At 35.6% G+C, this 144179-nt stretch overlaps 1 protein-coding gene across 1 annotated transcript; it reads left to right on the forward strand.

Moving 5' to 3' along the window:
* The first annotated feature begins 49821 nt into the window (after positions 1–49821).
* Positions 49822–111957, forward strand: LOC149799436 (von Willebrand factor D and EGF domain-containing protein-like). The gene is made up of 20 exons (XM_089958779.1): positions 49822–49944; positions 57181–57243; positions 69315–69524; positions 70328–70492; positions 71954–72113; positions 73175–73289; positions 75338–75424; positions 77515–77910; positions 79949–80031; positions 80819–80882; positions 82278–82454; positions 83130–83341; positions 83930–84248; positions 86448–86603; positions 100904–101075; positions 102076–102266; positions 103340–103612; positions 105188–105296; positions 108782–108920; positions 109349–111957. Exons 2-20 carry the CDS (start codon positions 57192–57194, stop codon positions 109572–109574), a joined length of 3306 nt encoding a protein of 1101 aa, XP_089814905.1. The 5' UTR covers positions 49822–49944; positions 57181–57191; the 3' UTR covers positions 109575–111957.
* Positions 111958–144179: the final 32222 nt, after the last annotated feature.

Consider the following 144179-nt stretch of genomic DNA (forward strand, 5'->3'; position numbering starts at 1 on the left):
GTTTTAAAGGAAAGTGGTGCCAGTCTTACCTGTAACATAGCTTCCACAGAGGCTAATTTGGAAATCAAAAATTGGTATTGCAAACGATATAAGCAATGGAGTCAGGGGGAAAAGTTCTTATTTTGAATTCCTGGATAGTCAATCTGGCCAGTGAAGTTTAAATCGCTTTGAATGATATGTATTTGCATACATTGAAATACATTTATGTAAAGAATTTCTTTGCGGCGATTCCTTTCCAAGAATTGTTGGATCTGAACCAAAGTTATTTTGCATTTATATATTGATGAGATTTAAATGACTTTGATTAGCAGCATTCCACTATATTGTTTAAAAGAATTACACAATATTGTAATTTCTGCGGCAAAACTTCACATCAGATTCTTAGAATTTGACCATATTTTACATCTTTAGTTTTTAAAGATCCTGTACGAGTGATCATCTATCCGTATAACTGATTTCTGCAGGGATATTTTACCAGGCGTTTTTAGAATTTAACTACATTTGACATACGGCATTCCATATCATGAAAGCAGGTCATTCAAATTTAAATTTGCTTCACTTGCAATAATCAGGATGGTGTGTATTATTGGAATGAAGGTGATGATCGCAAGCCTAATTTGTCCTTTTGTTTTTAAAATACATTGAAAAATAAATTAAAAGTATACTGGCCTTTGATTATGTTTTCTAACAGTAGAAAATCATATTGTTACATGGCAGTATGGGAGAAGGACTTTATAATTTAAATTTGAACTTGTTATGATTAGGATGCTATTCATATTTATTTGTGTTTATGCAGGAAATTCATAATGGACGAATCCTCCACCCATTCATCAGTCCTATTATTGCACGCGCTGAACGCCACCCAGACATGTCAGAAATAAGGTAGGTAATTTATGTTATATATATATATATATATATATATATATATATATATATATATATATATATATATATATATAATCGAATTGTCTATTGACGAAAACAGAATCCAGGGATTTGAACGCCAAATTTATGACAATTTTGAAACGATATGCTGCTACTTTTACAATCATTGGTATCATCCGGATCAAACATATGGACTGACAACAAAACATTTGGCCTGTCGATTGATATCGTCAACCCTAGACAAACATCCGAAAGGAAAAGTTGACTGCAGCTGTATAGTAGTCGATCTCTCTTGTGTCATGTTCACGGTTGGATTTGTGACCTTCTAATGAAAGAATTGCTGACAGTGTTTCATGCATTTTGGGGATCGTGATTGACCAATCATAATTGGAATACGGCAGCTGTATTTTTTCATGTAGATACTGGTCTGTATTTTGTTATGAATTATGACAAATAATTTAGCAAATAATAATAAAAACAAAATCAATAATATTAATACTATTAATAACAATAATAATCGCAAGCATTATGTTCAATTTATACTGAGGAAATTGAGATACATTTTGAAGAGAGCATCATGCAAACAGCATGAAAAACGTTCAACGAACACATATTATACTTTGTAAGTGTACTTATAGCAATACAATTAAGCGGAAAATGTAATGTTTGAGATAATATGTAAAAATGTTCAAAATGCATATGTCTAACTAATGTAATTGTTCATCTTATTCAAATAAAGTTAGAAACGCCTGTACGTTACTCTTAATGAATATTACATATGCATTGAGGACTTATAGACTTGTACATTTGATCAGCTATACATAGGGTTAGTTTTCTTGACAGTTAAACTGATACGGTGGGCTAGTGACTAGATGCTGGAGGTCGCGGGTTCTAATCCCGGTCGGGCCAAACTTAATACTTATAAAAATGGTATTAACAGCTGCCTCGCTAGGCACTCAGCATTCAGATGTTAATGTTTGGGCTCAAAGGTGTCAGGATAATTTGACTGGTTGCTAGATAATGGTAATGGATAGTATACGTGTTTTACAAAAGTGATAATTCTTGTTGGAAAAGATAAGATATGCAATGGAGTAGAAAAGATGTGAAGTAAAGAAAATTGCCGGTCAGTTTTCTCAGTAAGCAGTGGCTCGATATAGTGCATATTCTACCCATGTATAAGATATGTCATTCAGAGTAAAAAATGATCGGACGAAAATAAAGGCTAAATAAGGATAAGGCCTTCTCTTCAACCCCTCTAAATGAAAACCGAAGCCTTTTGTTTGCGTCTGCACGCTGGTGCGCGTGTGTTTGTATGAGAATGTTCAGTGCAGTTCCTCGTAAACAGGGCGTGCATTACGTTTATCAAACTAGGAGTCAACACTTTTTGGAAACACTAAAGAGTCACATAGAATCAAGTTACTAAAAATTAGAAATGCTGCATAAGCTATCACATTATCAAAACGGAAAGTCTGATTAGGTACATCAATGAATATGTGTCTATATAAATATAAGAGCTGACATAGTCTTGCTCGGCATAGTACTGGTGTTCTTTAGACATTTCCCTAGCATTTGTAAAGGACTGACATTACATTTTTACATTTTAGGTTGTAAAGACAATAATATGTATGGATATATGTATGTATATATGTATGTATGGGTGGGTGGAGGTGGGGTGTGTGTGTTTTGGTATACTTGCGAGGACCTTAGTTTGAATGCACATCAACATATTGAGGACTGGACTACATTGTGATGACCTACACACAAGTCCTCAAAATGTTTCGTCGGCAAACGGTTGAGAATGATCATAAGAGATGAATTACGCGTTATTGTGAATGTCCTCACACAGTCGGTAATGTCTGACAGACACTTACACTCAATGTGAATTGTTCAAAGACTTTGCGACTCTCCTTGTGCTGTAGACTGGTGTGCAAACGCTTAGCCAATCAGAAAGGCGCGTAAATTTCGTATACCTATAAATACGACTCATAAAATAATTGCTAGTATTATTAGTGATTTTTAAAAAGAAATAATTTTGTAAAATGGTAAATGGGTAATGCCGGCAGAAAGTGTGTTATTTTAAGCACGGTGCGGCTGATATAGTGCGGTATTTATGGCGTGTGATTTGGTGTGTACATAGATTTTACTGCTTCCAGACCTAATGCACCTAAGTTTTAGAAGACGTACTGGATCAATCTTGTTAGAAGCAAATATATTCTTTATAAAAATGTTTATTATATTTGTCCAAAAGAGCTGTTCGTTCTTTCGTTAGTTATCATCTGTGACAACATGCTTGAATTCGGTTCCACTCACTGGGGCTCGTATCGTTGCTTAAAATTGACCTGTCATACATGTACCATATAATACATGCACTATATCATAACTAAGGTCTTGATTTTTATATTCCTATGTCAAAACAGTTCACATTGATGTTGTAAAAGTGGTAAACGAAGAACCGGTTCTCTTTCTCTCTCCTTCTCTCTCTCTCTCTATCTCTCTCTCCATTTCCTTTTCAACTTGATTGTCGAGAGAGAATATCAGCTTTTTAGTACAAGAAGAATATTGTGCTTTTTCTTGTTTTTATATTCAAAAAAAAAAAAAAGATAAAGAAATTTAAAAAAAAGTCAGATAGGCAAAAAAATGAAAATGAAATACCCCTGTGTCAGTACCTGATACCCTTGAAAAGTTGGTTGGTCCCTTTCAAACTGGTACAGTTCTCACTCTTGATTAAACAATATATCCCCCAATAGATAATATGGCTCTGAACATGACAGACTCGTTACTTTTCCTCAGACAGCATAGGGATGTAGTTCATCATATACGGTAACTGCCGGATAATTCCGTAAATTACCATAATGTTGAGAGTTTAGTTTTATATCTCTTTCCACTCATGAATATGAAAATAACATGGCTTGTTTAATCCACGAGAAAGGAAAATTTGTATTTGTCATTTTTTGTGTGTGCTTGATTTTACATTGTAAATATCGCAAGCAGACAACATAGTATTTTCCTTCTATGTACATGTGTAGTCCTGCATATACCGCTTCACTGAAAATGGACTTGTTCAGGAACCAGAAATGACTGACAAACATGGTCGCCTTATAAAATGAAAATTTCGTTTGAAGTGAAATGCTCAGATAATAACTGTGTTGGGGCCACCCTTGGTATTATCAGTTTGAAATTATAAATCAATAAATGAGCTGATTAAGTTCTGAGCATCTCTGATCTCATTAGTGCCTTTTGCTTTTTTAATTATGGGGGGTGCTTTTACAAACAAATAGGGAAGTATATTTAGACTATAATTTAAGATCGATTTAGTACAACTTGCTGTTGTTATTAAATGGGATGGCCGTGTCAGCATGTGATATGTGAGAGCACTTTCACATCAACACGTATATTCCTGCAGAAAAATAATTCTAAAATCTTAAAAACTCTCCATATTGCTATTTATACTTCTACACGTCCACACTAAGCCCTAATGCAACTTATTTGACTTAGGACTATCTCATATATATATATATATATATATATATATATATATATATATATATATATATATATATATATATATATATATATACAGTAGTCAGCAGCATCGCCATTGCTTACATCAACATACAGTGTTGACAACAGCTTTCTTGGGCCAATAAGTCTGTTGTAATATTTATTTCACTGATGTTCTGTTACAGTGATACAGAGTTATGGGCTATTGCATGTTCTATTATTACCACATGATTAATAGTTGGCCTAGATTCGACATCAGAAGACGTCACTGTCCTGTGCAATAAACATATACACGTGTTATCCATACATAGAGCTAGGTGATATTTGAGCATAAATATATAGTTCCCACATACAAATCTTGGCGATGTCATCCATAAATATATGGCTCACAAACTACCCGAGTTAAGATTTGACAAACTTCACACCTTCACACAAGTCTACTACTCCCCATGCCACTGTTGTAATATATGCTCCAGTAGAAAACAGTGTTTAAAAGTAACAACAGTAGTACATAAAAAACTCAAATTTACCAGAAAAACGAGACACAAAACTCACTTTAAGATTCCAAATTTTTTCTTATATTTATTATAACTTTGACTGGGGAGAGATTTTGTCTCAAATGACGTCATTGCGATATGATTGAAAATACATTTAAATTTCAAATCACACACATATTTCCTAAATAATATCTGCTGCATACATGTTCCGTTGTCTAATTGCTTTGGACATACTGAAATTACAATTACGCCTTTTTACTTCTGGAAGTATATCCAGATAGAATCAAGTAGTTTATTTTTTTTTTTTTTTGACCACCAAGTAGTTTATCATGTTTCAAATGTTTGGACCACCGAGAGTTATTAACCACTTTGTTAAAAGAAAATTTACACTTAGTTCACACATATTAAGCATATCTCTGCTTCCATATCTCTTCAATCTACTGAAATGATGATCAATACATTTTGAAGAAAAAATACATGATTTTATCTGTATATACTTTTGTAAGGAGAAAAGCATCAGAGTACATTTTGTATGATTAACACAGAATCAAATCTGAACAATTTTATCAACATAAACTGTATGAGGGAGATTCTTGAAACCTTATCCCCGTTGTTGACTGATGTTAGGATATGATATCGATCAGTGATTGTTCAGGCAGTACATGGACCCTCCACCAGAATGTATCAGGGGTGTTCCTCTACATAGTATGACTGACTGGTACGCTAATAGCAGCTTCTTATAATGCTTCTAACTTCCGTTGCATTAGTAAAAACATGAATGGGCTGTTGATGCAATCAAATACTGATTATCCTGACTCCTTGGAAGATATGAACACTTGACTTGATCAATGATCCTATAAATAATGAAATGATATTAAACATAAAGTTTGAATAAATGTCATTCCAGTTAATTAGTTTAAATATAATCACTTTGATTTTAATGACCTCATTTTATATATTGATAATGTTTTCTTCCCATTGCAATCCAATATTTCTCATTATTCTCGTTATTATTAAAAATAGCTGGAAGGATGTTGTCATTGTGCAAAGTCTGTCTGAATTTTCTGCAGTTTTGTTTGATACATGCATCTGTCCTTTTGCAGACATTTAACCCAGATATGTATCATAAATAAAGATAGTGTCATAATGTCATGCACAGCGAAACATGTTCTGTTTGATGAGTTTTACTTATCTATCCGATATATAGTTTATTTAGTTTCTTGAAATAGGATGATGAAACTACATGCAAATATACATTATAGCTCACCATTTTCACATATTTGATACGTCAAATTTAAAAGGTCAGATCTTAGCAAGATATAAGATATACGCACTTAAGATAAGTAACGGAAAAGAGTGAAAAGCAATAAGCTTTGTAAAATTCAACAAATAATTTATTTCCCTAGAATGCAAAGTGAAAACGTAGTTGAAAGGAACTTATGGTTTATGAATTAAATCCCAAACAATCTTAAAATTACAGACACAAGTCCTAATCATTTAAAGGCCTGAATAACTTAAATCCAAAACTGAGGTTCTTGCCGTGTCTGTAGTAGCTTGTACAGTGTTCAGGTTCCAACAGTCTTTTGTTGAATCACAGTAGTATAATTCCAGGTTTGAATTCACTATCTATTCCAGTGACTGTCTTTATCCAATATTTTTGTCAGAGCACTTTTGTATTTTCACTTGAATTCATTAATTTAAAGCATGACTGAAAAATCCTCTCAAGTACAAGATTACATAGTACTCTACTTGACCTCAGGTCACGATTAGCTTTTTCTAAACAAAACCTAATACATAATTGACAAAAACCTTCTAGAATGATCCTGATACTTACAAAATAATTGTTTTATTTATTATTAGAAAGCAGAACTTGGGTTATGTGAATTAAACTAAGGGAATTTCAATACCTAGACCCAGACCCAAACAAACATATTTACGTATTCTCTTAATAATCATCCAGATATTAAACCTATACACATATAATATTTTATCTATGTATTATTTGTTTACAAAATAAAATTTTAAAAGCATCAGCTCAGGTCAAGGAGAAGTTGAACTGAAATTTGGATAAGGTGAAGTCCAACATACAATTTTACATTACAATATCATGTAATGAAATATAATATTTAAAAAAATCTAACAAGCATTGGAAATTATATTTACATAACAGCAGAAGTTTGTGAAGATAATATATTAAACTTCTTGCTCCTGGAGTTTAGCACTCGAAATAAATTGATGTGCAATGCTATGAAAAAACCCAGATGTGATCAGAAAAACCACTAAGGCTGTGAATTCCTTTTTAGATGATTACTACAAACAACTTATTGCAAGAACCCGTGATAATCTGTGTTGGAAGACGAGCTCATGTATTAAGGGTATCCACTTAGTAAAATCTATAAGTTGAAATTACATGATTATAACACGTTATTTAAATGTATCATACTAGATTGCTTGGACCTTTTATTGTATCAAAATAATTATATTTCAGAACATTATAGCACCATCAGAAATATATTTATTACATACTGCAAGCTTTCACATGAAAATAAAGAAATCAATGCTAATGCTAACATCTGTACTTTCAAGATTGTTTAACAAATATTGCCGATGACTATATCTCACAATATTAAACGGAGTTAATATTATGTTAAAACTAATTGTTCCAGTATATCTAAATCATTTATAGTTAATGGCGCATTAATCCATTTTTGATTTGATATGTTGCTAGAGATGTTAACAATAAAACCTATTTATTGTTTTTACTAGCTACAACTCATAAACTTTATGGATGTGATACTGAGTTTAAAACTTTTACATTTACTGAGCTTGTAGATGATATTCACTGGTAGCTGTTGCTGTTAAAACAAGTGTATGGTATGTTACAATAATATATTTGTCAGTGTGCACTCAGTACCCTAATGTTAATGCTTCCTATTGTCAGTATTGGTTTCTTTACATTGCTTAGAGTTGTTCCATTTAAACATACATGGTTCCCAAGGAAGGCAGTGTTATAAATATATATGCCACGGTACATTGATTCCACAGATTTCATATCAAAATTATAAGAAAATTATAAATTGTATCTTTGGGTGAGTAACCACTTTAAAAGTGCCATCCCTGGGTTCCATGTATATTTTAATCGAACAGCTTTTACATGGTAAACAGTTGAACTATTCTTATTTCAAATGGTATCAATGTTTGGGGAATGTAAGAACTGAAAGTAATAGGGAATATTTTGTATTAGGTAAAAAATGCAAATCATGTGTGAAAGCAAAAATAAAGAAAATGACTAGAATACCATGCTCTATGAAGGAGAAGGCAGCTGTAGAAAGACAACTGGGACAATTTATAAGAACTGATTCACTACCAGGAAAAGTAACATGTGAAGAGGCAAAGAAGAAGGAACCTATTATGGCAAGTTGTCTATGGAGCCAGATTAATGGGACATTGCATACCTTAAATGAATGTCTAGATCAATTTTATTGCTCCAACCTAAGTTTGTCTAAATATTCTGAAGGCAAAACTTATTAAACATCTTTCAGATGAATATGTTCATGCAACAGTTCTGTTTGACAGATGTTTAAAATGTTAATCAATGAAATTATGTCACATCCATATTCTTGACTTGTATTATGCACATGTTTTAAGTGTGTTCAAAAGGTCTGCTGCCCATGTCTCATTTTTATCATTCTTTTGGACTTAGTGAAAAATCTAATTGCAATTATAACGCAGATAACTTAAACTTTGTTTGCTTCTTTCTCTGAATATATAAAGATGAAATTATTTGAATTACTCAAATACATTTACACTTTACAATGGAAATTGTCTTGCTTCTTGATGTTCCTTCCAAAAACAACTTGACAGTGTGACGTTTCATCAAATTAGGAAGGAACTACCTTATCTGATTATAATAGAGATTGTCCATGCAGACAGTAATGATAAATAATATAATGTTTTCATGTAACAATGCAGTATTATTGCATATCTCTTTGTGATGTCATTTTTAGTCGGAAGTTGATGTCCTTTCGTTCATCTGTCAACACCCTTTGACTACCCTCAATGGTACAGTTTTTTACTTTCTTTCACTTTAATACCATTGTAACCATCATTTTGCATTTTGTTCATGGGTGGGCTCAATTTGCAGGATGTGGCCTGTAATGTTATTTGTTATTGAAGAATAACTGCAGAAGGCGTTCTATAGCATATTTTAAATACAAGACATCAATACAGCTTGGAAGGGGAGTAAAGTCTGCTCTGAGCGTATATTTACCATGGAACTTAAACCCTAATGAATGTATAACATAAACCAGCTGTTGGTGTGTATCAGTTCTTGTCCCGTGTGGAATGTCTGATTACGTTTACTGTCAAGTGATATTTCAAAGCTAATTAGATTAAGGCTTACACTACACTAGCTTCTTGTGTTTATTCATATTGACTTTATTGAAAATGACTTTATTTGGGTTGCATCTTTTATATTGAACATTTTTGTGGAGATGTACATTTACTATATGCAGTGAAATATGATTCATATTTATACACGCTTATATGGCTGATTTAAATTATAATGCATTTTAACTATTTAATGTTTTTCTTTTTATTCTCAACTTCCTACTGTTATTTATTTGTAATTCTTTTGTTTGAGACATTATTTGGTAGGTTGCCATAGCAACTCAGTTGGTGGATCACTGCCTTTCGTAATCCAATGGTCATGAGTTGACTACACTGGAGTGGAAAAACAAAGCCTGACTTTATATCCTGAATAAGTACACTCTGGACAGATTATTTCTCAGATACAGACAATGTATCTCATAACAAAAGACTCTGAGAAGCTCATGTGTCCCTTAATATTTTAATCGGGATAGGTTTGTCAGAATTGCCCACAGGTAATATAAAACATTTCAACATAAATGGCTTATAATTCTCAATAATAAAATCAGACTAATTTGTTTCATCCAACAAATTTATTGCTTTCAGTACAGGACTGTGTATCATGCCCTCTTAAAATAGGAGTCTTGGAAAGTTTGTCTTTATTATGTTGATTATTTTTCAATCTTTAGCAATCAGAAATGGCATGCTAAATCTTTTTGCAATATAGGACTATCCAGTTTCCATTTTGAAATTACTAAACTTTGTTGATATATGTCAGGTACCAATTCATCTACCCTCAATATATTTTCCTTCACCACATCATAATTAATGCTTTGTTGCAATGACAATGAAGTGTAGATTTTATTAATTTTGTCAATAAGTACACTTTGTACAAATATATTTCAATGCTCTCTTGGCCATATTGATCTACTTGCTCTTCTCCAACAATTGATACTAACCTATTATTTATGATAGCATCAAAACGCAAGCGTGCATCAGGGATGTTCGCTTTTCTCTTTTTAGTTCTAATTTTTTTAATCTAAATTGCATTTCCACTTTTTCCTTTTCTCTCTGTATTTTCATCTCTTCTGTTTTATTTCCATTTGCCAATAGACCACTCCGTTGGCCTAGTGGCTAGAGCATCAGAATTCAACGCTGGCACTTGTTATCTTGGTGTTAGGATAATTTGTCTTAGTAGGTCAACATCATGATACCCCAGTGCTAGACATCAATACGTATTGCCACGCTCCAGACATTGTAGTGATATGACTGCAAAATTGTTAATCCTATGATAAATTTCCAAATCGCACACACAAACACACACACAATTTGCATATCTTCTCTCTCTCTCTCTCTCTCTCTTTCCTCTTTCTGAATTTGCTGTTTTCTTTCTCTTCTTCAAATGAATACCAGTAGTGATGCAAACAAATTCTAATATTGAACTAGATATAACAATAGTTATGAATGTGCTAATGTGCCAACAGTCTACATGTATCGGGGTGATATAATCCAAAACGTCTTAAATCAATTTAGTAAATTTCCAAAATAGTGATTTGGTCTAAGAAGTAACAATGAGTTACTTGCAATTCCAGTGAATAATTTAAAGAAATGAATCCTCTGAAATATTAACTGAAATGCAACCTAAATTGAGTCCTCAAAAATTGATGTTAATATATACAATAAAAAAGTTCTGTTACTTCTCACATTAAAAAAACCCAAAATTTATTAACAGAAGCAGGATGAAGGTTATTTTGAGAATATTTTAAATTTAAACAAGTTCAGATCTCCTACTAAAACTTTAGTTAGGAGCATAATGCAGCAAGTGCACATGTAATTCCCAAGAGGAACCCCAGTGTCCTAAATTCAAACTCAAGTAAATGTTTATCTCAAGTAATATTGATCTTAATATATAATCTAAAATACTAGATAAATATTAGTTATGTATTATATTGTTTACACAAAAAAAGAGTTTTGTCAGGTAGGTATTAAATTCAATGACTGACCAAGGTCCATATCACAATTTAGAGATATGTAACACATAATCATAAAGGCCAACAAATACAAATTAAATATACATCACAAGCATTATTACATGTTTTAAAATTGCGTTTTTATATGTCAGCGGTATCTAGAGTCTTGGCTACTTCCCACATTTGTACTGAGTGAAAAAATCCTTGCGTTGTAACACCTGTATAATACGTACAAGGACAGAACAGTACCAGTTTTGCTTTTATTGCAAAATACCGCTGCAACAATGGATCTTCTGAGAACAGTGAAAAGGAACTTGAAGTTTACAGCATATGGGGTTCTCCTGCTACAATTGGTCTAATAATGTATTTCAAACTGAAATAGAGTATGTCTTTAATCAAGGAGAGCTGAGAAAGTGAAAGGAAACTTACGACTGCACAGTACTCCTCCCATCCTTAGTCCAAACATGATTGGTGCATTATTTAGAACAATGAGGAAGCGAATCCCTAGCTTTTGTCATATTCTTCTCAGGTAATGCCTTGTTTCCGCAGTGGTATTTTACAGCAACATTCAATGAAATTGTTCAGATATTCACATGCATAATCACTTTAAGTGAACTATGCTCATTGGATTTATCATGCAAAAATGTGAAGTTAACACGTTGTAAAGAAGCATTTGTCCGCTGGTACGAATCAACCTTGAGGAATGCCATGAAAGTTTACCACACGTAGTCTAATGGTTTAAAATGAAAATGATGCCACTTAAACATTTAACATGGCCAACACAACATCTACCTTGACGATATTGTTCTCGCTACGTCTGAGTGGATAGTTGCACCAATATGAGGTTCTCACCAACAGACTTCTTGTAATGTCTTGGTCCTAAATTAAAATGATGCCGATCTGATGTTAAGTATGGCCACCATGGTAGGCATCTTTAAAATCGTTTTTATACCCCATAATAAAAAGTTTTATAGCCGTCGGGTCTTCACGGAAAAACGTATGATGTCTAGTAGTCTGTTCTAAACCAAAATGGTACTGATCCGATGTGTAATATGGACACAGCAGTGTTACTTTGGTCCCATTAGTTTGATCTTCTTGGAGGAGAGATGATGAACTTGTTACGATATGTGATCTGAAACTGCTTCAATGTAACGTATTACATGTAAACAATTGAATATTGATAATGTCAGATATTCAAAAAGTAGGAATAAAAAAAAACGATTTGATTTTATCTTCACCCCCTCGCATATCTCGTACAATTGATATTGTTGAAAATCTTGTCATCAGTTACTAGCACAAGTCATCGTTTTGATGCAGAATATAATAAAAACACTGATATTGATATTAGGACTTTCAGAATCTACTTGCTTTATGCCAGGAAGAAGTTCATATTAGTCTCGAACATTATCCCATGGCAAAGTCAAACAAATTAAGAGAGGTCGTATACAATTAGTAATTCTTTATGATTTGCAATTTTCATATTTTGCGATCTCCCCAAAGTACATATATCATTACCTTTGTGTATGATTACATATATCGCAATCTTCTTTTACATAATGGTCCATGGTATCTGTAATCAGTCTATCGATTTTAAAGTATATAATTTCCATTTTGTAATCCGTGACATAACATGAATATTTGAAGCAAGTTTAGACAACAGGTACTATATATTTATATTTTATTTTGTCAGTTACATACGTACATACATACATACATACCTACATACATACATGCATGCATGCATGCATGCATGCATGCATACATACAGCCATCCATCCATCCATCCATCCATCCATCCATCCATCCATCCATACATACATATACATATACATAAATAACATGGCTGTTGTAGTGTTGGTATAAAGCAATTTGATATACCAATACTGTTGGTATATCAATTTGTGATCCAACTTTGAAGCAATAATATGCATACATAAACATTCTTGCAACGGCGTCTTTGCCTCTGTGCACTTATTAATCACTAGTGACGTATGAAAATAACGATACAAATATTAATAATCCCCATTTTCTAAATGAATGCACAATTTCATTGGAATCCTTTCTGCTTTCCGTACTCAGAAACCCGGAGTGAGGGAGATCAAGAATTTGGGATGCATGAAAATCTTGAAATTGAACTTAAACCAAGTAACATACAAGAATATGGTTGATTGTAATGGAGTGTGTGCTCTTGCCTTGGGATTTATATAATCAAATATAGACAGTTACAAAAACTGTCGACATTATGCGGTAAATGTTTTGGTTACGTGGTACTCATACGTGTACTATAATGTGTGTTTGTGATCTGAATTCTATGTCCCCGCCAGTCATATTTTCCTGTCACCAGGCAGACCAGTCCTAACACTAACCTCGAAGTTAGGCAAGCAGTACAATTCTTATAAGTCTTTGGTATGATTCGGCCGGGGTTTGAACCCACGACCTCCTGCATCCGACGCGGATGCACTAACCACAAGTCCACCGGAGCGGTCCATACTGTTGTGTATCTAATGTTCAGTTGTTGTTTCTTAAACCTATTATAATGTTTTAAAATCGATTATTATTAATTAAATATGAAAGTGTCCACCCATCCCCACCTCCACCCCTCTTTCTCTCTCTCTCTCTGGACCATATTGGCAATATACGGGTGAAAATCTATGAAAATACACGTTAACAGGAGAATTTTCGTTTGTGTCATCCCGTGATGCCTCTGGACTTATGAATGAGGGTAAATGTTAATTCAAGCCGACCAAAGGGAGAGAGAGAGAGAGAGACAGACAGACAGAGAGTTTATGGTCGTTATTACTGTTATTAAAGCAGAATAATGATTTAGATCAACTATAAATATATAAAAATATTTTAATTACCTATTGTTTGTTTCTCATTTCGCTTTGTTTCTATTCCACACTAATTTCCATACGCTAGTCCGTGAAGGGGTGATCGTTCATGTCAATGATTGAGCTAATCATGTGTTTGTAGTGATTTACATTTCTCCTTAATACCATCTTTAAATTTTAAATCATAAACGTGTCTTATATTGATTTTATCAATGCAAAAGGTACAAAAGAACACAACCATCTTATACAATTGAGAAGGTGATTTTAAATAGCAACAAAAGGCACAAACTGCATTTGTAGTGGAATACACTTGGTAGGGATGCGATTATTTCATTCGCTCTGTCAATACTCAGTTGCCTGTAGTCAATCTTAAACTTCATTCAAAGTGCAAACTCATGTATTTGCGTGTGATATAAATATAATATATGTACATTACGTACGCTGTATCAATTATAAACCACTCGTATACAGTTTTCATTAAAACGATGTTCGAGAAGCCTCTTTTCCTTTTAATGAAAAATGTGTACATTTCGTGGTACACGGATTTCTGGCCCTAACACCAACCACGGAAGTTTGCGGGCTGCATTATATGCCGATATTGCCGAGCCTAAACAATCGGCTTCTCAAAGATTATTTTGATGCATATTGCCTATTTTATAGTAATCAAAGGAGCTGAAACGCAAGTACAAATTAAATTACTTAAAAAAGGAATACGAGCTATTCCACATAATCTGGCTGGTCAAATTCATTATGTTCAAGCCTTTAATAGACCTTTCAAATTGTATTTGTAGACATTCAATCACAAATAGTTATGAAAACATTTAGAACCAACCCTATTTTTCCTGGGAAGAGCTTGACACCAATTCGGTGAAGGGAAAATCCTTACACATTGATTATATATAAATAATTTGCTCATTCAGTTCGGATCAAAACTTGCTCGTGACATCCAGTATGAATTGAAGTTAAGATACACATAATTTTAACAAACAAACTAGATGTTACTGACGACGTTCAGTTGTTCGCTGAATTATGTAGTTGTGAATATGTCGAAAACAAAGGTGTTGCGAAGGAACAATATGCACAATGCTATATGCAAACTCAATTAGTAGTTGCAAAATGTTGTAAAGATTTAAGAGTGAAAAACTGGGATTATAAATGGAAGAACAAAAACTAAATACAGCACATCAAACACGTAAATAGTTTCAAAAGGAAAGATATTAAAATCGGAATGCAAAAGAGGGATTGAAAGTAATAGTAGCAGTAGTGGTATTAGTAGTAGTGTTAGTAGTAGCAGTAGTAGTAGTAGTTTGTGTGTGTGTGTGATTTGGATTTTTAACTTAGCTTTAATAATTTTTCAGTCATTTCTTTACGATTTCTGTAGTGTGGCATTTTATAGTGACGACATACTCTGGGGCATCAAGCCTCATACACGTAACATGATGTTCCACCCAGTCACATTATTCTGACACCAGGACGACCAGTCCTAAGACTAACCTCTTAATGCTGAGCGATTATCGAGGTAGCTGTTAGTACCATATTTATAAGTATTTTGTATGACTCGACCCGGGGTTCCAACCCGCGACCTCTCGCATCCAAGGCGGACGCTCTCACCACTAGACCACTAGAACAAAAACTAAATACATCACACCATAGACGTAAATAATTTCAAAACGAAAAGATGTTAAATTCGTATTGCTAAGGAGAAAGTGAAAGTAGTAGTAGCAGTAGTTGCACTACTAGTAGTAGTAGTTGTAGCAGTAGTAGTAGTAGCACGAGTAGTAATATAGTAATACCATCATTAGTGGTATTACGACTAGTAGTAACAGCAGTAGTCGTGGTAATATAAATAGTAGTAGATGACTAAATATAACGGAATAAATATATTTACCATACTTATTGCTAGCATAACTCAAGTCAAATTTTCTCTTTCAAATCATGTTTCAGTCCGAAGGCATCATTAAACTTCCATTATAAATATGCCAAGCCTACATAAATACGGAACACATAATATATACTAGGATTAATGATTATCTATTCCACAACCTCATCATCAGCATGGTTGAATATGATGTGTGAAAAATATACCTTACCCTGCTCTAGACTGAGAAATGAATGCAGAAAAGCAAAGCGTAAGCAAATATAAGATGAACACATCGTATGCAGTACCGGTGATCTGCGTGATAATACATACTCTATTCAGTACAGTTTCCCTTTGTACAGTGCAAACGTCAGTACCTTACTGACCTAATTCGTCATCCCAATTACAGGCAACTTTGACTATCAATTGCGGTTTCGAATATATAAAGACGTTTAGTTTTCTTTACTGAACTATAAGTCACAAAATACACAAAAATTAACAAGAAAAGGAACTCATGGTAGTCATGCACAATCGTGATCGCAGTGAAGAATACAACTGCGAACCAAACAATATTCTACTCATTTAAATTGGGTTTAAATCCTACCAACAATACCATGGTAACCAATAACGGTATTTCTAAGAATTATCAACAATCTTTGGCATTAAATAGTGATAACATGTAGATGACAAGCGAGACTAATTGGGTCACAATTATGAATAAAAGTAAGATAACATTGTTCGTGAAGAAGAAATTGTCTTCAGTGATGGCATATATTTCAAACTTGCTTATAACCTATAAACCTATAGATTTCATTCTTTTAAAAATTGGATTTTCTTTGTGAGGTGTGTTCTGTTTTGTTTTTGAGGAAACAACATGTCACACAACACACAGACAATTCAAATCCTGCCAGAAGTGCCTGATGCCGAACAACAACGTTCATGATCCTTTAATCCAATTCATTGTTTTGTTCACTACATCAACGATGCAATTAGCAAAGCAACTAAAGCTAAAATAATAATTATGAAGTCATCATCTAGAAATCAACAATTTAGACAGTGTCCATATCTAACCAAATTGCCACCCCAACAAACATGCCGATGCATGATGACTAATTGCTTAAAGTTTAAGGAACTCATGATATGGGCTAACATGTATTTGCCTAATGTAGGTGGATCTGTTAAAGTGGAGTAGTTGGAACATGTGGTTGAGCAAAATGAGTGGGTTTATCAACAGTACGAACAAAAACTTTGTGAAATGTTGCTATAGACAGATCATATGTGATATAATTGTTTGTCGCTGTAGCTATGTCAGCTACTGTTACACGCTTTTCTTTGAATAAATATGTTAGTATTTATCTATGACGGCGTTTACTCTTTATCATTTTTTTTATCTCTCCGATGTTGAACTTATACATATGTTTAGTTATTTTAATATGTACAACTAGTTCTGTCATAACATTATATCCTCCTAGTTGATTTTTCACATATAAGTCACGATGCTTCGTTTCTTCTTTACATTTTGTTAAGTTCTTCTTCTTGTTTATCGTGATGATATATATAGTTCTTTTTGTTAACACCTATATCTTGAATGAAGCAGCTTTGATGGATTCTTTAATCCTCTCATCTCATTTTGTTCGTATGTGGCAGAACATTTTCAGATAATTACTTCCTTTTGACTCTTGAGATTTCCCTAGAAATCCAAGTTTAGCTTAATACGCCAATTGAAACACTCAAATTAGTATATTCTGTTTTCATTTTACTATTAGATTCATTCATTTCATTCCAAAGTTCCTCCATTATTGCTATCATTTATAATACACTGCATATATTGCCTTTTATATATCCACGGGTTCTAGGTCAAATCTTTTACTTTTCTCGAAGCGGGTGCTTTGTCGTTTTAGGTGCTTCTAATAATATTTGTCCCTAATAATATAACACCTTAAGCAGCCGGTATTCACGAATCTGTTTGGTATAGCTTAGCATGTTTTTAAGATCGGTCTTTTTTGTATTGCACTCGTGTATCTGAAAATAGATTTCCCTTTTTATGAAGTCCAAAATAATGAAATAGACAATGGGTGTGTCAATATTGCAAATATCAGTATGATGCATATAGTTTTTTGTTCTTGGAGCTTACAAGTATTTGAGTCCCTCAGCCACAGTCGTACCTTCTTTATGGTGAAAAATACATTTTACTTCACTCACCATTCATCCATACGGGCCAATCGGTTCCGCATGAATTATGAGTACGCATGCCTCTTTGGCCAGTAGGCATGTTTCTGTTTCCAACGTTATACCAACCATAAGTGAGATAGTGATCAGTTATGCAGTTCTTTCCTGAATTTGGCATGCATCAGTATTACTTGAAACTCGTTTTCTATATATGGTAGGATCGTATGGGTTCCATAGCAGTTTTCGCTGCAGAGATTAAAGATTTGTTTGAAAATAGATATGAAGAAAAGCAGATTTGATTAATACTTTCAAATAATTGTATTCATTAGATTTCAAAGACTAAAATGTATAAATCGCTGATGACATGTTATCAAAGAGAGATAAACTGAAGTGGTAGACAAAGGAGTGAGGCATTTAGTAAAGCTTTCTTCATTTCATGCTTGGATCATACAATATACATTTTAGTATGAATACTAGTCTCACATTTGCAAATTTAAGTCTCCCGTATATGTAAGCTTTATTAAGAGATGAACTATTTAAGTAGTGTGAAATAATTGAACATGAAATAAATTAAATCCTTGAAGTAAAATCATTGAGAAACAAAATACAACATTTGTGTAATACTATCTGTGTCGATACTTTTATTCCTACATATTGTCTTTTCAATTTAGAAAAATAATCCTTATTGTTCTCATCCGGACTCTTTCCACTTGCGAAGATCTTGTTTAGTTGTTAGTTATACTGTTAACTTACGTAAATACAAACTATTTAATATGCAAAAAAAAATAATGAAAGCACTGTTTGCCTTAGGTCCTTCAAATTCCATTTTAAGCCATAGTTGCAAATTATTGTTGAACAATACAAGTGTTATCTTAGTGGAATAGTATACACATAGTAAGAATACATATACAACATATGGCATTGTAAGTATGATACATTTCTTTCTTCAATTCCTACCTGTTATTTTCATTAAGAACTTCTAACGTCATTCTCGATTGCTTTGAATGCTTTAAAATGAAATGTCACACATCTGTAATGGGATTTACACCAAAACAGTTTGCTGTGCTTTCCTTTACATCTGAAATACGAAGTCTAATAGCTAAACACTCTTAAAACCGTACTTTTAGTCACCTCCAGAAATCCCCATACAAATATGAACAATACAAGTTTCATTATACTTCCATCTGTTATTCCTGCAACATAAACAACATATCCGTTGATGGTTCTGTTCCATCTGAATATACAATCCTGAAATACTTCGCGTTAATTATCACCATCCAACTTCATCGAGGTGATACTAGTTGTCACAAGATGAAGCCGGGTTGGGACTGGATTAGGGAAGACACCAAAAGGAACTGCGTTTATAAGATGTTCATTTATAAACGCAAATTAAATATTAACAAATCTGACACCATTATAAACAAAAAGATAAGGAAAATTATAAAGTTCCTAACATGGAACTATCAACAGCAATTAACTCAACGAGAAAAAACACAAACATGAACATAACAAATGGAATTTAAAACAAACGTGAATTAAGTCCTATCACCAATCATCAAAATTAAAGTATATAATCTACACGCCAATATAAGTAAAGTCTTGAATGTATCGTTCAGATAACGATATTGAAATGCATGTGAATTTGAATGTATCGATCATATGACAATATTGAATTGCATGTAAATTTGAATGTATCGTTCAAATAATGATTTTGAAATGCAGGTAAATAATGAACCTATCGATCGTTCATACAACGATATTGAAAAGAATGTAAATTTGAATGTATCGTTCATATAACGATATTGAAATGCATGAAATTATAAACCTATCGATCGTTCATACAACGATATTGCAATAGAAATGAATGAAATTATGAACCTATCGATCGCATCATATAACGATATTGCAAAAGGAATGAATGTAATTATGAACCTATCGATCGTTCATATAACGATATAGCAATAGGAATGAATGAAAATTTGCTCAGATAGCAATAGTGAAAATAACAACGTGGAACACAATAAATATATAACTATCGTGGTGCCCATTTGACGCCCAAGATGTAACTCCCGTTCGACCCGCTCTAGTCAATGGTCAGAGAAGCGCCTACGCATGGTCCGCCCCTCTCAGTCTGTTGAAGGATCCCTCGAGATCCCTCACATTTAACACCGACACGATGGTTGCGAAGCCTTGGTCCCTCGCATCGAGAAAACCAGTACACTCTTCCGATTCAACGTCACCATAACCCAGCGTATACGTCACACGAAACCACACAGAGTTATGTGACTCCACATCAAACCATGTATAAGGCATGGCAGGCAGCTACAATTATAACAACTAAACCGTGTAGTACACATGACACGGTTAAGTACTTCTGCAGCTATATATGTTGCGCATGCGCGCACATGAATTCGTTACCTTTCACTGTCGGACTCTAGTCCAGCATACCTATCTGACCTCACTCATATGTACACACCAGCAAGATACTTACGCTCCTCTTCTGACAATCGTATACTCATTATTCCAAGTATGAAAACAAAGTCATATGGACAGTGTTATTTTGCATACCAGGGCCCAGCAACGTGGAATGAATTGCCTACTGAACTTAGACACAAAGACACAGTGATCACATTCAAGAGGGCTCTCAAAACTCACTTATTTCGACAGCAAGAGCAAACGTAAAAACCTAATACTGTTTCTTACCTGAAATATTCTCAGCATGTTTTTTTTTTTTTAAATTTTTAAAAATGTTTTTCTAATTTCATGTTGTTTGTTTTTGTAATAATATTATTATGTTTCTTATCATATAGGTGTTGCCTAAGGTTGTAAAGCGCTTATAGCTTCTAAAGATTAGGCGCTATACAAAGTCCTCATTATTATTATTATTATTATTATTATTATTATTATTACATTAATCGTTCAACGCATGCAGCTTATTGTTAAATTCAAATTGTCTGTTCAGTTACAACAAATAGCTAACTCGAACCTGACTATAACATTTCTAATATGGCGTTGTATAACCTAGTTATTGACTCTCTGTGGAATTTAGAACAAATTCTAAAACATCTAAAGTATGAAACAATTCTGTCATAAACCGAATAGCAATAAAGAATACTTAAATTTCATTACCTCTACAGCTGGAGATTATCTCCCGTAAAGGGGTAAGCTTTTTGACAAGACTCTTCGTAATGTAATTTGGTTATAGAGAATTTGCTCTATATTTACACTAGCTGTGACAGATATGCGCAGCTAGGTACTTAGGTTTTCCCGCTGCAGGCAATTCGCACATGCAATATGGTCTGAGTTTCGCTCAAGATTTCGAAATAACTAGAGCCGAAAAAATACACCGCCCTCGGGTTGTTGTTGTTGTTGTTGTGGGGTTTAACGCCATTTTTCAGCACGATAGGCTATACATGGCGGCCAGTATTAATGGTGGAGGAAGAACCCGGAAAACCCCGGAAAGAACCACCGACCCACGAGAAGCTACTGGCAAGCTTTCTCACATGCCCACATTGGCTGAATCTTAGACTCAAACCGCCGCACAGGAGTACATTTTTGACAACATATACATATTAATATAACTCATACACAATTCCGTGACACTAGTATTGATACTGAGATAAAACGATTGCAATAACGTTAAAAAGTGAACACAAACTTCTTAAATGGTATGTTACAACAACAACAACGACAACAACAAAAACTACTACTACTACTACTACCTCTATAACTACCGCTATTGTTGCCATAGCTGCTGCTTCTACTATCTCTTGTATTGATTACACGACCTGATGATCAATGAAACCCTGCACCACAGCAACACTTACTACTACCACTACTACTAATAACGCATATTCGACTATATCTACTACAAATGTGAGACAGCTATTACTAATATTAAGGCTTCCACTTTGAGTAGGACACATAATCCGGATACTAATACAAGGAGGTATAAAAGGGGAAGGGAGATGCTAGCCTGTTAAATGGGTACAGTATTATGTCATGAACGACAGTTGATACTCAAAGTTATATTGAACCCCATTGCCTGCAAGAATGCGAGTTTAAATCCAGGGGTTACTTCATGCAAAGGCAAGCAGTGTGTTTCCTTCATTCTAAATTCTTTTCAATCACATAGTAAATATAAGCGCCCATGTTATCGAATATGCAAATCAACTTGCGTAGAGATTTGATTTCATGCTTTGTAGATAAAACAATTGGAAGCGGACTGTTGCATATAACTCAGAAATGAAAATGTGTCGAATTATGTTAGTGTCAGATTTTCGACAGTGCTGCATGTCATGTATCTAAAGCAGATATTGGACTTTTTGTTCTTACCAATAAAATTCTTGCATACCAATAAACCATAATACAATTCATTTTGTTTAAAACATGAACAATACCTGCAATTTTATGTTCACGAACGATGAAGTTAATTTTAACTGTACCTTTGAGCGCAAGTATATCTTAACGTGTCTCAGGCGCCTTCAAAAAGGATTTGCCTAAATCTTAAAAATTGCACGTCGATATAAAAGATCAATATTACTATTACCCCGTGTCATTAGGATGGGGGGGGGGGGCGTGTTTCCTAATTCAAGTAACCACGGATGAACAGTAATGTATTTCATCATCGCATGATAATATAACAGTACTTTCATTTCATAAGATTTTTCTCATTTTCTTTAAAGAGAATACTATTCTGATTTTTCAGAGTTACATATTTAATATTTAGATATAAATAATAACCCATTAACGCTTATTATTTTGCTTTATTTTGAAATTATGCTATTAACTTTTGCTTACATCAACGTGCAAAACAAATGTTTAAAATGTTTCCTTCAGTAACTTCATTTGTACTTTTCATCTTCTATTTGTTATCTCTGCAATCTGTACTAGTTTTAGCATCTTTATTCCAAATCAATTTTGCCCTAGTGGAAGAAAATATTAAGGTTCAGAGACAACAATTATGTCTACATGTGAAACAAATTTTATTCCACCGGTTGGGATGCAATATTTTGCAATTTCATTTTATCTCCTTCTGCTTTGTGGTACTCTTTTTGTTTGTATTCTTCACGTGGTTGCTGATATGGCTTCTTAAACAAAAGTTAAAGAAAATGAGAACTATTTTACAGATTTGAATCTGTTTTGAAACATTTGTTCAAACACATCTCTTTTGGTTAATATTTTCATACTGTTTAGTAACATAGATTCTTTCCACGTATTTCACAATCGTTGACGAACATCGTCCGCGAAGATAATTTGACGGCTTTTACAGTCTTTTTCAATCACTTATTGAAGTTGTATGATTCACCAACATACACATGTTAATCATATATATGAATCCTTTTTGTAATATATGGTTGTGTACAACACATTTTATACTAAAATTATTTTATGTGAGGAAAATGTTCTCCTAGGACGTACTATAGTAACAAGATAGTCGCGTTCGTAACTAAATTGCATCCATTTACATGTCTATTATGTGCAGTTGTTAATAACAGTTACACATCCGGTAGCTGAAAGAAGGAACTGTCATGCGAAACCATATCAATTGCCTTTCATTGCATCAAATGCGAACACTTACCAATAATCTCTCACATTGTTAATGAACGATTGCCCTATTATTTATCCGTCGACACGCTATTCCACAAGCAAACTTCCCTGTAGCACATACTTCCACTACTAATAGCAGCACTTGGCATATTTCCAAGATAGAACATACAGTGTTTACAAGAAATCGTTAACATTAATGTTCAGCACACGGTTATCAGCATGGGTCTGTTTTTGGAGGGTCTTCCATACACAGGGATAATTATAAAATCAATATTACTTAAAACACAAGTATGTCAGAAACAATTTCACTTTTACTAAAAAACAGGAGAATTATATACAATAGTGACGCAGATCTCAAATAACCCTGAATAATCCACTCATGCTACATGTTCATCTTCCTTATGGTCTATATAGAACAGTGTATCAAGTAGCATCGTTTCATTATTTACAGTAACTTTTCTAAATTGAAACTGATCGTAACAAAACATTTTCTTGGAATAAATACTAATTATTTATTGTTAATTTCAACTAACATAATTGCATATATTAAATGAGATAAGAAAACGTGCACTTCGGATGTAACGGTCACGCCATTGCCATCATTTGCACATTCGTATTGTTGCGCAGTATGTTACCAAAATTGCACTATATTTCAAAAATGAAGAGTTCGTTTTATTTTATAGGAAAATGTTGGGTCAGAAAAATAATCTACACTGGGGTTTGCAGCGAGACAAGGAAACCCCAGTTGCGGGGTATTGTTATATGTCTCACCGCTCAGCAAGCCTCGTGTGGAGAAAAATAATGTAATCTCTCGACGGATTTCATTGCCTCGGTGCTAACCCCATCATATATTCTATTAGTCTGACTTCTAAGCAGGAAACAGTCGTACAAAAATATAATGCGTATCATCTTAAGTTTGTACTAATATAAGTACAGTCAGAATATTTTACATAATTTTTTCTTGTCATGAGAAAAATAATGTCATCTTTAGAATTAATGTCTAGCCATACATATGCTCTCATGATGGTTGTTTATCTATATTCGTCAGTCCTAGCTCGAATATACATCATTTCTTTCCAGTAGTAACATGAATTGCAAAACTTGCGCATACCTTTATACATATTCTCAAATGTTCTCATTTTAGATAAGTTTCTAATTAAGAATAAGTATATCAGTTTTCATATCCGCGGTATTTTAGTAGAAATATGCAAACATTTCACTCGCTCAATATAACCTGACCTAACAAAGTCTTCTTCAGGCACGTTTACTACTTTTATAGGTAAAACAATTTTAATGCATACATTTAAAACGTTTGAGAGTTAGACCTCTTCCTCGTGTATTAGGCAACAGCTCTTTAAAACATGAAAAATGGTTACCTTTACTGTACCAGAATAAGAACAAAGCGATACATAAATACAAACATACAAAACATACATACATACATACATACATACATACATACATACATACATACATACATACATACATGCATACATACACACATACATAAATACGAACATACCTATGTAAATCTTTTTTGTTATATTTGTCACAAATATCTTCTAAAAAGGGATTACATTTGTCTCTATTAATGGTAGCCTTCAAGTATGTAGAGGTGTAAACACATTGCGTAAGTGTATACATTATATGTAGTTTGAATTACTTCGGCTCTTGCTTTGGTTTTAGGAATAAATGTATGTCTATTGGAGAAGTTGACGTATGATAAAACAGAAAGAAATTTGAGACTGTAATGTTTCAGTGCTTTTTGAAAGGTTTACACTTTTTATATAATGAACGGCAAGTATCAGAGACTTGATTGGGTTAGTTACGTACACAAACTAATCGAAATATAATGATGTAGATCGGTACTTATGATTCACTAATATAATATCAGGTATTTTACTACTTATGTTTGATGTCGTGTCACATTAATGAATAGTTTGTTAAAATAATGTGTTCAGTTGTCTAGAGTTTTTTAAATGTCTACACTATAAATTGTAAAAGGAAGGAAAAGGATCAGGGTGACGAAATCTATGTTACTCATCTCTCATTTTCAACCATTAGTATAAATTGCCATTGAAGGGCCTTCAACTGGAGACCACAGACCTTGATAGAACGAACTAACAAAATATACGCAGGGGGATTTCGATGTCAATGTAATTGATTTTTACGTATCTCTAAGAAGTAAAATAATATTTTCTTTATTATTGGTCCGATCTAAGAGAGACACAGCAATTCTCGATATTTGTCCACACTGACATCTATATATTTGTCTTCATAATTTCTTTGCATAGTTAAATGACGCTAGTGTTATTATATTTTTCATCACCTTGTTTATATGTTTCCCTTTTATAAATGTAGCCAAAAGCAAGTTATAAATGTTTGCATTTAAATGTGTTAATGACAAAATGGAAACTTCCAAGTTTATATAAATGAAAGAGATATATTAATATGAAAGTTAAGTAGGCTAATTATGAAAACTACAAACAAATACAAACGCATGTGCTGTTGTAGTTCACACTTAATTTAACCAAAATATTGTTACAGTTTTTTTAGTAAGTTCAGGTCAGATAAATCATTTGTAAGTATCAAAGAATTCTTGAAAAAAGAGAACATTGTTTATGTAAAAACTTTATTATTCTCCCTGCGAAGATGATTTAGTTTCTTCATTGATGTAGTAGGTTATAGCTTTCTGAGTATTTAAGTGTGTACTCGTGCATCTATATTGGCCTGAATGTATTTATGCATCAATGCGTGTTTGTTTGTATGCCAGAGGGTATGAACATTTATCCAAGTATGTAGATGCTTAAATCGGGTGAAATTATGTATACATCAATACTTATGACTTTATTATCTTCTTTATTTCAAGCATAAAGTCATTTAATTAATTATCTTATTGTCCTATTTGTTATGATATCTTGATAGATAAGTGGGAATCGTGTCAACCGATTTTTATCATTGTGTCTTCTTAATTTGTAAACCTCGTGCACCGAGTTGAATGACTTTACGGTACATCTTATTAGAATGAATTATAGAAACATCTACAGTAGTATGTCAACTGGTAAGTTCATGATCATACTGTATTCTCTATTTGGGTGGTGTCAACATTTAAATTATACATAATTTGATTTCGATAAAGATAATGGGAACTGTTGCATCGGATCAATTCAATTTGGCATTCTGAAATATATCTCTAAAGTTACTCGGCTATACATAGTGTTCTTTCATTCTCTTTCGTTCCTGTATTGTATTGCCTTCAGAGGTAGTATATACACAGGATGATCACTGTAATCTAATGTACAATATAAATATTTATTTCTGAAAGGGTTAATGTCAAAGTAAAATGCCTCCACTCTAAAAGATACAGTTATTTTTACTTAACTGAATGTATTAAAACGAAAACGGTACAAACAAATATATAGTGTTTGCTTGGGTAATTTAAACGTACATCACTATACCGATACAAAATGTACAGCTCTAGATCAAGTTCATATCAGATGGTTATATTTAACTATCTATGATTAATAATAATTGTTATTACTAATATGTATGTATATATGTATGCATATATGTATGTATGTATGTATGTATGTATGTATGTATGTATGTATGTATGTATGTATGTATGTATTTTTGTATGTATGTATGTATGAATGTATATATGTATGTATGTATGTATGTATGTATGTATGTATGTATGTATGTATGTATGAATGTATGTATGTATGTATGTATGTATATATGTATGTATGTATGTATGTATGTATGTATGTATGTATGTATGTATGTATGTATGAATGAATGAATGTATGTATGTATGTATGTATGTATGTATGTATCTATGTATGTATGTATGTATGTATGTATAAATGGATGGATGTAACGTTACGACCTTATGGTCTAAATTAAGTAACAAAAGACAGAGAAAACTAGCAAGTTTTGTAGAATTCAACAAATAATATATTTCCCTAGAATACGAATGAAACATAACTTACAGTATGGTGAATGAAATGTTAAATAGGCATAAGCGTTCTATAACAATTCCAATATAATCTAGTTCTAGTTGTGTTCCAAATTAAGTCCAATCTAGTGTGATGATGTGTCAATATTCTGTAATAGTCTGATATGCTAAGAGTCGTGATGTATCACACTGATACAATCCCAAATGTGTTTTAAAGACTTCACACCAAAACAAGTTACTTAGTCTTGAAGTGTATGAATACATTGTAATTCCAATGAATAATTGAAATAAAAAGCTTAAATTTCCTCAACTGTACACAACTAAACGACTCCACCAAGACTGGTATTTAAGATAGGAATAACTAATTCTCCTGTAAAAATCCTTCATATAAAAAACTAACACGTACTGTCAAAACAAATGAGGGTCAAATTTACATTTTCAGATCGTTCTAGCATGTAAACAATATCTAGTCATTTAGCAGATAACCAAACATAAATGAGGTGTCATGGCTTTCCTAGAGTAAAACCATAACCTGAATTCAAATCTAATCAAATTGGTAAATAGGATTGATTTTACACCTTCAGAATTCAAAAGGTCAAAATTACATGAAGCTATGAAACGTGTTTAAAAATGACCATTACAATTTATATTCATTGACATTATCATACCATTAGGTATGTATCGAACTTGACACTATCTTTATCACTTTGAGGTCACACGCATGTGAAAGAGTTCTTTGAAAGTATAGTTAGGTATATCAATTTATATCTATGCATATATCTATGTATGTGTGCAGAAATGCTGGTAAGTTGATGCTTGCTTTTCTTGTTATCTGGGATATACTTCATAATCAGCATCCCATACTGATAAATCGCGTTATCAGAATTATGTTGCGACTTTATGTTTGTTTTGGTTTGTTTTTAATAATTAGCTTGACACATAAATGTGTTAATTGGGATAAATTGGTCTCTGCAACTCACCAGATATTCCCGGGTTATAGTGTACACGTGTTATTGGTTACACATACGCTGTACAGCATACTTTGTTCTGAATCAATCTTTCATTTTATCATCATGCATTTTGGTCAGTTCCTAGTGCATTTCGGTTCATTTCATTTATTTCCGGGTGGGGACGCGTGGCATGAAAGTGTGCATTAGGACGTACAAGTCAGTAAATGTTTCTTGCTTCATGCTAAAAGTGAGTACTAACTGGAAAAAGATTTGTTGAAAAAGGAAAAAAAAGGAAATATTTTGGAAAGCTTAACATAGCTATTGTACATATGTCAAATTAACCTCCGCCATACTCTCAAATGTCTAGTTACACAAGAAAAAATGTGATTGTTAGCAAATTAATTGTTTAATTGTAACAAAATGTTTACCTTCACACAGTTAGAAAACGTATGTCATTGGTTAGTCTGAATGAATTAATGAATGAATGAATTAATTAATGAATGAATGAATGAATGAATGAATGAATTAATGAATTAATGGAAGGATGGATGGATGGATGAATGGATTGGTGGAAGGAACGAGGGAAAGAAGGAACGAACGAGGAAAAGAAGGAAGACAGACTATGTTCAACACAAACAACAAGCATACGATTCGTATTACTGCATTGAAAACAGTCAGAGTTCCAACAATAGAAGGTGATAATATTTAGGTGAAAATGGGATATATTATGTGCATGAACACACATTTTTCTTTCATTCATACATACGTTTCTTTCATTAATTCGTTTCTTTCTTTCTCTTTGGCACTGTTGCCATTTTTAATTCATCTATGTCTTCCGCACAGTGGATAATTCTTGTGCTAAAATTCATACCTTCTTCGTGTAGTTAAAGCACTACCAACTGAACTCAAAACAAACACAGATTCCCAGCTCGATGTCGATGCCATCGGCATTGCTAATAAAGTAATGCAGCTGTTCAAGTAGGAAGTAAGGCATTTAACAACATTTGATACTGGCAAATGACATTGAGGTCAATTACGGATTGACATGACCTCAGTTTATTAAGCTAACAAACTTTATCTTTATGCAGTTGACTCTCGTGTTATTCACATTTGTGACATAGAGTTGTATGTTATAGGTTTCAAAGCATTTCTACATTACAGAGGCATAGTTCATAGTATGTGCGATTTTATTCAAATTCTTGTATTACGAATACAAGTGGGTCGACATTGGAAGATAAGGAAGATTGTAAATTTGAGTTAATTCTGATTGTGATGCAATATTAGGGAAGCAATTATGCATAATGGGATTCTAAACTGTGTGTAATCTCGCGTATGGAAAAGTAGCTTATTGCATGACAAATATTTATTTAAGGACCGATGCAATTCCCTAAAGACCTGATTTTTTTCTCCTAAAAAGATAACTATTTACTACTTGCAAAAACAAAGGCTTGTATATTAGGTTCTTGGATAAAAATATATTTAATTAGACTGTTGCAATTTAATTGCCCTGCCCACGTAACTAATTACTATGTTTTCTTAAGGCTTTCTTATAACCTTCCTTCGTTGCAAAGCTGAATTGGTTATACCGCTTGATTTGTGTTGTGCAGCTGAGAAAATTTCCTTGGTTATAACGTTTTCGTCACCTGGCACATCGAAGCAGATAAAGAATGGCGTCGTTTATACAAACAAAAGGTGGAACAATAATGGCAACAGTTAGCAAAGCGTGAAACTCACACGCCACTCATAATCGGTAACAAAGCAAAGATCTTACAAAGGCGCCTGTTACTAAAGGCGCTATAATCACACCATATTCATAATGGGTACTTAGAATTTCGGTCTAATTGTTCAATGCAATTAAGTCATGACAATAATTATTTTTGTTTTGTACATTGCAGGTATGTATGTATGTATGTATGTATATATGTATGTATGTATGTATGTATGTATGTATGTATGTATGTATGTATGTATGTATGTATGTATGTATCTATGTATGTATGTGTGTATGTATGTATGTATGTATGTATGTATGTATGTATGTATGTATGTATGTATGTATTCTTTTTCGGCTTAGTTAATTCAGGAACAAAATGAAAATGTCATTTTTTCATTTAAATTATTGAGAATTTTTTTTATGCCCCTACTTGCGTCTTCCGGCTTGCCATATAATTGGAAGGTGTTTTAATCATGTTTCGTTTTCCTTTCTTGTTGTCCATAGAACCATATCCTACTCCAATGTGAAAAGTGCAGATCTTATCAGAAGTTAAAAATAGTAGATGTGTTGCAGATTGTATCAAAGCGTCATAATTAGCGCTCTTATCTTTCTTATTCATTTCACTCGTAACACTATATCCATCACGTATTGATGTTTTTGTGATATTACACAAATCTCGACATTTAAATGCGTAATAGTTTGCGTTCGGTCTTGAATCTCACTTGAGAATCCATTTATTCAGACTTTGGAAGCAAACAAATATATTCATGTCTTGATCTTGCTATGCCATACACACATACACACACACACACACACACACACACACACACACACACACATATAGATGTGTGTGTGTGTGTGCGTGTTTGTGTATTTAGGACATGACTTTGTCAAAAATCGAATCAAGTTCATTATCTACTGGACTAAATTCACTAATGTTTTCATTTTTAAAACTCCTGTAAATCAGACCTATGCAGCTTCAGATTCGATTGATTGATTAACCACCTAGTTAACCTTGAACAATTGCAGGAGTATTTGAATCAACATCAACAGTCATATTGAGGTCTACCCTTTGCACACCTTGAGTGCTTGGATATATATTGCCTTTGTCTTTCTTCTATAGTTATTCTGTGTTGATTGTATCTTAAATGATCTCTGCCCATTACTGTTTATGTTAAACAGGAATTTGTTCCACATTGTATGGTGTTATCAGATATGGTTGTAATCAAATACTGGGTTAAAGGTCGACTTGAAAAGATAACTAGAGATGCATGTCATGCACATAGTCATATCCGAATTAAACTGTTCTTCCCTTCTTCCCTCATTTTAATGAATTTTGTTTTATTCTGATTCATGCGTTAGCCCCACACAAAAGTAACAAAGCACCGGTAACAGATTATATTTTCCTCTAGATTCCAATCTTTTTTCTTCTCAGTTCTTTTATGTAAATTACATTCAGTGAAGTAAACGTTTATAATGTTCTGTCAATATACATTTACTATCTGGGTTAAGTGTCTCTCTAATGTATTACTAGCTCAAATCTTGTCCAAGTGACTGCTCTGACTGGTGTCATATTTCTGCAATAATTATAGAGCTGTTATTTTATTCATACCCTGTTTTGATGCATTTAAAATATCCGAACTCGTCTTTCCTTTGCCATTAGCATTTTCAACTGTATTTATGTACAGTTAAGACTAGCCATTGATATATATATATATTCCCTCTTATTATTCATCTGGACTTTAATCCCACGGACATTACTTCTATGGTTGCATTTCAGAATCGTTTATTAAATCAAAACTGGCCTCAACTCTTGATGTATGTATTACTGCTGCATTTGTTTCACTGTCTGTAAAACATTTTTCCACACTGTTTAGTTGTGTGAAGTTAGTCTCTTTTGCAGATGAGATGATTAAAACAATGCATGCATACATATGTACATACATAAAAGTATACGTATATACATTCAGACATACATACATTCAGACATACATACATACATTCAGACATACATACATTCAGACTTGGCTACCTACCTACATGCCAGCCTACCTACCTACCTACCTATTTACCTACATAGATACATACCTACATAGATACATACATACATACATACATACTTGCATGCATACAGACATTCATACATACACACAAACATACATACATGCATACATACATATAAATATATATATATATATATATATATATATATATATATATATATATATATATATATATATATATATATATATGTATCCTTGCATGTATCCTTGTATGTATGTATCCTTGTATGCATGTATTTTTTTGTTTGATAAAAGTTGTCTGCTGTTGTTCGATAGAAGAGCAAAACAGTTACTAATATTTGAGGAATGAAACCAGGAAGAGATAAAACCCTAACAGTTCTTAAATTATGAGCTGCGGCGTATAATCCATAATTATCGAACAAATCCCACTATACAGCTCAAGACTAAAGTAATAAAACGAGCACGAACATGCTATATATACATACACATAATTTGACTTCCTTCTTCCACCAAGCCATATAATTCAAGTGGTACGAAATAAGCGATGAATAACATCGGCTTCGATACCATGATGTGCAAGGCTTTTTTTGCCTTATGTAAATTTTATTTGCAAACCTTTGTCTTCAAATATATATTGGAATAAAACGTAATTGACACAGTATTTGCTTATCTGGCAAAAGACCAAGCAAATATTGGACAACTATAATAAACGTACCGACATATCGATTAGCTTTTTTAAATAACTAATCAAATCACGTCTTTGCTCTAGCACTTTTTTCACGCATTGTGTGCACGCGGTTAACAATTTAGACATCTTTCATTTGTAAGTGACATCAATTCCCTCAGTAAATATATATTTGTGATCTTTTTCGGTAACGCACTGATGCAAAGTACATACATACATAATTACATCCAATCAAGTATCTAGGTAGGATATCAACTTTCCTCCTTTTCTTTTTCTTTTTCTATTTCAAATAGAACAATATGTTGGTCTTTGAAAATCACGTATTTGCTCTATGTGTTTTGTCTCTTGGCATGCAGGTAATCATTTTGTTAATACTATTTTCATTCAATGTATATTTTCCGTCTAAAAACATGCATCTGTCAGTTCCCAAACGATTGGCTCAACGGGGTGTATAGGTCATTTGTATTTATTTTGCATTCGTACAACTGAGCGGAAATATACAAAGTTTATTTATGTAAAAGCATAATATATGCACTTATTCGTTAGATAACCTAAGTCTAACGATACGTATTAACTATTGGCATCTAAATTGATAGCTGTAAAACAAAGTACAGATTGTACCAAAAGTGAGGTCTTTGCTTACGTGAATGCTAATGGGTGTATGATGGAAATATGTGCCTATACACGCAGTATCTATATATGCAATCATTGTAATCAAAGCATAATTCAATGTATTTAAAGCCAATTACGTCTTTTTAGCAAGGTCAGATCAGATATATTTTAGGCAAAATGGTATGTACGGATCCATCTCAGTTATATAATCTAGATTGTTTTGGAATGAGTCTTCACTCGTTCCAAAGTATTGTTTATGTCCAAAAGATAAATGTGCGCTTTGCAATTCCAATGAATAATTTTCAAATTAACGATTACTCTCAGATTATATTTGAACATTGCAGTAACTAAATTTACAAACTGAAGTTAAAGGAGGAATGAAAACCTTGTTGATCTTTGTCTAATATACATCCCCATTTGATCTATGTTGCAATCGAATATTCTGAAAAACCTTAACCATCTTAATGGAAAAATTTCCTTGTAGATTATTTTAAGGTCATAATCAAGGCTATGTCTTGAGTATAGTACCAAGTAAGCGTGTATTTATATAATACAAAAGAGACAAATTGCAGGTAAGCACCAACATATATATTCTCAATCATGGGCTAAGGTCAAACATACACAAATGGATTAAGCAAACATGCACCTATGTATGTACCAACACCCACACTTCCTAGCTAATAGGCATTTTAATTGACCAACACTAATTCATCTATTGTCTAGCGTGTTGGTAATCAATTGTAGGTGCTATGTATGAACTGCATGGATAGTTATGCTTTCAAACAGTAGGGTCATTAGAACATGACGTTTGTAGTAGATAAGTGAATATTGGTCGTCAAATGGCAAAAAATTTAATAGGTGTGGTTTTAATAGTATATACGCCTTCGACCCTATACATTTTCAAATTAACATGATGTTAAATTTACATTGTCCCGCAAGTGCCATTTAATGTTAAACATATTGAATGTGTTCAATTTGACAATGGTGACAATGTGATGTGACATGTGAAATATTAAATTTAATCTCCATTGTCCCACAAATGGAATGAGATGCTCCCAGATCGTCATCCAATACTACTGCTTTTATGCGCCTTATTCTTTCTTTCTCGTTCTCGTTCTCTTCTTATCCTCCACTTCCTATTTCTCTTGTTCTCCCATCCTGGATAGACTTTAGTTTGCAAGAAACTAACTCATTTATAAACAGCGATTAAAAATTCATTGGTAAATACTATAAACCTTGATATTTATGTTTAATGTCCATTATTTGTTGTGTTTTTTTCCTTTATTATAGGATGAGGGTTATGAAAAATTGTATCTTGTAGCTGATCGTGTCCAAAATCGAGTCATGGAGCACCTGAAGACATCATAGATTGTGTAAAATCTATGTAATTAACTATGCCATAACTAATATTGTCTCTACGAGTATTGGTTTAATATTAGGATCATTACCAATAGAAGTAAAACATATGTATTTTGGTCCATGTCAAGGATATTGTGCTTACCGCATTCTATAGTATAATTTTAGCAGCATATTTTAACTGGTAAATATTTATAGTGAACCTGTAGCCACATAAATACCTATTATTTCTTAAAACTGGGATCATTGTGAGAAAATGGAGGTACCCGTTGGTTGTCAGTGAGCTATCAAATTGTTGTATCTAAGTCGTATAGACAAGGCATTCTTGGTGTAGCCCATGGACCTTCTCTGACTTATAATTTTTGGGATCAATAAGACTTTTCATAAGCTCTTATATCATTGTTATGGGTCAACAATTAAAAGTCATGTTTTGTAACTACTGCTGATGTAGTCATACTTGTCAAATGGTATGAACACCCAGTCAAAAGATACCTAAGGTTCATCTGGAACCTAGTCATGCCATCGAAAAACCATTTGGCAAAAAAATGGTAGAATGTGTCGTTCCCTTACCTTAGACCAAGTCAGGTAACCGATAATTTTTGACCGTAATGTGTGTATCCACAAGATTCCCAGAGGCAATTCCTTCGAGGAATACTAAAACTAAAACTATAGTAAAAGCTTTGACAAATCGTTTTACTAACTTTGACTTACCGAAATGTGCAAAATCTGATCTTGGTTCAAATTTTATTTTTGGATTCTCCAGCTAGTTATGCACGACCACCAATAATTTTAGGAAGGACTTTTCAAACTTGTGAACATTGACGGTTTTTTTAAAAAAACATGGGGAATCCGCACACATGAATTAGAGCTGATATTGTCCATGAAAATGAGCAAGACACATTTCGAAGGCTCTTTGAAGACTAAGCCTTTGAATCTAGAAAGATCTTTGATTGTAAACTTTGTAAACAATCTATGTTGGTTTGTCTGTGATGGAAATGCGTATGCACGGATATATATATATATATATATATATATATATATATATATATATATATATATATATATATATATATATATATATATATATATATATGGCAAAATCAATCCGTTGTATAAGGATCGGGCCAGGACGCTGTACACAGACGATATCACTGCCAAATTCGCCAGCTTATCAATATGTTTTGAGTTTGTTTAGGAAAATTCGTTCAACGCTTTTTGTGCTTCTTTAATAAACCTGTATACTTCATTCAAACGATACAGCGACCTTAATGTATCGGTCACATTTTTTCACATTTCATTAATTTGGTAGTCTTATGTCACTGTTTGTAACCTCTTTCAATATACTTTGGCAATCAATAGCGTCGCTACCACTCAACATTTTGTTTCTACATTCACAACAACATTATTAATAAAGTAGTATGAAAAGAATCTTTGATGCCCTTTTTATGGACACCTGTGGTGTTACTGAGATACGTACGAGACTCTTCCTTCATGACTTACTCACGTAATGTGTGTTTGCAACCTCGTTGACAAAAGTAAAAGTGACCAACACGGATAGATTGCGTGTGGGCTATCTATGTCATGCGGACAGAGGTGAAGAGGGGTGGCATCGAGCCGAAGGGAACAAAATACGCAAAACTCCCACTCCCATACTACTTACCAAGATGTGTCGCGTTGTCAAAAGCTTGTGGAAGTGTTACTTGTGCACTAAGTGTATTTATGCAATCGCACAAGTCATGTGAGTGTTACAAGTGGATCCTTGCAAAGAATTTCTCCAATCTGAACCTGTGATGTTGGCCAAACACCATGTGCGAGTCCGTGTCGGATAAACGATTGTGTAGATAGTGATCAAACTATTCGGGATCGATTAAATCTGATACGCGGAGAACGGCTGTTCGGTTATCAGTACGCACATGAATTGTTGATAAGGCCAGAGCGGTCTGAAGAATGGCTAGCACGACATTCATTCGTCAAAGCAGCATCAAAAAATGAGGCCACACGTACGACGGGACAAGTGCTAGTCGCTGAAAAAGTCCATGCAGAGTTTATTATGTTGTAAGTATGTGATGGTAAACAGAGCCCACAGTCTATGATCACTCATTAGCTCATAGAGCTAGTGCTCCAGACACAATTTAGTTATTTCTAGGTTTGATTGATGCAAGAAAAATGCATTCTACGACACCTCGATACTCCAGAAAAAGCAATAAGACAGATTATAACATAAACGAATTCTTTGGAGACACTCACTGCTAAATTATAAATTGGTCCCTGCCCAAATCGGCGAACAATCAAGTTGAAGAGAACTTTAAAATAAACCGTCGTCACTGTCTAACCAATACGACTTTGATGAAGATGAAAGGAGTGTATCCTTAGGAGAACATTAGTGACTGAAATACATTTGCTGAAAATCAGTTGCCACCGATCGAATCGTTTTATTCATCGCTGACACGTGCATATATTCCAGAATACGATTATGAACATGCAAAGAACTTCTGGCCAGCTTTCAAGTGCAGACACCAAGATGACTAACACGATCTTATTTTCGTACAGACGTGTTTTAGAACTTTCGTTATATTGCCATGCCGGTGTACATATTCGATCCTGTATATTAGTTCATCACCGGGTATGGGCTGTGATATATTGTTGTTGTCATTGCTCACTGACATTGACCAGTATTTGTTGCTTGAACGATCTTTTCATGTGAAGTCATATATATATGCTAGTGCCAACAACCCCAACATAGACTGGTAAGATCCCGCTGACCCTAGCAGATACATCATGTATCAACACTCGGATAACCATTAAGGAGGGGTCATGATACATCCACTTCCGCTAGGTTAATTCACTGGATCGATCCTGCACAAATTGATCTACAAAACTACGTAAATGATCACAACATCAACAGTGATGACAGATAATTCTTTGAAGTTGATCTGTACTATCCTGAGCATTTACACGAGGCACACAATGATTATCTGCAGGCACCAGAAACGCTGACGATGCAAGGTTTGTGGCTGTCCCTGTACTAGTGCTCGATCGTTGAATAATTCAGCATCAAATACAGTGCATGAACCAAAATTGGACCAAGTCGTATGGCCAAACACAAACTTGCTAAATCGGCAGCTTTATCCACGATTAGGTACGCTTCTGACCAAAATCTATCGAGTTCTAAAATTTTGTCAGCAAGCTTGGATGTGCAAAAAATTGCTAACAATTCCTGCCTCATATTTACAAATGTATTCTGATAGAATTCGTGATTCAAAGTACATTGCGTAATGTCAATCCGTGCTATATAATATTACGAATTTATAGAGATTCTAAAAGAAAGAAACCTGTTGGTGACTTAGCCATTGCGTCACAGTCAAGTTCGCGATTACTTCAAAAAGAACATTGATGGTGAGAAACTCTGTTTGTTTTACAAACAACTAGTGACGTCACATGTCGGCTTGGGCTTAGAGACCGGAACACCCTAAATTATAACATATCAGTGCTACTACCCAAGACAGTTTCCAAAAAGGTCCACCAGTATCCAATCAGAACTAAGATAGTCAAATTTTAGTTCGGGTTTCTCACACAGCCTTATATTATTCTGGCCAATACTAGTGTGGGCTAACCCGAGAATTCAGGAGAAGTGAAGTTTGACAGTGGAGATGTGATTCAGGTCAATATTTCCCATTTACAAGGTTTACAAGTATTTAACTGAGTCATACGTTGCTATGAATCGTACATGCTGTACAAAAGACTTTATGAGCCATGAGTCATGTTTGAAACAATTGTTATGCTCTTACAATTGGTCATATTTATATCAATTGATTATGGTGTGTTTCAGCTGAGTACATGGAACATATGTTGTGTTTCAATTGAGTACATTTGAGTACAATTTGAGCTACACCTATTTACATGAGATTGTATGAATCTTACCTTTATTACACGAGATTATATGAATCATATCTTGGATTTATTGAATCAAGTGTCTACAATGTTTCGAAATTATGAATACTATTTTTGTTTCCCCATTTTTAAATGATTATATGAATTAGTTTTGTATGTAGTAATATTTCATAAAGTCACAAATTCATTCACTTATAACACATGCTTGTGTGAAATAATTTAAAGAGCCGTTTGTTTAGGGATTGAAAGAATCACACTGTATATGTTGTAGAGAATATGCATATATTTATCAATTCATTTCATAACCTTCCATCTTCCATCATATTGTGTTTGTGTTGTAATTTAATCCATGCATCCGTCAGGTCAAATCCTGTTACAATAGACACACACACACACACACACACACACACACACACACACATATATATATATATATATATATATATATATATATATATATATATATATATATATATATATATATATATATATATATATATATATACCATTTTTATTGATCGACACATATACTTGTTCAGAATGCTTAAAATACTTAGAAGAGTATTATCCAGTGCAGTTTGTCACATTTGAAAGTAGAGTGTCGACTTAGTGAGCAGCTGGTTGGTTTAGTACGCAAACCTTCGTTAAAAGTTCGAGTCTCGCATATGCTACTAAGTGCAAAGATATGGTTATTTTGCAGTCAATAAGTGGTGATCTCTTATTTCGTCGACCACTACAAAGGACCCTTATGGGACAATGTAATGGGTTCATATTTAAGAGATGCGGCTTATTTACAACCGTTTCTCGCTTGTCTTGCCTATGCGAATCAAAGCATAAGCTCAATACAAGCTGTGTTTAACATAAATGATGGCACACCTATAATAAATGTCATATGTCAGATATATTATGGCTTTGTCAACATACTTTGAATGCGTCTTGTAAGAATATTACGTACGTGAATACAAACACATGTATACTAGTCAACATTTATATTGTATGTAACCGATACAGACCCGTGATAGACCAATAGCCATTTCCAAACATTTCAAATTCCAATAACAGTTCAAAGGTGTTAATTGCAAGGGAAACTATGCGTCGAATTATACAACCGTACATACAAGAAGTAAATACACTACGATACAGCATTGGAACAAAATATAAATACATGAAACTTATTAACCAGTACAACTTATATTTACGGTTTTGATAGAAACATGGCGCATTTTGATATTAGGTTTTGTATTCGTAATACCCAGGACGGTTATGTATTATTCATTTGTTTTCTTCAAATGTGTTAAACACTGGGATAAGCAATATTCTGGTTTTTATTGTCATAATGGCTTTATTTGCCAAGATCCGTATTACTTAGGCACTACATTAATGCTGTTAATGATCAATTAATTACGGGGATTTACCTGTCTTTTATCCACTGCTCTTTATTGACCAGGAAGTCTTCATCGGTTTCCACGGTTCATCGTCATGCATCGTACTAGCAACCGATCGCAGACCATCTACGTAATGTAAAGCAGACAATCGAAACAGCGTGTATATAACAGTCTTGACATTTAATTACTGAACTAAAACTACTATTGGAATCATCATAACTAATCTCAAGCAGGAAGACTTGCGTAAGTTAGTTATTGTATCTTAATCCTCTTCTTTTGATTCTTCTCTTCAGTATTAATAGATGGGCACGAATTTCGTAGTAGTAATTGCAGCAGCAGCAGTAGTAGTTGTTGTAGTCGTATTAGCAGAAGTACAAGCAGAATTACTAGTATCTGTGTTTTTACTATTTAGTTATTAACTATTCTTTAGTGTTTGATTCTCATCCTCTTTGTTCGGACACCGAAACACTTTTAAACAAAAGTCTAGCTAAAAATGCAGAAGAAAAATTGAAAACATATATAATTAACAACACGAAAATCAGTAACAACAATTTCCCTCCCTAGCCTCTACGCCACCTCCTAATAACAAATCAAAATAGTAATGAATATATCATAGGATGTACTTATTTGTGTTACTAATAAAGACTAATGACCTACCATTATTATTTTTAATATAGCTGCAGTTGCAAAGTGGTAGTATTTGAGAGTTTCTGTCATTTAAACAAGTCTATTGAAATTTTTGGATTCAATACACACATGTTGAATATCTTCTAAATAATAATAAATGAAATATCATTATTATTGCAACCTGTAGAAACGTTTGCATTTCTGATATGTTTTACTTCTACATTATATTGTAAAAAAAAATGATAAAACAAATTTTAACACTCCCTCTTTGAAGCTAAGCAACAGTGAAGCCAACACTCTAAATACAAATCAATATGGTACCTAATTTTCCAAGTTGCAATATGCACATTTAAGAAACAGTTAGAGTATTGCGAATTAGATCCCAAATAATCCTCAAGGTCATATTATAAGTCCAAAGGTAAAGAATGTTTCGAATGAATTCGCATTGGCTTGGACTTAATGATCTAGCACAATGATGTAATCCATTGTGTCTTTGAATGAGTTTTTAATAAATAATCCCAAAATAATGTATTCATTCAATTAGTGAACACTTTAATATTTCCCATGAATCATTTAAATAATTTATCTCGAATTGCATCTGAACACAACTGCATACACTGTTCAGAGATTCCCAAAGGCTGATATAAAACAAAAATGAATAATTGTTTGCCAAAGTTCTCTGTACAAATTTAACTTTACCTAAGACGCAATAATATGTTCCCTACAAATTTATATCTGGGAAATTCTATCAAACTGTAAACAACCTTGTTTCTATAATAATCTGAACTCAAGTGGTTATGTCATGTTGTTAGCAAATTGCCATTACCTACGATCATGGACAAAAGTACACAAGGTAGATATAAATAACACTGTGGACCTAATATTCCACTTCTATAATTACCGGACAGTTAACAAAAAAAATCACCGGTATTAATACCAATGTATTTCTTTTAGTCACTATCATTAATTAATTACTACAATATATGGAGATACTTGTTCATTTATCCTCACCATTCTATACCAGCAACAACGTTGCCGCTATTTCCATGTATACAAATGTTGAACAGCACCGAACACTTTTCATTGCTGTTTCTTTTGTTTGGACTGTGTGTCCACTATTACATAAAATAATCTGTAGAAACTCTGGACCATCTTTTCCTAAATCTGTATAATTTGACCATTTTATCACAATTGCATTTTAAATGATAAATGAAGAAAAAATGTTGTTTTATACGTTGTTTTTATGACAAAAATTAAAAACATAAAAGCACCGGACCACGGTACTCGATTATTTTCACCATAAACTTGAAATAACATGTAGATAATAATTGAAAATGTATCTTTCATCGTTAGAAACATGTCATCGAGATTGTACAATGCATTTGTCATGAAGAAAACACGTTTCTTGAGATTAAACTTCTTTTAACCCTATTTAACTTAAAATCTGTCAGATGGGGCTATCATCCTTAAGATGGAATATCTCACTAATAAAATAAGATTTAAAATATATGCACTCGGGATAGAACTATTAGGATTATTTAGAATTTCATTCAGGATAATGAAATATATTTTTAATTTTTCGCTTTTTATTCTAGGGAAACATTATTAAATTTTACAAACATGGTGGCTTTCACTCTTTCCGATTAGAGTCGTTACAAACTATTCTGACTTTAGCTACCATAATATAATGCGCTGGGTTATATCTGTTTCGCGTGATTCATGACAGTATTTCACATATTACAAATCTTTGACTTTAGTAATTATTATTTCACATACGAAAGTCATCAATAATTGCAAAAGTATGTATTTTGAAGTTATTTGATAAGGAATGTAGAAAAACGACCTATATTATTTTCACTCTTTTCGATTATATATATTAAACGGTGGATGTAATTCTGAATAGGTCACTTTTTCAGTAACATGATGTAGACGTGTTTATGTTTATGTAAATTTTATATTGCTGAATTACTTCGGTATTATTGATTTGTCTCTGTCGATCCCTGATGACAAGTATCCTGCTGACCTTGGCGTGGTACAACTACTTTTGCCGCGGACATTTATAGCAGCTGACTGGCTAATGGTAAGGACCTTGGCTGTGCTCTAACTTCCAATACTTGGAACGTATGGTATGTTCTTTTACGCTATGCCTCTTGAGTTATTCTGAATCAGGGATCGCAACCTAAAGCACGCATACCGCAGAGTGGCACGTCAAGAGGGTTTGTGTCACACGCGAAGGGCAGCCAAAAATCTCGATTTTAAGTGTTACTCTCTTACTGGCGGCACGCGCTAGTTCATTTTGTAATTAATCCGGAAATAAGTAGCACGCTGTATAAAACAGGTTGCCGACCCCTGTTCTGAATCATGGTAGTTAAAGCGGCACTTTCTCTGGCCTGTAATACAGTTCTAATAAGTATATATTAAATGCTAATTATTGAATACCATTACCTTTTTATTAGTAACTATTAGAACCAGGTAATTAAGTCTTCAAGAGAATGGTGTTATTTTTACAGAATAATTGTTAGAAGAGTTTCAGTGAACGATAGAGCAGCTCTGCGTATGGGAAGGGAAGAAGTTTTCATGATCGTCCTTGGCACCTGATACTAATTATTTTAAACGACTTTTATGTGAAATGGTTTTTAACAAGCCACAGTGAAAGCTCGAATAACAAGCCAAGCTCGATTGTAACGATATGACCCTCAGTTTTGAATTAATGTTTGTTTTCCTTATAATTTGTGCGTCGAACAGAATGACATCCACTCAATATCTCTGATACAAAAAGGAAGAATAATGATCAAGTGATCAAGATCATGTTGTGAAAGGTATAGGTCTACTCGATCCAGTTAAGAAATGTAAATTAATGAAACCTGAATGACAGCGGCATACAAATATCACATCAAGAAGACTAATGACATTTGCATGGTGAAATAGTCATTTAAAGACACAATCAAAAGGGAATACACATCGTTCTTTATGAAGTAACTAAATCACAATTATTTGTCATACAATTTGCGCTTGTTTTATCGGAATCTCCTGAATGAAGTGTAATGTTTACGAGACACCTCCATAAATCTGGTTATAAATCAAATGATTTTATTTGGAGCAGCTTAACTAATACACAAGAGACATTAAACCATTTTATGTTAACAGCAGTAGAGTAAGTGTAGATCATTATAACCTGATAAAAATATAGCTGTGAAGTTATAATGTTCACCTATTGTGTGATTGTTGTCATGTTACATCCTGATGCATAATTAGTTTGCAAACACTTATATGATATTATATAGCGTGTCGGCATGACAATACAGCAGCTCGCACAGGCATTCAGACACCAGAAAGCGTATCAGTACGTGATGTAAATGTGACACATTACAATCACTAATTGAAGGATGTGTAGAACAAGAACGGAAAATAAATTACTTTGCACATGGCGGATTTCAACAAGATTAGATTTTCGTATGCAGACGAAGGCTCAGGAAGAAATAAAACAAATAAAAAGGACCAATAGACGAATATCAACTTTAGCATGCACAGTTAATTACTTCCACGATTTTCTATCCTGGCAAAAAGATAGTTGACTCATTCAAATACCTTATTTTCTAGCATTCTCGGGTTATAAATACTATTCATTGTAAACATACTGTATTTAAGGCTGACAAAAAGTATGTATAACAACCAAACTCAATTTTGTAACAAGCTTGTGTAAATACATTGAAGTGTTTTTGAGAGAATTACCCCTAGAATGGAAAGTATGTACATACCGACTTACATAGTCATACCTTTACCTGTCAGTTTTATAATCTGTGAAAGTGAAAATACAATGCTGATCCAATCATGCTTTAACAGTCTTTCCATTGGCAGGTGTACGTCTTGAGTGCTTACACAAACCGTGGTTGTTTCAATAGTGATTATCTGTTATTTCTATCGTATTTCATGATGATGCCGTCCGAATTAGCCACTCATCTTAGATTTGAAAACCTAACAGCGGCTGACCATTGTACAAAAGCAGGCTTATGTAGTATTCTATGAACACAACCTATACAAGTATCTTCCGAATATTATACCATATGCATTTTACCTAGTTTAGCCATTTCTGATAAATATTCTTTCATAAATAGAAGAAAAATAAATATGTGTAATATCTAGTTCCAACATAAAACTTCAACTTGTAATGTACATCCACACAAATGAAAAGTATATTTCACAAGTAGTTGCTTCGTTAGCGTGCTGAACATTTCAGCTTATGAAGAATAGGTCCGAGCACCAGACCAAGCCGATACTGGAAAATACTTTAATCTCACATTGCTCAAACAAAATGTATTTAAATAATAAAACCAAACCTTAACTGGTATTGTGCGTCTTTGATGCACGCAAAGATAGTAACTGGGGAAAGATTTGATTGATGGCGTTGATGTATGAAGCAAAGTACAATAATGTTAGTTTGGGTTTTCCCTGATACGAACTTTACTGCAGTAAGATCCAGAGTATCCATACAAATGTGAAAAGTGATGGTTATGCACAGACATAAATTCCATGTCATCATCTATGTTGAAAAAAGGCCAATCTTACAAGTTCACCAGGATAAATAATTTGGTATTACTTGTAGATACGTGCCGACTATATAAAGTATTAACTATAGTTGTTTAGTTTTTGTGGTTACTCGTGAGTCACAATTGTAATTTACTTAAAGATTTTAATCTGCCTTCTCCTGCAAGGTGGACGCGCTTTCATTCGTATTGCAGAGTTACATAAATTGTTGCATAATAAGACTCGCGTGGCCGTAATGTAGAAAATTGATTAAAGTATATAAGATGAAACAGCATGCCACAATTATGAATAGCACAGGAATTACGAGAATACTTACGCACTTTGTAAGCTTAACAAACGGAAGTGAAGTTGATAATTAATTATCTTCAATGTCATTTTCCAGTAGGAGACATACAGAAAACAACAATGTACTTTACTGCCTAGTTGGTTGTCATTCGTGGCATTAAATCAGTATTGACGTGATTAACTCTGCTACTTTTGTTACGTGTGTTTAAAATAAATGTTTCGTTCAGACAAACCACGGTAATATTGTTTCGCCCTCATCAGGTAAAATGTGTTGCTGTGTTTTAACTGATTATTGCAATACCATTATCTAGTCATTCATTCACTTGTATGTTGAAAATGAAGAGCAGGTTCATTGCTTTTTTAAATATGTGAATAGTTATGTTAAATGTCCTCATATATTACTTTACTAGTTTGGTCCAAGAAGTATTCACTAGACAATCAAACATTTACCGTTTTTTACATCCTGATTAACTCCTCAACTGTGAAACAGAGTTAAGCTGAAAGCGCGCCTTCCTATAAAGTCTGTTGTTACAACAATGCACTCTTTCTGGCCTAGTGTATGTTGATTTTGAAATATAAAACTAAGAAAATCAACAAGCATGTCTCCTTGGTGCTAAGCTTTCACCCCGATACTCCAGACCCACAACAGTTCATCTTCAAGCATTAGCACGATCATGAATCGTCTAAATGACTCAAGGGCATATTTTAAGACGCTCCTATGGTTGAATGATGTAGACCTAAACTGTCAAGGACTATCTGGTACGTGCCAGGGTAACTTTAAACAAGACCAAATATTCAGGCACACACCATTGCAAAGACAAACTTTGCCTGAGTTACAAACAGCATGAGGATACACTGAAGAAATGTCAATGCGATGCACCAATCCCAAGTTAGCTTATCCGGTGTGTGATACAAATTTAATTGAATTTATTGTTTCGTATTGATTTGTTCCACGTTTCTTTAATATATTATTTAAATTTTGCTTCATTTACACACAAGAAGAAAGAAGGGTATGAAAGGAAAGATCAAGGGTAGTTATAATGATTAATTTCCAAAATACACACATTCAATGCAATACAATACTATACGATAAAATACATTACAATACAATACAATGCAATACAATACAATACAATACAATACAATACAATACATACATAAAATACATACACATATACATACATACATACGTACATACATACATACATACATACATACATACATACATGTATACATACATACATGCATGTATGCATAGCGATGCTGATGTTGTAAAGACTTGCAATCACTGATAATGAGTTGATTTTCTTGCTATCTATACTTTGCCTAAAAATAGCAGGTTGCAATTGGATCATTTTCTGTGGAAACACCGGTGAAAAATTATATGGAATTTTGATAATATACTTGTTCACACGCAATAGTCGTCAACGCCCTTATTTTATTCCTAGTTTTATTTGTACGTTTGAGTCTAAAAAGACAGCATTATATTTTGTTTTCTTATAAAGTTTCAGCCATTGTCGCAACGGTCAAAGTTCAAAATCAATGCCGAATAAATTTCTTTCGAGCTGTATTCAGTCAACAAACATGTTAAAGCCAGTAGCTAACGGATATTTCTAAATTCTTTATCAAACAAAGTACAAAGCAAAACCATTCCATTTCATGATTCAATTGCATTGAACACTTAGAACAGGATTGGATCGGACCGTTTATGCACCGGGTGTGATTACGGCGCATTTAGTACCAGACGACGTTGTTAGGCCCTTGTTTTTCTTTTTGCTGATTATGAATGACGTGTCATTATCAGGATTTGTTTCCTGTCGCCTTTGTTTTTTCACCTTTCTTCCTTAAACAAACGCCATTGTGTAAAGGCATTCGGCGTGTCAAATGATGAAAACTTTATAATTGATCACATTTTCTCATTCGGACAACACTGCTGAAGCGCTAAAGCCAATTAAAGTTTGCAAAAAACGAGTGTTATAACAATCTTTTAGAATACATAGTAATTATAAATGTGGTAATGCAAATTAATTTGAACATTTCATAAACGGACATTTGTATCAAATAATTAACCAATCCTCTGTTATGCAAGGTGTTATATTATTAGGAAGAAAAGGAAGATCTTAGGAGATTGCTTGGGTCCTTAAATCAACTGGTCATGCACAAGTGAATCGCATCCTTCATGCATTTTACATACGCAGGAAACATGATCTCAGTATTTATTATTTGTGATCTTTCTTCGACCCCAATAAAATAGCATGTAGGTTTGAAAGCTTTAGTCTCTTCGAACATTATCCCGCATGTATTAACCATTCATCTATTTAAATAAAATCGTGCATTTTGTGACGTACACCCACTGTAATGCAGAACTGCATTTAAATATATAGAATTAAACTGTGAAGAACACGAGAGTCACATGAATATTGGTGTACTCGGTAAGCTCAATCATTTTCCAGTTTCGTAAATAGTACAGTACTTTAATATCTAGTTGAACACCCACTTTTGCAGACCGGTTTGTTGATAAGTGTCGACGGTAGATTTGACATCGAGCTGCGCATTTGTGTTAATTTGTTTCCAAAATGTGTGCATTGATTATATTTGGTAGTATGTGCACTAAGAAAGGAATGAATCTAGACCTACATATTATCCACATTGTCATCGGAGAGTAAGTAAAATAGGTAATCGTGCCAAAGGGAAATAAAAAAATGAACAAAAGAATGATAGGAAATGTATATTTTCAGATGCATCTTTCTTACGCTAGGTTATTGTAGCAATGGAAGAGCTACGTGGTTGTTTTGCTTGGTTTTGATGCAGGCATACTTATTTATTTTGTTGTTGCTTAAAACAGTTTATTAAATTTAGCCAACCAAGGTTTTATGTTGTCTCTATGTAATAGGGTAAACTGTGTTACTTTATTTAACGGATTCATTTCCTAAAACTCGCAAATGTTTCAAATGAAAGCTAACAAATGGGGGCATGGTGGATTAACTTTGGATATATACGATAGGCATGTAAACATTTCCAATATACCATATTAGTTTCTAGTCCAATGTAGCATTCATTAGCTGTTTGCTTAAAACGGTAAATATTTAGAGACTTGTACGTCCCAAATGCACTCTTCCCAACTCCGAAATAAATAGAAAGAACATAAATATACATATGTAAAGTGTCACGCAACATTACGTCAGATGAAAGATCCTCGTCCAATTAAATATGCTGAATTTTGTTTAAAACAAAACCAACTACATTTGCTACAATCGCATCAAAAATCCTAGGAAAACGATTTATTACCATAAGATCCGGATTATGAAACATATTCTAGTTTACAAGAAAAGCATCAATTTACAAACGTTTCTGCATATATGCATGCTCACAAACTTTAACACCGTACTAAATTTCTTTTGGAACACTTTCGTAGACGAGTGACTAAAAAGTGATTAAAAATTGTCCAGTACGATGAATGCCATAACGAATCCTACTGGCAGACGTACAAGCTGTCAAGTTTTACGATAATTTCAGTTTATTTTTACATTTTCCAAAAAAAGGAAAAAACACTATGTCCCGATCCCCTTTCTGTCTGTCTGTCTATCTATTTATTTTATACACATAAAGCACCCTATACATTCCAAATATTTTAATCTCAAGCTATGGCTATCATCCGATCTTGATTTTGCTACTGATAATATCCAGGTAATGCATGGCATGTTTGTAACAACGATTACGTTTAGGCCATCGAACGTTTACTTGGTGCGAGATATATAATATAATACATATTTGTCTTTCTATTCTTAGTGTTAATGGCTGTCTTTGCTGTACAACTACGTTGTTTTCTGTGCAATAATCAACCAAGGTTTTATAATGTCCTTATATAGTGCTTTTAATTTGTCTGATGTTTTCAAACACCGTCTTTCTCAATATTTTCTAGAAGTTAATATCGACCGAGCATAGATACATACCAGTTTTATAAGCGGACTAGCTATCAAAACAAGGAGTCTACATCAAAGCTAAGATTCATTCTTCTTTAGCAAAGAAAACGACTCAGTCACAGTTTCTGAAGTATTTTAAAACGGAAAGGCAAAAGTAAGTATTTTAATCATCATCATAATCATCATCATCATCATCATCATCATCAGGATTTTCTTTTTCTTTTAGTGTATTATTTGCAGTTTATACTAAGACGATATATATTGTCTTCAAGCAGAACGTTGACGCTATTCAAACAACAAAAACAAATGGGAGATCATTTGCAACAAACCATGCATCTCAGTGCTACTCTAAACACGGTAATTCAACATCTATTTGTTTTGTTTACCTGGAAGTAGCTACAGATTATTGTAGATAGTTATATGAATATGTGACAAATTTCGATATCTAGTCGGTCCATGCGATGCTCAGAATTATGCATCATATTATGTAATTATTTATTAAAGGCTATTTCAACAATAAATGTCACATTTATTTACAGAAGAAATCCATCCAATACTAATTTTTGTGATTTTGTTATCTTAATTTTTTTATATTGTTTTTTATTATTTAACGGCAACAACAAAAAGAGACTACCTAGATATAAGTATTGCGAACCTTCATGGAATGCAGTTCTTTGTCTCTGTTTTTCTACTCCCTTAAAGCACACGTATCATGAACATTTCTCCGAACTTTACTGTGATTTCGGTGGGAAATCTGTTTCAAAAATGTTTGTGTAATGGATAGTTAATATGTTTAATCACACTTTATTTACATACAGTTAATTATATATACGTTTTGTTCCGTTTAAATGTTTGATTTCTGTTTCGGGCTGTCCGTTAAGTTGTATATAATGTTCTTTGTCAGTCACTTAAAACAAATTGTCTTTAAATGGTATCAACAAGCCAACTGTGCGACCATCCAAAACAAGAAAATTTCTTTCCAACAATTTACAACATTTTTCCAATCCTTTAAATATATTTGAAAATCAGATTTGTTTATATTTACCATTCCTCTGATTATCATCGTTGATTTGGCACATCTGGACACAGCTGCTACTTTAAATCTAGTGCTTTATTCTGTAGTAGGTCCTGCAACGTGTTGTATAATTGGTTCTTTTGGACTATGGCTTCAATTTATAAACAATGCCACCAATTCCATTTAATACAACAATGTGTTATATTGATATAATTCCTAACAAAACCTTTCTATATGTCCTTAATTTTGCTCTTTTAGGTCTATTGCTAACATATCGCCAATTGATTTCATCTTCCTCTTCGTTTATTTTGTGTCCTTCTCAAGTTGTATACACCTATTTATCATATGTCTCTTGCAGCGTAAATAACCTGACTATATGTTGCTTAATCTTTTCTAGCACATGAACCAACATAATTATTTGTGTAACTCATTTTGAGTGTGAACCGTAAGTTTCTTTCATTGAGTTTGTGCTATGTACTTTGGTATGGCTTGCCTCTAAAAAAAATTCACCATTCAGTGTTGAATGCTCTGTGGACATGTTCCCTCTGTTAGTTGAACTGCACGAACTTCTGCTATTGTTTTTTGAATTCATATATTTCTTTATAGAGTTTGCTCAACATTTTGGACTAACCTTCACTTGCCTCCGGATGACTGAGTCAGTAAAGACACTGTTGAGGCAGATTTACCGTCTACATTTGTATGCAATCACTATATAATAGGCTCTAATATGCAATAAAGGCATCAATTGTCACTCCAAATTAAGAACGGGTAGTCATATAATGTGCCCACTGGTAGCGACCTTCAGTTCTGTTTAGATATTCCGTCTCAGGTTTTAATTTGTGAGGTACAGAGAACAAACATTCTATGAAAGAATGACAGCCACGACATGTAATTCGGATTTGCAGCTCTAATAAAAACAATATATTTTGAGGAAATTTAAGATGCATAAATGTAAGCATATTTATTGCCATTCTTATCACCAGCTAAAGGAGACACATATTTATGCCCGGTCACTTGCATCTCGCTGTTCGAAGGACCCCAGCTACAACCTTTATCCTACATGGTGTGTCTTCTATCCATAGATTAACATTGTATCAAAATATGTCCACGGGACAATTTCAAAGTAGTTGTTGTGTGATAGTCCGATAAGCCAATGAAAATACTTTTTCGTCGTCTCGGCTTATTGGCTCTGAGAATCTTAGTTTCCTTCTAAAACCTTCATTTTCATTGTTTCCCCTCGAACCTAGTATATTGATAGACTTGTAAAATGGTGCGTCTATGATATATACGCGGTAGCCCTTGGCTTCAATATGCTTTTCTTTGTTATATTTGTATAGACCCTAGAGAGCACTGTCACTGTTCTGAACCACTCTATTTGCGAAAAGTTACGAATATTTATTTTAAATCACTGTTTCGACGATCAAAAAGGTATTTACAAGCACAGCCACTTTCACTTTGCTGTTGATATTGCGCATATCACGCTCATTCGTGTGCTTGTTGGAATGTTTCATTTCCGACTCAGTGTACTCGTCCTCATCGTATACTTTATCCCAATACTTTCAAATGGACGAAACAGTATTGTTTAGGTCATTCACAAATAAATGTATTAAACCAAAACCTAAGACGTCTACTACATGAGTGTGTTTACAAAGTAGTTCCTACTGCACTATACTAGTTTGAGGCACACGTTTCGTGCACATGTGTTCAATATCAAGGTGTTCAGTATCACAAAATACTGCACGAATCTAACAATGAACACTTATCGGAGACAGAAATGAACATATAATAGTACCATATACTGTTCCATCTGATGAAATAATACAATCAACATTCATAAAGTGTCACAGACATTCATGTGTGCACATAATTTTAGAAAAGACAATATGGATCAATTACGCGTACACAGTGTGCATGCAAATAAATGGACTAGGATACATAAAATATAAAATAAAGACAAAAAGTCAATAATTTATACCAAAACTTTCACAAGTATATTCAATGAGAATTTAGTTAAACTCTAAAGTGCAATCTGAAATTCTGAAAGATTTTCTATGCTTGTTTCTGGACAAAATGGCTGAAAGTTGAATTATTTCTAAGTAGAATAAGTTAAGATATTTTTGACATGTAAAAAAGGGATGTTTTGGAATGGAGGAATAACGGTTCAAGGTTCAATATTTTCCGTTATGTAAATCAGAGGATCGTTTGATTAAACATTCATTAAACATTGTATGTCCAATATTTTTTTAATTAGAACAAACTCAAAAATGTGCTGTATAAATAACATGACTTTGCACGGACGGATAAACGGTTCTTTCGAACAAGATTCGAATTAATGAGTTCAAACACGAATGAAACTCAACGTTGTATTAGTTCAGTCTTAAATTATGAATAACAGCATTGTCCGTATGCCAGATATCCAACTCCACTCGATGTTCGTAACGTTATAGGGCCCTACCAGAGTACCATTTTGGTATGTTTCTCGTAAAAGACAACGTTGCATATGCTTGCTTTGCACTGCACCTGCACTAGAAAAACGTAAAACGGCGGAGGACAGGATCGCACATTCTTATAGCCAATATGTTAAAGTTTTCCATATGATCAGCGAACCCATGGGGTCATTTGCTCTAGCAATAGCATTACAACTCGCGTAGGATTATGTATGCAAGTCTGCATGGATTGGGGAGGCATCGTATATCAAGAGCAACGGCACAAACACATTTTGCTTTATTATTAGACACTTTGCATCAGTTTGCTACTTTAGCGTTTATTTGACCAGACCTACCTTTTACCTTTTGTTTTGACAACGATGTTGGTGCAGTACACATGCCGATCTACTCGCACGTCTTCCTAATGGTCTTTGTGAAGACACGCATTGGCACAATCACACTGGAGAGGACTTTAATTGTTGTCAAAAACATGTATTTAGATAGAAGATATTCTCCTATTTTCTAACTTGCACGTTTTTATTCTCAACCATATGCGCAGTGCTCACAACGTTCCAAAGTAGGTGCATCCACGCCAACAAGATCGTTGCCTTCAACATACTCCGCGAAAATGCCAACAGTAGAAAACTAGTCTCCAATTTATGACTAGGGGACTACCTCATGACCGAAGTGCCTGGTCGACCCTCAAATCTTTGCGCATTAAGGCCATAGCTGCGAAAGTGTACATGTATGATAGTCTTGTAGCAGTATACCATGTGCAACCGATATCTCGAAATGAACGATTTCGGCTACACTTCAAAACCTATCAAACATGCTTGTGCGATTATAATAAGCGTTTCCATAAATGGACCGTCCAGACAGCATGCTAGCACGTCACCAGATTTTATGCTTGATTTTGGATCGAATGTTTTAGCCAGTGAAATTTACAGAGCAGGAGAGATATGTGTGCTCAGTTCTTTGTACTCTAATTATGATTCGAGCAGTCGTATTTCGAACTTTTTGAAGTTTCTTTAATATAGACTGAGACGAAATATATATAAGCGAATTGCAAGAGTTTAGTATTGAGCGTACTATTAACACACACGTGTTTTAGTGGCATAAACTGAAAGAAAATTGCGAATGGAGCTGATGGGTCTCAGAAGCAGATATGCAGCCTTGAATATGTTCGTTAGATGTTGGTGTAATGCGAGCGTACTGTCGAAACACCAACGTTTCGTACTCAGAAGGTGAATTTAATGTTGGTATTGCTGATGCGTATTCATGAGGTAAAGTATGTGAATGAGAATTTTTTGCATGGTGATCAAGAACAATTCGGCTATATGTCATTCATGACTTCACATCGGAAATTCACCACTCTACTCACTGGATGGTAGCTTAAAGTTCAGTTTGGCAGCAAACAATTGGTGTGATATCGGTTGTTGATCGATGACAATTTAGAGCGGCCGAGTGTATAGAATCGGGAGAATCGTGCAGAGAACAAAGCCTTTTGGGACGCATCATCTGGGCTGGTGTGTTTTCCATTTCCTGACACAATTTGTTTCCTGTTGACTAAGTAGGACTTGAAATACGGGAGAACTTTATGGTGAATATCAAATGCATGCTGGAAACAGTGAAGTAATATAATATGGTATATTGTGTCAAATGCCTCAGACAAGTAAATTAAGGTGAGGACTGTAGTCTATCCAAAGTAGCGAAAAGGTCATTATCTACACTCATAATCGTAGTTCAAGTACCATGGCGATGCGATATGCAAACTGCACATTGCTTAATAGACTAACTGAATTAAGGTGAGACACAAGTTGGGATAAAATAACATTTTCCAAGACATAATGATGTCAGGATTAGCAGTTCCTGAATGAAATATATCCTAACATTACCAAACTTAGTGGAACTAAAATAAAGTTAATATTTTGTGTGTGACATTATCACCTTCCGTTCTTCGTTATTAATAGTTTTCAAAGAAATGTTCGTGACAGGAACTATATCTATGTAATATTTATAGATAAAGTATCTACTTATTTTGATATTTTCGTATACACTAAGAGGCACTCTAGCAAAGTCTGCAAATGACGATTTCAAAAATGAAGTGTAGGAACCAAGGAAGTCTTCGAATTTAAGACAGGTTTTGTCATTCATGATAATACTCAAGTTCCAATACATTGAATACGCTATGCAATTAATGAGAAAATGACTTATTTCTGTGAAGATGAAATATATTAACGAGTTAGGTAAAGAATCTATAGTATACGAAAGTCTCAAGTAATAATCAAAATGAAAGTTAAATATAAAGTTGAATAATTTGAATATGTTTACAGGGTTATTTCGCTTTATATGTTTCTTACAGAACTGTTCTGTTTTGTGCTCTTGTGAAAGGTCACAGATAATTAGACTTCCCTGTGTATTTATTTCACAGTGTCTAAAATATATAGATAACGTATATAAATGATCCTAAGCGCACATCATTAACACCGTGCATATCATCTAAACATATGACACGGACGACTTAAAGCGTGTCGAGTATTGAAATGATTTTAGGATATGCATGTTCAAAGTTTTCATGGTTCAACATTAATAATTAAGGGAAAATATAGTGGTTGTATATTGGTACCTAACTATCTACCTTCCTACAAAGATGAATGCCGCTAAGCATACTTACGTATTTACGTGACAGACCTCATTTACACCACATTAGATATCAAAGTATATACTTACCTACCTTCAACCATCCATACATACAAACTTACATGCATATATTTATATACCTCTTTAAGAAGTCTCCTATTTTTCCGTTTATAAATGCAAATATATTTGAGCCCTAAGGCGAAATAAATGTCCGTCCATTCAACTCCCGCGAAAACCAACAAGATGACGAACAGGGAAACTCGCACAAAAAGATATTATTTGTATTTAAATTATACAACGTTTTTCTTGCAAATATCAATATTGATGGAGATGGCTTAAAGATAACATTTGTGTCCAGTCTGTTAGACAGACATTACGCAAACTCAGAAGTGTTGCAAAATACTCGCGTTCCAATCGGTCCCAGAACGTGTTGTCAAGGATTTGTACAAGACTCCACTAGCTTTTGTAGTAGTCTTTAATTTCAAACTTCCCATGTGGCGGAGAGAGGGCGAGTCGGATTCGGAGCAAGATAGTTATCGATGTACGTACGTGCATTTCAGAGCTGATCAAAGGCATACAGAGTCTATTTCCACCTTTCCAATTAATTCAGCTTTTTGGGGGGACAGTATGGTATCCCATTCACATGTGACCTTTGAGAGATGCTTAACTTTTAATAATCGGCTTTGTCATGATGCATTTTAGTTAAGATTATGTTTATAGCTGGACTTGCTTTTTTAAACGAATGTTTAGTTCTGAATCGGGAATTTGTATTGCTGAAATTAAAGCTTGAAGCCAGAGTAATATTTGTTTTTAACAGATGTCTAAAATGTCTGAACTTTCTTTAAACAGGTATACATTTTTATAATTTATATGAGACAATCTGAATCTAATAGTGTTCTGTAAAAAGTCAACGTTTGTACGCAGAGAGAGAGAGAGAGTTAAGACTCTGAAGCAATATACATTAATGAGCTATTGTGTAAGATAATGTTTTGTTCCACTGTTACTTAGGTTAATTTGTCTTACATTTTTGTGTGTGCATTCGAGAATATGATGAGCATTCATAATGTGTTAGTAGTAGTATCATAACTAATATATATTGGTAGTAAACGAATCAGTATTGGTAGTAGTAGCAGCAGTAGTAGTAATAGTAGCATTAAAAGTAGTATGACTTGTAGTAGCAGTAAAATTTGAAGACATCGTAGTAACATTAGCAGTAACAGTTGTAACGTAAAGATTAGAATCTGCATTAGTAATGTTAGAAATGGTAGTATTGGAAGCTTAAGTTGTTGTAGCGGTAGTATATAACATACTATTCTAGAGACGTTAAGTTTCCGAGTGTGTTTTATATTGATAATTGTTTTTAAATTGCTTGTATAAAGATATAAAATTTTATTAAATGTTTGCACATTTAAAACTAGATCGTGGTAATTTAGGCAAGGTAAGTTCATAAACTCTTTTCAGATAAGATACCAATCACTACAATATTGAAAATTTTATTTTTATGAATTACAGGTGAGAGAAACATGACGATTGCCTTATTTGTAGTTCTAACATGCTTTGTGGTGCAAATTACAGGTATGTAACTTTAGTCTAATGAGAATTTAATATGATGTGAAAATGAAGAACAACAATATGATTAAGTATCTTCATTAAACCGTCACTTTTGCAAAACACGTGTGAATTGTTAATAGGTTCATCGCCCTTGCAAATATATCACATGATTTTTCAATTAGTCCACTAACTGGTTGTTACATTAACGATGATGCCATTTATTAAAAAAGAAAACTAATGTTTATAACTATCGTTTCGTATTTAAAACTACTTTCTAAAAAAAGAAGTACCATGAATTTTTTTCGTGAGAGTAAAAGCATTAATCAAAGGTTAATTCTGCCACGTTTTGCATCTATAAACAGATTTTGAATAGACAGAACAAAAAAAACCCCCAAAAAACCCCTAAAACAATCACCTTATCATCAACTATGCTATATAACTAGCACGAAAGATTACGGTTATCTATGTGAGACAAATTTAGTCTAATATGTAGTTATATATAATTAGTGCAAGTAGTGGAATCGTTAAAAATGAATTCACGTGTGCTAGGAAACTACTGTAAATGTAAAGGGTCGCTCTGATAGTTCTTCGTATATAATGTGAATGAAAGATATGAACAAATCCAAAATTCAACAGATTATTTTTGTGTAGTTAACTTTAATAATCTTTTTTTATTTATTTTTATGCCGGTGAATGTTTATGTCCTGTCACCATATAATACAATTTTCTTGTTCCTTTTGTGAGGTTTGATTTTGAAGCGTGAAGAACATTATCGATATGATTTAAATAGTTTATACAATATTTGTAGTAGCACCAAGTTGCGACAAATCATTTACTCATAACAAAAGACGTGCAAAATAACGACTTTTGCTTGTCTGAACAATATATTGTTAAATGTATATCTGCGTTAGTTAGGCAGCATGTTTCTACCAAGAAGGGTAAAACAAGCAACCAAGATGCAAAAAAACTATTTATTTCCAATGTTGTTCAGCCAGAGAGATGAAATTGCACGGCAACATATTGGAAATTAGTGGAAATTGCAGCGATATGGTTTCAAACAGTCAGTATACATAACTTCTCGTTGCTTTTAATTGTTCTCAATCTGTATATAGTGGAACACTTATTTATGTCACCTTACGATATCCAATGTCAGGCATGCTTCTCAAGTTCAAATACACCGGACAGATCAGATTGGCAACTTATGTCCAGAAAAGAGTATTTATTAACATCGTGTTTTGCAAATTCCTTTTTTGTTTATTTGTTAAGGCAAGTTGAGTAAAACTGCATGAGTAATTATTATCGTTGTAGCAGGACATGAAACAGTGGTGTCATTATGCCGATTTCGCCTTTTCACATTTTTGCTCCTGATATGCATCACGGCATCTTTTCCCATGGCTTGTGCCCATTTAAGCGTGCAAGCAACACACGACGTGCAACCCTTGGATTATTAGTCAAGGTTTGCTTATCATTTGAATGCAGATTCATGGGTTACTATCACGGTCTGTATCTGCCCACTTATGTATTGTTGTTTGCTGATGTATTTAAGAAATTTCGAGATACTGCCTGGTACATTTACAAGCTCGATCCTGTACACCACTAGGTATGGTTTGGAATGCATTGTTATTCAAACAAATACCGAGTTGTAATTGCACACAGATATTGAACAACAACTGTTTATTGAACAATCACTATGTGGTGGGATTTCTATGGTGAGTAACAGATATGCTCACGGAAATAACCCAACCGTGGACGACTAGGACCCCGCTGCCGATAACAGTTACATCATGCATCTATATGCAATGATAAGTAACAAGTTTTCACTCAGATAGTGATAAATGACAACTGTTCACTCAAATATTGATAAATGACAAGTCTTCACTCAAATATTAATAAATGACACGTTTTTACTCAGATAGTGATAAATGGCAAAGTGTTCACTCAAATAGTGATACTTGACAATCTGTCACTCAGTGATAAATGACAAGTTTTCACTCAAATAGTGATAGTGATAAAAATTGTTGTAAAAATTGTGACATGTATCCTCTGAACCATACTTCATGACACAAGGTGAACTGGATGACCTTGCAAGGGATTTGGAACTATCCAAGAGTAAGGCAGATATACTTGTCTCCAGACTACCGCAGTGGAATCTCCTGGCAGCTGATGCTAGGGTTTGCATGTTCCGTGACTGTCAAAAGGATCTTGTTATATTCTTATTCATGGAAGGTGATCATGTAGTCTGCAACAACATCGACGGTGTGATGGCAGCCCTCAACATAATTCATGATCGAAATGAGTGGAAAATGTTCACTGAGTCATCGAATACAAGTTTTAAATCTATTTACTGCATAATGCCAGTGTTGTACCATCAATTCCAGGTGGTCATGTAGTCCATATGAAGGAAACCCATGCAAACATGAAACAAATTTTGAGGTGCAAAGACTATGACCAACATCAGTAGCAGCTTTCTTGCAATTTGAAGGTTCTTCTTTCCTTGTTTGGTCTGCAAGAAATTCCAAATACATCAAGTGAGATTTGCCACGCTTACAGTGATTGGAGCCTTGGAGGAAAAGTGTTCAGCATCAACCACCCGTTGAAACAAGGAAGATTTTGCTACCACCCTTGCACATTAATCTGGGTCAGACGAAGAACTTTGTCAAGGCAATTGACAAACCGCAAGCAGTTTTCAAGTACCTTTAACTTTCCAAGGTTAAGTGAAGCTAAGATGAAGGAAGGCGTTTTTGTTGATCCCCAGATCCGTGAATTTCTTCGAGATGATGCATTTGACCGCGCACGACGTGGCAGGGAAAAGACGGCATGGAAAGTCTTCCAGTTAGTGGCAACCAATATTCTCGGAAACAACAAGGCAGACAACTACAGGGAATTGGTGTCAAGCCTCCATAAGGAGCAGTGAGCGACGAGCAGGGCTAGCGATTTCACCAGAACATTGCAGCAATGGCGAAACGCTATCAAGGCTAGTGGAGCACATCAATTATTGCAGACTATTGCTGGACAGTGACAAGAGATGCTTCATTTTACAAACACAAGAGACAATCCAAGTAGCGCCGATTAGACACCGAATAAAACTAAACTATGTACTTATATATACATAATGTGTTGCCTTTTTTTCATAATAAATTTTATTTTTATAACCCTTTTGCTGCTTTTTTAAAAGTGTTACATAAACAGGACAGGTGAAATATTATCATGTAATGCAGCTATAAACGCAAGAAAAGGCCTAGGCTTACAATTAATGATTAAAAATCTACTATCAAAACAATATACATAGACGTACAAAGTAAAAACTTCAATATCTTGGAAAGAGTAGCCGATCAGTAGTTTTAATAGTCATATTTCAATCCAGCACATTAAAATCCATAATAAATAGAACACTTTATCTCTGAAGCAGATTTCTAAAATATTGAAGACTAGTGTTATCCGTGAGCGCAATCAGTGTTGTTGGCACCTGATACTAGGTTGTTCTAAGACAGTGCCAACCCTTAGGATGAAACGTATTATGTTTTGCACGTGCGTAACCTCCAGCTGTACTTTAGCTTGGGAATGCATACAACCAGGATCAAGCGAGTGATTGAATTGCGCAAACACGCTTGAATGGCTCCGTATATTCAAATGAATACGGATCCGTGCAAAGGGTCAACAAAAACGAGTTGAGATATTTATTTTTCAACTCATGAGCAATGCTGTGTAAGGAAAAACCACGGAGAATCTTAGGAAACGAATCTGCGTAGATCAAGTCCATGAAATGAGCAAGTCTAATTTCGAAATCTTATTGCGTATCTGGCTTTTAAATTACGAACGAACTTTGGTGGTGGACGTCTAGCAGTTCACAGTAAAAAGAGAAATAAGAGAACACAAAACCAGATCATACTGGATCGTCCATAATGGATATGTCGAGCTGCTAAAATGTGGGATTTCCTGTTACAAGAAAATACCGTGTGCTACCCCTCCGAGACCTTATTAATAATTCATGCGGTTACTGATGTCTGAATATTCTTTATGCAAGTGTGCGATTAAATTGTTTTACAAAAGTTTGGTCACGATGAACTCATGCATAATGACTTTTCAACAGCGCTGATCCGAGATATTCTTTACCTGGATCGAATTGTCATGGCATGGCCATGTTAGTGGTCCGCGTGCATAAACGTGTTCGAGTCTTAAGCGCGCTAACGGCACAACGTACTTGAAATAAGATATCAAACTGATCAACCTCATTAGTTATTTGTATATCAAACCAGCCAGGTTAAACTTTTCTTGCTATGGGACACTACATTTGCAGGAACGCATGTTTGCTTAACTATGCCCAAGCAGAACCAAGAGTGACATTTGTAGACACACGCTAACGTTTCCACGGCTGTTTTACCTTTTAAATACCCATGCGGTCTGGATAATATTTTACATAATATCCTGCTTTATATCTTTGTTTGTATTAATATAATTTACTTAATTGATAGGATTTGCCCCCATGTGCAGTCTTGGCATTCAATCCCGCTTTGATGATCAACCTTGCAATTCCTTCTTCAGCACCTGATTCCTCAACCATATCTATATCATAGATCAGAACTGCGTCTTCGCATTGACGTTCACGGATATAGTTTGATGCTTTATATGCAAGGTCGTGTCGGTAACATCAAGCTTCAGCATAATTTACTGGTGCTTCACCAGATTTTGGTTGTTTCTTATAATCAAGTACATCTAGCAGTGTACCAGACCTACAGACTTACAGTAATTGTATCCAGGGATGTGTTTTCCACGATGATATTTACTCCATGGTATTCGCGGTAACTTTTTTAATGCATCAACTTTATCACATTAAACCTCTTCCCAAATAAATGTGAATTACTTTGCTCCCCGTCAAACACATGTTATAGTAATTGATGCTGGTCCATTACATGTCCGAAATTGAGTTGGATTTGCAGTACATGTTGCATCGCACATATTATGAAGACATGATTGTATTATATACCATGTTATTCAATGGCATAAAAATTGAGCAAATTCGAAGATTATTTCAGATATACTAAATACTTGAAAAGCCCCATGTTTACCGTCATTGACTTCCCTGCACTTGAAACACTTAAACAGTCCAAACATTGTATGTCTTTTCAAACTTTGTTCGCGCACTAAACATTACCATTGCTGGTTCAGGAAAAACTCAACTGTTGCTGAATATGATATTATGATGGCTGGTGTGGTATCGGTTTTAGGTGATTGTGCCGTCAGCGGGTGATAAAACCTGTTGTAATGTTTTAAAAGAATTTTATAAAGCGTTGACTGACAAGAATGTCAATGTCACCTTGGATTTCTTTTCCATCTATGAAGCAACTTCCTACTACTGATGTTTTGTATTCAAGCGAAAATATTACTGTAGTGGACGGCAAAATGATGCTTCGGAACAAATCAGTACCGCGCAAATATTTCATCGTGATCGGTTCAAAAACACCGATGTAATCTATTTGGCTCGACGTTTCACACACTTGCCTAAAAATCCTTGAAACTATAACATGTCGATATTTGGTGACAATGACGCCCACGGTCTTGGAAATTTTCATTAGACTTGGTGTGCCGATTACCATTCGTGCGACGAATTTCGTGACATGCTTACGCAGCTGATTAACGACCTGCATAATTTTGTCGCCATTGATTGGACCGAAACGTCCAGGGGCGTAGATAGGCAGCCGGTTTAGAAACAAATGTGTCGAACGCAAATGTTAAGAATCATGATAATGATATGAAATGTCAGCCAAGGATGTCATGGAAGAGCATGGAATGCCGTTCGTCAACTCCACGAATTGAAACGTAATTTTATTGAAGGTCGATTATAATTGACGAAGCCGCTGGTGCACTTGCAAAAGTAATCCGTGTACTTGATACAGATGTTAGAGTAGCAGTTGAATGAATACCACACGTGCCTAATGAGTACCACCCACAGATGAAAACACCAGTTCAATACTTTAATAAAAATGCATGCCAGATAATCATCTTAATTTCCTCTATTCGTTGCCCTTCGCGGACCACCCAACTGGAAAGAGTACATGGTGAAACGCATTAAAAAACACACAATAAACACGCTGATAAGGAATGGCCTGAAATCAAGATCCAGGTGTTTGCTTTAAACAAACATTGTATTGATGATCAATTGCCTGCTCATTTTTGTAGAAACGCTTAATGCATTTATGGGCAAAGGAACTAAAGAAGGTGAAACGTTATGCAAAGAATATATACATATGTACGTACCACAACAACCACAATATCCTAGAGATCTGACCCAGACCATGAGTGTGTTATAGAGGAAGATATGGGAACATATGCAATAACAACGTGAATATAAGGAACAAAAAAGTCCTGCTTACCGCACAAATGGTCTAGTGGTTAAAGCGGCCGCCTCTGATGCGGTAGGTTGCGGGTTCGAACCCCGCCCTCATCATACAAAAGACTTATACAAATGGTAATAGCAGCTGCCTCGCATGGCGCCCAGCGTTATGAGGACTGGTCTCCCTGGTGCACGAATAATGTGACTGGGTGGAATATGATGATAAAGTCTGCGGCATGCTGCCCCATTGCTAGACATCACTATAAACTGACACACATTGCCGACATTGTTGCAATATGACTGAAACAATGGTACAAGCTACCTTAAAAATGTTAATCACAAACACAAACACCTGCAGCCCGTGTACCCTAAAGACCTGCTGCACCATTTGATGAGCACCAACCAAGCCAGTGTGAAGGCATTAGTGGACCTTGTGACCCTTATGATTCGAAATACTTGTAGGATCAGGTCCTGATAGCAACAGCGCAACATAAGTCATTAATGAGACCTCATCGATTTCTCAGCGGCTGCTTTCCAATCATATCATGGACAGAGAAACATAGCCCATTGATGCATGAACTTGTTGAAATATCAATGATGCATATTATAACCACACCAATAATGAGGTCTGAGGCAACTGAAACACTTCATGGTTAATGTGAAATCTATGTTGCGATGGAACAGGTTGTTGTAAATACATGCAAGAGCGTTCCCTCGGTGATCACAGTCTCATGAACGAAACACAAATTCATTGTGAATATATATACACCTGCTACCGCTGGGGATTCACGCGCACTCGAGATCGCACTTTCGTCGCTACGAGTATATTATGATTGTAATAACATCCGATCACAACCGTTTTGTGATATTGTTTTTCAGCCGATCATGGGTCAAATATAGAAAAACTCCCAACATACATGTATGATATTACCTTAATCAACGATGAGGTTCGACGAAAGAAATCGGGGTTAGTGGTAAAGACTCTAAAAGCTATATGTGTTAGCATCGGCCGACACTCAGCACTTACCTCGTAACTGATTTTCAGCTACCCTTAGTTAAATTTGGACAGTGTTTGTTAAGAAAGGTTCTTCGCTGACCCAACGGTATTCCCTGTGAAACAATGATGATATAGATGTGCCTTAGATACAGACCTGACATGTGATATAAGGACAGTCGTTCGTGGATGTGAGAATTCTGTGCGAGATGTTAAAGCGAGAAACCCAGTTTAAGCAGAATATTAAGGAACCAGCCTTGTTAACCATGTTCGTGTATTGTTTACATGTTCACGAAAGGTGTTCACAGCTTTATCACAGCTTTATGCCTTTTGTAGGCTTGCCGCAGTGACAACATTTAGCTTTGTTGTGGCAGGAATCGCAACAATAACAACCATCATAGGTGTGCCAATCGGAATTAATTTCTGAGCTATATCGATAGCAACCGGTGTCTCTAATAGTGCTAGCAAATTAATTTCGATACAGCTGCATAAACTATTACTCATTTATTGAGAATTACTTGCAGCGGCAAAATGTAGGTTTTTTTTACTATTAGTAATTTGTATATGTTGGCAATCGAGGATACAATATTTTCTACCGCTGGATTTACGATAGTGCTGGCGGAATTGGAAAATCACCGACAATTCCGAGCACAAATATGAAACCCTGCGGTTGCGGTTTCGCAGACAATGTCAGTCGAGGAATACAACAATTTTCTCTTTCGTGTCATAGTACTCCACTGCTAGCATATATTATTTGTCTTGCTTGCGACGTTGGCACATGCCATGGGTGATAGAGACCGTGACTTTTATCAGGAACGAAAGAGCAAAGAAAAAAGGCGGAAAACATGTTCATGACACTACTTAAACTATTTATCATGTCAGTCGAAAGCTAAATGCATTTGTGGGATGATTGATCGGATACGGAGGATGATACACAACATAGTCAGTGGATTAATGCACAATATTTGTACACAGGATCTGTTTTCCTTCTAATCAACATATGAGATAAAATCTTAATGGATAAAATGTCTGATCATCGCAGCTACAATGACCACTTGGTTTCCCTATAAAGGATCAATTAATACATATGTTTGATGGAAATCGATATGTACGATTGATGTTTCGAGTTGGTAAAACTATCTACAATATGAATAGTTTGGGAAAATTCTTTCAGACTCCACATAGAAATACGCGATTTGACATGTAACAGATATGTGTTCTACGGTACATATTGCTTTCTATGGTCTCATTGAAAATATAGTGTATAACTGTCTGCTCCACAAGTGTTTGCGCTGTCGTTTGCCGTACTAACATTACAAGCCTTGAAGCGGGGATATTCTATTTTGGGAACATTATCCAGTTGTGATTGCACAATTGTTATTAGAAAAGCTACGACCAAGTAGACTCAAACGTTTTGTTACTTTTTCTCGCACTGTTTTTAATTACAAGGGTGATGTTTCACTCTGGCATATTAACTTTGCAATGGCTTTATTCCAAAATGATTATAGAGACTTTCTGTATTCCACCGTATAAGTATCCACATGGTATTACATATAACTTCTCATGGAATTTATCACCAACACTTAACTTGTAGCAGGGTGGTGTTTTCTCCGCCATCAATATTCACAGCTGTGTTTATGTCGTTTTTGACTTTTATTGGAGGAATAACGTTCTAGTGCCAGTGATACTTGTCAGGGCCTAAATACTATGTCTGTTTCCATTATTTGGATTCTCACGATGCGTAATGTCCTGACCAGGTGTCCGCCTGTGATTGAAAACAGAACCGTGATTTTGATGCACTCAGCTATAGTGATACTCTTGCTACGTACGAAGGTTTGCAATCGGTGTCTGTATGAAGGATCTGGATGATAGTCTCCCCAATCTTGATCGTTTGCTGTTGATACACCCTCAGTCAACTCTGGAAGTGTTTATATTTCCCGGTAGATGTGTGTGTCGAGAGATTTTAATTTAGAAAGGCTATCTACAAGAGCGATTCCGGTCCTTTGAATTACCGCGTTGAGGCGAAGAATCTTTCACATTCGGAGGTTCCAGAGTCTCAGCTTCTTTGAGTTCATTGTCCTCCTCTCCCGTACCTAAGAACAGCGCGGTGACTGTCAGCTTTTTTGCATTGACCATGATCTCTTCTTGAGACACAGAAAACATGTGTCGTGCTTCGGTTTTAGGCTTATCGTTGAACCATGTCGCTTGGAGAAACTTTAAGTCCATGTCCTATAGTGTGAGTTGGGATATGAAATTGTACCGGATGTTTTTGTATGTTATCAAGTTTAGTCTCCATTTCGCTGCCATGTTGCCAGACATATTTTCCTTAAAAATGAGACGGATAGTGTGCTTTGGAAAAAAAATGAAAACGAACCATGTTTTTTTTTTTAATTGGCAATAAATATTAAATTGGACTATGCGGTGATGTAGTCCATTCACTGTGATATATCTTCTTGCTACCATCCAATTGTCACTTAATATATTAATTTGATAGGAAACAGCTACATGTTAATGTACTGGACGCTTTTGTTACTGATGTCCAGTATAAGGAAACTGTCCGCACTAAGCTCGCATAGGTCCGCCACCATGTATGTCAGCGTTAGCGTATGGGTCACGGTACACATGCACATCACTACATTGAGAAATATGTATCTAGGGACACGATAAGAGAACATATAATCACCGTTGCCATGCGTCAAGCGGACACATTCGATTTCTCAGAAGGAGTTTGGTATGATATTTTCGGGCACAGTCTCGCCAGTGTCATACTAGTTTGTTCATAATCCAGATCAGCACTTGTGTTTGCTTGGTAACGCTGGTTCAGTGTCGTGGCATGATGTTTTGTGCGCTCAAAAAACAGCAAATTATCAAGTTATGTTCTTTTAGAGTTGTCTAGATTTGGCAGCTGACTTTGTTTACACATCAAGCCACGTAGCAGCTCGAGTTCGCGGAACGCAAGAACTTCGGAAAGACTAACACCGTTGACACGACATGAAAAAGCAAAACCTGGTAATTGTTGGAGCGTTTATATGACATTGCATGACCCCTTTCATACGGAACAGTAGTGTGTGTTTCGCTGAGGTAATCGCGTAATGCAGGTGTACGATGTTTACACCTCTGTACGCGAGGGATCTCGAAATCCTCATTTACCATGGAACAGTACTTGGCTGCCTTGACGTTTGGTGCTTTCGATCACGTTTGATAGTTTTGATCGTTGATAAACGTCTATTAAAATAAAACTGGTTGTCACCCTCCTGCTACACTTTGAAGACATCTCTTGTACCGTAATAATCTCTATTCTGCGATTTTGGGCTAAGTAAATGCTATTTAAACTATGCATCATTTCTATCATTATCACCAGGTGCGTGTCATGTCGTCCCTTGATATTATACTCTGTGTGACAATTGTCAATGCTATAGAATTCACTGACTAAAGTTATATTCTTTTAAGTTGATCCTATAGTATCGGTGAAGAGCGCGTCTGCCAAGAAAAGGCGATGCTAGACTCCAAGCTGTAATTGTGGCCGGTGGTGGGGCTTATTACAGTCAGCTATTTGGTCCGTAAATATTTCTAACCTGGCATGTGCAGGTAATTGTCTGCGCTGTCAACTTGGTTTGCTCTTATGTAGTTCGATAGGTCTCGGCAAGTCCCGGCAAGCTGCTAAACATATTACAACCACAGAGCGAAATGTAAACTGAACTCTCAGCTATATACTACAGCTCAACAGGTTACTGAAAGGGTGTGGTACCTATCATCAAAGTGCAAGAAGCCGTTAAAGTCATTCAAAGTGTTGTGGGGTGGCTTATAAAGCAGACCATGTCGCAAATTTACCTGACGACATCGTGCAAAATCCCCAGACATATGGTTGATGTCCCAACCCTTAAGAGATGCACCAGTCAAAGGTCTTCTTCCAGCTATACAACTAGGATGAGATACGCGTACAAGTATACACTGATGGTAGCTGATGTCACCAACCGTTCCAAAAAAAAAACACGCCCTTGGCTATTTCATAGACGTCCCAAGTCGCTGACGCTCTGGCTCGAATCTACAAGAAGGCGGCTGCTAAAGTGTCCCAATCTGCTACAAGTTGACACGGCTGGGTGACTATGGGTGTATCGTCGCAACTCTGGTCTAAGCACATTTGTGTGTACTACTTGGCTTGGACCAGAACCCACAGTACGCAATACATTGTAATGAGGGTAGACTGGTGGTCTCTGACTGAGTATCTTTACGCAAAGGAGATATTGCTTTGCACTGAAGCTGCAGATCGTAGCACTGAGTCGGTTAAGCGACTACCTGCGAGTGTGGCTACCCTGAATGATGCGGTAACTCGACCCACACGTAAGCACATATTAATTCGTTCGTGTTGTATCTGTCTGAGCGTCGTCTATATCGTATGTGATGTGAACGGATGACTGGGAAGATCACCATCAAGCCTCATGTATCCTGATGTGAAACGTATGTACGCCTTGAGAGCAGGAAGCAGTGAAATCCTTCAACGTATTTCGCGTAACGGATCTCTTCATCGGATGTCACTACGAATGACGCTCATGGAGTATCAAAACAATCGTCCTTTTCTTGAGTCAGAGGTGATGCCTCCGGTCGACCCTTACAACTGTCCTCGAAGTAGCATTAGCCTTAGTTTTCATTGCTCTAGTTTTCAATCCGAAAATCATTCAGAAAATCTTGGAACGCGGGCTAATATATTATAAATGTTGTTTTCTCTATGCTTCTCCGTACATGTATAAATATATACATCACTCCCTACAGGCGAAAGCTGTGATGGAAGCCACATGACCCTCCCACATTTGGATGAAAGAGCCTCAAATTACTCCGGCGAACGATTTGGCTTGTGGGTATTCGACCATGATCTGGTTAATGGCTGGTATGACGTCGGCAGGAGAAACATTCCGACTGATCATAGTAACTTCAACATATATTGGAATTCGTGCAATACTGGTGCTCCAATTTGGATGAATGGTGAGTGACTGCATATTAATATTATATAAAATTACGATGATGTAAATAATGTTCAGTGTTTGGAATTTTGGACAGCTTCGCAACATAATATTCGGTCATGTTAACTTTTTGGCATCACTAATACAAGCAAATGTGCCGAGTGATATAGACTTTCATTCATCCCGGTGTATAAATGAATACCATTCAAAATAGCATAGTACAAATGAGGACAGTTATTAGAATAATGATGCATATTTGCTGCTTGGTACTGACTATTTCTCAGTATAGATATTGCTTAATGTTTTATCCGTTGTTCTGTTTTATATTTAGGAAGTTTACATCTACAACGTTTGCGGAATGTTCGGTGTGCATACAGCTTAAGTAATGAATATAGAGATGGCTAAAGCTACTAACGCAAATGTATAAATGTTTTGACTGAAAAAATGAGAAGTATAGATGTCATATACACAACACTAGTTTAATGTGTTTAACAATTATCATAGTGGTCCCTTCAACAGTTTGGCACCTTTAATGCCAAAACGAGCGCAAAGAATATGGCTGGATGCACGGAAACAATGAAGGTCATAATCATTAAAATGTTACAATTGAGGGATTTGGATACCAAAATGTATATATGGACCACTAGTATAATATGTACACCGCTTTTCATAGCAGGTGTGATCCGAAAAAGGCCTGGATAAGGAATGGACATACAGAACATTCTCATGGAGAAGAACGTCTAACACGATTAACTATGCATGCAGATGAATATATTATACATCATGTCATCATTCATTTATTAGTTGATGATTTATTTATCAAAGGTACGATCCCAACTACCAGTGAAGGAAAGGTTACTCGTACAGTTTGTGTCAAGACTTTATATAATATATGCTTGTCTCCGTTTGATATTGAAGTCATCAATTGCGGATCGCATATGCTGTACAAACTATCGCCAACATACTACAATGATGTTGCCTACTGCTTTGGTATGTATTCTAATATTTTTATTCTCTGCTTAATATTTTCATATAGCTCAGAAGAGGGTAATTCATTAATATACAAAATGTAATTTAAACTTTGCATTTATAATTTATTTTGAAATTTTAAATAAGAGCGCCCATGCAATGAGCTTACTTATGTGGCGGAAATTGTAGTGTTTGCAAAATTAATATAAACGCTCAGACAATCGTAATCACAAGTAGCTACCGCTAAATGGATAATAACACGGAGGATAAGAATTTTAGTTGCATATTTGAGTATGTCTTTCTCGTCATAAAGTGCATTTACAGTTATAAAGTGGGTTCTCAAAATGTTTAAGATTAAGTTTCCAAGGGCCAGCTTAAAATAGTACAGTGACAAATAATGCAGAACAACTTCAGCGTCATTATTGTTCGAGGTATGATAAAAATATCTGCATAATTGTGCAGACTGATAAAACGTTTGTTTTCGATATACATGTTGTTTACTGTTAATAGGATTATAAACGTTTGTGTTTTGAGAATCGAATGTTTTGGGCTCATATTTACAATTCTAAACGATTTTAGAACGATTTAATACATTAACTGACATTGATTACATCAAGGTGATTACGAGTCATTACGGTCACTCCGCAATGAACTGTGCTGTTGTTTTAAAGTCTACATCGTCATTTGTTCCGTTAAGCGACACAGGTAATATTAACCTATATAACTACCACTTAGTGCGAGTATGCTCGTCGCAGTAAACACCATCCGTAAAAATCTCCTACTCCCAATATGCACCTTATTATTTCAAGCATCGTTTATTAGTTTCCACTGCACATATTCGATGTAGATGTTGCTGCAAAATGTACCGATACTACAATATATTTCATAAATGTAAGCCGACAGAAAATGCATCACTTGAGTTTGAGAAGTTATCATTGAATAAATTCAAGAAAATGACCTGAGCGACTTTTATTTCACATATCCAACATAGCTGAGTTAAATGATGGAATTAAACATGGCAGATAGGCTATGTTTATGTTTCATCTTCGCTGTTGCTTTTGTATTGGAGAAATCCAGCAATAGGTAATATATTCAGCCATTTTTGTTTGCCCGTCAACTAAAGTGAAGATACGATCCTGTGAATGTATCCATGATTTGCAAGAAACGGATGGTCATATTTTATTAATATATGGGAATCTAAACATGTATTTTAGAGTTTCAGGAATTGTCATAGTATTGTGATTCTCTGCCTAATTCATTTCTTTGAAAAGAAAAGAAAATACAAAAATTTCAAGAATAAACAGCGTTTCCAAGACACATATGTTCATCTTCATATAATCCAAATAAAGTGATTGATATTCCGATCAACCTCTAGTTCATCATTTTATTCTGTTTCTGCAAAACCGCTAAACATAAACAACAGAACAGGACCCAATCTACATTGAAATGCTTGTATGCATCCAATCGTGTTTGTCCTTGTAGATTTATGGGATCCCTCAACGGAAACACTTCAGGTTTATCCTTTGCTTTACTTTGCCGATAAAAAAGGCATAGATGGGCAACTCTTTAAGAAGCCAACATTGATGCTTCGTTGTAAGTTGAATGGAAACCTGACCGATGACCAATACTATTTAGTATCTTGGTAAGCTTAAGAATACATTTTTTAGTAGAATCGCTGGTGCTTTTTGACTCTCCAAGTTTTCTACTACTTGCTTCTCTCTCTCTATCTCGAGAATATTGATGCATTGATCACTTTAATATTGACTTCAGTAATTGAAGACATATATACTTTGTTCGTGAATGCTTAGTTTGAAATGTGGAAATTAGTATTAAAAGTATTAAATGACAGCAATATATTGGAGATAAGTCTTGCTTACAAAGTAAACCTAAAATGGCCAGTCATTTATATCAACATGTGTTTCAACTCTGAAATAATGTATAAAGTGTCATCTGTCTTATAAATAATGAATTGTTGCTCACTTGATAGCAATTTCTTATATTGTTATAATGAAGATTCATCTTTCAAGGTTACAATTTGCAAAAAGAAACAAACGTTAAGAACTAATTTTTAAAATTAGTTTTGAAGCGAAATCGTAGGATATTATACATCAGGAGTATATGTAATGAAACAAGTTCAAACATTTTTCTGTAATCAAAATCCTTTACGTAAATGTAATAATGATCATCTTACGCGTTGTTCTATTTATATTTCTTCATGTACAGAAAGGAGGTGTTGAGAGAATGAGAGAACGAAATAATCTAAATATCATATTCGCGTGAGCCTTTTGAGAACACGTTCTTCTTTGTAGTCATCTAATGATGTTTTATGCGCAATAGGTAGTCAAAATGCTTCAATCTTTCGTATGCATCATGTTATAAATATACATTGCAAATATTAGAAACCTTCGTAACATTACAATGATATAACTTTTCGTTTAGCGTATGCACTATATGAAGCCATTGCAACAGCTTAAAAGTATTATTAGATATGGTCCAGTTTATACAGCAGACTACTTGAGAAATCATACCCGGTGGTAAATAAACTTAAACCATAATATATGGTTGTCATTACATTCATCCATCCATTCATCCATTCATCTAGCCAGCCAGTAAGTATAAAGTTCGTAAAAAGTGATAAATAGTTTTAATAAAATTCTTTTTTGAACTATGTTTTGGCTCAAGTCTCTCACCTTTGTGTGTCAGGTATGTTGACGACATTTTCGTTCTAAGCAAAGGGCCCGTTCTACTAAAGGAAATAGATGACACAAATTTATATGAGTCAGAACTAACAAAACGCGGATACAAACTGGATATTAACGTGAGTATTATCACATTGACACTTTGTAATAAACATCAACACTTGAATAGCAACATATATATGACCAGGCATATACTTGACTTTTATTATAACCATATATATATATATGCGAAAACAGATGTGTAATGTACATATAATGATGAGATCATAAACAAATATCTACATTTGTTTATCTAACAATTCATTAAGAGCTTTGTGGGATCGGTTGCTTGATTTAGACATTAATTATCTGACATTATTTGATTCTTGCTTTATTTCTTGAATATAAAATACAATATCTTCGAGAGAGCCTGACAAAAAGAAAAGAAAATTCAACCGAAATCTTAATCTTTTCACATAAAAGATCTACTTGAAGGAAACTAACTGATAAATTAAAATCAAAATATTGAACATCAAAACCAAAAATATACTTCACAGTTATGATGGAATTTAATACACATTGTGGTATGACTTACTTATAGTCTCTCTAAACTCCTCTGACAGTTTGTACCTCACTTCCGATTTTAAAATGGAATGACCTGAAAAAGATGGCAAATGTGCAAAACTTATCCAATTCATTCATTATTGTGTAATTTCTAACCTAATTGCCGCCAGTGACTACCTAACACAGTGATCGTGTTCCGTTTCGAGACGACCTGGGGTTTATAGACTAATACGACAAACTGGTTTGCGTGGGCTTATGAATCATGATGAACTGGTACAATACGTGCACAATTTTTCAACATACTTATTGGGCTTAGCTTTAAATAGAAAGGCAGATATTTTCTTTGTTAACGTTAATGCATTGTTTAATTGGTGGGAAATTTTAGAATCTTGATTAGAAATGATGGATGCGTATATGTAGTATGCAGTTTCTTTAAATCTATCTATCTATCTATCTATCTATCTATCTATCTATCTATCTATGTGTGTGTGTCTTTATGTGTGTATGTGTTTGTGTGCGTGTGAAGTGCAACGATTACACCCTTCAATAAAAATTAACATTTTCCTGGAACAGACGTTGACGTCGAAAATGTCCATTTGGTCATAACCGCGACTAAGATGACAGTTTAAGGGAGTGCGGTGGCAGTCGAGTTTGACATTATACATTAATGAATGGAATAGTCAAGTCCTTTGCATTGTTATTGTGTTTCAGGTTTATCATTGTTAGAATTGGAACGGTTTGGGTACACAATACCAAAATAAATACTACAAAGCAATTAGTCTCTTGCTCTGTTACATGTTTCACAGCAGCTAGTGCCTCACAACATGAATTGCCAACTGTGAAGGTGCAATACTTACTTTAATGTTGCTTTGTAAAAAGTGTATAAAATGCATTGTTGACGTGAATGTAGACGTGCTTTTCTCCAAATGTTTTTTCAACCTTTATGGCAAGTCTGAAATTTAAAAGCAATTATGTTCACAATAATGTGAGTAATATATGTTTGCAAGGCATGGCTATTTAATACTGAATCAAACAATTATAACCAAAGAATACTTTATGAACATTTCAAATTACCGACAAACAAAGTCGTATAATGATTTCTAAATTTAAATAGGAAGAAATCAATAATGGCCACACTGCTGGGAGATCATATATTTATCATGCACGTCAGCACGAAAATCTTGAGCCTAGGAAAATTATATATCTAATCAGTGGCATTAGTAGATCTCTCATTATATATATATATATATATATATATATATATATATATATATATATATATATATATATATATATATATATATATATATATATATATACACACAAAATGTTTACGCTACAAAGTGTACTTAAACTGTAACTTACAGCTCAAAGTTTTATCTTGTTCTAATTAAATATTAGGCAAAGGGAACTGCATTTTTTAAATCAGAATTTATTGGATACTAACATTTAAAAAAATCAATTTTGATGTCAAATTGATGAAGTAAAGAGGATGCTTACTTAGAATAAATTATATTGTCATTCGTATTCATTTCCTTCTTACAGGCAATTCCTGTATCGGAACATTTAGCTACAATCTCACTTTATGAATTTTATATGTCTTTTCATACATTCCTTTTTTAAGATTAAATGCAAAATGGACACGAACAATAGTAGAGAAAACACAACTGAGAATTCCACATCAAGTCTCAAGTTTTGGCTTGGAATAAGGGTAATTATATTCTTTTTTTGGTGACCAGGTGGTAAAGTAAGTGTGAGCGTATGGTATGGTCTTGCGTCCGTCGTTGATTGTGAATCATTTGTCGTCCGTGCCATAATCAATCATTGATTGTTAGCAATCTGGAGTCTATATTTCTGATATGATTTTAATCCAATTTGGAATCTGTTTTTCTTTTTCATTTAAATCTTTTTGCATTTCTTAAACGAGCATCACCATTTCCAACAAAGCATGTGATGCCGCATCTAATTCGTCAAACTTGTAACCATTCGTGTAGCCATATTTCTGATCCATGTTTAATAAAGTGTGAAATATTTTTTGTGTGCATCTTTACGTTGTCAGAGTGAGCTTTACAGTGAGCAAGATTCACCCATATTAAATATCTTGTTTTACATTTCAGTTTTACAATTAATGGTGTAGAGGGTATAATTTTGACCTGATGTTTAATATGTGTTTATATCATTAAGATCTGGGACAACTTCGACCATGAGTGAGATCCACTTGTATTAATTAAGTGGTCTTGCTTCCGATACTTTGCTCTTCTTACCCATCTGTACGACACAGTTCTGATATGATTCTGATAAAGCTTGACAAATATATTTATGCCATTACTATCCTGAATGGGTTTGATAATGAGCTAGCTCTATGAGTATTACTTAGATTACGCTTTCGTGACATCATTGGCCGAGAGTATTGCCCCTCTCTATTCTGCTTTGATCACAATTAGAATAACGGCTTACATATCCAAGATTATGGACAGTCCAACGTGAAACCGATCCACATATTCTAAATAAAGTTATCTTACTTATGATTAATTTAACCTGTACATACTCTTGACACCATATATTTTGGAGCTTTATTTGATCAAACTTGGTATGCAGACAATACCAATGAGGTTGTAACTTCTTTAGATTTATAAACTATATTTCTTATACATGTTCTATTAAACTTAACAAATGAGATTGTATCGTTAGGAATTTGGATCACTTGAATTTTGAGTAAGGTAATGTGCTTATTAAACATGTCCTTATTGTTAGAAGATGTGTTGCTTTAAAATTAGAATATATCACACATAAAGGTGAAAGAAACATAACATAAAGTTCGAGAGGTATACTGCATAGGTTTTGTTTCTATGATGCTACGCTGGAATGCAGAGAGCATTGAAGATTCGTTGATTTATGACAGCATGGTTGACTGTATAGCCAGCTTGGGTTGCTCGTTGTACCTAGGTGTGAAATATATGTTATTCTCCAATTATGAATACCATTCCTAAGTGTGCTGTGCAACTTGGCTTAGATGAGCATGGGTTTTTATCGGATGAAATGCCTTTAAATATCAAAGTAATCATACAATTATGAGTTGATCCAAACCAATATTCACATTAAAGATAAGTTCTACTCAATGTTTGCTCTTTAACCTATATGAGTGTGAAAGTATGGAGCATCCTACCACACATATTTCATGCAGATATCAAACTTAATCATGCTTTACTCACATTTGCATACAACACAACTCTAATTTATAGGACTGAATTTGTACTATTTTCATACATTAATTTTCACTTTCAAAAGTACTCCGAAATTGAAACGAACATATATAATATAGACTTGTTTTCTTTACATTTTGTTCTTCTAAATAATATAGGCGTAGTTGTGCTGTACTGCAGGAAATTTGTTTGTTTTATTTTCAGTATCATTTGACTTTTATGCAATAAATATCTGATTGAACGGATGGTGATACGCACTGATCAAAATCTAGAGGCTAGACAGTTTATATTGAGCCCTTCGTTGGTCGTCAAAACATAAAATATCCGCGTACATGCAAAGTTAATAATACCATGAAATATATACTTTTCCACACACATCTTTTGGAAATAATTTCACATATAATGTAATTCATTTCGAATCCTTCGTTTCATAATTGTATAACTATGAATTATTTTACATATTATTACTTTATGTCGTTAAGAAATAGGATGGTTGTTCAACGTACGCTACATGTTGTTAATTATTACCATAATGTATAAAAGTAAACACAATACAGTATCGACACCAGATAAAACTTTCGATAACTCTCCATCTTAGGTCCTGAGTCCCGCAGTGAACATAATACAAGGGAGATCGACTACCATACAGCTGCAGCCAACATTTCCATTCGGATGTTCCTCGAGGGTTGGCCATCGAAACCCAAATGACAAGTGTTTATTGTCAGTCCATATGTTTGATCCAGACGATTCAAATGATTGTAAAAGTAGCAGCATATCGGTTACAGGAAGTCAGAAATGTGGAGTACAAATCCCTGGGTTTTATTATGATCAATGGACAGATGGCATTCGTTACGATAATGTGACAGAGATGACCATTACCACTAGAGATCCTAACGACTATCACCAGGGACGAAATAGATTTATTTTGAACCTTCTGACCGAAGGTTCAGATTTGAATGATATTATTCAGGGGAGCTACATCAAGAATATAATCGTATGTATGTTTAAAGCAAACTCCTGTGTTTAACTGAGAAGGCATACAAAAGAAATTTTCCTCCTCGCACGTTATGGTATAGAGGAAACATATACACTCATCTCTCTCTCTCTCTCTCTTAAATATATATATATATATATATATATATATATATATATATATATATATATATATATATATATATATATATGACATGATCTAAAGATACATATATATATATAACATGGGATTATTGCACGAGCGTATTCATCTCTGTTATGGATTATTGCATTTAGGACGGTAATGTGTTTATGATCAAAGTCACAGTACAGATTTTTCTGAGCAAGCCTGAGTTTTACTCTATGGTTGCTACTAGAAGAGAGTCTTTAATTTAACTTAGAGTTTCTGACCACATGGAGTTAGTAATGTGTACTATAGCATTATCCACCCATCTCATGTATTGTGTAGCTCTCTGCTAAAAGCTGCAATGGCGGTTGCCTTTAAACCCAAATATCCACAACATGTAACAAAAATGCACTAAGCACAGTCTTTTCATTCATTGATGTATGCATTCAAACTTGATTGTCACCAGGGTGTTCTAAACACTGTCAACGTATTGGCGTTTCGAATCAAACAGCAACCACATTTTCTAGGGCCAGTAAAAGTTTTCTAACAACTCATGTGATGTAGTCTACCGTCTTTGAAAATCTCAATTGTCCCATAAATTGTGGATTTACATGTCATCGACCATATACAGTAGGTCTTCCATATGCATGTTCATTTTGTTTTAGCAATATTAACACGTTTTAAATAGTAGACGCAGACGACACTGTTTTTAATGAAATAGACTATTCTTGAAACAAGAAATGGACACCGAGCCGTCCGCATTTCTCTTTTACATCGGCATATTAAGTATGCGTTGAAAGCCCAACTATTCGACAGTATTTGGGGCACCCTGGCGATTTTCTGTTAGAAATTATAATTCAACAAATGAAATGACTGTTTTGTGCATTTTGTATGTTCTTTATGCATTTTTCTTTGTTTAAATCGGTAATGGGGGTACATACGACCGAGTGGTTATGCTAATGATACAACTGATTTATCTTCTGGAAAAAACGCACTACGTATAGATTATCATGATCATAGTGGGTCTCACCAAAACTAAAAACAATCCGCGACAGTAAATTAATTAAGACAGATCATCTACTGTTGACGCTAATATTAAATAATTCATGACGTCAACTACCATTATTACTTCGTCAGCAGAGCGTTGAGTCTGCTATAATGGACATATATAACCTTTAAGTTTACACATTTGTGTTAACCCTCTCCCCTGCCCAAACAAAACAACCGAAGTGAAAATGAGCATGAACATGTATCTATGGGTATTACAGTTGCGATTTATGATTAATAACCATATTTATAGTTTGTTTTTGTAAAATTTTAGCACTGCAGAAGACAACTGTTAACAAATATTAAATCAACTTAAGAGATCACGATCGCTGTAAGAATTAGCGTTGAGGGAAAGAAGCTGGTTTAGTGTGCAACAGTACAGTAGACAGAAAAGGAAATAAAAGGCGACGACAAGTTGAACCATTCGGACAGTATAAATAGCATAACATAAATAAATAATATACAGATGTGGACACTGACATTTGTATGTATTGGTCTGCATGTATAAAACAAAGTCAGTAATATGCTTCCAGTATCAGGTATCGGTTCACAACTCAGATACAAACAACGGCATACTCTACGTGAGTTCTGGTCATAATGGAATACCAGTCTGCCTCAATAAAGGCGAGGGAAATTACATATTTTTCAATTGCCCGTGTTTATGGTTAAATTTCCTATTTCCTTTGATGAGTATAAGTAGGAGGCAATGCTTTATTGCACATCCTTTTTTTGCAATGTAAACTGTGCACAATTAGAGAAACACACTTTCTCGGACCTTTTTTGTGCCATTTAAGAAATCATCTAGTTCGAAAACATTCCAAATATAATTTACAGCTTTACAATGAAGCATAACGATGAACAAACTACATATGTTATTTTTCATCAGGTGACAACTTCCTATGAAACAGCCTGGCAAGCGAAGACATGCTACTCATATGTAGACCCCCACATGAGATCATTTGATGGAAGGTTTGTGAATGGTTGTGGCTAACATATAGAAAATCTTCGTATGTAACTTCTAGCCAGCCTATGCAAATTAACCAATAGAGCTGACATAGCGTTGATAGACATTTTGTTTTAAATTTCGATAATATTACACAAACTACTTCTAAAATAAAATTGGGGCTCCGCTTGCACCAATCATCTTTTACAGTTAAGAAGACAAATTCTGACATGCATTTTCTAGATACATTGAAACTATGCCACAACCTTATTTTTTTTTCTTCACTTGTTCTTTCTATCTCTTTATTTACAATATCAAATCTGTGGCTCACGTAAAAACCTTTCGATTTTGCATTTTCCATGTAGAAGCCATGAGTTTAACTATTCAAACATGCAATGGCTATATGCGCTTCAAAACTGCAGATATAAATGGCTGCAAAATACGAATTCTTAAAAAAAAAGAATCTACTCTTTATAATAAAATAAATCTTTCCTTTTTTAAAATGGAAAATCCAAATCAGCCTTTGGAAGTTTTGTGTGTTCTATCATTCCTATTAGGAATTTTGTCGTGAAGTGTGTCAAATGTTATTGGAAATTATGTAAATGACCAAACTAACTTATTTTTTTATATTGTACATTTTAGCAATCGCAACTATAATTCGTAATAGGGAAATTGTTGTCCCAATAGAAGAAATCAACATCAGTAGCGTTTTCAAAAACGCAAATAGTTAACCAAACATGTTCATTCGTGATATATAATACTCGTTATTTCTGTTTGCAATTGATTACCCTTGAATGTAATGTTCTTTTACAGATATTACGAGAATCAAAATATTGGTGTTTTTGTCCTGTATCGTCACAAGTCGAGCAAACAGGAGGTAAAAATGGCTTACGATGGGACTTAATTTGAGCAAATGAAGTATACGTGTCCGTAAATATGCTTTCTGTGCACCTTGAAAATGCCCGGATAATCAACACGCTTTAGCTGAGCTTTTTCATAAAGATTTACATTATTTTATTTCCGCCTCATTTTGTTTGCCTTGCTGATGACTATATGTATTTACCAAATCTATACAAAAAGGTGAAAACTGATTATGCATTTTAAAACAATACATTGCCTTAACCCTTGTACTTTGTATTCTGAATATGTTCCTATCTCTAAGTCTGTATGGATGTTTTACTTAAACATTCCATTTACCTAATGACGCTAAGAGAAACAAAGCGAGACAATAAAAACGATTTCTTAAAAAGAGAACAAAAATCATTCAAGCACGTAACACATGACCGAAGCATTGCCTGTTTTGCTAAACATATTCCGCTGAAGATCTACAGGTGCTCATTATAGATTTATAATTAGCTTTTATGAATGGCGTTTTGAATCTCAAGATTTAAACCATAGAGCGATCATCATATTTAGTATTTTTACTATTGTAGGCTACATTTTTGCACATGGTATATGCTTTGTAAAGAACTTCCTTTTATTCCAAGAATTTTATACTTCCATTAAAGATTAGACCTACCATATGTTTGCTTAATTTAACAAGCAAATTCGACTTGCGCGTATTGCTATATCTTGTCTCCGATGTTTGCACACTATAATGATAAGTTAATATATTAGATAGGCAGCAAATGCTGAACCTAGCTTCTATTTTTACCATTTTAACATATTTTATGCTACATTAATTGATGCGTAATGACATCAAGCCGCTAAATGTACGGTTATGCAAATGAAAAAGCAAACATTACACGTGTGAAAATAGCAGACCTTTTTGACATCTCATTCAACCATACCCGTCACTATTAATATGATTTCCAATGGTAATTCAGCCAACGAGTCATCTTAGGCGTACTTTGAGTTACGTTGCACAACTTGTCGGAGCCTAGACTAAATTATAGTAACTGTATTTTACTAAACCTTTCATATCCTTTTCGTACAATTTCATACTTTTTAATGTTAGGATCAAGTTCTAATATAGATGCAGGTACACACTACATAAGTGTCAGTTAAGTACCTCCTGGTTGTGGGGCGGATGTTGTAGAAGCAATATGCATTATAGCAAGTTTGTCTTGTAAAATAAGTATTGTTCGGAATGCCGCAAATTTACATTGAAAAGAAGAACACAGAAACATAAACATCCAATCCATGATATTATTCGAACTTTCATATCTCATTGAAGATTTGCTCCTTTCGTTTGATTTATTCAGACTGCATTTTGTAGAGAAAAGCAGAAAAGCAGTTATGTTCTGACAAATATTGCAATTATGCATGGCAGGTACAGATGAAAACAAAACAATGCAATAGTTTTGCAACTTGTGCATGTGCTGTGGCTATACGAGGAGGTGGTGATATATTTTTAATTGACCTATGCAGAAGTCCTGTCCTCATAAATCACGTTTCCTGCAAAGATAACATACTGAATGTCAGGCAGATAAATGCGTATTCGTACAAGGTAACTTTTGTAAATAACGTGAAAAATATTTTTTGTTTTTCTTTTTGTCTGGAATTCAATATCTTTAAAAGTATTTGTCATTATAAGGATCGAAAACTGATTGTACAATAGGAAGGATAAGCTCGCGGCTGTTCGTGCACAGTGAAATCGATTTTCAAATTGATGACTTAATAAACTCCATAAGTTATTAAGTTCTCATCCAAATAAATATTTGTTGTGGTATATGACATTTGAATTATAATTAATATTAAATTGGTTGATAAAGACTGCTAGGAAAATAATTAATTCATTCTTTCGTTTGTATTAAAGTAGTTGGAAATTATAATATAACTCATTCTTATATTCTTAACATCTTTGTAATTTCTATAAATATATATAAATACTTTAACAAAGATTATATGTTTAATGTAATTGTGTAATCGTTGAATATTTGATTAACTTTTAAGAACTTTGTACGAGTTGAAAATCCAATGACATCAAAATGAGGATTGAGTGTTTTTGATGATTAGTAAGAAATCATGTACCAGCAATGCCAACATGACAACATATCATTATTATTTTTGTACCAAATGCCGAATATACCATATGTCGACCATCATAACCTACCGTTACTTTTTTTTTTGTCCCAAATATCAAACTTGTAAATGATTAATTTAATGATATTCTATGTTAAAGATATACATGCCACTGGGAACCACAGTAGCTGTTGCAATAAATAATTGGCCAGGATATGAATCAACTCTGAACTTAAACATATATCCATCAGTAAAAGATCTTAATGAAACACAAGGTCTTTGTGGTGAGCTGAACAATGATCCAAGCGATGATTTTATGACACAGTTTGGAAGTATAGAAAGTGACAATAATGTTTTTTCAAAGACCTGGAGGTAATTCAATTTAATACAGAGAGAGAGAGAGAGAGAGAGAGAGAGAGAGAGAGAGAGAGAGAGACTATTCAAGCAATCCATCCATATATTAATACATGAATACATGCATACATACATAAGTTCATACGTAAATACGTATTAACGCTTACATTTGTAATGCCGCAATTAAATTAAATTATTAGCAACATTAGATGAAAACAGAAGTAAACGTACAATGATTCGATGTATCAGACAAAATAAACAATCATCACGTTAGACAACCACCGTAATTGTTTTTGCCTCGCGATATATTTCACAATTACTTTGAATTTACATATATACTAGCCTATTGAAACAACATATCGGTGTACAATGTAGTGTTCCATATAATAAGTTTGTTCACGTTAATTAGATACATAAATTAAAACAACTAATACTGTAAATACTATTACTAGTTAAAATAATACTATCTTCTACTTCATATCATCATCATCTTTTTCTCCTTCTCTGTTATCTTCTTATTTGCTTTTTGTATTACAATTATTATTATCATTATTATTATTATTATTATTATTATTATTATTATTATTATTATTATTATTATTCAAGCATAAATCACGAACAATCATTCTTCGATCCAAAAAATCACAATCCAGTTGAATGGGACGAATATTCTCTATTGTGTGTCTGTCCCGCTGCTTTGAACACGACAACTCCCCCAAGTACAGCATCTGGAAGCAAGTTCGACCCACTCTGCTCAGCAGACATTTACTCGTCCTGTAAAACGAAGGACGAGTTTCAAGGCAAACCATATAAAACTTGCAACGTTCGAACCAAAAGGTCAAAACAGTCGATGTCCAAAGAGATTGAGAGGATGTTAAGACAAAGGGTTCTCGATGATGATATAAAGACTCATAAACTAGTAAAGGTATTTTAGAAAATTCTTCTCAAAGCCTTGTCACTCAAGATTCATTGATTTTATTCAATATATAGTTTTATACAAAATGTATGCTTTATCCATATATATATATATATATATATATATATATATATATATATATATATATATATATATATATATATATATATATATATATATATATATATATACATAGATAGATAGATATAATAATAGATAGATAGATAGATAGATAGATAGATAAATAGATAGATAGATAGATAGATCTGTTTTGCTTTTGTAACCCGTGGTATCTGATTTTATCTAATTTAATAATTTTGTATTCACGGTTGTAAATTACACACTATATCTGTATTTACAACTTGCTTACGTTACCTGAATATGAGCACAATATCACAAAAGATCGTGAAATAAATGCTTACGTATGTGTTGGCAATTATTAATAACAATCTTAATGATAAGATTAAAAGGAGAATATTGCTTAAATTCGCAGTGGCTGATATAGTTCTGATGTTTCTGGTATTATTCTATTAAAATCTATAATGTTATCTGGCAAGTCAGGTCTTTTGCACAAGGCAGTCGCAATAGGAGGAAATTAATGCGCATCATTCCGATATTGGAGCTATTCACATTTCACTTTTTAAGTTTGCAGACGTGCATCACTTACTTAAATATTATTCGCGTGATATCCTTTCCCCTTAAAAAACCTACATTGGTTAGAATGTTTGTGGAAATATGATATGTTCCTTATTTTGGAATATGCTAGTATTCTGGAAGTATTATAAATTATTCAAAGGAATTCCTGAAAACGCCATCTTTCAACGTATATCTTCACTGGAGGACCAGAACATTTACCTGTTTAGAAATTTATATGGAACTTTTAATTGATTCAGGACATTCAAATACCTTTATAAGGATTCGTTTGGATTAACTTCACAATGGTGTAAGTTCCTGTCATATTTTCATTAATACCTTCGATAATTAAAACGTTTGTTAAGGTTTACAAACCTTGTAGGTTTCGCTTTTTTCCGTGACTTAGTTTGTGACCATAGAATAAAACTAATATATGTATATATATATATATATATATATATATATATATATATATATATATATATATATATATATATATATATATATATATATATATATATATATATATATATATATATATATATAACTCCGTGGTCCTAAGCTAAGTAAAGTAAAGAAAGAAGACGCAACAAGCAAGGTAGGTAAATTCAACAATTTATTTCCATAGAAAGTAAGGCGAAATTTATTAGGAATAAAAAAGAATTGTGAACTGAATTCCAAATAAAGTGAACGTTTTATCGCAAGATCAAAATTATAGAATATTCTTTAATTATGAACTGATGACCTTTAGGTTTTGAATTTATTGATGTGCCAACAGTCTTGATATACCACAATGACATAATGCAGTACATCTTTGAATGAGTCCTCAATAATCTCTTATTAGTGTTGTAGTACGAAAGCAAATCAGCTCCTTTTCATTCTAAAGATTAATGTAATAGATTATTTCCCTCAAGTTATTTATGAACTAAACTAAAATTAGACTGATTTTAAAGTAGGAATTAATGGTTTTGTTTATTTCAACCTTATAACAAGACCTTATACTTAGCCATTACCAGGATTCGAATCAAGCGTTCGCCCCTACAACATTCTAAGAGTTTTAATAAGGTTTGCTCTTCAAAATACATCAGTAAACAACCTATGTATAACTTGAAAACATGGACACAAGTTTGTTTTATAAAAAGGTTGTTTACAACAGATTGAGACCTTTAATGCTTAGAGCGTCCACCTCGAATGCTGGATAATGTGAATGGGTGGGACATCATTGTACGTGTAAGCGGCATGTTGCCTTAGTGCTATACATCACTATAAACTGCCACACAGCAGACATGGTAGCAATATGATTCAAAAATTGTTAAAACTATGTTACAAATAAAAAACAAACAAACAAAAACAAACAAAACACGCACACACAAGAAAGAAAGAAATACTCTGTTTGGTCCATATCCACGTAATAGCATATAGAGGAAAAATATGCTAACTTTGAAAGCAATATCCATATATGATGAAATCAGGTCGAACTAAGGGGTCTATAAATAACACAATTAAAGAAACGAATGTGCCAAGACTATTCAATCCCACCAATGTAGTCGTGTTTTCTTTCTCATTTGTTTGCAGAGATCAGTGCCGAATATCACATTCGAGGAAGCATTAGAAGAATGCACTCGTTTCTTTGCCTCCAATTGTACAACATCTTTGTTTGAAAACAGTCTACCAAACAGTAATACTAACTCCAAGAATAGCTCCATTACAAACTGTGCTCTGGATTATGTGGTAGGGATTACAATTCTTTCTTTATTTTGGAAAAAGTAATGTTTATGCTATTTGTAATATGTACGTTTTACGATCAATTATTTAGGTAGATTGGTGGGCTGGACTATTAGGGCACTTGGAACAGATTAATGGCTATATCATGTTGATGTGCTAGTAGCTGTGTACACTTAGCATGGAGACTCTACATTAAGACAGAAAGGTCAAGTCAGTATGATATATTTCTTGTGCATATGTGAATGACCAGAAAATAAAAGGACATTGTTTCTTTTAAAGTAGGGAATGATTATCGTTGGAAAGAAATGTGTTTAAGTTTAATAGATAATAAAGTAAAAGACAATTACAAGTAGATATAAATGCTACAATTTGCGTACAATTACAGGCAGCATTAGTTGCACCTTTTCCTTGCATGTTATTATTAGATAACTATTATGGTATCAACATAGATTTTTATGATGATGATGATATGATCGTGAAACCGACAATTGCATGATTCCATCTTATAATATTAATTTATGTGAAATTATTTAAAATTAGTGTGAAACATAGTCGTTCGTCATTTGTGGCTTTAAACACTCTAACATCTGACTTAAGATACTTCTCATTGCATAAACTTGTACGCCAGGAATAACTGATATGGGTGACATAGGTTATCTTTTTGCTTGATATTATTAGGTTACAATATTGCTAATAGACTTTAGGATCCAATATGATGTTAACCGTCTACCAGTGGGACAATAGACAAGACAATGCTGATCATATACTTATTGCTATATATCATGCAAATAACCACAATAGAATCCTGCTAGAAAAGGTTATCAACCCCACATCAGTGGTCTCGTACTAGCAGCAGATTAGGAGGGCAAGCTCTAAATGGTTTGCCTTCAGATTCCAAACATAAGCCCTCCTGGAAAATCGAAAAAAAAATCGCGATATTTTCTCTTTTCGACATGAGACAGCCCTGTTCACCGAACTTAATAGACTCCAACTTGATTTACTGGTTATCGCGACCAGCGAAAAAATCTCAGACTGTGTCGATGCCAAGTTGAGAGCCCGCCCTCTCTGCTGCTATTAATTTATCCAAAAATTGTATCAAGTCCGATTCGATATCTTGTTCTGGGATCGTATAAGTTTATTGTTGTAAATCCGTTTGGAGTAGCTTGCGCTGGTACAAAAAAGTTTCTAAACTTATTTATATCCATATCACCGCTACACCAGGTCTGATGAATATTTCTCAGTGTATTTGTATCAACTCCGTTAAACACAGCAAGAATATTACAATTGTCCCTGATCACTTTAGGAATTTGAGGGTATCGTTGAGTAACATAAATCACATCTGTGTTTTTAAGCCTTCCGTGTGAGAATATTCTAGCTGGATTTGATTGTTTATCAAACATTACATCATCATAAGCAACTAAATTATTAATAAATCCATCAATATCAGCAATACTTGGTGCTTCATCAATATCGGTTATAAATTCAATAACATCATCACCGCGCTCATCCAAAGATTTTGCTCTTTCATTAAAATATTTAAGTACATCGTAGCATCACTGATCATCTACAGACGTTGCTACCAAATACATCTTATCCCACTTCATCCACTTCATTATTAAATTAAGTAACAACTGCGTCTTACCACTTCCAGATGGACATATAATAATCATACGAACAGAATTTGGTAGCTCTGCATGATGCTAAGCTAGTTCTCGTTTCCTTCTTGCAGAAAAGTCAGTGATTTCCATTAGATAAATTATAAAATAATATGTATTTATATTGTGTGAAATGCAGGACGCGTACCCCAACAAGTGATCTAACAACTGTCACAACAAAACATAACAGATCTGCGGTTACGGGTAAGTGTGAACGATGCGGTAAAAAAAAATAACTTTATTTCTTCAGGTGATAAGTCAAGCCAAATAATATTTTTAAAAAAGCAACATGGAGGTGATATTGCAGCAAAATTAGGAAAATTACCGGGAACTCCGTGGGCTAAATATCAAGGAGAAAAACATCTTCCAGGATATAATTACTGCAGTCCTTAACCCGACTTGATATCAGACTTGACAACCAAGACCAACCAAATCCAGGTGAGTATCCGATAAACGCTATTGATAAAGCGTGTCGTGCTTATGATGTATCTTATCGAGTAAAGGATCTGCAGCACAGGCACATAGCAGATGTGAAATTAATTCACGCGCTAAATTCCATTATGAATAAATCTTTCAAGGAATCATTAGCTAATTGGTTAGTAAGATCTGCAATGAAAGGTAAATTATGCCAGGTGCTGGTAATTAATTATAAATGGAATCGATTTATTATTCCCCAAGAGGAAATTGTAAACTCGCCGAAGCTGCAAAGGTTACACGTGTCACTGCTTAAAAAATGGTTATCCCGAGAGGCAATATCACAACTGTATTTACCACCGCCTAAACAAATTCACTTTGCACATTTTGATGTCAGCGTTCCTAATGAAGTTCATCAGGCTGATATTTTACTTTTACCTCATAATACCGTTAAAATCCAAAGACGTCAAATAACATACAAGTACGCGCTAACTGTAGTTGATGTTGCAAGTTGATACAAAGATGCATAACCATTGTCAACAAAGACAGCTGCTGAGGTTGCTTCTGCGTTTGAACGAATTTATCAACGAGGTGGTCTACGATGGCCAAAACGGTTACAGGTTGATCATGGCAAGGAATTTCAGGGTGTAGTATCATCGCTGATGAAGCAACATCACGTCACCATCAGACGAGGACATACTGAAATGAAATAACTCGAACAACCAACATGACACCTGTTAACGCAATTACCAAAAAATACATACCCGTACAACGACGTGATTTTTCAAAACAGCCAGTGCTGGATAAGGATACTGTAATATATTTATATGAACCGGGTGAACCTGAAGGTGGTAAAAAAGGAGCGACTGATCATATATAGAGCATCACTACACACAATATATCTAGTATAACTAGACCTACTGGTAGACCAGCAATCTACAGACTGGATTCAACTCCTCTTCATCGTGGATTTACACGTGAACAATTACAAGTAGTTCCCGAAGACACACAATTACCACCCCGATCACTTAACCAGCACCCCTTCGTCGATTACATTCAAGACAGGTCATCATCACATTTTCTCGTGTATGACAGCGACTGCTATCTTTTCTATCCATGGTAAATTGCCTTGGATTATTACTCGAGTACTGCCATAACATTATATAATTACAACTTGCGCAATGATTATTCTGCTGTTGTTTCAACCCTTAATAAATTCAACGTCGAGATCAAAATCGCGTTTATTTTTTGGTCACTTTCTTTCTAACCAGCTAATTGTTTTCTTATTATATAGTTGACAATATCATCATTGATCGCGGACTCGTCCATGACGATCCTCCGCAGCTGCGATATTCTTCTGACTCTGGACACTGCTAGATAAACTAAGTTTGACCATTCGATGCGATCATCGACGATCCAAACAACTGTATCAATACTAGTTAACCCCTGAGTTGAATGAATCGTCATCGCGTATCCTAGCGCCCACAGCGAATTATCAGCGTGTAGCGCATCTTCAACAACATTTACATCAACTGCGACAATATCATTCAACACAAGATTCTGTTTCCTTGACTCTGTCAATTGTCCTGGTATATAAACGTCAATATTCTGCCGTCGCGTATCAGCTGGTCTATAACACAACGGTGTTGGTAACTTTGGAAATTGTTTCTTGTGTAAATGAAACAAGTGCTGTTGAAATGTGTCTCTGACAGTCTTTCTACTTGTCACTATCAAATCATTTGGTTTCCACGTTTCCCAAAAGTCGTTCAAGGAAGTTTCTGAAATCACCTAGCGCATTATTTCACATTGAATCTTTTTCGGATGTAACCTGATTATTTTTTTTAAATTCTTTTAATTCTGCATCAAGAGAAGTGTGATCATCAGTTATCTCCAATAATAATCAACAAATTTCTTCAACCAACTGTGTGGAGATGGCACAAGAAATGGAGATGGTTGACCGTGATCTCCGCACATAACCACTGCATTATTTTTCGTTAATAGCCAATCGAGAACTGTTTTAATGTTTCTAACGGCACTGTGCACACTTCATCCCAAATAATAATCTTTGGAATATATTTCTCTCCCATTCGGTCAGGAGTCCACACACCGCCGCTGTATTTGAAAAACCCGTGATTAGTACAAGAATTAACTCCTCGCTGTTTCATCTCCCTGTCGAGTCTGTGTGTTGGAATTATCACAGTCATATCTGAGCTCTGTCGAAATAATTCGATCACTCGAGTTGTCTTAACAGAACCCCCGACCCGTTCAAAAAAAACGGTTTTGTGTCTGGATACTGGATCATACAAAGACGGCGCTAACGACAATTCTGATATCAGATCACGGTAAAATTATCTTTAACCGTAACATCAGCGCATTAACAATACTTATGCAAAATTTCTTGTTTTATTATCCACGAACCCGATGATTCTTTAGTTCTTCTAAACTGAGTCAGTAATTTTAAATATTTTTTATTCAAGTAAAATGAATCCGTAACAACTCGCTGTCAGGAAATCAATTTATCATCGATAATAAATTTATAGACACATAAGCAAGCATTGAAGATCTTAGATGTGTGTACTGAGGAGAGTCTTCACTACTAAAAAAAATCAAATGTGCCTAACTTTTTCCCGTCGGATAAGTAGACATCTTGTCGATCACAAAATATAGCTTTTTCTGCTGCATCAGTGACCACACATTTTTACTCAGCGGGATCCATAATCAATCGTACGTGATGCCGTTTATGATCATATGCACCACCCTTAGTAAATTTACCAATTATTTTTCTACCGAGATCCTATGTTGTTTTTTCACTGTTGCTGAGTTTAATCTTAAGAATATTAGGAGCATTATCAACGATGATATTAATAGGAGTATTTGGACATTTCTGTTTGTATTCTTCAATAGCCTCATCTACACTGATACGCTCCGGTGTTGGTAACCAAACTGACCGTCAGCGATATCAATATTTTATTGTCGATCATATAATGTAATAACTCCATTGGTGCCCAACGTTTCTCTGAGAAGTGTCTACCAAACCAAATATAACAGCACGGATGAAGATTTATAGCGAATTCAGACGACATATAACGAGCGAATCCTGTCGAGGAAAATCAAGTAACGATCATTAATTGATACTCTTATCATCTTATGGCAAGGATGACCAAATCCTTAAAAGTATTCGTTACATTCACTCATCCCGAGAAAACTTCCCGCCTAACATGCGACCATATCTACCGAAATAACATTCTTGTGGTTATATTCGGTATTCCACAAACCGCCATGTCCATATTCAATACAACTTAACTGTACATCTTCGAGAAACTCAGCGCGTGTTGGTCTCCATGAATTTTTCTCTCGCTCGGTGTGGGCAGCAACGGACGGGACTGTAAAACAATTAGTTAATAATTGCCCAGTATTGTCTGAATATCTCTGTGCTAGTTTTCTTATTTCTTCGTGTAGAGATTTTTGACGGTACAAATCGCCGTTGGGTTTTACATATTGATCATATTCTCCATCTTCGGAACTCTTAAACAACCACACTGACATGGGGTCGTTTTTACTTATCTGGTTGATAGCATCGAATATATCCCCTCCCCGAAAATTCTGGGTAGTAAAATCTCAAGACACGATCTCGTAGAAATATTGTTACTGCGCTGGTCCAAGCGTGAGCGTTATGATCAATAATTTCAATTGGTGTTCCATTTCCTTTATTCGCTGATTCATATAAAACCTCTCCGGTTACAATTTTTACAGTCATTTGAAATTTTAATTTATTTGATGACTCAGCGACATCATTTATTGTCGCTTCTGTATCTTTGACCTGTTCAGCCCACTTCGCTTTTTTTCACGTCGCAAATCAGTTAAGCCATTTCCACGCTTCGCATTTTTAAAATGTTCTGTTACTCGCTCGACTGCACAATTCAACGATGAAAATCTCATCGGGGCAAGATCATTAATGTTAGGTCTATCATTTAGTTGATACATTCCATAAATAACCACTGTCACAGGAGCGTAATATGGTCTGTCAATCCCAGTTAACATTCCTGGTTTGGAATCTTTACTTAACACAACGGTTTTTCCATTAACAAGGTCAGGGTCACGTTAGCCGCGTATAATCCACTTGTCAGAATCCGAAAACACAATAAACTTTATTCTGAAAAGTTATTTTTGATCACCAATGAGGTAATAGATAATCGTTTTCGCCCGTGTATCGTTCTTTGTGGCATCAATGACATCGTCGACGTTGACTTCGTCAGTGTTGTGTATAATTTAAATGTCGACCATACATGAGATGCTCCATCATCACGAAATTCTTTTTTGGCATCTCTGATAATATTAATCAGGTCAGTCATAGCTCGTCTCCGCGAGTCAGGGGTTAGTCTGTCAAGATCGAATCTAGAAGCTTTCCAAAGCTTGATTGCAGATAATCTCTCAAACTCATCCATATTATATTTCAGAGAAGTATTTAAATAAAAATATTATTTATCATGAATCGATGCAAATGGTTTAAGATAGGATCTGTAACTCCATGTGGCAAATCATGTGTAAATGAATTCTGCGGTCAACTTTCGCAGTGTGTTCGTAACGGGAGTTTAGGTCCAAAACCCTGCATGCGATGTGGTGTCGTAGTGCCAGGACAAATACAGATGTGTATGCAGTGAGCTGGTAAACGGTATAGAGAACTGAAGCGGTATTATGATAAAAAAATATGACATGTCAGGGGCAGAGCTATAAAGTGTGCAGATAATTATCTAACTAAGTTTTCAGACACATTATAATTTATACAAATACATTATATATAAATGGAGCAAAAGGAATTTTTCAGACATCAAGCCATTAAAAATTATGAAGCGTATTGTGATGGCGTTGTTAGACATTGTGAGCGGAAAACCCAAGTTGGTGTGTTAGTAGTTCTGGTCATCTAAAGTTCACCGTTTGTGGTTTTAAAACAAATGTATTAAAATCACAGTTTTTTTGTATTTGAATGTTTCTTTTGAGAGATCACCGATGACCTTGTGATCAATCATATTGACGGAAATAAATTTAATAATAATTTATTTAATCTTCAGGCTATTACACAAAGTAATAATTCTGCACTAAGATCGACTGGTCGGTTTAAGAGCATTAGAAAAAGAGCGATCAAATCTTTCAATGTAGAGACCGGCGAAGAGATAATATTTCAGTCAATGAGCGCGGCTGGCAAATATTTTGGTATTAACTCACGTTCAGTCCAACGTGTTGCAGATAAAATATACAGATCATCGTTTTCATACCGGTTTGGAAACTGGATTTCGTTCTCTTGTGTAGATACAGACAACGGGGATAACTTAGCAGCGATTGTGTAAAAGTCAATTATGGAATTCCCTCCCTTGAGATTGCACATTACACGTTATTACCTTTTACAGGTAATATATTATCCAGAAAATTAAAAAAAATTAAAGTTGTATTATTTTTTCAATCAAAAACTTCTGAAACAGGATTTTGTTGCGAACCGTCTATTGTATACATACTACATCAAATCATTAAGACACAGTGTGTGAAGGTAAACAATTCTCTGTGTTACCTGTAAGATTAACATGGAAGTATACGATTACTTCCCGTAGATATTATCAAGGATTGTCAGTACAATATAATTCTTTTCTTAAGTTCGTTTGATTTCTTGGTTCATCTGTATTTTTTCTGCTGCGGTAATTACCACATAAACAACCGAGTGTTTACCTCGTTTTCCAAATTAGTTTCGGGTATATATATATATATATATATATATATATATATATATATATATATATATATATATATATATATATATATATATATATATATATATATATATATATATACATTCCACTCTGAGTTATTGGGAACGAACTTGAATTTGTGTATTCAGAATTAAAATTCAGCTGGGAGCTCAAAACTAAAATTCAGCTGCAAATTGTTAACTGTCTGGAAACGGTTAACTATATAATATTTTTTAAATCCTATATCAGCAGATTGGAACGTGGCGCATTGGAAGCGTGGCTGATTCTCGTTCTGTGGGTCAGTAGTTCGAATCTCGTAACAGGCATATTGTCCACAGTACCGATATTAGGATTTTTCTATATAATTGGGCACGCCAGCAAGCCCAAAATGCATTTCATGTACATCTCGCATCACGTTAATACGTGATGAGTGAGTTTTTCACTCCCCTGGTTTCATCTTGGGGGGGGGGTGTACATGAAATGCATTTCGCTCCAAAATAAACAGTAGCGTGGGTGTATAAGCTCTAAATCACCTGGGTATTCCACAGAAAAACATTCAGAAAGAATGTGGCCAAAAAGAAACTGTCATGGGATGCCGAGAAGATCAAAAGAAGGTCTCAAACAAAGACAAGCGTCTCAAACAAATAAAGGATCCCATTGAAAGACACACAGGCCAGTGAAGAAATACTTTATGAATGATAACCGCTCATCATGTTACTGTTTATTTTTGGTCTAAAATATATTTCTGTTAAATATATAATTGCATGACACACAAGATTGACGGCGACCACTTGGGTTATGTTTACGATTTCCGGAGATAAATGTCGTCCTTGCACTTGTGGGTCATTGTTGTGTCGGAGAATAGTTGCCGGTGGTAATGCTTTTCCTCCATTGTTCAAGTATATCAGGGAAGAACTGATCGATGATTTTGTTGGCTGATTTTTTAAGTTCGTCTGTGTTAAACCAAGAAAATTTTACATTCGGTATATCTGCTTCTGTTATCTTGTATTTGTCAAGAAATATTTGCTTGGCAGGAGATTTCATTAATGTTTACATAATAGTTTGATGAACTGTTTCCATATCGGATACAATCTGATTTAATATTTCAATTTGCTATATAATTTCACTTTTTGCCGACGACGTGTCAAGGAGATACTCGGTTAATAATTGACGTAATTTTTTTTGTTGCGTTTCATACTCGCGACTAATATCTTCAAAAGTAATTATGATATCTTTTCGTAAACGGTCGTAAAAATGATCCATAATACCACCACATCTCCGAATATCTGATGAAGCAACATATCTATTATCCGGTTTAGTATTTATGCCTTTTCATAACGTGGAATATAACCATGATACGATCTTTTATCGGTGACTTAATCAGATGTTTTAGGTTCTGATGATATCGGTTTCTCAAGTGGTTGAATTTCAGGCGTAGTCAGGAGAAGTTATCTCGATCGCAGAAGACAGCGTTGGCTCGTGAGCGGTTATTGCTATCTTGTATGCTTTTCCTGTGACATTTTTTTATTCGACGTTGTAATTCATCATTGATTTCTTCGATCTGATAAGACCAGGTTGGTGTCCCAATGACATTCCAGTCGGGAGTGCCATCTGGTTTATTTTTATTTGCAAACACAAACGAATTATTTGCTGGTAATCCACTAAATGATTTTGATCTGATATTTGGCCAACTGTGGTATACTCGTAATTAAGCTAGCGCGATTTCTGTTACTTAATCGCAGTTGGAAGATTAATACTGAATTCTGGTTTGGTCTAGCTTACTATTATCATTGAGGTGTTTGCCGTAGTTGTATTTGCGGCTATCTGCTGGAGTAATTCTGTCATTATTCATTTTCGTTGTTTTTAAATGGTGGGACTCGGACTGCTTGCAGTCTGCGTATACCTGAACCATTAGCGCGAATTCGGAATCTGATATTTTATCGTCGATGATATCATCAAGACTCAGCGCATCTAATGTTGTTGTTGACTCAGTTTTCGTCGTCCTTAACTATGTTAAGGAGGCCATTTATTATTTTACACAGTAACCAATTGAAGAGTTTCAGCTACAAATTCGAGACACCACCAATAAGATATTGCGGTTAATTTCTTATTAGCTGCTTCCAGTATAAATGTTTCCTCGGTTCCGCTATTTGATATGATAGTCACAACCCCGGAAAACTTGTTGGTGGAATGCCTCCAAGGATATTTTGTAAATATCTCAAATTTTGCAGTACTAAACACAGACAGTCTATCAACACAAGTAACTGTTGCGGTATATTTGGTTGTATTATTTTGTTTTCACCATGTTGCAAATCCAGATGATACCGTGTATACGATGTTGGTAGTTTATCTGGTTGGAATTTGAATCAGATTAATTTTGCTAACGATGTCAGGAATCCCCGCTACGACATGCTCTTGTGTTTTCTTAATCGCATTAATGCTAGTTTTGATATCAGAATGTTTTGCGTCAACGGCGAGCGGAGTACTAAAGAATTTATCTATGGTTTCGTCGATGTTTGAAAGTTTGTACGAAGTCTTGCAAAAACGTTTACGTGAACGTCATACTCGGTTGTATTGTATTATCTACGGTGCCATAGTTAACATCAACATATTGTTGCCGCGTCCTCGTCACATGTTGGATCTCTTAACGCCACTTTTTTATTTCCGTTCATATTGAGTTCACCTGTCATTGTGTCACCGGTATTTTTGAAGGGATTATTCAAACTTTTTTCCAATTTCATCTCTGATGGTTGTAAATGATATACTTGATATTCTGATTTTGCCGCTTTCAGTAAACACTGGGATGTTATCCGTGGTAGCTCCAAGAACCCATGCGAACTATATCATTCCATTTGATATTGCTGGTTTTTAGTTTGCCATATCGATCTTGAAATATAACAACCTCATCTGGGTCTATCCCATATTAGTTTTAAAGATTATCAATTTCATCTTTAGTCGCATATTTTGATAAATTAATATCCTGTTGTTGTTTTTTTTTTTCTTCATTATTTTGCTAAAAGTTCTTCCGTAAATTTCAACCATTATTGTACAGGGATTGTTTAAAATGGTGGTATACTCATGCACAACTTTGTGAGGCGGTTTTGTTGATTTCGATATCGCGTCAAGAACATTTAATGATTAACGCATTTTTTTATTGTAATTTTTTCACCTGACCAGGAGTCAGAGTGACATTGACATGACTGTATGACATTTTTATTAATTAACTGTTGATCTAATCATCTACACGTTTTCCACTGGTGCATCAATAATTTTCATTCGACCATCAGCACCTTCAAGTAATATTGCTTTATCGCTGAGTATAACAGCAATTGCTCTGTAATTATCTATAGCTCCTTTTGCCACTTGAGCTCGAAAATGTATATCAACGACAGATTGTCTAACTAAATCAAGGTGTTCTAGTGAAAAGTAATAGATTGGATAATATGTTGTAAAATCTAATTGTGATATTTGCAAACCAGTATCAATATTTAGATCACGTCCTAGATATTTTGTCAAACGATGATATACACGTGCAACATGATTAGTCCTAAAATCTAACAGTATATTCTCATATGGTTCTTGATGTCCGTTTATTCTTAAGGATACGTTAGTAACACCTAGTTTATCAAATATCATATGACTCCGTGTTTGCGAGTCTAATCGTGCCATATCTTGAAAAGCAATGAAAATATGTCGTGGTGCAGAAACCCCCTGCTGTGATGCTATATGCCATGTACATGTACCATTAACGTTACTCTTAACACTATCTGTGGTTACCGTAAGCCATGATAAGCAATCGCTGTTCTTCAGCAAATACCTGGGTCATTACCGGCATCCACAACGAAAGTTTCGTTAGTATTACTTTATCAGCATCAGCCACAGGTCGCCATATAGCATCATTGTCATCACCTTTTCTATAAAGTACAACTGTGTGTTTTGCTCCACAAATTACTTTTCTAACATCTTTACAAAAGCAAAATATATGCGACAATGGAATTGCACATGAAAAACTTCTACGACCATCATCACTCAACATTAATTTATGCGTTTTAAATCCTAAATTGTAATTAGGGTTGTGACTATGTAGCAACAAAAATGCATCAGCGGATCTATCTATAGCTACAGCTGGTTGTGGATCACTCGAAGTATTACGTGTCACTTGTACATAATGAAATGGGTTGGTATCAGGACGATCAGAATTATCCTTGGCAAACATCATTGATGGACCAGCTGATCTTGTATGATTATCAGAATATCTTGCCAAACCTATTATTGCTGTAGCTATATCAACATTACCTTCAATTGATTCAATTTTTTTCCGTCAATCATATACGTAGCGTTTTCAAACAAGGCCATAATTCCATTATTAACAAAACCAACTTTAATATCATCTTCGTATTCTGTATCATTTGTTCTTATAATTTCACCTTCTGCTTCAATAAATGCTTCAGCGGGTAAAAAATATCTACTCGTATCTTGAACGTGTAATTCAATTTGTCCACGTTGATCTGGACTTCGGGCGTCATAAGAATAATACTGAAAATCACGTACTGATTCATGTTTAAGAACCGGTTTGTCTACGTCAAACGCAAGGTTGGATTCACGTTTAAACATTTTATTATAATTTGTTATCATTTAAAACGAAGACCACTTCCTGACACCAGACTTATATTTTTTTGTTCAGCCCCTTGATTTATTAACGCTGCTAGCTTTTGATTTGCGGCTTGATTTATTACTTTACTGACATTTGCAGGCATCACCTCAGTGCTTGGTAATTTTACTGGCTGGACCACTTTTGGTTTACGTATTTAACTGTGTTAGTCTATCCTTAACTGCCAGGAACGCCTTACTGGCAACGTTACCAATAGCACCAGGAGCTTTATCCCGAATAACATCAATGGCTTTCATCGATAATTGTTTTACAATTGGCATTGCTTTAGGAGCTATTCTTGTAAATAATCCCTTAACAACATCACCGAGTCCATTTCCATAAGTCATCCTGTATACGGGTAATCGGGAATTTGCCACCCTGATCATAATTGGTCTACGATGAGAATTGTGTACAATCATTTTTATTTAATTATTTATTTATCTAACAATTAGTCACTGTGATAGTCATCAACGAGCTTATAAATAAGTTCTTGGTAAATATTAGTGTCCATGATACCACCTTGAAATAATCGTCGACAAATATCAGCTGCTTAATTGGTTATTTCTGGTGAGTTATTTCCAGCTCGTTTACCTCCTATAAGAATTTCTAGCCGTTGCACGTCATCGAGGATATTGTTAGAACAAACAGGGTCACTTCCCAAACCACTTCCGGTTGCTCCTTCTTCTGTTGTTTCCGTGCTTTTCTTAAATAATCTTAAGGGTGATCTTTCTTCTTTTGATTGTTTTAGTTCCTGCATCAACTTTTGCTGCGGCTTAGAAGATTGTTGTTGTTCTATCTGTTTCTGCTGGAAGAGTTGTTGTTGTTCTATCTATTTTACATTCTCTTTATACAGTCTCTGTATTTCTTCAAAAACATTTCTCTATTATAAATCATCATCTCTGGCTTGTTTTTTGTTTCTATATATGCGATATATCCATTTAAAAAGATTATCATCATTCACTCTTTCAGAACCGGGGTTTAAAATACTGGATTTATTAAACATGCTAATTAATATTTTTTTCAGGTAATTTTTCTCTTTTAGTATTTCTACCATCTTCGACAAAACCTTCCTTAAATTTTGCAATCAGTTCAATATTTTCTCTTCTTGGTTTAGATGCAAGTTCTTTTTTTACGTCAGCGACTTCAGTACGAATTTTGCTGATGCCTTCAAGTATTTATTCATCGTCAGGCAGAGGATGAGCTACAGCTATTATAGTTGGAAGTTCTCGCAAAATCTTTTTTTCTTTTTTAGTTCTTTCTGCTATATTTTCAGCCTGCGCAGCGGGTTATTTTAATACTGGAAGAATATCCTTCTTCCTCTCCTCCTCATCCTTAATATCTACCCATATAGCTTTTTCAGTAACTGCTGTAATGGTTTAAATAACATTTCTGTACCCGTAGCAAATACAACTTGTGCTTCTTGACGTTCTTGAAGTTTTTGCCTTACGGAATCACGAACAGGAAGAAACTGTTTGATTGCTTCTAGTCGCTCTCGTTCTAATTTAATGGTATATAATTCTCCGATGTTAGCCATTATTTGGTATAGCGATGATTTAATTTATAGCAGCAGAGAGGGTGGGCTCTCAACTTGGCACCGACACAATCTGAGATTTTTTCGCTGGTCGCGATAGCCAGTAAATCAAGTTGGAGTCTATTAAGTTCGGTGAACAGGGCTGTATCATGTCGAAAAGATTTTCCAGGAGGGCTTTTTTTTTAATCTGAAGGCGAACCATTTAGAGCTTGCCCGACCTCTCTGCTGATATACTTATGCATAACATGAGACTATGTAATTAATAAAATATGTTGAATCTACAGAGAACGGTAATAATTTGTTTTAACCTAATTCAGTACACAGGAAATATTTCACTGGCGAGTCTTCATTGTGAGACATTCAGATCTGAAGTTGATGAAGAAATAAGAAGAAATAGTACATTCAGAGAGGTCAATCCCGATGTTGTTAAGTCCTTCCGCGCTGAAACATGCATTAACAACTGCAATAATCACGGCGATTGCGTTAATGGTATGCATTTAAACATATTAATAGTACAAGATAATGATGTACTGATATCCTTTGAATCCAACAAATGATAAATCGTGTGTGCTTATAAATAATTTGATTTGTACGGATACATACAACTCGGCAATGCCAACTGCTCAGATATTTACCTTTAGATATTGTTTTTGAAGATTTTCAAGTGGAAGTAGTGAATTTTACATTGTGTCATAATTTATGCTTTCACATATTCAATATAAGTTGATGTTTTAATGTATTTTATAGAATTTGCTGTTGTAGGTTTAACGCCATTTTTTAGCACTAGATGGGCTATACATTGCGCCCAATAGAAGAACCCTGGAAAACCCCGAACGGAATCACCGACCCACCGGAGGTTACAGGCAAGCTTTCTCACCTATTCACATTGGCCGAATCCTAGACTCGAACCCACGCCGACAATGGTGAAGTGGCAGTGATCCATAACAGTAAGATCCTTAGACCACTTGGCCACTCGGGGCCGCCATATATATATATATATATATATATATATATATATATATATATATATATATATATATATATATGTGTGTGTGTGTGTGTGTGTGTGTGTGTGTGTGTGTGTGTGCTTGGTTATTAAGAAATCTATTCTATCTATTTTACAACGTTGTGCAGTCTCTTTTTTATGTCACTTGATAAATAGTCCACGAAAATACAAACAATTAAATAAATAAATAAACGTCGTCGTATATGTTAGGCATATATATATATATATGAATCACCCAAATGAATCCATAACATAAAATTTCTTAAACCTATAAGCGATTAGAATTTTCATGCATAGATTTTTATTTACGAAGTTGAAAACTACATCGAGAACAGCTGATTCAAGAAGTTATAATATGTCAGCTTTTCAATACTTGAATAAAAATAATTTAAATTTGTTTAGCGTAATTGCTAATATTTATAGGATGTTTGTTCCATAGTTCTTCTTGAGTTTTACAGTTTATGTGTTTCTTACTCATTGCAGGGTCCTGCATTTGTCGTGCCCCCTACATTGAGGACGATTGCTCTGTGTCCTTAACCAACTTTCCTGTGGTGGAAGATACATACGCTGGTGGTCTGTGTCAAAAAGATAAGGATGAATGCTGTATAGAAATACCAATATATGGAGTTCGCTTTGTTAAGGACATTACCAAACAAAAACTAGAGATTTTTCATGTAAGCATCATGGCTGAGTATTTATTTAAGAGATTAATATAATTTGTTTCTGAGTTAATTGTGGTATGAACTGCCAGGCGCTGCATCACAAAGCAACAAACGTCCGAAGGACGTTATGTAAGCTGTGTGAGCAATTGTCAGTTTATATCACACTAAACTCATTAAAACGTCTTCCAACTCTTTTAATGGCATGTTTAATAATTTTATTCATTCATACATTTATTTTTACTTTGATATCTAAAGATATTCCCTTTTAGTTTTCGAGTCTAATACAAGGTATGCATTGTTTTTGAAGGCGTCAGATACCTAGCTATTTATAGAAAAGAGGATTTTCAATCTGTAACGTAATAGCTACGTCAGGATCAAATACATTCTGCCAGTGGTGGACGATGTAAGAATATCAACATTTCACAGCAGGGTCTTAATATTTTATCTACATTGTCATACTGAATATGAGTAGAAGTTCAATATTTCAATCAAAGAAATTGTTGTTTTGTTTGGTATACGAATGACCTTTGGATTTGATGCTTTCATGAGTTCAATTTGACTTGGCCGAATCATCGTTGTCCAGGCACGTCAGCAACCGAGGATTAGTAAATAGTTATTGTATTTGGGGTCCAATAGTCAAACAAAGCAAGGCATCGACCGTGACGATGATTGAGTTTACGGTTTATACAGAAATAAACGCAACGGGGTCTGATAACATGATTACATTGTAACCTATGGAAATCTTCCCTTCATTTAATGATGAAACTGCAATTATACAAGGTTTGCTTCTTACAAATTGTTTCTTTTTCTTCCAAATAGACAGTTCCATCAGCATAAAATCGTTGATAACTTTCGAAATGCTGTATTAGAAGAACTGCTTCTAAACTATTGATGTCGTATCATGCAGAAAATTAAAAGCCTTGCAGTAAATTAAACCATGGATGAAACATTAAAAGCATCAATTCTTATGGTTTGCACTCTATCTCATTTTTATAACTATATCCAAAATATTCATTGACTTTCATGATGTAAGTATTTTGAATTTTTATTACAAATTATACAGCTTTTTTAAAAAACATTTCCAGATATATCTCAATGGCACCACAGTCTTTGAAGAACCAATGGTAAAAGCCATTCCAGTTCTAAACCCTTTCGAAGCGCACATAAATGTGCCTTGTGATAAGAGAAGTAAACGTTCAACAGACTCTGACAATAGTTCCACACCTTTTGTAACAGGAACGCGAGTTTCATTGACAAATGATGGTACAAACTACGGTCCAGCAAAATCCTACTATGTTTTTGACTCCAGATGCCAGGGGATACTGCATGATACCAATGGATACACATTTTACCTTCAGGTATATATATATATATATATATATATATATATATATATATATATATATAGAGAGAGAGAGAGAGAGAGAGAGAGAGAGAGAGAGAGAGAGAGAGTGAGACAGACAGACAGACAGAGAGAGGCTCATGACAGCCCTTTAAATCTAAATGGATTCAGCAATGGATTGCATATGTTATGGACTGATGAAAATAAATGCAAGAATCTTGCAAATAACAGTACAAAACTGGTTTTATCTAAATTACGCGTTTTGGGCTCTCATTGAGACTTCGACAAATACCATTTGGAAGAATTTAAACAATGAATACATGTAAAAGTTGAAACTACAAAATTTTATGTTTTTATTCTAAATTGAATTAAAGCTTGAAAGTGTTTGATATGTTCATTATTTAGCTTAAGCGCGACTTATGATGTGATCAAATAATTGATATTGATCTAAAAGAGATCAGCTATGGTGCCATTTGACCTCTAAGGTAAAGTGGTGTAGCTGTAAATTGCATCTGAGATATACCCTATGAACGTCTTTATTACACTAAAACTTTAAATTTCAACCACACATTATTTGAACCCTTCCAGTCTTTGATCACAATGGAACAACGTTCAGTCCATTTTTCAGGCTCTTGCGCTTTCTAGTCCATTCGATAAGCTGGCATAATCTCTCCTTACCACCTGGAATATAATGATTCGATAGGTGGTAGCCTGACTATGTTTGGACATTTAATGTTTGAATTTGCCTATCCTAGGAATCCATACATATCCAACTCTTATATTAATTGATTGATTACATGGATTTACGTCGCGTGTGCCCAAAAGGGCATGTGACTATTATATTATGTTTACCTTTTCAACCACATGCCTTCCCATTACAAAACATGGCCACATTTAGAATGGATTCTTCATAGACCGGATGATGATATTATAAAGTCTTCTTTAGTGTCCCACGAACTTTAACGTCATATTCCGTCTCACGTATCAGTCCCTTACACTCCATGTATGTTTTCTACCACGATAAACTTCCGTATGACAAATAGAACCCAACTAAAGCATGACATCCAATGTAAAGAGCTTAGAGGTACTTAAGAGTATGTGCTATACTATCTTCACATTAATATGTTTATTATTATTATTATTATTATTATTATTATTATTATTATTGTTTTTGTAATGAGAGAATTGGCCATATCAATAATAACACTAGGAATATCCACACTAAATACCAGTACACACAGGTTCTCTGTCTCCCTCCATCTGTCTGTCTATCTCTCTGTCTGTCAGTCTGTCTGTCTGTCGTTCTCTCTTTTTCTTTCTGTCTCTAACTCTCTTTCTCTCTCTCTCTCTATCTCTCTGTCTCTCTCAATATACATCGTTGTGATATTTATATGACCTCAATGAACACGAGTTATAGTTCACTTTATCAAAACATAGACGACAGAATAAGAACTGAAATAAATTAGTATGACTCAACATATAAAATAGCAGGAGAAACGATTCAGTGCCGAAATTTTGAAATTGAATTAGAAATAGTTTAAAAATATATCAGAATAATAAAAAAATTATTTTTCTTTGTTTCTAATGAAAGGATGGAGCATGTTTTATAAGTGGTACGTGCTACAATGAAAGGGAGCAAGACTCGCTCGATCCATGCAATAGATGTCAACCTACACACAATCGCTTCTCTTGGACTTATGGTATGTAATTACAGTTTTATGTCCGAGGTCTTACCGCATAGCCAATATGTAGCATATCATGACGAAGATTTTCATCTTATAGCCACAAGCCTAGTAAAAACATATTGCAAACATAAGTATATATACATTACTCAGATGTCACAGAATAATATGTTGATCATAAAATAAATAATGTACTAATTTATGTAGATTTAAATTTCATTTTTAGTATTTTGTAGAAGACTTAACAACATTATTGGTACGAGGCTGTGCTCGTAAAATGAGTAACAGAAAATAGTGAAGAAAGCAATCTTTGTTAAATTTAACAAATAATTTATTTCCCTAGAATACAAACTGAAAAAGTAGAAAAAGGAACTTACGATATTACGAATTAAGTCCAAAAATAATCAAATAATTAAAGACACAAATCCTAGTAATGAAATGTCCTGAATACAATTCAGTTCAAGTTCCGAGTAGATCCAAAATTGAAGGCGATGCCGTGTCTGTTATTGGCTATGATGTACTGATGTGTCAACAGTCTCTTGTTGAATCACATAAATTTTATTCCAGGTGTGAATTCGGTATAAATTCTAATGAATGTCTTTATCCAAGAATTGTATCAGGGCACTTTTGTATTTCCAGAGAAAATAACCACTTGAATTCAATCATTTGAACAAATACAATTCAGCCCAAACTGGTCACATCATAATACAACTTAAAGTGCTAGATGTTAAAGCACGACTGGTAACATACTCACAGACACAATATAATATAGTTCTCTGCTAGACCTCAGGTAATAATTAGCATGTTTTGTAAGCAACCATTGCCTAATGGAAAATAACCTTCTAGGATGATCTAATGAGCCTTGTTTATTTACAACACGATAGCCTATAAAATTCACTTATGAAGTTTCGAAACCCTGACCCTGATCAACATATTTATTCGTTCTTTGTTTACCTTAATAATAATTATGTTAATAAGCTCATACATATAGAGAATAGTGAAGCTAGTATCAGTTGTTTACATAAATGAAATGCAAATAATAAAAAGAGTCAGTTAGATCAAGCAGTATATGAACTCAATTTTAAACAAGGTCAAGTCCAGTAAACAATGTTACATTACAATAACATGTAATGAAGTAAAATTAATTTAAGCTAACAGAGAAACACATAAATTAAATATACATAACACTTTAGTTTTAGAACGTCAAAACTGTTGTAAAGTAGAAAATTGGGATGTTTTGTACGCAGGCTGTCAAAGACATATGCACTATTTTTTGACGATAAATTCGATCTTAAACCATGTCATACACTTGCCAATGTTTGGCATTAGCCGTGGGCGTTTTTTGTGCAGGGAGAGCTTACGATTACAGTATTTGAACTTCTAATCGATTCACGTTATCAGCGGGACTTACAGGTTATATTAAAAAGAGTCAGTCCACCTACACTTGGAAAAGAAAGCTCCGGAAACAGATTTAGAACCTAATGAAAGCCCCATTATTTACTGATATGTGCAAACAAATTGTAGATCAGTATTGCGCATCCATTTATAGCAAATAACATGGCAGAAAGATGTTTGTTTTTTCCTTTTTTGAATTTGTTTTGCTGTTTTAGGTCCTTCTTCATCAGTGCCAATACTAATTGTAGTCTGACATGAGGCAATATTTTTATTAATGACTAGAGCACTAAACGTGGTGGCATTCGACTTTCTACATCCTTGTTATTTGCTAGATAAGTGAATTACCAGGACATCTAAGAAAACATTATAGTATGCCAGATTTTTTGTGGTCCAATGAGCTGACAACTTATCAATTAACTATATTTGCAGAGGTAGTTAAAGTGGATAATATTCCAAGGATATTCAAATTAGATAACTCATTCCGGATATATCATTTTGTTCCGGGCGGAAAATAAATATTGCTCTACATGCCAATTCCATAACAAATGCTTGAAAAGATTTTTAATAAACCCATGTCATAGAGGTCATATCAGCATATTAAAGCATGCATGTTTGCAAACTTTAATTTTAAACTGTATCGTATTAGTGTTGTATGACGTGTATATATTGTCCCATTACATGATTTAATCTATAACGCCATCAGTAACATCATCATCATGAATTGCAACATCAACTTGACGGCCATAGTAGAAGCCAGACGCCAATGAGATAACACAAACTTAAATGATCCGTGATAATGATTATATAATAAAGTCATACTTCGAACATCATTGTTTATATGACAGTCACGTCTTATCATGCGGCTATTAAGTGATAGTAAAAAGATCTGACTTATTGAAGAGTGTTTGCTTTATGTACCCTTAGTGACATCAATGACATTCATACTACATTTTGTCAAGCATTTGTATTTCATACAAGATGTTTGGAACCATCATATTAGGCCATATATAATATGTTATACAAAAACAGTTGAAACCCATGAGCTATCCCAGATAATTTTGAGTAGGTGCCTACACCGTTTACCGTGAACTAGAAAGAGAAATTTATGTCGGTCTGTGCTTACAGGGGAGTGCTTTGGAAGAGACACAATTATCACAAGCATTGACTAATTTGAATTACTGTTGAATAAAAACTTACACAAGATGTATTAATAAAAATGTCTGAAATTAACACGCATTTGAAAAGACATTCCTAAATTTTTTATAGTTCAAATGGTGTAAAAATAATTGTCTTTAAAATAATTTAAACTCAAATATTGTTTAAGATAAGGAGAGTTAGATTGGTCGATTTCAGATCGAAATTATTATTTACTTCATAAATGAGAGATCGGTATGGATGCGAAGGAGTCTTTGCTATCCCCGATCTACACTATAAACAACTAGGACTTATAATAAAAGTATGGAAGCATATGTGTAATAATTCCATATACAAACATTCAACCCAAATAAAGACATTGGTATTCCAATGCAAAAATCAACCCGATGTACCAGGCAAAACGTTTGCAATACGCATGTACAGTAGGGAAAGGGTCTTCCAAAATATCACTGCGTTTGTTAGACCATTCACTATGTCATAGACTCAGTCAGTCAATGAAATTACTATGTTCTCTACAATACAGAAAAAGTCAACTATTAACTGTAAAGAAATGCAACATACATTTACTGCGCATACTAAATGTTTTATAGCCATACGATAGAAGCAAGAGAGGTGAATAATTTCTAGGGGGTTTAAAACCACATTTCAATACTTCGCCTGCACAATATTCATAGGAGAAGCAAACCTCGTCTGTTCAGTGACTAAGCAAGAATTGATCGTACTGTCCTCAGATTAGCAATACGGGTGCTAATATTTTGATATATTGATTGACTAACAATTAACATCTTTAATATAACTCGGAGGAGAGAACAATACTGAACATATATAATCCTCCAGGTCTTGCTAACAAACACACATCTATGTATGTATGTATGCATGTATGTATGTATGTATGTATGTATGTATGTATGTATGTATGTATATATGTATATATATATATTTGGTCCTTGCAGAATGTACAAGCAGTAATGATCCTCAGGTCGTAAAGGATATGACAACTGTAATAATTTCTGTCTGCATTGGGACACTGGTGATTATATTAGTGATTGTATCGGTATCTATCATCAAGTGTTGCCTCAAAAAGGAGAAACGGTAAATATTCATGCTCACACCTACACTGTATGCTTGCAGGTGTGTCTGACGTGATATTAACTTAACATGAAGAGTCAAAAATTATTTATGCATTAACATTATTGTTCAGATGTCTTTATTACAATAAAAAGAATTAAATTGTGTGTACATATTAGAAATGATATACGATTTACCAGTTGCACATTCGATGAATAGCTTGAAAGATATGCATGTGATTTTACACAATTTCTAGTTAAATATTGTGTCAGCTACTTTAATTTTCTTCAGTTACTACACAAACACAAATCATATGTTTCGTTGTGTTACCAGTGAGTATGTATATCCATCATTTACAGTTAATAAATTTATATCCGTAAACAGTGTTATATATCACGTGTTATAATAGCACAACTTTGTAATTTTAGAGATTACGATCTTTACCTTTTCAGAGTCGCTGGACAGTTTGAAATTAACGTCGCAGTACCAACAACTGGCCCGAGGACATTCGACAAGACTATGCTGTTTTGCAGTCAGCGGAGCCTGCGGGATAATGGAACCGAGGCAATGGGAAATACCTACGATTCCCGAAATCCTTCTAGGAATAACAGACCAGAAACTCCAGGATTTACGTCCTTTCAGAAGATTTTCCTAAGAATGGAGTTGCCTGAAAAATAATTGTAATGTGTTTAATTAAATCCCATTATCAGTTATAAATACAACATTACTTAAAGTTACATATACTGTTGACAAAATATAGCTAAAATATCACTGATGTATTTGTTCGAGGAACATAACAAAATAGCAAGGCCCTTTAGTGAATCGAGCAACGCATAGAACATCGGTGAGGAGTAAAAGTTGCAAATATATATGTAACTGAATTTTGTATAGAAATTTCATTTTTATATGGTAGCATTTTTTATATTTTCGTATATGAATAACATAGATTGCTGCGGTTGAATACATTGTCTCTTCTTTAAATGCGTTTTGCGTCATGTAGAGCAAAAACGATATCTTTATCAACTTTTCGTTTTCCTTCAAAACAATATTATTGATGAAATGACGGAGAAACTGTTCAAATATCCCATTTTTGTATAAATCCAATCGTAACCATTTGATCTTTGGAACATTATAATAGTATAACAATGTATAAAGGCATATATGCCCAGTATCAAAGAATAGCGCATCGTCCCTAAGATAGGGATGCTGTTAGTGATTTCACGTAGTATCACCATCGTAAATTTGTACATAGCTATATTTTTAGAACGTTTCCTTTAATAAGGTGTGTTTTCCTTGATTTTGCTTTTCTGATCTATTGTTATATACTTCATAGCGTGTGTATCTGTGTGTGATCATGTAATTGACTTTGTATTGAATAATGTTGGTTTGCTTTCTAATATTCGGATTTCTGTAGTTTACCTGATCAGTGTTTGTATGTTTGTAATTCCCAAGACGGAGGCGATATTCATTCAAGCAGATTATAAGTCTAATTTTGGACAAAGATTCGCTTGCTTCTTACTCCTTCCGTATATTATTCTCTATTTCGATTTTTCTTCCTGCTTCTCTTAATGTGCATATTAAAGTATAATTTATTTACAGACTCACAAAATGGGAATAGCCGGAGACAACACGTTAGTTCAAGGCTATATAAAGGTATATGAGAATAGTATGCATTATAATGTTTCTAATTAAACTGATCATAGTAGAGATGTATAATGCCATTAATTCATGTGTAATGTTTTATTCCAAACGAGTTCATTGCAGGCGAAAATGTACCACGGCATGTTTCTTCATGGTGTTGGATTGATTCAGATTTTAAATGTGCGATTTCTATAAAGCGGATTAAATCAATGAATGGCTAAGCTCAGTTTAAATACAAAGGAAAACGCAAGCACTCAGTATGCTGAATGCAATAGACAAAGCACAGAAACTTTTGCAAGTCAAGTTTCGTTGTACAGTTTCTTCGGATAATTATCCATAACTAAAAACGAGTTCCATTTTATTTTTTATTAATGAGTCGTATCAATTCGGGATTGCTGAAGAGGAAAACTTTTGTTGTTAAAGCGGGAATGGTTAAGTGTAAGAAAGAAAAGCCTTGTATGAAATTAAACAAAGGAATACACTGTTTGACTGTAATTAGGAACGTATTTACACAATGATTGCTTGCGAAATATTTTTTGTATTTCATGAATACAACATAGTTGCATTTTTGCTATATATGTTTTGATTTGCGGTGTTGTACGGTAATTATCTTACAATGCTTTCTAGTTACGTCTCTTTCTCGCTTCTTAGTATTATTTTGCCTTTTTACTTAATATGTGTTTATTTATCTTTGGACCGAACGTTCGAATACCTTTCAACATCTTAATTCGTATATATATATATATATATATATATATATATATATATATATATATATATATATATATATATATATATCATAAAATCGAACATCACATATATGAAAAACACCCTGATGTTTACAAATGACTCATTAATGTAGGATTCTTTGTAAAGCGATTCATTATTATAGGAAATCATACCTGCCAAGAATGAAAAGGTAAAGAAGGACATTTATAATATTCTATGTAGATTCTGGCTATCAATTATTGCTTAATTACACCCTGATCATGAACTGAAACAGGCTCCTAAATTGAAAAAAAAAAGTAATGCTTTATCTGAAAAGTTTAGACTTCGTTAAATAAAACAAAACATTCATAATCAGGCGAAGAATGTGGACGACTTCAAGTTGTATCACCCTTTGCATAATTATACACGATCTAACTATATGTTATATAACATTTGATAATAGTATCGTGTTTTTATTTTGCTTGTGCGTTTTGTAACAGATTGATGTACGTTGTGTTGCGTAATCATATTCTATAATTTGGTTCATAGCAGGCATAATAATTTTATGTCATCAGTGTATTTTTCCCTCGACTGCTTACCATATAAAGGCTTATATTATTTTCCTCCAAAATAAATTAGACAATCAATTGCAAGAAACTAGATGTTGCATTTTTGAGATATGATCTGAAATAAATTGCTATTAGAAAGCTTCCTTCACTGCTTATTCTTCATCTATATTGACCATATATATTTTCCCCCTTCGCTCCAACTTTGTCATTGGCGTGTAATAAAGACTTCTCAATTAACATGCTCACAGTATGTACAAAAAAATCTGACTATTAGAGAATTTTTAAAACTTTGCATATACTATGTTTATATTGGCTGAGATATTTATTTTAAAACCTAAGAAACTATATGATAAAACACGGTAGTTCAAAGCTATAAAAGAAAATTTAAAATAAAACATTTCATAGCAAAGACTTAAAAGAAAATATTTGCTAATGTTTCACTAACTGCTTACAAATGAGTTTATTCCAGATGGGAAACGAATGACTGCAGGTCACAGTAATGAATTGCTGCAGATTATATAATGTAATTTCTACACGACGCCTTGAATACTAAACTCAAACTAAAATGAAAGGAATCTACAAACACAATATCCTGAGCGTATTAGACGGAATACGGACAAATGTCATGACAATATCGTACTCTTCGTTGTACAGTCAATACACATTCTTATCCAGCACTGACAATTTCTAATGAATATGGTAGTACCTAACAGGCAAACGTGTGGTTTTGTTTAACAAACATGAAATAAATAATTGTGTAAAACTAATGCGGGACATAACAAAAAAGTAATGTAATATCGGACTGCAGTTTATCTACAGAATTAAATTTACCTCTTCTTCTTGTGGATGTTTCTATTTATCATTGGACGGAACACCTGAAGGCAATGTGTAACTACTGTTAAATAGCCTTATATGAAAGGAAAATAGCTGCAGCTATATAATGTCGGTATCGACGAAGAACACTGGATACGAATACTAAATTGACATGACCAGGCCATCTTTCCAGTAGTTGGTTTTAATTGTAATTTGATTTTCTTTCGAAATTATAGACATGCGAAATTCAATAACTCTTGTACGTTAGCAAAAACATAGTATTTCCACGAGAATTCGTATTTAATACAACGTATTTTAATTAGTAACTAGGTCATACAACGTACAATATATCCAACTCTCCGTATCGTGTAGGAGTTTGAACATCTACTATTCAAAATAGACAACTACAGCATGTATGTAATGCGCAATTAGTTTCCTTTGAATTGGTTTCCTTTTATGAATATGTTTCCTCTAAACATTTGTTTCCTTTTATTTTCTGGTACTTTGCCTGTACTCAATATTTCTTGGCCTTTTAGTTTCATTCGTAAACTTTTAATAAACTTAACCAGCCTGACTTCATTTATTTTTGTAACCCAATTACATTTTACGATAATACCACTGTAGACGTCAGAACCCCTAGTTTCTATGAACATTTTTCTCATCTTCGCCTCTTTGACACACGTTATTCCCGATCTATCAACGCACGTGTTAATCTATTTTATCTCACTTTGTTAACACATGAACTTACTACCAATGTTATGACATAAGAATGTCACTATATATATATATATATATATATATATATATATATATATATATATATATATATATATATATATATATATATATATATATATATATATATATATATGTGTGTGTGTGTGTGTGTGTGTGTGTGTGTGTGTGTGTGTGTGTATGTGTGTGTACATTATCCCTTCGGCTGAGGTAATCACAACTTTGTTTTCAACAGGGAGAGAAATGCATTTTTGGACGAAAGGGTAGGTTAAATATTCCTCAAAGGATAAATCACACTCATTACATCACTCAGTTCCCGATAAAATCATTTATTAGAACTTGAATAAATTCGTCCGAATTTTATACATTTGAATAAAACATTACATTCCCCATATATGCTGAGTTTATCTAGATGTGTGAAATTTTGGATTTTTTAAACGTAGCTTTAACAATATTTCAGTCCCATCGCTACGATGTCTGCTGTGTGGCAGTTTATAGTGATGTCTAGCACTGGGGCATCATGCCGCAGACATGTAGCATAATGTCCCACCCAGCCATATTATCCTCATACTAGGCCGACCATTCCTAATACTAACCTCTTAATGCTGAGTGCCAAGCGAGGCAGCTGTTAGTACATTTTTTAGTCGTTGGTATGACTCGGCCGGGTTCAAACCCGAGATCTCCCGCATCTAAGGTGGACGCATTTACCACTAGGCCTCCGGAGCGGTCTTGTTTATCTAGGCTGATTAAAGCTGCTAATACTTGCAAACACCAGCAGTCTTTTTTGCATGATCAATACTACTCATTTCTTTTCACCGAAAACCACCTCATTTCAGATGTTTTACGTTACGTAACGATTATCGCACATACTCATGCCATTGTCATTACTGAATACAAATATTCTCGCCTTCTTGACCATATAAGTAAAGAAATTAAAGACATGTTAATTTCTAAGAACACGTACATTTCCTCATCCACCATTTTATAAAGATATCAATTAGAATAACCCAGAAAAGAACAGAAAGGTCTTTAGAAAAGACAACACTTTATTTTCAGATGGCAGTTGCAGGGAGGTGAGTTCATTCACTCAATCAATACAAAGTTGCCTCTCGTCAATTTAATTCCCTTCAAATGGCAAATATATGTATTTGTATGTGATAAAAACAAAATATATGTATAGTATGTATGCTGTATCAATGATATATATTTGTCATTTAAAAGAAACTTGGCTATCCTAGTTTCCTTTTAACGAAAAATGTATACATCTCGTGGTATATCATTGATACAGCGTACATACCATGTATATATATATGTATGTATATATATGTATGTATTTATATGTATGTATGTAAGTATGTATGTATGTATGTATGTATGTATGTATGTATGTATGTATGTATGTATGTATATATGTATGTATGAATGTATGTACGTATGCCTGTAAGTATGTATGTACATATGCCTTTATGTATGTATGTACGTATGCGTGTATGTATGTATGTACGTATGCCTGTATGTATGTATCTATGTATGTATAAAAAAATATATATATATATATAGAGAGAGAGAGAGATATAGATAGATAGAGAGATAGATTGATAGATATACATACATATATATATATATATATATATATATATATATATATATATATGGGCATTCTAGTTATGGATTATCTATGACAACGTTATAAATATACGTATAAGTAGGGTCATGTTATGGAATTTATGTTGACAGATTGTAGAATAAAGGATATCAAACGAACAAGTGCAGCTAAACTGATAGGATTGTCCCTTCAAACGTACCATATCTACTAAAGACAGCTTTAGTGTTTATTGCTTATAGTTCAAACTTTGTACAATTTTATACCGAAGAGTGTACAACACATGGCAATACTCAGGTAGAATCTCTTGCTGGTGTAGCGACGTTTCGAAACAGGAACTGCATGATCTAGCATAACAGGTTTTACTTGTCATTATAATAATAGTAATGGAAACAATGCACTGCACCGGCTGCATCAACACTTGCGGAATGGATCGTATGTTTTTGTCTTTATTTGTTTGTGTTGCTTCTTTTACGACGAATGAAATAAGAACCGAAACCTAACCATTCGCCCCAAAATAAGCAAAATACGTTTTTGGCTTGCTTTCTCTGTTCATACGTAAGTAAACCAAAAAATAAACTGGTCAATCCGTATAAATATAGTTCACGTATAACAAGGACAATTATTTAAAAAAGGTTAAATAGACCATTCTTACATTGTGTAAACGTGCATGAATTCATCAGTATTCATCAGTATCCGTTATTGGCATACATACTATCTGGATTTACCTGACAACATGGCACACGCTTATATGCTGTCATCACCTCATTATATGAGCAACATCGATCGAGTTGCATAGTGTAATTATCCAAACTGAAATACATGGTGGAGATATACAGCATCATTCTCGATTCGTTTAATTAATTGAACCTTTATTTGCAATGATAAAAGTATACCGCTCCGGTGGCCTAGTGGTTAGAGCGTCCGCCTCGGATGCGGGAGGTCGTAGGTTCGATCCCCGGCCGAGTCATACCAAAGACTTATAAAACCTTAGTGTTACAATGCATAATAGTGTCATAAATATTTGGTTGGATTAGTTATCTAAATATGCGAATCGATATTGAACAAGGAAGGAAGCTACGTAGGCTTTAATTATAGAAAATCTTGTATGATTCCCAATTTTGCTTGGTGTTTTGCCAAATAAAATAATAGTTTGTCAGTCATGTTTATTTTCGTTGTCTATTTATAGAAGAAGAAATGCGCTCATGAACGGAATTCAAAGCCTTACACAGCAGGGTATCGTAACCGATGTTAGATATGGTTCATTTCTTACCACTGACAGTCTATGACCCGGTGGAATTAGGATGTTAGATTATATCCATATGCATGTACTAATGTAGCATGTAGGTAATCGTTTTTTCTGATCAATGTAGTCTCAAGTAACTCATAAATAGGTGCATCGAAATAGGTATTTATCGAACAAATCCGACTATACAACATAAGATATTTTGTTTCATTTGTCTTTACGTTATTATGTGTCCGACGACAAAATATATACAAATGCCCACCCATGTGTTTGAGCGAATTAAAACGTAAATCTATCGTTCTAAAAGAATACAGCCTTGTAGCAAGATCAGATCGAATAGGTTTATATTACAGTTAATGAATTACTGAGGATGCCAATATGAGGTCTTGCAAATGTCCTAGATAACTGAGATAGGTGTATGCATAAATTTTCTTTGACACATATAAGTAGTTAAGTGGGGCACCCTAGGGACAATGGGACTTAGCATTAAAAAGACCCCTGGGCGACTCTAGGGACAATGGAAATTTAACATGGAGAAAAATCGTGGGCAACTCTAGGGACAATGGGAATTTAACATAGAGTTTGGGTCTGTCGAGGGACAAGGGAAATTAACATGGGAATAGAGTTTGGGCTTGTCTAGGGAAAAGGGGAATTGAATATGGGATTTTTTTTTTTTTAAAAAAGTTTTTTTAAATTTAAATTTAAATTTAAATTTAAAAAGGGTAGGCAATTGAAAGGCTATCTCTTTTCGAGAAATATGGCTGGCCCTGAAAAGGGCCTTTGGGTTTTCTTCTTCTTCTTCTTCTTCTTCTTCTGCTTCTAATTTCTTCTTTTTCTCCACCAAGTTCTTATTTTATCTCCTACACTCTTTCTCTTCTTCTCTTTCTTTTTTTTTCTCCTGCTCTTCTTTCTTCTTCTCTTCCTCCTCTTCTTTCTTCCTCTTCTCATTTTCTTCTTCTTTTTCAATTTTTTCGTTCCATTTGCTTATTCTTATTCTTTCCTCTTCATCCTCCTTCTCCTCCTTTATCTCTTTCATGACACCACTAATCTTGTCCTTTACCTTTTTCAAGTTATTAATTTCCATCTTTACACGATGGGGACTATAGGAATAATGGTCTTCAACGAGTCTTATTAACATCTGCTCCATCATTCCTAAGTTGTCTAAAACGTCTTGCAATGTTTGTATTTTGTCCATTTGGTTAGAAGCCATCTTCTTTGTAGAATGGTTTGAACGACGAATACTGTGGGTTCTTATAGTGAAAGCGCGGACGTGAAGGAAAACATCCCCTACTTTTCTCATTTCATATAATAAAACCCAAACTATACTCTCCACATACGCTAAGAAACCCATAATCTACTATTCACACAAACTTACGTGAACGGTTACAAACACAAACACACAAACACATACACTCACATTTTTTAAAAAAGAGTTAGTGTTTATATTCACACTACTCTACCTATACACATTGGCAAATTAATAGTTATTTCTTTTCTAGAGTATTGGGTTAGCCCTGAAAAGGGCTGTTTTTTGGAACTTCATGGACACCTGGTTAATGGTGACACCTTCCAGGCCTGGCGCCACATACACATCTTGTCCCCCAGTTACTTTTTACCATTTTGGGGGAGAGAGCAGAGGCAGGATATGTGCCTTCAGAATCCCAATTTTCGGTTTCTGGGATTCTGAAATTTTTTCTTCTTCTCTCCTTTTCCTCCTCCTCTTCTTTGTATCTTCTCTCCTCCTCTTTGTATCTTCTTTCCTCTTCTTCTTTATATCTTCTCTCCTCCTCTTCTTTATTTCTTCTTTCCTCCTCTTTTATCCTTCCCTCTTCCACAATGGCTTCCGCGGCCAGTTCATTTAATATGCGCCTGGCATATTCCAGATGCACATGAAGTTCCAACAGTTTCTCCAGTCTCGTGTTCATTTTTGGTGTTGATCAATCAACAAGGGTAGCTCGACTGCCGAACGAGTTTCAATTTATAGTGAAAGCGCGGACGTGATGGAAAACATCCCCCTAAAAACATAAAATTGATCTTACCTAGATCATGACCCAAAACAACAACGCGCGGACCTAAAAGAAACACTCACTCACTTTTTATGCTACCCATTCCTATAATAAAATTTTTTTATAAATCACTTCAATAGACTATCCACATACGCAAAGCAATCCAATCTAACCCCAAATTTACACCTCAAACACCAAAAAAAAGACATCATTTTAATCTACTATCCATACCAACTTACTTAACCACTTACAAACACAAACACACAAACACATACCCTCACATTTTTTATAAAAGAGTTAGTGTTTATATTCACACTACTCTACCTACACAAATTGGCAAATGGATAGTTATTTCTTTTCTAGAGTATTGGGGTAGCCCTGAAAAGGGCTGTTTTTTTTTTTGTTTGCTATGGCATTCTTTTTTAGTTTCTAAGAATGCGATGTCCTCTGAGGATTGACTTTCTGACGATAGGTCTGCTTCTTCGGAAAGAGAAGAAGAACTCTTTGGTGTCGATACGACAATCGACAAAGCCTCTGTCAGCTTCAGGTTGCTGCTGCTGCTGTTGTTGTTGTTGCGGCAGTTGCTGCTGTTGCTGCTGTCTTTGAAGTCTGTACTTCTCTGTCCATTCTTCTTTTTCCCTGTTCATTTCTTCTCTGAAGAGCTCTTCTATCAGGTCTTTAGTGATTTTTAACATTCTCACATTCTCTATTTCTTCTGGCTTCGGTATCAGACTGTGTCTGACCCTATGCAAATTCACGTAGGCTTCGTTGAGCTTAGCTAGTTTGGAACACATCTTCGTAGGAGGATGAGTCGACAATGGATGGTTAGACTTGAAACAACCCCGGTTCTTAAAGTCAAAGCGCGGACGTGAAGGAAAACATCCCCCACACGGTTTTCGAGTCGCAACGTTCAGTGAGCGCCATGAGAGGGATAGTAAGAAATGAAAGAGCATGAATCCAACATTCTTATAGCTAAACAAAAGACAAAGGCATTTTTTTTTCAAAACACAACATTTTTTTTATTCAAAAATCACTTAACACTAAACAACAACTCTAACATTTTTAACAATAATCCAACAATATAACATCAAACAATTATTTCAAATCACAAACAATTTTGTTCTCAATTGACAGTCTACTTTAAACAGGGCTGACAACGTTGTGAATGAAATTGTGATTTCCACAGTTGGAAATCATTAGGCCATTGATGGACACTACGTTTCCTAGCTTGAGACAAAAGATAAGCATAATGGTCACAAAACCATCGATCTACTTTCACATCGTTTCTAGCAGAAGAACGAGGATCAAAATGAGTCACTAAATGTTCTAAGGAATAGCCCAGGCTGCGATGATGCAGAAAATACACACAGTACTGTCCACACACCAAGGAATCTGTGCCTTGTAATTTCACATTATTGAATCGGGTGGTCTGAGCATTTCTTCTCATAAAGTCGATGATATCGTCTTCCAAAGGGGGCAATCCGTACGAATCGAAATATTCCACACATCCTTCTTGAGGAAAGTAAACGGCTACCCAGTGGGTTCCTGGGAGATGACTGTCGTCCGTGTTGATCACGTAAGCTTGATAGTCTTTAGGTTTGCGATGAGGGAGTTCATCTTTAGCACAGACGACAGGATTCCAAGAAGCCGTATACGAACTGTGGTTCAAAAGGTAATAAAGTTCCCAGGTATCCATTGATTTGTGTGTGCTTTCTTCTTCTTCTTCTTCACAGGTAATAATAAGTCGTCAATTCGATCCTGACCTTTTGCTTGAAAATGTCTGACGAATAAACGCTTATTCGTTCTGTTTCCTCACTCTGATTCAGGAGAGCTTCGATACGATGGATCTCTTGAGTGGTTAATGGTGGACAAGAATGTTCACGCAAGTCTTTATACCACTGATGCAACACGTCTTTGTCCGAGATGAGACTCCAAGCTTCGTCCAGATACTCGTCCAATTTTTCTTCTTGACTCAACATCAGGCATTTATCGTGTTGAATTTGACTGGGATGATCGTTTTGACATCCATAGCAATTTTCTTGATTAATTCCGTCATTTTTTCGACTAAGTGTTTGGCAAAACAGGAGACTAAATGGGCTTCTTGTTCTGGCCATCTCGATTTCATCATGATCACTTCTTCTTCTTTTTCTACGGTCTCCTCACATTTCATGTCCAAAGTTTCTCCACTAGGTAAAGAGGGATAACAGTCTTCCATGGCTTCTAATAATCTAGAATGACTTCTCTCAAACTGTTGATTTCTATGGTATTATCGAATTCGGCATACAGGATGACGTTCACTGTTGCTGATAGTTCTTTTGCAAACTGAAGTTCCACACGAATCTGGCCAGATTTTATAGGGTGGAAATGTCCCTCGTCGCTGCCTTGGTCTGGAGTGAAATCGAAAGCCCACAAAGCGTAGCCTCCTGCGTAATCGTTGTACTCAATACCGTGACTGGTGTTGGTTCCTAACTGGCCGGTGGCTTCGTACAGGGACAAGTACGATCTCAAGTAATTCATTTTTTCGGGATCAAAGTCAGGTTCGAAAGGTCGGGTACACAAGGTCTTGCCATCGCGACTGACTTCGATTTTCTTCACGTTGAAGTGTTGAAAGTTGAAAGGATTTTCAGCGAAGGCTCGGTTGAAGGCTGAATTCGAGACCATACCAAGGATTAAACGCTTGGGTAACTGTCCTTGAAACAGATGATCTTCGATCATAGAATGCTGTCCCTTGGAAATGGTGAACGTTTTCACTTCCACACGTCGTAAGGGATACTTGGCGGTCGTTCTGCTCAACGTTTGACTGATGTCGTTTCCCACTTTGGGTAACACTTCCACGCGTCGTACGTAGAGTTTGGCCTCTTCGATTTTGCTTTTAGGAGCCTTAGTAGAATCAGCCTGCAAATGGAAAGCGGTACTGCTGCGATTCAGTCTCAAGCGAACATTCACCCCGTTCAGCAAATATTTCTCTTGCAACCACATGTCCAAATGCAAACGATCCATCAGTTCTAAACTCCTCTTGTTTAAGATTTTGCTTTCTCTTGCCTCAAAGCCGGAATTGCTTCCATCCAATTTTTCGAACTTCCCGCTTCGTCAGGTTCCCACAGCACACAGACATTGAGATGAGTATCCTTGGCATCTATTCCGTACGTCAAGAGATTTTCCAGGTAGGCACGGTAAGGGTAAGTATCCATGCTGCTGCTGACCAGTTTGTTATTCAAGTACAAATCCACTGAGCTGAACAAGGAATGCATGAAATTGTTGACGGGAGCTATTTCTTCAGCGTCATCTACTGGACCATTATCTTTATCTAGAACTTGGACTTTCAAGTACAAGTAACTGCTATTCAGATCGATGAAATCTTCGGGCTGTCCCTTGATTTCAAACTCAATGGGAGCGGAATCGGTCAGTGAGGAGACGCGGTGAAATTCCACCCACTGAGATTCTTGCATGGTCATCATGGTGGGGGGCATGGCAAACAGATCCAGTTCCGTCTTGGAACAAGCGCAAGACTCTCTGTGCATCATTTTTGTTGCTGTGTTTCAATAATCGAAAACGTCTAAGTCTCGAACGGTTCTTCTTTTCTTGGCCTTTCTCGCTTGAAGTCTGGTGAAAGGGTGTTTTCTTCGTCGTCGTCTCCTTCTACCTTGTCCTTGCTGAATGCCTGACTCGGTAGCGTGCAGGGCATTTATAGGTGTGTCTCGTCGGCCTAAAATGTCTTTGCGCGTTTGCAGCAAGACATTTTTGCCTGCCCTCATGAAGGCTTCTTTAGGGTTTTGTTTGTCGATGATGACATTTTGGAGAAATTCTTTGCCTTGCGTCAGTGCCGCATCTTTCAAGGCGTGCAATCCGTGTGTCACCATCGGTTTCAACACCGGGGCCACCGAACGAAAGGCCGATTTTAACATGTCTCCTAAACCGTGTCCTCGCTGTCGAGCAACCCCTCGGTACACTGGATACATGACTTGCTTACGAGTCGTGAGAGAACCGTTTTCGAAAATGGAGTTTCACCGTGACTTTTCCTTTGGTGAATGCAATATTTTGTCCCAAATCTCCTTTTATAGTAATGTTGACCGTGTCCAAATACGACTTGCTGACCGGCAAATAGTGAGGATGGACAAATTCGCGGTGGACGTGGTAAGTGTTTCCACCTTCCTCGTCAGCGTTCGTGGCAGAATCCACTTTGAAAGGAATGACACGCAGTAACGGCACGGAGGTGTGTCCCACCACGTTGTATTCCACCACATCGGAATACACAAAGATCAAATTCAGTCCTTGGTTCAGTTCTACCGGGGTACGAAAAAACTTGGCAAAAGTCTCGTTGTCGAAAATGCCTGATGATTCGGGTTTTTGTTCTACTTTCTTCCTCAGCTCCATGTCACCGCCCAACATGACAAACAATTCCGGACAAAATAAAATGGACACGATTTTACTCCGCTCATATTTCATCAAGAAGCGACGAGCTACTTTGTGGTACTCCATGGTGACACTTTTGTTGTTGAGCTGCTCAAAAGCTTTCCCGAACACGCCATTAAACCCGGTGGCTATGGCGCTGACCAAATGATGACCACTAAAATAATAGCCTGGGAGAATGAACAAGTGGTAGGTCCACGTTTTAGTTTTGTCATTATAGGTTTTTTTAACGTCAGACATGGCTCTCTTATCCAATTCCTGTTGCAATGGCACGTCATTAACTTCCACATCAAATTTATTTTGATTGGGAAGGACATTGAGAACTTGGGTCGGGTGAATCATTTCTACTAAAGCCACTTCCCAATGGGCTTCGTGATCTAAGGGGATGGCCTGAGGTAATTTGGCCGTGTAACAGCACAACGTGTTGTTGGGGAACACTTCCATGGAACTGTCACTGGGTAAGGTTAAGTAAAATTGGTTTTCGTGACTCATAATTCCAGAGTTCTGTGGTTGTCCGAGGGGATATTACTGGATGTCAGAGGCGTGTCTCCGCCCAAAATGGGGTTCTGATTGTGGTTGGAGTGGTGACTGACACTGCCACTGGACACAAGGTTCCCGTTCGAGGAGAATTTCAGGGAGGGATTGGGAAGCAGGTAACCGATGCAACTGCTCAATAAAATGGTCCACAATTGTTTGTCTCCTTGTTGCAAACTCAAATTGGCGATGGCTGCCCCGATGACACAATACACCACAAAGATTTGGCAGAAAAAGACGATTTGCGTTTTAGGCACACGTTCTCCACACCACACCCACAAGGGTTGTTTTTGTAAATCTTGCACAGAGGAACTGGGTGAAGAAGGAGTGGTCGACGTAGCTGCGTCTGCTGTGTGAAAGGGTATGATGGTCACTTCTTTTTATAGTCGATGACTTGCGAAGCGTCGATCCAAGAATCAAAACTGGGCGGATATCCTTTCCAACGTACTTTGACTTCTTTGACACGTCGTTTGCCCACTTTACGAGTTCTGCGTTCGAGAATGCTTTCGATGTCGTACACGTCGTCTTCTTTTTTGGTGACACGTTGTAACTCGGGCAAATAAAACGTTCCTTTGAGCACTTCTCCGTTCATGTCTTCCAATTTATAGACGGCAGGATGACGGCCATGCACTCGTCCAGTGACGCGAAACAATTCGGTCGTCCAGTTAGGTAAGTAACCTTTGTCGACAGTGCGTTTGGTTTTGCCAATGCGCGCCCAATCTCCTACGGCCAACATTCCACTTTTCTTGGGGACAGCCCTCGTCGGGGACGTACCAAACAGACGCTCAAACACCAGCACTTCGTTGTCGGGAGTCACGTCTTGCGGGGCACGTCCAATGCTTCGATGGTAAGATTGGTTGTACGCTTGCACCAGGTGCGGTAAGATGTCGATGTACATCAGAGTGTGGTGATGCGTAAAATATTTCCACATGCGTTCTTTCAAAGTGCGTTGAAAACGTTCCACGATGCTGGCTTTGGTTTCGGGATTCTCGGTGGTAAAAAAATGAATGTCACGTTTCTTTAATTCTTTTTGGAAAGCTTGGTTCAGAAATTCGGTGCCTTTGTCCGTTTGCCATCGAAGAGGGTGACGACCGCTTTGTTTCAACACCCGTTGCAGGGCTCGCACTAACTCGCTGCTGGATTTGGAAGTCAAGGGCACGACCCAGGCAAATTTGGAAAAGACGTCGATGACACAAAACAAATATTTGCAGCCACGACTGTAGCTGGCCAAATGAGAGACATCGGCTAAATCGGCTTGCCATTGATGATCGATGCCTTCCACTCGGGTGCGACTTCTGGCAAACTTGCGTCGAATGGGTTTGTGTAAAGTGTAGGTAGCTTGTTCTTGTAACCATCGTTGCACTCGAGGTAAACGGAGACTTTTCAGTCGCGTTTTGGCAGCACGATATAATTTTTGAACTCCTGCGTAACCTGCAGGATGCGAGGGATCGTAGTAAATGCTGGCTAAGACTTTTTCCATTTTTTATTTTTTTGTGTTGGTTGGTGTGTTAATAAGGCACCCACTCTTGGAAGAGGCTACTCTTTTTCTCTTGTGGTATTTTCTTGGATTGCAAGGCTTTGCGTGTGCGACCGGCAATAGGTGTTGAAGAGGAGGAGGAGGATGTCTGAGCGGGGGATATCGGTTCTTGTTTCACTTCTGTCTTCACTTTCTTTTTCTCTTGTGATGAAGAAGGGGTGGCCATCATCTTTTTAATCCATCCAATTCTGGAGGTAGGTGGTGTTGTTAACTTGCGTACTTTTTCTGGTGGAGTTTGAAACCCTTCTTCTTCTTCTCCTTCTTTTCCTTTTTCTGTCTTGGTCACTGGTACTGGTGGTACTGGTACTGGTACTGGTGATGGTGCTGGACTTTTCATCAAGGTCTTAAAATCTTTCAGAGTGGGTAGAGCTGTTTCGTCTAAAGCTTTCTGGTGAAAGAGTTGCAATCGTTGCAAGAGTTGACCGTACTTTTGCGATTTTTCTGTTTCGGACAAATCTTGGCGATCCATCAAGGACTGCAATTCGTGTTGTAACTGGGACATCTCGCTCAAATTGGGATTGCGAGGTAAATGCGGGGTGCGTTGTTCTTGCCACCGATGGTATTCCATCCATCGTTTGTAAGGCACTAAAGCTAGTTTTCGTCCTTCCATGGGGTTGTCAGGGGTTAATTCTGAGATCTTGGGACTTCCGAGGCCTTTTTATCTTGCTCCCACCAGTCCTCCCAACATGGTTCCCAAGACTCCTTTCAGTATGGGACCTAACAAGAGAGGCAAAATGCCTCCACGTTGGACCAACATCTTCTTTTTTTGACGAATGGGAATTTTCTTTTGAACCATTTTCCGAAGAACGTGACGATGTTTGCCTAAGCATTGTTTCTGGTGTTTGGACAAAGGGATCGTACCTTTCAAAACGTTCAAACAACATTCGCACACGGTATCGATGACCTCTTTGGAGGCCGTTTGAATGAGTTTTTTTCGTAGGGGTGGAGAAGCTTTGGACAGGACAGATAACATGTCCCCATGTTTGGCTAAACGTGGTGGCAGTCCTTTCCTTTTCTTTCCTTGGGGTTTTCTGGAGGGTGACATCTTTGCTTGTGGGTTCCGGGACATTCACCAAACAGACACTAACGTAGATGACTTAACGCACACCCTTTTATCTTTTTTGGGACTATCGCTTTGTCATAAAGGTGACAATGTTTTTCCCAAAATCGCCAAGGAATCCTCCCCTTTGTTGACGCCTCTTTTTCTTGGAACGACTGTCTTTTCTTAGGGTAAAGTCGATGCTTGGCTAAGCGCTTTGTCGGATGACGCGTCTGCCTTTGTCTCTTTCTTTTGTGGCTTCTTGGAGGTGACATCTTTTACAAGTTCACTGATACCCCTACTTGGTCACAGGCCATTTTATACTGGAACGCGTCGCCACTGATTGTCATTACGTCGTATCAGTTTGAGGACAGGCATGACACGTCGTGCAGGGGTACGTAACGGACTAAATCGAGCCAGTTCTTGCTTGGACAAATCCAGTAAACTTTGTAACATGCCCGATCTTTCATGGACTTTGATTTTGGGAGAAGGTACTTTGTGAGCAGCAGCCACTGCCGCTAAATTGGAAGGTCCTGCCACTGGGGAAGTTCTTTTGGGGGTCATCAACGGAGAAGTTCTTGGTGTGATTAACGTCTCCAAGTACTCTTCAGTTCTGGGTGTCATTAACGGAGAAGTGGATAAACGTGAGGCTGTCGGAGACGCAGTCACCGCTGTGGCAGGTCGTGGTTTGCGAGTGTAAGGTTGCGTCCTGGCCGAAGTGCCTCTCTTGCGACTAGTTTTCTTCTGTGGACTTTTCTTTTTCTAGGGACTTTTTTTCTGTTTCTTTTTCTGGGGGCTTCTTTTCTTTTTCCGGGGTGGTGGTGTCTGGTCAGAGGAGAGTCCTGCCACTGGAGAAGTTCTCCTTGGGGACCTGGTCTTTTTCTTTTTCTTCTTGGGGCTTCGTTGGACTTTTGTCTTGGGGATAACTTTGGGGGCATTAGGATCCCATCTTAAGAGAGAGCGAATGATGACCCCTCCTAGAGTACCGCTCCCTCCAGGTTTCAAAATGATTTGTTTTTTGGTTTGAGTGTCGATGCGGGGATCGGCCAGTTGGACCAAAGCGACTTTGTTTCGATCGAAAAAGCGTTTGGTTTGATGAGGAATCTGAATGATTCCTTGGAGTAATTGACGTGCCGTCACCGTGAACCATCGTAAGACTTCTTTGAGACTAGCTTCTAAGACACGAGCTCGTGTTTGTGGATTTTTTTCTCGACTGATGCCATACAAGGCACGAATCAATTTGACGGGAAGATGCGACTGAAGGGACGTCATGTTCACACTGTGTGAGACAGACGAAAAAGGGTCTGAGGTTTTTATAGATTTTTTTTTATGGGGAGTGAAATGAAGTCGAGGACGGAGACGTGTACAGGACAGGCCCTCCGTCTTGGCACCAGTGGTGAAACAAGTGGGTACGAAATCGCAAATCCTCGGGGGTCGTAGGTTTCAAATCGACGAGTAAATAGGCGTGTGGCGTTTGAGTGGCATCGTCGTACGCCTGAGTCAGCCAAGGCGTCCCTAACTGTTTGGCTAAGACTTGCACTTGCGATTTATCTCGAGGGCTTTTAAACAAGACCACGTAATGCGCATTGAGACTGATGGTGCGATGGGCTTTACTTTGTTGAAACAAATTTTGGGTGATGTAAACGACACTGGCATTACGGTGATGCCCTTTGCGCGTGAACCACAATTTAATTTCTTCTTCGTCTTCTCCTAACATGTCGTCGAAAATGACCAAATGGGTTTGACGGGAGTCAGAGACGATGCCGTCGTCTTCTTTAGGAATGCCTTCCACAAACACGATGGAATCGCCTTGACTTTCTCGCAAGAGGTTGTACGCCGATTGCCACTCTTTGTAACACCACACGATCCGTTGAGGTGGCCGATCGATCAAATGATGTTTATGTTCGATCAAACGTTTGACGAATTCGGTTTTGCCTGAACCGCTAGGTCCAGCAATGAGCATGTTAAAGGGATGGCGAAGATACAAAGCCTCCCAACTGGCACGATCTAAGTGTTCGTCGATGACTTTGACAGTAGAGGAAGAGGGAGCATAGACAGCAGAGGTAGCCATTGTGTGAGAAATGTCACTTGTGACACAAAAAAACAAACAAGACAAGAGTTTATATACTTTTTCAGAACACGTTTATTGAATGTTTCAAATATGAACACGAAAGACAAAAATACATAAAAGCCAAAGGCTTAAGTACAAGGATAAAAGGCACATTATAACTATGAACGTGGAATAAAAACAAGTGTCTGTACAACAAGATGTTTTGGGTAATGTTCTAACCAGTTCTATAGTAGGGGGTAAGGTCACACAAGTGTCCTCCCGAAAGGGTCTTTCAGGTCTGTCCACGACAGTCCTGTCCTGGGTGACGGGTTCTTCTGGCACCGTCACTAACACGGGTTGAAAAGTAACTTTTTTCCTTGAACAACTCTCGTGCATACTGGGCCACTTCTTGGGTCCAAGCCTCAAAACCCCATTCTTTCCAGGCACGGACATCTGTCCAATGGGGATGTAAGTCACAAGCTACACACACATCGTCATACACGTCTTGGGTAGCTAAAAGTTGACGAATCTTTTTTTCCTGTTGAGGTCGAGAAGTATCCAGATGAAAACGCAAGGCTTTGAGCAAAAGGAGTTTTTCGTGACCATTTAAGGCCATTGAGGTGGAAAGTACTGATCGTAAAGAGTCCACAAAGAATCGGCTGGTAAACGAAATCCCAGAAAACAAGTCACTAAGACACACACCACTTGTCGTCCCAAATTGAATGGATACAGTTCTTGTAATAATCGATGGTAATGATCCACGGTTTGAATATGGTCATTGAGTTCCTTCCACGGAATCTGTTGGATTACATGCGATAAAAGTCGTGGCATGGCAGCCTGTTTTTATAGTCTCTTTGTTTCGGAAACAATACACGTACTTTCTAGCCAGACATCTTCGTTCTCCAGTAGGGAATCTAAATGTTGCATACTGTAACCGAAACGTCAGACTTCGCTTAGAAGTTTCCTCTTCCGCTAAGTAGATTCCACGTAAAATATGTCTGTAATCCTTTACCTTGTCTTCCTCAATGTGTTGTACTAGGTGAATCTCGAAGTAATCAAAATGATCAACACGTGGATCATCGGGGGCCTGGAAGTATTGAACAAGGTCTGACCACTGAAACAATTTCTGACGAATCAGTTCTCTTATGCCATTCAGGTACCAGTGCTTAAAGATCTGGTGACGTAACGGACGCAATTGTTCTTTACGTTTCATTTGTATTTTCACCAGCTCTCGGTAAATCCTTTCTCTCAACTCCACAGGCAAAGCACGAATGTTCTCTTGTAAAGTATTCATGAATAAGTCAGTCCGTACAATTCACAATCTTCTCATAGAGAGCAAAAGTAATCCACATAGTGAGTAATTTCTGACCACTGCCATTCAGGGTATCGTCCAAGAATGTCACTGAACTCTTTTGATGTAAACGGTCTAAAGCGATATAATAGGATGAATGCACCCTTGACCCAAAGAAATCTAACACACTGGTTGACTTTTTTCACTTTCCTCTTATGAATTTCTAGACACAAAAGTTCTCCAGTGACCCATTGAGAGTTCACTCTGGCAAACCCCTGCCAAACTTCTTTGTAAATCTTCTCTTGCAGTTCTTTAGGTAATGATTCAATCTCGTTTTTGAAATGAAGTTTAAATACTGGACTCGGTGATGTCCAACATTTGACTCCTAACCAATCTGGTTTCTTCTTCGTCAACGACATGGTAAGTTACTTCAATGTCTCGGTCCTACTAAGGGTAAATAATGACAATTCGGTGACCATCGAGCATGTTCTACGTAGGCCGAATCTTGCGGTTCCCAGTGGTGAAGTGACACACCGCAACTGAAGCACTTGACTTTATCTCCTTCGCCCAAGTAGAAAAATCCGGCTCTGGCTAATTCTTCGGGGGTCGGTCCTCCCAGATACTTAGGCCATTTTCCTTTGAACGATTGAAGACGATTTTCAAAGTCGCAGTATTCCGACAAACGCACAGGAAACGAATATTCGTCTTTCACAGGTTCGTTTCGATGAGGGTTGAGTGACATGGGCAGGAGTTTGCTCAGGGCTGGATGACATCCGTAGGGGGGTAGACGTGAAGGTGAACATTCCCCTTTAAAACGAAACCCAGTAAAATGTCCAAGAGGACGAGCGGCATCACTTTCGCATCCCTCAGGTTTGACACGCACAGCATCCCTTTCCATGATAGGGGTAGTGACACTAAAGTTCCCATGATGCTTTACGGCATCGCTCAGGTCACAACGTACAGCATCGTACCCATCGCAAGGCTCACAATCGCATTCCACTTCCGAAGCCTCACACTTGAATTGTGCCTTTCTAAACAACTTGTTCTGTGTTTCTCTGAAAGTATTCATCTTGTTCGATCGGTCTTGGTAGTCACAGTGAACTATCGATCTTGACCATAGCCCCCTTTTTATACTAGTCGCAATGCAGTCTCCAGCTTGTACATCTTTCCTTTTTTACGTTTTTTATGTCTTGTTCTGGAAGGTACCGTCTCTAAGGTACCGTCAACATTGTACCGTAGTGTGATGGGTGGAAAGGCCATAGAAAGGTAAGGGCAGTGCGGAGACCATCGAGTATGTTCCAGAATAGCTGAATCTTTATAGATCCATAGATCCATTCGTAACTTCAGTCCGCAAGCGAAACACTGTACCTCGTATCCCAATCCTGACTCAGGTCCCAAGTAGACAAATCCTGTTCTAGCTAAAACATGCGAAGAAGGTAATCCTTCCCTATCCGTAGGCCATTTCTGAAACGTGTCCAATCGACGGGCACAATCACAATAGTCAGGTAAGAAGACTGGAAAATGGTAGGGTTTGAACTTGGAGTTCTCATCGGGTTTCTCACTCAGTTCTTGCTGTGGCGAAGTCATCTTTCTGGTGGGGGTAACGTGTCCATACGGTAAAGTGAAATGATTTGATAGACTTTTTCCAGAGGCCGACTGACGATGTGGTGAGTGGGTAAACGTACAATCTTGTTCGGTTGGTAAGTGGTCACTTTAAAGTTTCCATCCTCTCCCGATTGCAAGGCTTCTTTCAATGCCCCAAAGTTGACCACTCGACTGGTACGATGATTCAGAGTCAGTCCTTTCACTTTGCACGTCGTGTGCACTTCTCCTTGTTTGTCCCGGTATTCGTAGCCGTAATTTTTGGGACAGCCACTGACGGAACTTAGAATCTTGTCGTCGGGATGCTCGTCTATCCAGGCTCCTAAACGGTCTCCTTCGATGTCAGGGTGATGTTGAATCGGGTGATGGATGTAAATGCAACTGTCCGTGTCAAAGTACAGGACGCGTTCTCCTAACAGTTCTAAAGCTTCGTACAATTTTAAGCGAGCATGGGCTGTCACGTAAGCCGCAATGATGACATTTCCAAAAGGGTCGTCTTGTACAAAGTCCAGATCTTCTTCGTAATTGACCAAGATTAAATCCTCGCGAACGACGTCCACGTGTTTCATGTATTTGGTTTTGTCGTGAATCATCTGGAAAATATTCCGTCTTGGGTAAACACGGTCGTTGTGCCATTTTACCCCACAAGCAATTTAACATCACTTTGGCAAACGATCGCCTGCCTTCGTTTTTCTCGATGTTGTCTAAAGAGATGCCTTCTTGTTCGTAGTATTTCTCTTTGAATTTTATTTGGTCTTCGGGAGTGTGACACCAGGACGGATAGCCGCTGGCTTCTTGCTCAGTTTCAAAAAGGCATCCACGTAGTCGGCGAAAATGCCTTTCTGAGTAGGGTCACCCTTGTGGTATTGTTGTGTCTTGGGAAAGTGGCAAATTTCGTACACTTCTAACAATTCGTATCCCATGTCCAGAGCTTTGAACAATTCTACGCTGACCCAGGTTCCCGTCAAGGCACGTTCTTCCTGGGTGTGCTGACAAGGTTGGTCTTGGTTGCACGTTTCGGCACAAGTACGGCACAAGGGAAACATCAGTTTGCCTTGACAATGGTGAGGTAAGACGGGATGGTATAGGTTCGTGGGAGGCAAAACTTTACACTTGATCAAGCCTTCGTATTGTCGAATGTTTTTCAGGTCGATGTGTTCCGTGAACAATCGCGGGTGCCCTACAGGAAAGCGACAATATTTGCACACGTAGGGATACAGCGAACACACGTCCAAGTATTTGATTTCTTCTCCTTTCTCTTCGTCGGCTTGGTACAGCAAACAGGTGGCATTGGTCCTTCCTCCGTACAAACTATCCCTCGGGTTCAGCGGGTCCATGAACTGGTAACTTTCCACGAAGCGTTTAAACTCGGGATCGGTTTTCATACGGTGATCGTATTCGTGTTCCCACATTTCCACCACTTGGTATCCTTGCTGTTCTAACTTTAGGCGCCGCTGACAAGTGTCCTGGTACAGGTCTTCCATGGTCCGTTGTAAAAACTGATTTTAGTGTCTCGGTCAGGGTAGCAGACGGGACATCCGTGAAATAAGCAACCGTTAAACTCGTACACGATCTTGGGGTTTTCTAAGTCCCAGCCATCGACCGAATACGTTCCGATGGTCTTTTCACCCCCTCCGTTGCGGGCATGCTGAATCCACTTGTCTTCCTTGTCGCACAAGCAATGTAACCAACGTATGGCTTTGACCGAGTATTGACGTTTGACAAAGTGGGTCGTTTGAGGGCTAATGACAGCTACGGTGTTTTCAGGCATGAATCGTTGTCGATACACTAAGGAACACGCTTTGGCAGTGGTGCAAGCTTCTTTCAAAGGATCGACCCCTCCGTGTTCCATGAACAGTTATCGAAATTTTCCACAGCAACGCCGTAAAATGTCCACGTCGGAACGACAATACTTTAGCATTTCTTCCTGAAAGTCGAAAGGGTCCTAGGCGTGAGCCTGGTACCAAGCGTAGAAAGCTTCTCGTTGTTCGGTACGTATGTTGTCGGGGTCATAATAGTGAGCCTCAGGTAAATGGGGTAGAACGGCGTGTTGATTGGCTTCCGTATTGAAAAAGTGTGGAAAGTACCCTTTAGCCATTTGTGTCATTCCAAACGTTTTAGGCATTCGACTCAAAGGCATGGCCAAATAGCTCATCGAATCTTTAAACTGTACTTGTCCCACTTGCATGAAAATGATTTTGGCTCCGTTCAAAGTCACTTTAGGACGTTCGGTGCCTTGTTCCGTATAGTATCTGAGAAGAAACTGTCCATCGTATCCGGAGAAATTGTGAGCCATCACCGTGGCATGACGATGACAATCTCCGTAACGTTCGATGTCCTCTTGGCTTCACGTCTTGTCGATGGGGTCTAAGACCCATCGAGCGAAATCGGCTAGCGTGTTCGGTCCCCGAAAGATTTTTTCACGTCCTCCAGGAATCTTGCTGCAGTGAGGGCAATGACTGAAGATAGGTTCTTGAATGCACTTCTCGCACGCTCGATGAGCCACGCAGAAATTAGGAATGTGAATGCCGGTCTCTTGCATGCATTCAAAATCGAAAAAGATGAAATTGCCTTTCTTCTTCTGACCGTCCTCTTTCTCCGGTTGGGGTTGGTATTTTTGCACGTAGCATTGGTGTTCCAAGTCCACGATGTGGTGACAAATGTGACATTTTTTCTTTCCTGAACATACGTGTGCCTTGGCATTATTGGTAAGTATGCCTTGTCCACACTACGGCACAATCTCAGCAGTTGACAAGCACATTTCTGCTGTGAACCTTGTGTTTTCAAATGTTGTTGGTAACAGGTAGGGCTGACAAACGTGCGCAGACAAGTTGAACAAGGCACTGGTTCTTCGCTCAGACAGGGTGGAGAGGCCAAACATCCTGAGCATTTCCATCCACAATGTTTGTGTTGCTCTCGATTGTTAAAACCATAATCACATTTCTCACAATAATAACTGTATCCCAGGAATCCGGTGATACTGGTAATGGTATCGAAATGTTCATCGTGATAATAGACATGAATTTATTTTCCGTCCTTAAAATGTTGGCCTCGAAACAACAGAGGCCCGCGCATTTCTTGAGGGTGCACTTTCAAGGCGTATCGTGGAGCTAGGGCATCTTGCAAATTTTGCATCTCAGAAATGCCACAGGGTGTGTCTTTGGACAGTCCGGCTTGTTGTAACAGGAGTTCTGCTTCGTTTCGTTGTTTGGTTCGGTTCGATTTTCGAATGTTCTCCCAGGTTCTTTTCCATTCTACCGTGTCGTTCTTGTTGGCATAGGTTCGTCCCACCACGATGGCACGGGCTAAACACATCTGGTCTTGAGGGTTGTTAATTCGGACGAGACTTGTTTTGGTGTTGCGAAGGTCGTCCACCAATAACATCTTTTTGCGTCCTGTCCCTTGAGGAAGAGAGACGTGGGCCATTTTCAGTGTGGCTTTACCATCGGTGATGTCAAACTGGTCATTAGATTGTTGTACGTGTTGAATCTTGTCCATGATTTTGGAAGGGGTTAGTTCTGCGGGTCTGCTAAACTCGATCCAAACAGGGGATTTCAAACCGTCGTGATCTATGGATAGTGTCAAGCGATCGTCTTCTTTGGGTTGACATTGTCGCTTTAGTGTGGTGAGCAAAGAATCCCACATCTCGGTGATAAACCCTTCTGCTTTCTCCAATGGTACGTCGGCCTTGAAATCTTTAAACTTCACCGTGTAGGTGTAAGCCGTGGTTCTAAATTTTCTAGAGGAGCGCTTTTCCGTCTCTCGAATGGAATAGTATTTTTCAGGGTTGACTAAGGGTGACGAACTTGGTTTAGCGGTTTCAAATTCTGGTTCACTCATGTCCTCTTCAAAATCACTGGCATGAATTTGTGCCAAGATTTCAGCCCTGGTACGAGGCGATAGATCACGTTTCTGCCTCTTACTTTCTTCTTCTTTCTTCTCGAATGAATGGGATCGTTTCATCTTGAGTGCAAAACGTCAAATGACTCAAGTGTAAACACCATAAACTAATTTATAGTCATGGCAGACCAGCGTATATAAAAGGGTGCGTGTCTTGTCCTTTCACTATTCATTTCACTCTCAAGCCGAGCACAACGATGGAAGAGAATAACCAAATCGAACGTTTCGTCAGAGCTATGCGAGGGGTCATTAGAAAATTCTCTTCAGACCAGCCTACGGACTACTCTCCTTCCTTTCGAGATAAAAGTCAAGATACTTACTATATCTGTCAGAAGAAAGGGCATTGGTCTTCAGAGTGTCCAGACCGTCAAAAAAGAAAAAAAAACAGGGGCTAAAAAAGACAAAAGTAAAGATACCTGTTATTATTGTAAAGAAAAAGGACATTGGTCTCCAGTTTGCCCACAAAAGAAACAAGAGGAATCAGAAAAAAAGAGGAATTCTTCAGAAGAAGAGAGGGATTCTTCAGAGGAAGAGAGGGATTCTTCAGAGGAAGAGAGGGATTCTTCAGAGGAAGAGAGGGATTCTTCAGAGGAAGAAGAGGAAGAAAGAAGACAATTCTATTTACAAGAGGCAAAGAAACAGGAGAAGAAAAGAAGAAGGGAAGAAAATGAGGAGAAAGAAGAGGAAAAGACGGTGAAGAAATTCAAAAAACAGAGAGACTAAACAAGGAGAAAGAAGAAGTCAATGAACTTTTTATTAAAGTATTGTGCTGTGAATTGTGAATTGGATTGTAAAAAATGGATAAAAGAATAAATTAATGATATAAGGTAAGTGTCTTTGAGTTTTGATTTTAAAATAAGAACGTACACTCACGCAATCATACACAGAAACGTACTATAAGGGTAAAATGGGTGGGGTTTTTTTTTGAGTTATTGGCAAATTGAAATTGTATTTCTTTTCGAGAAATGTGGGTGGCCCTGAAAAGGGCCTTTTTTCTTTATGGTTTAGGGGTGAGTTTAAGTAATCAACTTTAACTGTCTTAAGCCTTTGCCACGGCCAAGGCCTACTTCTGGACTGCGTAATGTTGATGATCATGATTGGGCTGAAATTACTAAGGGTGGTACGGTAGGCTTAGTCACAGGGTTGACGTGTTTAGCTCGGGAAGGTCGTATTCTCTTCGGTCGTAATAAAGAAGTCTGATACATTTGTTTCAGACTTCTTAACTCCGCTAAAATGTCCAACAGTACCGTGACCGTTTGATTTTCACCCTCTTGTTTCTTTGCTGCTACTTCTTTTTGCTGTTGTTGCTGTTGTTTTTTTCTTACCTCTTCTTCTTGCTGCTGTTGCTGTAGGAGAAAAGCTTGTTCCGCTTCCTTTTGTCGTTGTATAAATTTCTCCAATTCTTCTTTCTGTCTCTGTCTAAAATTCTCCACTTGCGGTAATGAAGAAGGAAAAGAAGGTTCCGGAACAAATTCTTGCGAGGAGAGAAAATCCACAAAATCCCAATTCACCTCTTCTGAAAGTAAGTCCGGGTTCTCTTGGACAGTCTCCCCTGTTGGTGCACCCCAATGGATCGTTTTCTGAATTTCCGTCATGTTGAATCACTGTCGCATAGATTGACTGCACACAGGCGCTAACGAATCTATATAGACCAACTGACGTCACAGACTGCTCTCTTCGGATTGGATGCGGGCTAACTGAATTTTGTAACGCGTGTTTGGATTGGTGAATGAACTCAATCCGTTTCAATCCTACCTCTACCTATAAATAAGCGCAGTTCAGTGCATTGATTCACCTGTTCTCGTCGCTTCAAGATGTGGACCGATGTGCAATCTTCTACGCTTGTGTCTTCCATGATGTTCCGGACGGACATGCTCATGTATGTCCGGTCCAAGTGGACCGTTGTCCACAGGACAAACACCAGTCTGTGGATACGTAGGATCTACGTGGAGAGGCAAGGATGTCTGAAAAGAGTCCTGATTTACGGGCCAACAGTGAGACGTAGCCTAAGGACAAGAAGAAAACCAATGCTGTGCCATTTATGTTAATGAATACATTAACATAAACCCAAAGGCCCTTTTCAGGGCCAGCCATATTTCTCGAAAAGAGATAGCCTTTCAATTGCCTACCCTTTTTTAAATTTAAATTTAAATTTAAATTTAAAAAAACTTTAAAAAAAAAAATCCCATATTCAATTCCCCTTTTCCCTAGACAAGCCCAAACTCTATTCCCATGTTAATTTCCCTTGTCCCTAGACAGACCCAAACTCTATGTTAAATTCCCATTGTCCCTAGAGTTGCCCACGATTTTTCTCCATGTTAAATTTCCATTGTCCCTAGAGTTGCCCAGGGGTCTTTTTAATGCTAAGTCCCATTGTCCCTAGGGTGCCCCACTTAACTACTCATATATGATAAACATCTTCTCCATTGGTCATAATTGTTAAGTGGCTCCAGATAGTTTAAAATATCTGAGAACGAAAGCACTGATAATGCTAAGACAAAGTCCTAACTTAAAAGAGAGCCAAGGAGTCAAAATTCGTCTTAACTGTCGACAAAGTTGCACATCAATACAGAGTCCAGAGCTTCATGAATTTTAACGAGACTAAATGTTCTCAAACCCATTCAGCACATTTGTTGAATAGGGACTTCTCACTGCAGGGTTAGAAATTGTAAAAACTAAAAAGAGGTTCTGTCGAAATCCTGCCAAAAATTCCCATCTAGAAGTTATTTTATCTTATTCCTGAGCAGGAAACTTTCGTAGTAAACAATATGGCAGACCCTTTTCTCTTCGTTATTGAGAACATGCAAAGTTAATTATCAAAATAAACTTTCTTCTAATGACGTGTTACGGTTGGAAAGCTGGCACATTAGTATAACCACAAAGAAACGTTGCAAACATTCATACTGTCATAAGTAAAGTGATGTTATCTTTATAATTAATATCTAGACGTACGTACTCTGACATGGAGGTTGTTTACCTAATCTTATTGACTCTAGTGTATATAATTTCTAGAGGATCGTGAACGCATTTTATTATCTAACCCCGAAAGTTATCACATATTCTCAATTTGGCACAGGTTATTTAAAAATAGTGTAAGAAGCTGGAATTCTTTTTACCATTGGTCACATATAGGACAAATATTGAGACATTGTATTGATCAATACTGACTGATTGAAACAAGTCTTGTTTCGGGCAGAGGTGAAACAAACCAGTTAATGCATGCATTTTACAAATATGAGTCTTATATAAAGGAACATCAATGTATTATATTTCGTCATATAGCAATGGACCAAACCAAGAGGAAATACATACCTGCATCCATCCATCCATCCATCCACCCACCCCACATACATACATACATACATACATACATACATACATACATACATACATACATACATACATGAACATATACACAGAGTTAGGCACAATAGCTAAATAATTATAATTAATTGTTTTATTTTTAGCACAATTTTCCTTCCCATAAGATTATGAGCTTGGACAAGATCTTGCTACAGTGAATGATATATTGACTATAAAGTAGATGTGATTGTGATTATGTTTTGAGTGACGTATATGTGAAAGTTGTATCGTGATATCTGCATGCAGATATCTTACTTGTATAGTAATAACATAATATCCTTTTCCGTTCCTCGAGTATTGTAATTGAAATCAGAATAGTTTGTAATATTTGCTAAAGAAAACTCGGAAGAAAAAAAGAACGAAAAATAAAAAATTACAAAATTAAAACAAAGATGATAGTTGTTGATTTTCATTATCCAACCCCAAACAAACGAATGTGCACATTACTAACTATGCAGGAAGTGAAACTCGAATCTGCTATTTTAAAGTTTTAGCATTCTAATAATACCCAGTATTCGTGTTTTAGAAACGTCAATATTCTCGTGTCAAGATGGTCCATTACCTTTCCATTAATTTATGTTTGCGCAAAGTTGGACGCATCATAGAAGCAAGTTAAAGTAGGCCGTTGTTGATGGTTGTATGTATGTATATATGTATGTATGTATGGATGGATGGACGGATGGACCGATCGATGGACGGATGGCTTGATGGATTGATGTGTATGAATGGAGGTATGTATGTATGTATGTATGTATGTATGGATGGATGGATGGATGTATGTATGTATGTATGTATGTATGTGTATCGATTGATGGATGGAACGATCGATTGATGGATGGATGGATATGTGTGTATGTATGTATGCAAATATGCATGCATGGATATATGTATGGATGAATGGATGGATGAATGGACGTATGTATGTATGTATGTATGTATGTATGTATGTATGTATGTTTGGATGGATGGATGCATGGATGCATGTATGCATGGATGGATGGTTATCACTCTTGTGTTAGTTTTATTGTTCTGGATAATAGGAACACATTTATGATCATTTGGGAAGTTGTAGACAACTGCAGAAGAAAGAGTTTTAATACTTGCACTGAAAGCTTATTGTTAAGCGTGCAATGCATGAAGGATGTCAAAACTGACGTGATTGGAATAATTATATAAAATATTCCAGCAACTTTGAACGAGGTATCTTGGTGCATATGTTTCAATTATACAAAAGCAAGCCTGGTAAATGAATATTGTATCAATCATGTTTTGTTCCCTTGTCTATTTTTTTAAGAAGACGCGCGCCTGTCATTCTTAAAGTAATAAAAGCACGCGCGAATCCAGATTAAGAAACCGTTTTTATGTATTTTGCAACTTGTAACACTAATATTCTATGCTTTAATGAGATTCGGATTGTAAATTTTATTTATCTGCATGTAGAATGAAGGTTATTGTACTGTCGTTCACTACAGTCTAAGATAAATAATAAATATCTACATACACATTGGTAACTATCAAATAAACCCTACCGTTATGCCGAAGAACAAAATGCATATTTTACTTATTTGAATGTGACCACATGCATATCGACAAAGTATACCCAAAGAAACACTCGTGTCATCTGGATAATTAATCGTACATTAAGAATCAATGTAAGTGCCCCCTTGCAGCGAGTTCACATAAAATGTTTATATCTGAGTAACAATGAATTATAAAGATAACAATAACCTCCTTTGTGGAGTCCTTTTTTATTCCTTCTGAGTTAGATTTGTCCACATATATGTGTATGTAGTAGTGCTTTATGGCACCTCAGCACAAAAACCTCTATGATGTACATCCCCCCACTAAAAGTTATGATCCAAAAGCGTTATCGTTGCTCATGTAACTTGATTTTAAATTATCATATATTTGAACCCAATTAAGTATTACGAAATTAATTTAATAAGTATGTATGCACTTTCGTACGTACGTATGTATGTATGTATGCATGTATGTATGTATGTATGTATGTATGTATGTATGTATGTATGTATGTATGTATGTATGTATGTATGAATGCCTACATGCATGTAAACATGTGTACATAGATAAGAGTAGAAATAAGAAGCTAAGCAGGGTTGGATGTCACAATGTTCGTATGGATGTATACGTTCTGGTTTTATTATTGTTCCTTTGAGGCTCCGGGTTGTCGAGTTGTCCAAAGCCCTCGCCTTTAAAGATCACTGACACCTCTATCCGTGAGGGTTCTAGCCTCGGCACGGCTAACGAGGGCTTGTCAGAAAGATTTTGGAAGTAGCTTCACTTTGGTCGACGATTCTTCTATATAATTTCCTGTGATCTTTCCATGCATAGCCTTTCATGTTCTGAAAAATGATGATAAACCCATAAAACCACAAACAATCTTCTTCCTTAAATTGTATTAATAGTGTCATCTCCGTATTTGAATTGGAGACAATCACGAAATTGGACTAAATTGTATCTATTATTACATGTTTAGGCTCGAATAAACAGTAACACAATAAAGAGTGAAAAAAAAAAGCTTTGGAAACTAGAAAATAAATTTATTTCCCTGAAAAAATACTGTAAAAATAAAGAAAAAAAAGAGAATTTACGGTTTCCAGAATCGAATCCAAACTTAATACAAGAATAATCGACGAATAAAGTTTTTGCAGTCCTAATATTGAAATGTTCTAATGATTCCAAGTTCGAATCCCGACGAAGAGTCTAAGATGGAAGGCTATGACGTATCTTGTAACCTGTATTGAGTTGACGTCTACCATTTCTTGTACAGACACAATAATGTATCCTCCGGTCTTGGAAATCTAAACGGAATTTTCAATAAATGTCCTTCTTCAAGAATTCTGTATCAATTTTTATATTTCCAGAGAAACTAATTAATCTCAGAGAGTCCAAATAATTTAGAGAAAAATTAACAAATAACTCAAAAACTCAAAAGTTCATTTCTGGTCACAAAAGAAGAAAACAACTTGACATGAAGTGTTTAAAAGCCCTGGACTCTGAGATCTTTCTCTCGCAAAACATCACATTTAATATTAAGTATATCGCAATTTCGGAAATGCCTAAATGCAAAATATATTGCGAAATAGAGGATGACGCGATCATGTTGACATGTAAAAGTCACATAGCTCCTTCATGTCCTTGATAAGAACCAATAATTTTACTCCTAGACAAAGTTGTTTACTTGACCCTCGATCAAAGCCTGGAACTATGTCAAAAATAGAAACAAGTGTTTCTATTATTTGGTATATAAGTTGAAACTCAGGTCAAACTGAATTTTCTGGAAAATATCACATTCCTGTAAACAAAATTACATTATATTGACATGTAAAGAAAATAAAAAGATTCCAAATATTAAAAACAATCAAAACGAATCAAACACAACTTAAATCAAATATAAATTAAATCAGATGTATGTAACACTTCCCCCGTAAAGGAAAAGAAAGATTTAGATGATAAAGCTTTCTTTTTAGCATAGATTAAAGAAAAACATAAGAAGAACTCTTATAAATTACACACACATAAAATAATACATTGTTGTACACGGGAAAGTGCATCTGCTACTAATTTATATTTTCCCTTGATGTGCCTGATTTCAAGATTATATTCATGTAACAACAAATTCCACCTTACAAAATGTTTTATTTTTATTTCTCATCTTGCCGATGAAAGTAAGGAGGTTGTTGTCACTAAACACAACAATCGAAGAAGGAGCTGAATTAAGGTAAACTTCAAAATGTTGTAATGCCAATATCTTAGCCAAACATTCCTTTTCAATTGTTGAATAATTTCTTTGGTGCTTATTTAATTTCTTAGAAAAATAGCACACAGGATGATCAATACCATTTCCATCTTCTTGAATCAAAACTGCTCCAACCCCAACATCACTTGCATCAACAGATAGTTTAAATGATTGGTTGAAATTTGGAGCTGTTATAATTGTCGCCTCTTTAAATATGGCTTCAACTTATCAAAACAATTTTCAGTCCAAAGGAACTTATTTTTCTTACTCATTAAATTTGTCAGGGGTTCCGCAATTATATAAAAATTCGAACAAAATTTTCGATAGTATCCGGCCATACCCAAACATCGCATCAGTTGCTTTTTATTTACAGGCATTGGGAAATCAGATAGCCTTGACCTTAGCATATATCGGTTTATCTTGCCCATGTCCCACGATACGTCCTAGAAAAATTACACTAGCATGGCAGAACTCACTTTTAGATAAATTAGTTGTCAAATAGGGATATGTGAGTCTGTGAAAGAATTTCCAAATTGTTGCTAAATGTTCTTTCCATGTGTAACTGTAGATGACGACACCATCGATGTAAGCATCACAATTGTCTTGACCAGAATTAATCATATTCATGAGACGTTGAAATGTACTTGGCGACCCTTTCATCCCAAAGGCATTACATTATATTGGTAAAGTCCATCTGGATTCATGAATTAAGAAATATCCTTTGCTCTTTCCGTTAGTAGAATCTACCAAAATCATTTTAGAAGGTCAAATTTGGTGACATACTTGGCAATCCCGATCTTATCAATACAGTCATCGATTCTTGGCAATGGGAATGAAACTGTTTTTATCACACTATTCACCTTCCTGTAATCAGTACACATATGGAACGTTTCATATGGTTTTGGAACAAGTATGCATGGTGAAGTCCAGTCTCTTTTACTGGGCTCTATAAAAATCATTCTCCAACAGATATTGAATTTCATTTTCCAAGCAATCCTGTTTGAGAGGGTTCTCCATGTATGGGTGTTGTATCACAGGTTTTGAATTTAGAATTTCAACTTCATGAAAAATGTTGTTGGTTCTTGTAGGAACATCTGGAAATAAATGCTCATATTCAAATAATAACTGTTTAAGTTCATTTCTTTCCTGTTCTTGCAAAATGAAAAGGTTTCTGGTCCAGATCATTCATAACGTCTGAATTCCGAAGATTTGTCACTCCAATATCAGTAGAATCCGATGATTTTCCTTCACTTAAATCTTCACTGAGTGGGACAGGTACAACTAAATTAATTGTATGTTTAACCTAGCTATCTCTTTCAATATACTGGTACTCCTATAACTTATTTAGATCCCAGGAGCACTAATATTATAATTCAACTGATTAATTTTCTTCTTAACTTTGTAAGGACCGTAATATCTAAACTGAAGAAACGTTTGAAGAATAAGCAAGAGAGACAGAATTCCACTATTACCGAACTCAAAAGTTCTCTCTGTTGAAGTTCTGTAAAACCATACTTTCACTTGTGACTTGAATTGCTGAATGCCAAATTCAAGTATAATAGGCTGGAAAGTTCCAAACCTTAAATGTGACCCTTGACCAGATTGGACAGAGTTGGTAAGGCCAAATTCAGTAAGAGACTTTATCAAAACTTTCACTATTATTTTAGATTTTATATTCCTCAAGGGAATTGCTTCTGGAAAAGTTGTTGACGCACTCATAATGGTGAATAGGCATTAGTTACATGACCTGGTCTTAGGTAATGGACCAACACAATCTACCATAACTCTACTACACGATTTGTCAAAGACAGAAATAGGTTGTAGATGAGCCTTGGGAATTTTCTGATTTGGTTTCCCCACCATTTGACAGGAAGGACAAGTCAACATTATTTACTAACATCTCTTTTGATTTTGGGCCAATAGAAGTGAGATAAAGATTTTGTGCTAAGTTTTATTGAGCCTTACATGACCAGCCAATGGAATGTCATGGGTCAGACTAAGTATTTCCTGTATGTAAGGTTTCGGAACTACAATTTGATAGTTCACTGACCATTCGTCATCAGCAGGTACCTCGGGAGGTCTCCATTGTCTCATAAGAATTCCATTTTTAATGAAATAACAGACAGGAGATTCAGTAGCTTCCGTTTCACTAATGGCTTTCTGAAACAAAAGGAGATCTCAGGATCTTTTTCCTATTTAACAACAAGTGGTTGTCGTTTATCACCCTGATTAGAATAAAGAGAATGAACCGTTAAAAAGAGGATCATTGTGATCAGTACCTTCTGAATGATCCAAACAGGGAGCGAATGTGACCTCATCAAAAGCCTGACCAATACATGTGTCAGCTAGAGGAATACTTTCCTTATCTACATCATTCTCATGAGCTTTATTTGCCATATCTATGGTAACTGCACAAGCTGGGAATAAATGAGGGAATGTTTTTCAATTGGATCTACTTCTGATCCAAGCAAGGCTT

This window comes from Sinohyriopsis cumingii, chromosome 5 (assembly GCF_028554795.1).
Source record: "Sinohyriopsis cumingii isolate HCF-2022 chromosome 5, ASM2855479v2, whole genome shotgun sequence".
Taxonomy (NCBI): domain Eukaryota; kingdom Metazoa; phylum Mollusca; class Bivalvia; order Unionida; family Unionidae; genus Sinohyriopsis; species Sinohyriopsis cumingii.

Coding starts and splice junctions, on each gene's coding strand:
- LOC149799436 (XM_089958779.1), top strand. CDS start 57,192: ATGACGATTGCCTTATTTGTAGTTCTAACATGCTTTGTGGTGCAAATT. Junction 80,883..82,277: donor ACAAGTCGAGCAAACAGGAG/GTAAAAATGGCT, acceptor TATGCATGGCAG/GTACAGATGAAAACAAAACA. Junction 101,076..102,075: donor TCACGGCGATTGCGTTAATG/GTATGCATTTAA, acceptor TACTCATTGCAG/GGTCCTGCATTTGTCGTGCC.